The sequence below is a fragment of the Chlamydotis macqueenii genome, chromosome Z, assembly GCF_036417535.1.
Source record: "Chlamydotis macqueenii isolate bChlMac1 chromosome Z, bChlMac1.mat, whole genome shotgun sequence".
In the NCBI taxonomy this organism is placed as follows: domain Eukaryota; kingdom Metazoa; phylum Chordata; class Aves; order Otidiformes; family Otididae; genus Chlamydotis; species Chlamydotis macqueenii.
In genome coordinates, this window is record NC_141593.1 from 63,753,283 (window position 1) to 63,897,461 (window position 144,179).

The 144,179-nt window shown below is 39.5% G+C and overlaps 2 protein-coding genes across 4 annotated transcripts; one reads left to right on the forward strand and one right to left on the reverse strand.

The window, feature by feature from the left end:
• Positions 1 to 12,609: 12,609 nt before the first annotated feature.
• On the forward strand, positions 12,610 to 26,198 carry LOX (lysyl oxidase). The gene is made up of 7 exons (XM_086770890.1): positions 12,610 to 13,658; positions 14,139 to 14,247; positions 15,559 to 15,696; positions 17,969 to 18,125; positions 20,510 to 20,605; positions 20,763 to 20,878; positions 22,395 to 26,198. The coding sequence occupies exons 1-7, from the start codon at positions 12,950 to 12,952 to the stop codon at positions 22,399 to 22,401; spliced, it is 1,332 nt and encodes a 443-aa protein (XP_086627016.1). The 5' UTR covers positions 12,610 to 12,949; the 3' UTR covers positions 22,402 to 26,198.
• A 4,234-nt stretch (positions 26,199 to 30,432) lies between these two features.
• Positions 30,433 to 111,434, reverse strand: SRFBP1 (serum response factor binding protein 1). 3 transcript variants are annotated; one of them, XM_086770864.1, is made up of 8 exons: positions 111,237 to 111,432; positions 87,273 to 87,361; positions 86,226 to 86,298; positions 57,378 to 57,449; positions 34,098 to 34,179; positions 32,388 to 33,132; positions 31,941 to 31,978; positions 30,433 to 31,204 (listed from the first exon to the last, which is right to left on the reverse strand). In XM_086770864.1, the coding sequence occupies exons 1-8, from the start codon at positions 111,345 to 111,347 to the stop codon at positions 31,017 to 31,019; spliced, it is 1,398 nt and encodes a 465-aa protein (XP_086626990.1). In that variant the 5' UTR covers positions 111,348 to 111,432; the 3' UTR covers positions 30,433 to 31,016. The 3 variants fall into 3 exon arrangements, with proteins under 3 accessions (XP_086626990.1, XP_086626992.1, XP_086626991.1); XM_086770866.1 differs by lacking the exon at positions 111,237 to 111,432 and adding an exon at positions 80,753 to 85,383 and having other exon boundaries at positions 87,273 to 87,330; XM_086770865.1 differs by lacking the exons at positions 86,226 to 86,298; positions 87,273 to 87,361 and having other exon boundaries at positions 111,237 to 111,434.
• Positions 111,435 to 144,179: the final 32,745 nt, after the last annotated feature.

Below are 144,179 nucleotides of genomic sequence, written 5' to 3' on the forward strand. Positions count from 1 at the left end.
GTAGGACTGAGTATGTAGAGCTTTCAGGGCCCCCAGTACCGGGCTTTTTTTTGAGCAGTCTGTCCATCCAGTATGCTTTTTCACTAGAATGTGGATCTTAAGTGTAGTTTGATAAACTACAACTATGATTGAGTGCTCTGAATATAAATTTTTAGTGGTGAAGGAAATTTAATTTCTTCAAGCAATGCAGTATTAATTCCAATCCCAGCGTTTAGAAAGCAAAAGCCATGTAACAAAAGAGAAGACTTAGCAATTTCTCTTTATGTGTTTGATGACTCCTTGAGAAAAAAGCATCAGACTGTTCAGGTACTTGGGTATCAAAACTTCCCAAAATGCTCCTGGAGGGTGACTGGGTCTCTTCCCCTCAGCTGACACTCACTGGTGGTTTTCTCAGTTCAGTAGCACTCCGTCATTTGGCATGAAGAATGTAAAGTTAGATAAGTACATTTTCAGCACATCCAAACTGCTCATTTACAGCACCATGTTCCTTTCTTATAGGTAGAAAACAGTGGAGGACAGTCACTCCAAATGGCAGGGTTGATTTCAAAAGGTGCTTCAAAGCTGCTGCAGCTCTTCACCGCAACCCTGGCCCTCCCTCGTGAAGCAAGCAACCAGAAGGTAAAAGTGAGGGACCTTACAAAGGTGAGTAAACAAGACCAGTGAACAAAGCTTTGCTTTATTTTTCTTACTTCTCCAGTCACTGCTTTTCATGCTTAAAACATGCTCATGCTTGTGTTAGCACATGCTTTTTTACTGAAGGTGCTGTCCTGTAGTAAGCTGTCCATGACAGCTTCTGTGGAGGTGTTCAATTCAAATAATAAATAAGGCATTGTTTTGTTTTGGTTTGGTTTGGTTTGGTTTTTTTTGCTTTGTTTTGTTTTGTTTTGAAGTGAAGTGAAGGGAAAGAACTATTGCATCAGCTGACTTTGGGATGTGGTGTGCTCTCTATCATTTGACCTCTTTGATCCAGGACTGTCTTTCTAAAAAAAGATATCTCAGCTCAACGACTAATTATGACCTTTATGTGGAAATTACTGGGTGAAATTCCCTTGCCTGTGTTATGCAGAAGATCAGACTTTATAGCTTGTTCTTGGCTTTAAAATTTTGTAAATCCAAATTCCAATCTAAATTCTAACACATGTAATCTTACTTACAGATTTCCCCAGAGGTTTCTATAAAAGAATATTTCATTTTCTTCCTGTCCAACACTGCATTAACACTACTTTAACAAAGTGCTCTTCCTCAGTGGTGTGCAAAGAATAGTGATATAAAAGATTTCTAGAATGTACTTTTGAATTTTCCATGATGTAATACAAACTAAAATTACTTCTTGTTATTGTTTGGTCTTTGGCAAATACTAACCTGTAGGGACACTACAGAAATGACAGAAAGGAAAATGCTAGTGTGAGAATGACAGTATCTTGCCCTTCTTACTTAACTCAGGCATTTTAAATTGTACTCTGCTCCTACTTCAAATCTAAACTTTAATTAACCAAAGTTTTATAACAGGGGAGTTGTACTGGAAACCATTCTAATTTTAATGCAAAAGGAAATGCAAAGACAGAGCTACAATAAAAAAATACAGTATCTGGAGGAATTTTCATTCATTAAAAATACATCACAGGACATGTGCAAACATGTTAAATGCTCTACTCCTAGCTGTAAAGTCCACCCTGGTGTACTCAGCTGATTTCCATGGGAATCATTCACCAGAATTGAGTATTGTCCACAAAATATTAAGGGGGAATCCAGACACACTGTATTCCCCGTGTGTCTGTGGAGGAAACACTTCTGGAACCAGACATTCTGTAAGCTACATCCTCCACAAGCAGCATCTTTGCTTCTTAAACTTGCCAATGCTTATTCAGGTTCTCTCTTCCTGCAGAGTCTCTGCTGCTGATACGATTCCTAGAGAAGCCCTATAGGAGTTCCTATAGGCTCTGCTCTTTGTTCCTCAAGAGGTCCCTGACAGTGAGTAAAACAAAGCCGCTAAGTCAAGGCTTTCTTATTCCTTATTGAGTTCTTCTGGCTCTTTGGAGAAACTCTTTCTGGTTTCCTTTACAAAGCTTGGCTTCAGTGGAGCAGTCACAGTAAACTTCCACTAGGAAAAGCAGAAAACATAGGAGCAGGCACATCTCTCTGAAGTCCTTTCAGATCATTGTGCTAGAAGGTGTAATCTGTCATACTATAACTGCTGAGACACCCCATTCTGCAGAACAGCTATCCCATATTGACTTTCCCATAATAAAGCATGGACAATGACCAGAAATATAAAATCTCCTAAAGTTTAGGACAGGATGTATTTGTTTGTGATGGTCTGTGTATTTATATAGATCCAAGAGTTTGATTTCGTTCAAGCTATGCAGGGAAATGATACCTGTATCTAGATATAATATTATATAGATAGATAGATACAGAAAATTTTGATAAACAAGAACAAGTACAAAAAGAAATCAAAATGGTAAAACCAGACTAAAAGAAAAACTACTGTGGGTTTAGCTGTAGATTTACTAGGGAAGATAAGTAAAGTGTTTAATTGTTCCTGGTTTTCCCCATCTCACCTCCTCACATCCTGCTCCCTTACCACCACACAGATAACTCATACAAATCCAGCCACTGTGGATGTGTGAAACCATGGCTTTTCCCTGGCTTTTTCCAAAGCTACAGAGAAGTCAGTGTTGCATCAGACTCAAGACTGTTTGTCACGTGTTCTCTTGCTCATCCCATTGTCTGTCCTCTTGTAGACCCTATTGGCAGTATCACCTCATTGCCTGACCTGATGCAGTCACACAGCACAGACATATATCACAGGGGACAATACAAGTCAGCTGGAAGGATGGGGTAGGGATTCCACTTTCTCTGATAAAGGCAGCAGCCACCACTGTCACTACAATATTCAACTGAAATTAGCACAACTGAGTATGTACATTTCTCAATAATATATCTATTTTCATGGAAGTTTCTGTTTGGCTACATGACACCAAATGTTGACATAATTTTGAATGCTTTGAGATGAGATGCATGCAGTGCAGTTTAAACCAATTACTGTTAGGCTTCAACTCAGGTAGAATAAACCAAATGAGTTCAATCTGGCATACCATGACAGTTTCTGAGCCTATCCTCAGAGACTGGTCTTCAATTAGTAGCTGTTTGAGTCTGTTCACTGTGAGGAGAAAATAGTATTTACCATCAACATCTATTTCAGCTTATTAAAGCTAAACAAGCACTTTCTAAGTATGTCTCTTTTTGTACTCTTAGTTGGTAAGGTAAATATTACAGTCATAGCCCTAATGTACCTTCAACATCTTTTTATAAACATTCCTTTCAATCTAACTGCATGACTTAATGTTTTACTTCAAAAAATTTCCCCAGTCATCTGAGTAATGAGAAGACCTAAAGTGAAATCTGATAATTACCCATGGATGAAAATAGGAATTAGATTAGGAATGCATTTTAAAAAGTATCTACCGTAGAGCAGAATAGTAAAAGAGTTCATAATTTTGGTATGTAAGACAAAATATTATGATGAAATTTAGACCAAAAGGAAAACCACCACGGGTGTTTTATTTGAGTCAGAACTATCGAGTGTCAGCTTTGTTGAATAATACACACAGCTGCATGAGGGCTTTCACGGGTTCTAAATGTCGCATCTGTTCAATACAGCATTCTGTATTCAGTGCGGCTCTTCATATTGCAGCGGTGGCCAAAAGTAATAGTCAGACTCAGTGCCCTGCTGTGAGCATCACTGAGCTTATACATAGGGAGCCATGGTCCCTGTCCTGGAGAGCTTGCAGTCTGGCTTGAGAAAGGACAATTGGGAAAAAACAAGAGAACAGTAAGGAGGAAGGATAACAGAACCAACACTACATACTTGAATAGGATGAGAGCATGAACAACAAACAGTTTATCAATGTTTAGTGTTCTCTTCATCTTATAAAGAAGGTAAATAAATAAAGTTGGTTCTTCCCTAGAGTCATTCTATTAGACACTACTTTTTTCAGTCTTCCTAGAATAGTTATACTTAGTTATGCCTAGAGAAAGAAATGTGGAACAGCCAAGAAATGCTCACCTCTCCAGACCATCAATTTAGGCAAACTGGCCTATCTCCACTGTTGTGTGTAAGCTGATTTGTTTCAGGGCAGAAAATATACCTATTTTCATAGAATCATAGAATGATTTGTGTTGGAAGGGACCTTCAAAGCTCATCTAGTTCTAGCCCTCCCTGACATGGACAAAGATACCCTCCACTAGGTCAGGTTGCTTAAAGCCCTATCCAACCTGGCCTTGAACACTTCCAGGGAGCGGGAATCCACAGCTTTTCTGGGCAATCTGCTCCAGAGTCTCACCACCCTCATAATAAAAAAAGTTTTCCTTATGTCTAATCTAAATCTACCCTGTTTCAGTTTAAAACCGTTGCCCCTTGTCCTGTCTCTACAGGTCCTGGTAAACAGTCTCCATCTTTCTTACATGCCCACTTTATATAGTGAAAGGCTGCTATAAGATCTCCCTGGAGCCTCCTCTTCTCCAGGCTGAACAACTGCAACTCTCTCAGCCTGTCCCAATAGGAAAGGTGCTCCAGCCCTCTGATAATTTTTGTGGCCCACTCCAACAGCTCCATGTCTTTCTTCTACTGAGGACTCCAGAGCTGGTTGCAGTACTCCAGGTGAGGTCTCATGAGAGTCGCGGGGGAGAATCACCTCCCTCAATCTGCTGGCCACCTTTCGTTTTGGGCAGTCTAGGATACGGTTGGCTTTCTGGCCTGCAAGCACATGTTGCCAGCTCATGTCCAATTTTTCATCTACCTCTATCCCCAAGTCCCTCTCTACAGGGCTGCTCTAAATCAATTCACATCTCAGTCTGTATTGATACTGGACTGCCCCGACCCTTGCACTTGGCCTTACTGAACTTCATGAGGTTTATGTAGGCCTATTCCTCAAGCCTGCTAAGGTCCCTCTGGATGGCATCCCTTCCCTCAAGCAAATCAACTACACCACTCAGCTTGGTGTCATCTGCAAACTTTCTGAGGCTGTGTTCAATCCACTGTCTGTGTCATTAATAAAGATGTTGAGCAGTACTGGTCCCTATCCGGACCCATGAGGTCCAGATCTCTTGTTACTGATCTCCATTTGGATATTGAGCTGTTGCCTGCAACACTTTGGATTTTGTCCTTGGTGAAGCCATGTTGGCTGTCTCTAATTACCTCTCTGTCATCCATATGCCTTGACGTAGCTTCCAGGAGGATGTACCACATGTCTTTACATAATCCACACAGAAAATCTGTTCTGGGGTTTACAGATAAAACTTTCTATGCATAACTGTCTCATAAGCAAAATAGAGGCCACATATTTTAATAATATCAAACATTTGCTTGCCAATACCAAGGTAAGAACCAAGACTGAGTTGCAAATGTGAGGGTATTTATTCTAGAACCACCCTGCCCCCTGATCAGACGTTTACATTTTGACAGCTTCAGATACATCACTGCTGGAGACATCTAGGAGGGATTAAGGGTGGATAGATGCCTAAATTATACACTTTTTCTATGGGAATTTGGCTAATCCAAGGTACCTTGTAACTCTGAACCTGCATCTCTATCAGAAGACCTTTTGTCAAGTAGGCTTCTGTGTCCTGCTGGAAGTGTTCTTACTGTGCAGATGTTGGCCCATCCATCTGTTTCTATTCTTCGCTCATTTCTTTTTTTAATACAAACTGCAAACTGTATTTCTTGATACCTCTAAAAATTCTCTCTAGTCCAAAGACTTGTGGTTTTTTATTTGCTGTTTGCTGTGTATATACTCTTCAGTGAAAACAAAGTAGCAGACAATTAAAATCCTACTCATAGGGATAGAGGAGTTCCTTGGCCAGTTCTTCATTACCTTCATTATTGTCCCACCATTTATACACTCACATTTGCACTAGGGACAGCATTATTGATTGCTATTTTAATTGAGCCTTTGTATGCATCTTATCAGTATAACACAGAATTATTTTCCAAAGTCAATGTTGAAAATTCACGTCAGGATTTGAAAGTGGACTCTCCTCTAGTATTTTTCCATCAATGTTGAAGTTCCACAAAAGAAACTTACCTGTCTCTTGACAGCCATGCAAATTCAGGGGTGGTTATAAAGACGAAGACTCTGTACACTAGATGGAAAAGAATGATCAGATCCAGGTATACAGGACAGTTAGGAGTTACATCTACTTGTAAACTGAGCAACCAAGATATGATGAATAAGAGAGACACAATGAATCTGGAACTCCTTTATGTTATTTGTACAAAGTGAGCTTTGTTTTAAAGATATCACTGCTGCACTGTCTAACTATCTTTGATGAGATGCATAGCAAAATCATGTTCCAAAATTTCTGCCAACGTGTTCTGCTCTTACATTATGTTGGACGGTGTTCCTCTTTGTGAAAGATTTACACGGACTTCTCCCCTGCTGAAGAGGAAAGGAAAATGATGGATTTGAAATGTTATCCATTCCATTCCCTTTATACATAATGTTCTTAATCTCAGAACAGTCTGGTGAATGCGTCAATTCAAAACTAATTGTTTTCTCAAGTCTTCCTCAGCTTGGACTTCTAGCTGTTTTGTTTTTTTTTTTTTTTTTGCTATTGTGCAAATTATGCAGAAGGGAAGACTCATTTTGGAGCCCTGCCACAACAAAGATATGCCTGTGTATAGAACTGTTCAGCCAAACATTTGCTTTTTCTGAATTTACTTAGGTTTTTCCAGTTTATCATAGTAACTTCTTCTCAGTATTCACAAACTTTTTATAAAATTGGGTAGTTGTGTCTAAGATGGCAGGCAGTTCTTGAGCACATGTTCTGCCTATGAAGATAATTCAGAACTGAACTCCCTAAGCAAAAAAAAAGTACTGTTTACACATGCACTGTGCAAGTGTAATTTTATCAGCCTTGCTAAATAAAACTAACTGGTACCTATCACAGGCATTAATGCACATATAGTGGGCTCTTTACTTCGAGTGTCTAGGATTTCTATTCCTTTGTATATGCCATCAGACAACTTACTGAAATAAAACCAAACATACCTGGTTATATTACTGATGGTAAGTTTTCCATACAATCGTAATGACTATTTTGAAGACAATAGTTAGGAAAGCTTTCATTACAGACGCTGAAGTATAAGAAAATAAATAACTTTGGTGGATTTTTCAAATCTGTGATTGAATTTACAGTATCTGCCTATTTATCTATATATCTCACTTTTTTAGAGATCTTGCTTGTTATAGAAACCTTTGTGAGACCAACAGAAAGCAAATAGAAAAGTTAGAAAAAAATATTCAGAGATGAAGCACACTATAAATTCAAGGAGGGAGAGGTTTTTTGTTTAATTTTCACTATGCTCTTTTAAAGTGTAGGATCAAGTAAGAAACCATGTAACTGCATGCTGCGAAACCATTCATATTCTGCTTTAAAACACGTTAACACTAAACTTTAAAAAATACTGCTATTAAAACCTCATTGCAAACCCTTGATTTGACAAAAAATCAACTGACTTCAGGTAGGCTTTTGTCTTCAGGTCTCACGCAAGAAAAGAACAACAGCTATCTCAGGTCCTGTGGCTGCTTTTCTTGACAATACTGTCAGATCCTGTAGAGATAGATAAGTGTACTTAGTTTCCTTCACTGTGCAATTCAGTAGCTCTACGCTCAATGTGTAAAATGAAGTAACTACTAATTAGTTTTGTTACACAGATAGATAAACCCAAAATATTAGGTAGGGACCAGGTGGCATTTTGGCTGATAAGTTTGAATTGAGGAGATTACCTACTAATAAAATTCTAACCATTTTCTTTCTCCAACAAATTGAGAAGTTCGTTGAAGCAATAAAAATCTATGTGTTCCTTTATGAATTCAGAGCAGACAAAACTCTGAAAGTTTACTTTTGCACTTTACTTATGGTCATAGAAAGCTGCCTGATTAGAGACTTCAGAATCAGACCTACAAATGGTAGCTAAATTTAACTAGAAGATTAACTTATGTGTAAATAAATTCTTACAGTCTTCTCCAAAGACTACCGATGTCAGAAAAAGTCTGTAACCCTGGTCTCTAATTAAGTTGGTTTGTTAAAAAAAAAAATCTCATTACAGACCTGAATCTGAAAATACTCAGTGTTCTTAGTTTCTAGTGAAGTTCACATACTGTAAAGAATATCTTCACATCTTAATTCCAGCTATTAAGGGGAATTCATTGTAATTAGGAACCTTTTAATCCAATGCGCTGACAAGTGAGTTTCTAAATAAAGATACCTGGACCTGCTGTAAAATTGCTTCAGAAAAATCCAGTGTTCTAGTGTGCAACAAAATTACCTCATTTTGAATATTTGAATTAAAAAAAAAGACTATTTATAAAATATATTATAAGTAAGATCTACAAAATAAGATAAATTTGAATAACTTAGTTGCAACTCAGTGTTTAGGTGAACAGAAAAATTGGAGTAAATTCCAGCTTACACCAATCACATTATTTGTTACTTTTAGTGTTATTTAAAAAAGATTATCAGTTCTGTTGTAATAGGATGGCTAAACATATGATTCTATAATTCTTTGTCTACTCAAGCCTAACTTGGATAAGTAAATTTTTCTCAGCTATAGAAAGCTGAAACCAACCACTACTCTTCAAGCTTTTTCTTATAGCGACTCGTCGTTAACCAGTCCTTCGATCTCAAAAATCAATACCAGCTTCAAAGAAATATACTTACATATATTTCATATACTTATATGTATATTTCATATACAACCTGATCTAGTGGAAGGTGTCCCTGCTCCTTGCAGGGGGGTTGGACTAGATGACCTTTGAAGGTCCCTTCCAACCCTAACCATTCTATGATTCTATGATTAAGTTTGTCAGGCTTCATGTTGGGATTTTATAAAATTATTTCTATTTCCTGCTTTACGTATTTGACTCTAGCTAAGCATCCTGACTTAACACTAAACAAGAACACAAATTAGCCATCCTATAACAACAGAACAGTTTTTTAAAAAAAACTAATACTAAAAGTTACAAATAATATGATTGGAGTTAGCTGGCTGTCATTTAAAATAACTTCCCCTTTTGTACACTATCACACTTTTTACATTCATACAGTAAACAGTAAGCTTAGAGAACCGTAAAATGTCTTTGTTAGAACATATACTAAGACATGCCAAATTCAGATAGCTTTGGTTCTGTTTAGGGTATTTTTGTTGTTGTTTTTTGAAGAACAGGTTAATCTTTTTCCATTTTCGAGGTTCACAACTGCTGTTTAGTAGTGCAGTAGACATAAGGAGGCCTCCAAATGCTACACATGTCATTGAAGACATTTTTCCATTTGTAACCTTTGAATGAGGGCTGCAACAATCTACCAGTTAAATTTAAATATCAAATACCACCATCTCCTGATGTCAGGTTTTGAGAAATTACTGTGATTACTTACAGATATCTGCTTCAATTGGTGTCATATTCTGGTGAGGGAAAATTTAATTTCTCAGTTGATACAGGCTGTATTTATTTCTGTAGGTGGCAGAAATCACAATCTCTGATGCCACAAGTACCCAGGCACACCAGTCATTCCATCCAAAAAAGCAAGAGGTAGGCAAATGCTTAAGTAGCTAAGTTAACTGTGATTCAGTATCAGAACTGGACTTTACAGAGAAGCTGCATTAACCACATGAAAAAGCTTAATAGCAGAGTATGCAGCAGTTTTTAGGGCATTTTTAAAGCAATTTCAGTAACTGGCTTTCTTACAAGGCTTATAAGGTATTTCAGAGATTTTTCACCTCTGTAGCGCTGGTCACAGATACTGGTGGGCTCTTTGATGGTATAGGTAGACCCAGGGTATAAAAGCTGGGTATCATTAGGCGACCTGTGAGGAGAGGACAATAGTTGAGTGACATCGGCACCTAATGATAATCGTAGTATCATAGGATCATAGAATCTTTAAGGTTGGAAGAGACCCCCAAGATCATCAAGTCCAATCATCAACCTACCACCACCATGTCCACTAAACCATGTACTGAAGTGCCATGTCTACACGTTCTTTGAACACCTTGGGGGATGGTGACTCCTTTGGCAGCCTGTTCCAGTGCCTGATTAAGTGAAGGACTTGACTCTCTAGGGGTGCTGATAGTGCTTTTCCTGCTTTATGAAACCTAAATTAATTAACAAATAAAACTTCTGCTATGGAAAAAAATGGCAAACATGAATGGCTGATAAATGGGCAGGACTAGCCTCAACTGTGCTGTCTGCAGTTTCATGAAAAATATTTACTTAATCAGGAAAAAAGAAAAAAATGGCTAGAATCCCACTGTGTGGAAACATTGTCTAATATTGCACATTGGGCAACAACCTGCTGTTTGTAACACTAGAAAGATTTAGAGGAAGATCAGAAAGACAGAAACCTCATTCCTTCGGTGTATTTTCCCTGTCTTCAACCTTTCCATTTTACTCAGCCTCAGTCACTGATTGTTCCAGGCAAACCCTTAAATGGAGAATAATATTTTCAAAGCCACAATGAGAAAGATCAGAGGGGATGAGCCATCTGCAATTGTGATGAATAAGAGAACTCAAACTCAACCACCTCTGCAGCAGGCTGCCCAGACTATTACTAACTGGAGCGTCAGGCACAACCTGCTGGTGGAAAGACCCCAGTTACTGATTCTGGTTGGCGGCTGAGTCCAGCAGATGCTCCCCACCAGCCTGGTGCTGGCTGGCAGGGATAGCAAACACCCACTTTGTGACTGGGGTGTTTATACCCAAGTAAAAAGACTTTGCTCTTGTTGTGGCATACCTGCCCTGTGCTCCTCAGTTTTCTCCAGACTGGGAATTTTTACAGTCAACTGCTGATTTCCCAGTGATTTTAACCCTCTGTGTTGTCTGGGTGGCTGCAGGGAAGTCAACAGTCCTTAAGTGAGTCTGCTAGCCTGCACACTTGCCTGCAGCACCAAGTCTCCCAAGGTCAAGAGCAGAGCAAGCAAGCCTGGCTCGGTGAGCCACAGGTACCAGGTGCTAGTACTGCCTCTGTCCCAGCTGTGCAGTTTGACGACTAGGATGGTACCAATGATTTCAGGGGCTATAAAGAGCTATTTTAAACCTAAGTACAACTACTAATAATTGGTTAGCAGCATAAATTACCATTCACAGTCCATCACAGCTGCAAGAAAGGACTGCGTTTTACAGGATTTCAATAATTAAATGTGAACCATTTGAAGTAATATCCAATTAAAATAAACTATGATACAAAAAAGACAGGAGAACTGTATCAAGAAGGCCAAAATGCAGTAGCAAGTATCTGCCTGGCCAGTAGGGTGTGGATTGTTAACCTGACCTGGGGAAGCCTGTAGTGGAGGGAAGGTGCCTTACATTCACCTCAGCAGGGTGAAAACTTGCAGCCTGGGCTGACTGATCATCTTTGACAGGAATCACTTAAGAAATATCCTCACCACCAAACTTTTGGTTAAGGAGAACTTTTGTGTATTCTCTTCCATTCCTTTGCAAAGATTCATAAGCAAACAGCCCTTGGAAAAATACACCCAAAAGGAGTTTTGGCTGAAATCCACCGACCTGAATTCATTTGCCTTGCTGGGTGATTGGACTTACCAAAACATAGCATTGATGAACCCTTGTAAAAGCAGGAGGGAAGGGAGACACTTTTGGGTCACTCCTTCTCCTCTTCTCCCAGCACGGTTTTGGGGAGACACTGCCCGAGCCAGGTTTATTTGTTCTGGTGACGAGGCTAAGCCTCTCCCATGTGAAATTTCACTTTTCAATGAAAACTTACTCCGGGAGGAGCACCGCCAGCATAGTTCTCGTGTGACTCATCCGCAGAAAACCCAAGAGTCAATAGTCAAGAGTTTATTTGATAGAGGTTTTCTCCTAATTAAGAGGTCATTAAGGGGATCCGACTGTTACTCAGCGCTGAGACGAAGGCCCCCAGCAGCTGCTCCAGCCGGGGCGATGTGCCGGCCAGCACATTTTCCAGAAACATGTTTCCTCTCTCGCTAGCGGCCCCTTTCCCCCCGCCCCGCCACCCCCTTTCTAGTCTCTCCAGCGCTGATGAGCTAATAGCATTTTTCCTTTGCATACTTTGGCTCTGCCCCACGGCATGCTCTGGCAGCCTACGTGTGTCTGAGCGCGCTCGCCCGCCGCAGGCCCGGCTCGGGGTGCGGGGCGAGGCAGGGATGGGAGGGAGGATGGGAGGGATATAGGGATGGAGGGAGGATGGAGGATGGGAGGGATGCAGGGATGGAGGGAGGGAAAGAAGGATGCAGGGAGGGAGGGAGGGAGGGATGGAGGATGGGGAGCCCCCGCCGCCGCCGCCGCCCGCCCTTACCGCCCCGTCCCGTCCCCCGTCCCCCTTCCCCCCCACCCCGAGCGGGGCGGGCGCCGGCGGCGGGCGGGGGGCGGCCGTGGGGGAACTGTCAGGGCCGCACGTTTCCAGCCGCATTACGTGAACAAATGGCGGGGGCGCAGCCAGCCCAGCCAGCGGGGCTTGTGTAACTTTGCGAGCGTGCCAGCAAGTTTAAAGTCCCTGGTCTCTCCTCCTCCTCCTCCTTCCCTCGCTCCAGACACCAGTGCGGGCCGGAGAACGATGAGAGGCTGATTGTTCGCTCCGGCTCCCATTCGCATCCCCCTCGCCTATAAATACCAGGGAGAAGAAAAACCGTTCCCGCCGCTTCCCCCGGGCCGGGTTTCCTTCCCGACGGCCCGACCTGCCCGATGGCACCGCCCGGCTGCCGCCGCGCCTGAGACCCCGCTGCCCGCCGAACCCTTCCAGCAGTGCAGCCCGCGCCCCCCGGCCACTCCACATCCCACCCTCTCCCCGCCCATCCCGGGCAGGAAGGCGCCCCTCGCTCTCCGCTCGCCGGTCCCCCCCCCCCGCCCCCCCCAGCTCTATCCCGTATCTCGCCCGTTTCTCTCCCCCGCCAGCACTCCGAGAAGAGGAGAAGATGCATTTCGCGCCGCCGGGGCTCCTGCTCGCCCAACTCCACGCCTGCATCTACTGGAGCTGCCTCTGGCCCGCCGGCTGCCAGCAGCCCCCGCCGCCGCCGCGCCGCGACCCCCCGCCGCCCCCCGCCGCCTGGAGGCAGCGGATCCAGTGGGAGAACAACGGGCAGGTGTTCAGCCTGCTCAGCCTCGGCTCCCAGTACCAGCCCCCCCGCCGCAGGCAGGCGGCCGAGGCGGCGGGCAGCCCCATTCTGCTGCTGAGGAACAACAGCACGCTGCCGCGGGGAGCCGCCGCCGCCTCCGCCGTCGCGCAGCCCCAGCCCGCCGCCGGCACCCGGGCGGGCTCCGGCGCACGGCACTGGTTCCAGGCCGGCTATCAGGCTCCCTCCGGGGGCCGGGCCGCCGCCGGGCAGCGAAGCCAGGGGTCCGCCAGCGCCGCGGCCACCGGTAGCGCCTCGGCGGGAGGGTCGCGACCCAGCCCCTCCGGCGGCGGCGGCACCGACGGCAACCGGAGCAGCGCCGGGACCGGCGACCCGCCGCCCCTCAGCAACTTCAGGCCCGGGCGGGAAGATGTGATGGTAGGAGATGACCCCTATAACCCCTACAAGTACACGGACGATAACCCCTACTACAACTACTACGACACCTACGAGAGGCCCCGCCAGGGCAGCAGGTACAGACCCGGCTATGGCACCGGCTACTTCCAGTACGGTAAGAGCCCCCTTCCTCGTCCCCTTCCCCGTCCCCGTCCCGCGCCGGCCACGTCCCCGCCGCCCCGCTCGCTCCCGCGCAGGCCGGTGCCAGCGCGGCGCCTCCCGACGGGATGCGGGGCGGGGGTCGGCGGCCCTACTTGCCCCTCTCTCGGGGCAAAACCCGGCCGGGCGGGTGTTTGCGTGGCTCCCGGGCCGCGGGGAGCCCGGTGGGCGGCAATCTCCGCGGCTTGCGGGAGTAGGGGGTGCGGGGGGCCAAGAGGGGAACGGCGGGAAGCCCAGCACGGGGGTTCGCGTGCTGTGCTTGTGCTGCAGACTTTGAGAAAAGCCTGAGAAAAAGCGAGAGCGAGCTTAAACGGGAGGAGGGGTCAGGGGTCCGGAGCAAAACCGAGGGCTCCTAACGACTGGGATGGAAGCCAAGTATTTGCAGACGTGTCCTGGGTTGATCTTGCTGTTATGTGGTTGGTTTGATGAACTGCAGGTCTCCCTGACTTAGTCCCGGATCCCTATTACATCCAGGCGTCCACATACGTCCAGAGGATGTCCATGTATAACTTGAGGTGTGCTGCTGAGGAGAACTGCCTGGCAAGGTAGGCATCGCCCCGGCCTTTGCCTCTTCACTGTGGGTTCTTGTGCTTCTGCACCCATTGCGAGGTACCCAACGACACGGTGAAGGGTGGAGAACCGTGAGGCTGGAGGACCCAAGAAAACATAGCCCGGTTTGTAACCACCTTCTAAGTCTACGACAGATTGTGGGGTGTGCACGTATGAAAACCATACCGCTGTGTTAAAGAGACAAAATACAGATGCTTTGGAGGACCCACATTTTGTGAAATAGTTATAGTGCGCATTTCTGTTGTCATTTCTATGCTCATTTGAACATATCTGAATTTCGCAAAATGGAGGCACCTAAAAAACTCACTTGAGTCTGGTGATTTTCATCTCCCTCCTCTAATCTACCCAGATCATATTCTACTCCATTTAAAAAACAAAACAAAACAAACGATTCTTAAGCAGCACAAATTACTAGTAGAATTATAACACGCTAATTCTTTCTAGGCCTATGCCTTGTAATGTCTCTTAAGACTAAAATCTCCCTGAAAAGTGTTTCAAAGTCTTTTAATGGGTTGAAATAGCAGCTTTGCTATGAAGTTAGGTCCTGTCCAGTTGGCAAAGAGGGATTTTTCCTCTTTTGTTTGGAAAGGAATCAACATGGCTGTTTTTAACCATTTTAACTTGTTTGATACCTTATCATGCAAAACAGATTTATTTATTTACCAGCATCATTAATTGATGTCAGACTCTTTCAAGGGTCATGCTCTTTCTTCGCTTGCTGGAAAAAGAAACCTGGCATAAGAAGTAGTATTTTTTGTGCTAGCTTTACAGTGAAGACTAACTGAAATGCTCTTGCTGGCTCTAATTCGATTTAAATATTCTGGTATTTAAAAGACTCTAGGTAATAGCTATGTGAAATAGGAAAATACAGCCTGAGGAATGTGTTTATTAGGTTTTTTTTTTTACAACAGAAACAAACGTGTTGTGTGATCTCACATACATAATGAGTTATTTTGGTTAACAGCAACTAATGAAATTGTATTTTTGGTACCAGAGTCATTTTACAGCTAAGCTTCAGAGACAGGGGCAGAGAGTCTGTGGTCAAATTCCTGTTTTATTTCATCAGAAGCAGATCTGAACCTTCTTCAGGTCTTGTTCTGACACCAGGCACTTCTGAGCACACCATGTGGAATTCTTGCGCATCTGAACAACACTCAGCTTTAAGGGGGCTGAAAAGATCTGTGCTATCCATTACTTCTGAGTGTTTTTTAAAGTATCCAACACTTCTGAGTGTTTTTTAAAGTATTTCTTGCATGTACTTACGGCTCTTTCTTGCGCTATTACAGTTCAGCTTATCGAGCAGATGTGAGAGACTATGACAATCGGGTGCTTCTGAGGTTCCCCCAAAGAGTGAAAAATCAAGGCACGTCGGATTTTCTGCCCAGCAGACCCCGTTATTCATGGGAGTGGCACAGCTGTCACCAGTGAGTGAAGTGCTCAGTATGGTACCTTCTAATTACCTTTTTCACTAACAAACTCACTTCCAAGGAGACATTTTCTAAAACTTCAGTGAAGAGCGGGGCAGCCATAGGGAAACTTCAGCCTTTTACTGTCTGACTGATTTTACGGTAATGGTAATTGCTCTCTATATAGCCACATGAAACCAAAATGGATATGAACCTTATCTATAAATATAAAACTCTTACAAGTATAAATTTGTTATTTACGAGTCTCAAATCAGTTTTGACAGTGGGCACCTTCTCCCTTTAAGCATATTTTACATCGGTTATAGTCCAGTTACATTTAAGTGGAACCAGTAAATAAAAGACCCGGTCATGTTAAATAACTGTGAAAACCCTAAAATGTACATTTATTGGCATATTCCTTATAATACATCATTGTAAACATTGACCTATACTCTTGACCTGAACTTCATGGGTTAGTTCTTGACAAGGAATGGTCTGGTCAATATAGAAAAAAGAAGATACTGAGTTGACTGGTCCCATTATCAATATCCCCATCCATGTTGTGATACATAGCAGTATTACTCTAGAAATAGCAAAATTCCTGGAAACCTGGCAAGGCAAATGTGGCAGAACCTTTTCAACATTTTGGGAGCAGGTAACACTGCAAACTTGTACCTCTTCAGAAAATCCACATGCAACAGTTTGCAGGTTTGTTCCAATTTTCGCTATTTTTGTAGTAGGACCAAGTGTAATATACTACCAAGCTTACCTGACTTCCACTTTATAAAAAATACCATTCTGCTGTTACAGGTACATAAGTAGTAAATTAATATTATTCTATTAAAAAAATATGTAATATAGGCTTAATCTAAAGCTCCCTGGAGTCAATTTCTTTCTAGCTTCAGAGGCTTTATGGAAAATCAGTATCATTAGAACAAATACTTTAAAAAAAAAGGACTGGTGTTACTAGTTCTTGTAAGGATCAAAAAGCTAAAACTAAATCAAACAAAACCAAAAAAGCTTCCATAAATCCCCCATCCCTGAGAAAAAACCACCACCAACAATAAAAAGCCCGGTCCTGGTATTTACAAAGTTGATAAATGGACGAAACAGAGAGCGACCAATTGAAATCTTCCATTTGTAGAAAAGCAGTTTCTTCCTCTGCCACAAGAGCCCAGCTACTGCTATCCAGATGCAAAATCTCTCTGATATTGATTCACTTCTTGGACAGAAAATACATTGCCTGCAAAAAAAAAATGCGTTTCTTATGATCATTTCCGTAACAGTGAAACAAGCTTATTTGGAAATGAACTATAACTGCCAATTAGTTTGGCTAGCCATCAGACTTCAGTGTTAGTCATCATCATCTGTGGACCAGTTTTAGTGTTGCTGACCCGCATGCTTGTGAGACTTGTGTGCTTCTCTTAGTTTTAACAATACATTTGAATTCTGTTTAATTTATATCTTTTTCATATACCTCTTGAGCTGAAACCACTCACTTACAAGTAACAGCAGACAAATGCTTCACAAAGTGCAGGTAGATAGTACAAGTTTATTTTTCCATGTGTTTGGAAAAAATGAATTACAAGAATAATAGGTGTTCAAGCTCAAAGTAAGAGCTAGAACTCAGTTTGTGTGAGAGGAAGAAAAATGCATCGCTGTGCCCAGATGAAAAGTATACACAGTTTTGAAATAGAGAGTACATCAAGTATAGACTACAAAAATTGTAGACGTTGGACGAGATCTGCATTGCCAGTACACAGAAGCTGATTTTTTAATGCAGATTTTGTTTTCGCTGATCTTATGAAGGTGTTACACTGATTGGGGGCCATGGCAATGTGAAAGTAAATTGTTGGGGTTTTGCTAGCAAGTAGCAAACTTGCCTGGAATTTATAGTATGTAAGGTAAGCATTCCTAGCGAGACTCTGGCTGAAGGCGGTTATAAGATGTACGATTCAAATATCAACTACTTAATACTTTCTATTGTTATTGGAGAAGAGCTGAAACAGGAAATTTTGGAAAAACAGTGCTGCTGTGGAGTCTTTCCCTTAACAAATTAAAATCTATTATTTATTTATAGAAGATGGCATTTTTACAGTAATTGAAAATTAGAATAATGGAAATAAAACTTAATTGAATGGCCAGTAATAGGAAAGTGTCCTAACACACAGGTTCTGTGTAATAAATAAAATTTGGCCAGATCTAACAGAGGTAGATCAAACAGGAATATGTTAAAATGTTATTGATAAGATCTGATCCATCTTTAATAACGTTATCTATGGTTTAACAGACATTATCACAGCATGGATGAATTCAGCCACTATGACTTGTTGGATGCAAGCTCACACAGGAAAGTTGCTGAAGGACACAAAGCAAGTTTCTGCCTTGAAGATACCTCCTGTGATTATGGATATTATAGACGGTACGCGTGTACAGCGCATACACAGGTAAGAGTTGGTTCAGAGACAACCGAGTTTCTTTTCCCCATCTAATTTATCTTTGGATTTTTTTTCTACCAATCATCTGGTGTCCTAGATTATCTGATGCCCTAACTAGCTCTGAAATTCTCCATTGTAGAGGCCAGAGTGGCAACCTGGAGACTTGTAACTTACCCAGGTGCTGCTAAATGTGGGTGTTTCATTAAAATGCAGGGACACTCATTAACCTAGCATCACTGGTGACTAAACTATATTAAAACACACCTCAAGTTCTTGTGGTTATAGAACTGGTCAGGCAAGCTAAAGGTAACTCAGGACCGAGTCAGTAAAGAGATTGTTTCCAGTGTTGACCCCCCACAAAGAGCTGGGTGATGTCCTTGGCTGGTCCCAGAGTTCAAGCTGGTGTTTCCTCCCTTGCAGAGCATGAGGCTGCAAGGTGCTGAATTCCCTTCATACCTATAGTGACTGCCTGGCAGTCCAACACAGAAAACTTACAGCATAATTTTATGTGTGCATAGAAGGCTGTTAAAGAGAATGGCAGCCATGTGAATATTATGATGGGTGTTTGGGCTTATTAAGGGAACAGATAAAAAATGGAATGTACTATTACAATATTATACAAATCCGTGGTAGACTCCTACCTTGAATGGGTTCTGGTCACCTCTTAAAATTTAAAAACCCACATCAACCAGCCCCAGGAGAACAAGGATGATCAGCATGTAGTATGGCTACAACACTAAGAGTTTTTATAGACTATTCCATTTGGAAAATAACAAATTCTTAGAATTCTATGATTCTAAATAATACCAAATCTTGAGTGGCCCTGGATGGAAAAAGGAAATTGTTGATATTCACTGTTCTCACAGTACAAAAATTGTAAGGATATCTAGAAGAACTGTCAGTCAAGAGCTTTGAAACGAAGAGGAGTACTCTTTTGACATGATTAAATATTAAATTCCTTACCATAGGAATGGCAAGAGACTGAAAATATCTACATGGGTTTGAAAAAATTTAGACAAAGTAATGGAAGCTATTAAACACAAAAATGTGATTGTACCCCACGTCTTAAATACAGTTAAATGCCTGGTGGATGGTATTTGCCTGGGTAAAGGACATTACACATCCCATTTCTTATGTTCTTATGTCCTCAGCATTTGCTGCTGACCACGGTCAGAGACGTGACACTGAGTTTGATGGATCTGTGGTTTAACTCAGTGTGGCCATACTTATACATAAACTTCTATCCCTTATTCTGCAGTTTTTAATCTAGGAGGTGGTTATTTTATCACAGAGAAATGACAGCTGTGCTTCACTGGCTGACGTGTCCACATTTGAATTTTAAGTATAATGAATGATCTGCAATACATAAAGGCTTTGAAGAGGTTTTATAAATATCTTTTCTCCTTCTGGAGACTATGACATCTAGCTAAGCAACATACATATTTTATAGCTGGAGTATTTGTGTTGCTAGAATCATGGCTGTGTCAGCGTTTCCACTGGAAGCCCATATTTCAGGGGTTTGTAATTGGACTGTAAAACTTTCCTCCAGCCTCAGACTTGGCACATATATGTGAGAGTCTGAGCTGATCACTAGCTGGGTCAAGAGGGAATTCCTACAGGACTTGGGTTTTGTGCACTCAATGAGCTGCCAGAACAGATCAGCTTTGCCCAGAGCAATCCGTATTGGCCGTGGTTAAAGACACCAGATTTGAACCACTGATACATTCATATATGGAGATTCTTACTAATGTTCCTAACAGCAAAGAAGTTTTCAGAAAAGATTAGTCTGGAAGAAAGGCTACATTTCAGTGCTTTCAGGTTCTCGTGTCACTATTTGCCTTGAGAGACGCCATTTCTGCGCAAAACTCAATGTGAAAATGGCTCTATACTCTACTACTAAAAGACGGCACTTTGGCAGAGCACATCTATAGCAAAAAGTTGCATCATTCCTTTGTATTCAAGGACCTCAGAAGCTATTTACTTGAGATGTAGTGATATTTAGGTCTAGTCTTTGGTCAGTTTTGATTTTATTCTCATATTTTGTAGAGAACAGTAAGTAGTAGCATCAACAATATTTACATGAAAGGAGTACTGTAACAAGAGATAATAAAATACAGATGAAATACAGATGTCTCACAGATGAACAATTATCAATAGTATAGGTGTTTCTTATACAATAGTAATACTGTGCTATTTATAAAACTGATGTCAGACTTACATGTTGTAGTTTAGGTATTAAAATAAAATGCCAAGAAAAAATAAGCCTCATATCCTTTGGTAATCTTCTTAGTGAAATGTGATGATTAAGTGAACTTCAGTCTGAGTGTCCCTAGTGTCTAGAATGTTACTATTCCTAATGATTTTCTAACATCCATCTTAACTTCATTTTTAAGGGACTGAGCCCTGGCTGCTATGACACTTACAATGCTGATATAGATTGCCAGTGGATTGATATTACAGATGTAAAACCTGGAAATTACATTCTGAAGGTAAGGGTGTTGGGAGTGTGGAGGTTTGGGTTTTTTTTTATGTTTGGTTTTTTTTGTTTTTTTTTTTTAAAGAAGCAATCATATGCATATATCCTTTTGTATGTAAGTTATCAACTCATACCTGGAAGTAGACAACACTGTGCTTTCTCTCCTTAAGGTGAGCGTAAACCCCAGCTATTTGGTGCCTGAATCCGATTACTCCAACAATATAGTACGCTGTGATATACGCTATACAGGCCACCACGCATATGCCTCTGGCTGTACAATTTCACCGTAAGTACATTCCTTTGTCTTTGCAACTGTTTTATATTCATAGTCCTAAAGTTGACAAACAGATTTCTAAAGCTTAGAGATTTCCTTTATATTGAACAAATAATCCCACCCTTAATTCTAGCAATACCAATTTCTTCAGTATGTTGTTTTCTTGGCTTTCAGTGTGTTAATTCAAAATTCAGATGGTACTCTTCAAAAGCCTTTTTTGGCAGGAATGATGGGAACAGTTGCTTCACTGTTGATACTGTATAGCTTTCAAATCCTGACCTCCAGTAATTAAACTATTTTCTGATTTTTAAAAATTAATCAGGCTTGAAAAACAATCACAAGTGAGAATTTTGCTCCTGCAATCATGCCATCAGGAGACATAGCACTTTCAAAATTGCTGCTACTGTCTGGGCTGCTAGATAACTACCTCTGGCTCATGCCTTCTTTGTATTTGCACTAAAACCTTTCTGTGCTCATTTAATAACCATTTATAGCACCCACACAGAACTGTTGAGCACTTACAGAGCTCTTAAAACATTCTGCAAAATCCCACACATGTATGTTACTTTGCTGCTGCTGACACAGTTCTGAAAAGTTCTTCCAGACACATTCCATTTACAGTTTAGTTCTTTAAAAGTTTAAACAATGCCACAATTATGACTTCCCCCCCATAAGGCAAGTTTATTTAATTAATATTGTCACAGTAGATCTACTGTAGCTTAGTATCTGTGAAATACGCACACACAGAACAATCTGTTTATTGTAACACAGAGAAGCAGTTCTCAGGATAATATATTGCTCATACACAGTATTTATCAAGTGGTTTCATTTGGATTGCGTAAGAAGTGAGTATTAACATTGTTCATATGAGATAAATTCCAGAGCAGTAAATGAAAAGTAAAATAAATGACCAGTATAGTCTGGTACAACAGCATCAGTGAAACAAACATACTGAATTAATGTGATTATTTCTTAATTACCCTTTAAAATATTAATTCCTTACTTTGTATTAGGAAACTAGTAGTTAAATGAGGCTAAAATGAGAAACATTTTTTTCATGCCAGTTTGGAGATTGTATTTATAATCACACTTGGGTCATAAATGCGACAAGTTAAATGGCTTCAGTAAAATCCTGTATTTGTTCTCGCCGTGTGGTGGTCAGACCTGCAAGAAACAGGAAAAAGAACAACAGACGTCCTGCAGGTTATGAGTGATTATTTTTGGCGGCTCTGTGACAGGAGCTTCTAAAGCATTTCTCTGTAACTGGACTAATTGGTACTTCCAGGAACATCGTTTCTGCTCACATTCATGTGGAAAGGAAATTTATGCTTCATGCTTTTAAGTTTTAGTCTCCCCATCTTACCTCTGTAAATGTTATCAAATAAATACATCCATGCAGGGTGAGGAAACAAAATTTCTGTAATTGTTTGTTGACCTGTGCCTTAAAGCTGACAAAAGGATATTTAGCAGATACTCTTTTTGTATCTGCTTGGCCAACTGCATAACATTGTTTATTTTCTTTCAACAGATACTGAGAAAGATGCAAGAAAATGGATGAGACGGTGCCAAATGTTTTGAACTGAAGCATCATTATATAAACTTCAATAGGATGTAAACACTATAGAAACAAAACTACAGAACATACACACATACACCCACACACCTTATGTGATTTTGAGGCACTTCAGCTGCTTCTCAACCAAATATGTAACTGGATTTTACACATTTAAATTGGCATTACTTTTATTACTATTGAAATGTGTGGAACTGGTGATTCATGCACAGATACTTTAAATTTTGAAAATCTAACTCATTCATAAAAACCTAAGCATTTCTTAACTTCTGAAAATGTGGAGTTTAGGTGATAATAGACTTCAGTGGGAATATTACTGGTGAATGAATTGAACATATTTTAAAAGGTAGCAAAAATCTATGTAAAAATGAATTAAATAAAATGCAATAGGAAGTACTAATGCCAGCTATCTCAGAAAATACCGGAATGAAAAACAGCTTAAGAGTAATGCTACAGTACCATTAAAATAAAATTTGTTAGGACACGTTGATATGAATGAGAAAAGTACATTCAGTTTTCAACATATAGCAGAGAAATACCCATATATATATATATATATATATATCAGTTATACCCCTGCAGGAAAAGTTATGTTTACATTTTTAATACATTAGAAGTTTTTCCATTTTCTTAAGTAAAAAACAGATGGGGTTTTGAAAAAACCTTTCATCTTTGGAAATTAATTAAAAAGAACTTATCCACCTTTCTATGTTCAAGGGATTTTTCAAGGTGGGGCTTTTAAAAGACTCTGCAAACTTAATGTGGATAAATACCTGCCAAGAAAAGGGCTCTTGGAGATGATGAAGAGTCCCTTATGTAGTCATCTGTGGAAAACAACCAACTTGAACAGGTTAACCATCAAAATAATACAGGCAGTTAACTCAGGTGGTACCACAAACAGAAGTAGGTCAGAATCTCAAACAAAGTATTTTTGTCACGGAAAAGCCTACTACCTGCTTCCCCCTTAAGTACTGTATTTGACTTTTAAAATGTGTATCTCAGTATTCAAACAATGAAGTTGAAAATATACTATATATAGAGGGAGAACAAATGTCAATGTATTTAACATCCTACTTTAGGCTGTTCAGGAACCAAATACAACATTGTTAAGGGGAAAAACTTCCAGCCCAAATTAAAGTTTTTGCTGAACTGCTTAACTGGTGCTGGGTACACCACTCCTCCTCCCATCCCCAAATTATTTGCTTTTGCAGTGCACCCTGCTGTAAGCTACAGTAGCTGTGATTTTGTTTTTAAACTGTGAAATAACATATCACAAGGGGATCTGGCGGTTTTTTTTCAGAAGATTTCTGATCATGTAAAATGAAGGATCTACTTTTGAAACAAATAGAAATATTGATTACTATTGGTTAAGTTTAATCAGCAGTTCAAAACATCTAATGAAACAGGGAAAGCTCAGTATCTTTTAAAAAAAAAAAGAAAAATACATGTGCTATTCAGTATAAAAATCTGAGAGGTATGGAGAGGTTTTATTATAATTCTTGAGAATACTTCAGACAGTACTTGGAAGTATTTTACACAATAGAGCCCTATGGATTTAATTTGGATGTTTTATGAATTATTGTAATATCCTTTAAGTATCAACTTGTTCTTTACTACATATATTTAAACTTATTTCATGACTGTAAAGTATTTCCACCTTAATCATAACTTGGTTATAAGTTTGCACAACTAGTCTGTATACTTAAAAAGAATCTTAAGAACCAGCAGCCCAGTGATTACTGCCCAATATCGGGAGAGGGTGCAGAATGAATACCATTTATAACGCAGGTCCCTTCTTGTTTGCTGAGGGATCCATTTTAGCAATCACTCACCAGTATGGGCGACAGACAAAAGCAAAATTTGGAAACTGGGTTTATTAGAAAGCCATTTATTAAGAAATGTCTGCAAAAATGAGGGTCTGTTTAAAGTCTAGGCTTCTGAAATTTCAGCTCAAAGTTTTTAAGATTAAAAGGTGTTAAGGGATGCAAGTGCATTCACCTTTCTATAGGTTTTGGTCAAAATGGGGTGAAAGTCCTGATAGCAGCTTGGGCAGTGGACACAAGCTACTGTAATGGAAGCTAGGCATGGGCTGCTTCCTGCTAAGAGGTTGTGTGCTCGTACCTCATTGTGCCTGACGCTGCATGTGGGATGAGAGAGCACTAACTGGATACGGAGCAGCCACAGAAATTGAGTTTATCCCTCGGCTTATGAGGCAGTAAACTGCTCACACGTCTATACCCAAACTACTTGCAGAACTCCACTGAAGTCAGCAAGGAGCCAAAGGACCTAGAGCATCCGTGTAGGTGGAGCAAGTTTTAAAACTGGACTTAGTCCTTTCAGTGGGAATGTCCTGGTTCAGAAAGGTGTTGAACACCATAACTTTGAATATTGGGGATATTGTAGCTACAAAAATGTAGCTTTTTTTTTTTCCGTAGCAAAATATTGTATTTGTTTTGAAATGTGTGTAAAGGAACATGAGAGTGATGTACAATAGCACAAAAATTGCCTAAGATAACATGAACAGTCTATTTAGAAAAAAAAAGGGATTTTAGGATTAAAAAAAATGAAGGAATGTGACTTTCACTTCCCCTGTTTAACTATAGTAAATCACAATGCAGTAGAAGAGTTTATTATATAGCATGTGTAGAAGTAGTTCTAAATAGGGCAGTGCCAACCAGTATTTTCAGTATCTTGGCTCTGCAGTTTTGACCCAGACACCTTGACTCACTTTTTTTCATACTGGAATACATTTATGGGATTACGTGCATTTTTGTTGAAAAACATTTATAAAAACTGTTTTGATAAAAGCTTATTTTATATAGCAAATTATATTTTGGAATCCTTTTTACCAGACACTGGGCTTATTCCCATCATCTTTGAAAGGCATCTGGCCATTGCTCTCAGTGGGAGCAAAATCAGATTTAAATTTTGTGAGAATTCTAGTACGAATTTGCTGTCTTGCAGTCTCAAATGTCCTTTAAAAAGCCAAATCATAAAAATGTGTGTGAAGCAATTACCTGCCACATTTCAGGTCTTTAGATAAAAATTGCACATAAGGAACATATTGTATGTCAGGCTCATTACAGGAGGAATTTATGTATTTTTTTTAATCCTGAAATAGATTTGGTATTTGCGTATTTCTAGATGAAAGTGTAACAAAAACGACAGTTTGGTCACCAAGGGAACCAACATATTGTGTAGATGATGTTTTTGTGTTAGTAAAAGTCTACTTGTTTTTTCTCTGCTCCAAAGTTTACTATGCAGTGTCGAATGAGTGCAAACACCAAGTGTACCTTCCTATAGTCATTCATGCATTGTTTGCAGTATACTCATTCAAAACCAGCAGGGTGAATTTCACAAATGAGACATCGAAAGGTGGTTTATCCTGTGTCTCACATTTATGCCGATAAGGCATTTTCATTCTCTCCAAATCCTAAAAGGTGCTGAAAGATTTTAACTTGAATTAAAACCAAAGAGTATGTTATTGGGAGGTTTTTATTATGCAACTCAATGCTACAGATACAGTGAAATGCCACTTGTTTTTGCAACTTTTTTTTAAGGTTTTTCATTATTTTCTTCACTTTTCTTCCAAGAGTCTTAATTTCCATAACTTTGCATCTTTATCTGAAGAGCTCTAATTTATAATATTCAGGCACTAGCTTTGTATTTTTCATTGCACTTTCATATTCTTGTGTTACATGCCCGTATTATGGTTGCAAGTTTATGTGAAAATGACTTGAATAAAATGTTTCAAGCGTTCTACTTGTTGAAGTATTATACTTAAAACACAGGTCAGATACCTCTCTCAATGAGAAAGCATCAATTGAAGTTATCTGTATGAAAATGAAGAAAGCTCTGTCATACTGACATGGTCTCAGAAAAAAATGTCACAAGTTAGAAACGAGAAAGAAAAAGCTGGAAGGCGTGATAAACTACCTCTCACACTACACAAAGGCTTAACACGTGAAGCTGTAACAGGCTGAGGTATGGTTCAGCTGGATACAAGATTTCCTTACCATATCATCTGTATCTGTAGGAACAGGAACTTAGAAAACACTTTCAGAATTTCTGCTCCAAAGACTTTCCTGTCTTGGAAAGATCAGTTGAGCAGTACATGGTAGAAAGTCTACATTAGACTCCTCTACTCTAGAAAACTGACTAACATTTAACCCTCAGTTACTCCAAAAACATTTTATCCTTTGTTATTTACGTTCTCTGAGTACAAACCAACATCCTCCTGCCTCTTCAATCTGTACGCTAAACTGATTAAGCAGGCTGAATTGAGCAGCATCTCTTGTCCCTTCACTGAGGGATTAATACAGAAGAGCATCGTTGAAAACTCTAGAATGTTCAGTTTATGAGTTTGTCAAACACTTAAATATCAACTAATGGCACACTTGGCTTTGAGTAAATGGAGACAAAAATGACGCAATACCTTTTAAAATTCATAACGTAAATGTGGAATTATTTCAGATATAAACAGATATAAACAATGTTGATGATATTTCTATAATTTATTTAACAAAATTATTCCTATACCAGTATGGAGTCCATGTCAGAGCTAAGAGCTTTAAGCTGAGAATTCCTGCAAGTGCTATCCCTAGAGTGCATAATACAGTGTGGAAGAGAATCCATGCAAACACCAAAATGCAGTCAAAATGCATACAGTTATTGCAGGAAGTATATTCAAATTTATTGAAAATAAAGCATCTCCTAGTATCCAAGTATCTTCTGCCTGCTATTCTACTAACTCATTTTCACACTAGATCACCTGCCTAGTATTGCAAAGTGATCTATCACCAGTCTACAATTAGAAAGCAGCCCAACACTTTCATTTAAGAAAGTATTGCTGTAACTGAGTTTTAATTCAAACCCTATTTCTCCTGATCTAATCAGTTCAGAAAAAACAATTATAGAAATATTTATGCGTGTTTGGAAGACTCCAACTGGTGCTACCCATAGTACACCTATCTTTCTTATTTAAAAAATATCATACTTAAACTAATATTGACTCTTTTAGAAGACACTAAAAAATCTGAGATTGTTTTGTCAGTAAATCCGATGTGAAAAAGTTGTGCAGCTGAAGCAGTTTAGTAGTAGCTGACAGTATGTGGCCCTGAGAAAACTTCTTCTGTGAACTGAGAAGCATGGTTCTCAAGGTTTTTAAAATGTAATCACCACAGAATGAAATAACTTTCCATATTACTATAAAAGTAAATTGGTAGTACTTTGTGAGAGGTCTCTGACTAAACAGTATTACAGATACAAGTTACGTTACAATTATGAATATACTGAAAATGTTGTGTTGTTATAATGAGGAGAAAATGTTCTGAACTTTATCAACAACCTCCAGGCAAGTTCACAAGTTTATCAGTTCACAAAAAAATTGCCCTTAAAAAATATTATCAAGTCTCAAACACCACTACTATTGTGCACAGTGCACTGAGCCTGCGATCCAGGTGAGTCATTAAGCTCCAGCTAAGAGCTGTAGTAACCCATTAAAATATGAAGTAACGCCAGTAACCTAATCTCTCTTCTCCCATTCATGTTCAGTGTATGTTATCTTTTTTTTTCTTCTTTAAAGTAAGAGCCCAGAAGTGTTTTTGAAGAAGAAAAAAAAAGATGTTTTGATAAGTCAGGTTTCCTGCAGGAAGAATTCTACGGCCACAAATTACAGCTGTAAGAATGAAGTAAGAAACATGCTCAAACGCCAAGACAAACCAACACTCAGAGGTCTTTGAGCACATGCAAAAAAGCACTTTAGAACATAAGCTCCTTAAAGAGTCTTTTCCCCCCAAACTACTTGCAATCTTTAACTTTTTGGCTTTTGATGTGAATCAACTCTTAAAACACGATGCTCATCTGCTAGAAGAAAGATAAGCTGACAATGAAAAATGGTATTATAGCTGATGACATCTACCAAAAGAAATTCTTCTTGCTTTTTATTGGAACCAGAGAAGTCACATACCAACCATTTGTTTGGCATAGCATTTGGCTAGGACTTATTTACTTAAAGCATTGAGGATTAGAATTTGCATCTGGAAAACTCAGGAGTTTGTATATAGCAGGCAAATCCATGGCTTTTTCTACAAAATATGATAATTCCCTATGAAATCACAGTAAACATATTTCCATGTTTTATTTTGATGCTTTTGGCCTTAGATGGTGTTCTATATGATACAGTAAAAATAACAACAGAAACCACTGGGAAATGGAAGATTATTTGAATTCTCATTCCTCTGAGTGCCTATGCCATTCACGAAGATAACACCACATACTGACATTTGTTTATGATGCAGAAAAAAAAGTCTAACCAAGTGGGGCAAACACATGCATAGATAATAATACAAAATGGACTAAAGGGAACATTCAGCCTTCAAGAACTTAACACAGGATGGGAGAATGGGCAGAAATTGCTGGGCTACAAATATTAAGATACAAAGACTGTGGAGGAGAGAGAGAGGTGGCCATATCAGCAACACTACATTAAGAAACCTAAACTTGTTTCTGGCATTTGTCTCTAATTTCATCCCAAGCGGAATACAATGAGGTATTACAAAGTGACTACATGTTTTGGACACATCCAATAACTCTCCTGTGGAGCTGCTGATGAGTCATTGCTTGACTCAGTCCTACGTATATAAATCACAAGGAGTAGATGAGGTGGGAAGACACCTCTGGATATCAATAGTTCAAACCCACTGTCCAAGCAGGGTCACCTCGAGATGGTTACCCAGGACTGTGTCCAGTCAGGTTCAGAGTATCTCCAAGGACGGAGACTCCACATGTTTTCTGGGCACCTGTGCCAGTGTTCCATGACTCTCACAGTGCAAAAGGTTTTTCTTGTTTAAGTAGAATTTATTGTATTTCAGTTTGTGCCCATTGCCTCTCGTCTTGTCGCTTGATAGCACTGAGAAGAATCTGTCTTGATCTCCTTTACACTTCCCCTCGGCCCCCCATCTTTACACACATTGACAAGATTCCCCTGAGCCTTCTCTTCTGAACAGTCCCAGCTCTCTCAGTCTCTACTCATATGTCAAATACTTCAAGCCCTTACTCATCTTGGTCAGCCTTTGCTAGACTCTCTCCAGTCTGCCCACATTCCTCGTGTACTGGGGAGCCCAGAACTCGACCAGCACTTCAGATGTGGTCTTACCAATGCATCACAGGGCATGGATCACCTCCCTTGTCCTGCTGGCAACACTCCTTCTAAGGCCGCCCAGGAGATTGCTGGCCTGCTTAGCCGAAACATAGAAAAAGATTGTTTTCTGTAAGAGTGTAATACATAGGAAGGAGTTCTACAACTTAAAGGATTACAGATTCCACAAGTTTACACAGATTTAAGACCAGGCAAATCTGCAGAAAAGAAATCCATTGAGGATTATTAAACACAACAAACTACAAGATGTCCCTGAGCTATAAAACTGGAAGCTCGATGAGTTGGAGATTGGATGATGTACCACTGCGTGCTTCCTCTATCCCTGTGCTTAAAGCATGCCTTTTTGACTACTGTTGAAGGTATCAGGATAGATGGACCTTTGATCTGATGCAGGGCTATTCTTAGGCTTTACAAAATGCTACATGAGTTGTACAGTGCATTATCTTAAATCCACTGCAGTGATTTACCAAGTTTCTAAATTAACCAGATTATGAAGGACACAAGATTATGAAAAATAACTTATTTAAATAAACAACAGTGTTAAAGATTAATTACAAGTTCAGAATTTGTTTCAATTAAGCAGTAGGAAAAGCACCTGAAGAAAAGTGCAATGAAGATTTCACCTCATATCCCAAATAAAGGAACTCCCAAACTCAGAATGGCACTGAAAAGTCGTTTCTTTGTGTACAAAGCCCTTTCAGTTTTCCAGCATTCTTTCAGAAAGTGCAAGACAGCCACGTTGGAGCACCCAGATATATCCATCAGGACAACAGTATTAAAGACAGTCTTTCAGTTCTTCAAATAGGCAGCATAATCAAAAGACAGAGATCACAATTTAGCAGGCCAGTATTTTATTCTCTCCTGAAATTTTCATATCATGGATACATGGGCTTTTCCAGCTACCTGATACATTCATGAATTTGAGAAGTCTCTTCAAGTTTAAGAATCTACTACTTTTTCTCAGTTGAGACGTATTTAATAATATAGTCCTAATATTATTACCTCAGTATTTTGTATTGTCACCTGTCTCTTGACATCCAAGTCCTCATACAGTTTAAAGTACACTTTTTACACAAAAAAGCTCCAAAGAATCTGTACCATACATACATGGCACAAATGAAGTTCCTAAAAACCATTCATTCACATTAGAGTGTATTTCATAAATTGGGGCACTATGTAATGGGACTTAAGAACCAACACTGTGTGACCATACATTAATAAACAGGCAGCACATCAAATAAATGAAGCAATCTTCATTATTAACAGAGGGTAAGTTCTAGCAGTTGCTATTTTATAGGTTCCAAAAGATAAGGACAGTATAACACAAATGCTCAAACAGCAGTTGTTGCTTTGTAAGAAAATACCATGGGACGCAAATCTGCAAGAATCTTCTAAAAAAATCTCGATTTACATAGAGTCTAGTCATCAAATTTAATCTTTTTCCCTTGGAATGCTGTAATTTGAGACATTTGTTCCCGGCGTCTCCTGCTTGCTTCCCATGAAGGATGAAGAGGCTGCTCCAAACGTGCTTTCTTATTGTCAAACTTAATACCTGCAGCTTTTGCAGATGGTTGCTTCTTGAGCTGTGGTTCCTTTTTAAGAAGAGCTGTGCAAGAAGCACAAAATAAAACATTAACTATATCATGAACCTTCATAAAAATATGCTAAAACAACCTTAGAATTGCAGTTATTTTCAAGAATTTCTTAACAAGCCATGGGGAACACATTAATCTGAATGTTCACAGCAAGATTTCCTCATCTTGCAGCCCAGTAAATTGTTACTTGGTAGACTGCAGATAGTTAAGATTTATTATTACTGACCACATTCAAAATCTGCGTAGACAAATATTCATCACAATCTCAACTTTTTCTTGACAGTAAACCAATGAGATATTACACAATGTAACTCAAGATGATTGAAACGATAACCTTGATCCAATGAATTCCAAAATGGAATCATATACTGTAAATGGAATAAAATACTGAAGGAGCTACTGAAGGAATTACTCACGAGATAAACTACTTTTTCAATACCATAATCTGACATCTCTACCTGTGCACAGGTTACACTAACTGCCTAATATTGAAGACAGACAGAAAAGTTCTTTCCTGTGTAAACGCTACTTTAAGTATTTCTAATATTCAAAAATAGGAAATAGCAAACAATATCCACAGATGAAAATGAAAGCTCAACAATTTAACCATTTTAAGAACAAATGTTAAAATATGTGGCACAAAATGGAAATGAAACAAAAACCAGCTGATCATGATTAGACTGCAGAGGCAAAAAAACCTCAAGATGTTTTTACTCTTACAACTTTACCAGGTTAAGTTATACATACCTGTTCTTCCATTTTTGAGAGGCTGGTCTTTAGTAGTTCTAAAAATAAAAAGAGAATTTGAGATTTTTCAAGAAACTTGTAAGATGACAAATGCCTTTGAATAAAGAATTGCCATCACCAAAACACATGTGCAACGACTTTTCAAGCATAACATGCAAAACCCTTACATATTGTTTCCTATTTGTCAATAAAGAAGTAGAAATAGAAGTATTCAGTAGTGATTTAATTTGGATGCAGGTCTAGTTAGGAATACTATGTATATGTCAGTGCTATTGTGAATATGAAAAATACCTTAAGTGTCAAGAAAGCACAAGAAGACTGCAGAGTAGTTTAAGTGAAAATGTTCTAACCTGTAACTGTCTGAAATTCTCCTTGTTTGGTAAGGGCTACTAAAAAATCACAACAATTTCCATTATTGGGAGAATACAACAAGGGGAAAAGGTTTACCTTCTTCTGTTTTGAGATTTCTGATTAGAGGTAGACAAAGAACTGCAAAATATTGATTCTAGCTTGCTTGCTTTTGCACGTGGCTTGCTTTCTTCCATGATCAAACCTTGCGCTGTCCCAAGTGTGTTGTTCTTTTCTTTCTTCATTATGCTTTTCTGAAGTCTATCCTTTTCTTTTGCTGAAGAAAGATCAGTAAGTGCTGCTGTCTTCTTCTTTCTTTTTACTTTGCCAATGAAGAAATCATCATTGCTGTCACTGTCAGAATCTGATGACTGGTTATAAAACCTTTCTTCAGTGCTATCATCATAGTACTCCTCTTCAACAGGTTGTTTCTGGTCACTATCATCATTAATTATTTCTTTTGTTGCATTTAATTTGTTCGTGTTCATATTTTCTTTCCTTTTTTGACAGCCAAATTTCTTTCCTGTTTTACTCTGAGCGACTGCTTGCACTTCTACTGTGTGAAATGAAGATTCTTCTGGAGCACATGCTCTCTCAATTTCCACAGTCTTCTGCTCAGATTCACTCTCACAAAGTTCTTCAGCCACCCTGTCAGCTTCTCTTTTCATACTCATTTTTGTTTTGTCTTCACATCTTTGCTGTTTTTGAGCTATTTTAAGAGCTTGGTCATCCAAGTTGCTATTGTAATCTTGCGCTGATTTAGGCTGTTCTTCTGACTTGGCCTTTTTTGAAGAAGTGGCTTTGTCTGTGTTCTTTCTTGCATCCTTAAAAGCTTTTACAGCAGCTATACAAGGGGCAGAAGAAAAATATTTTGTTGCGGCTACACGTGGGTTTACATAAGTTATTTTAATATAATAAAACATTTTTGCAAGTAATATGATGTATTGAGTAAGTGCATTTTGAATGTCCTTATCAATCATTTACTGAACACATGGGGCAAGAAATAGCTTAGAGTACAGCACCAACAAAAGTGAGAAAAAGAACTTGAAATTATCACCAAATGAATATACTGTTAAACTTGGGTTTAACTGTGAACTTCTCTTTCAGCAAATAATCATGTTAATTTAGGGCATTACTTTGTGTGTAAAAACTGCAAACAATTTTTAAAATTGCTCAGATATAATTAAATAGGTATTTGACATGCTCTGTTATTAACACAGTAACTTTGTGACATTGTTATTAGGTCTTAGCCCTTTTAAACATTGATTTTAGTTGGAAAATTAATGTTTATAGAGAACAGGAGATAACCTAAACAACCAGGAAAGATTCCCTAAAGATTCTGGTGACGGTTTCCAGGGAAGGTTAAGAGAGTCATTTGCTAAACCTTCTGCCTGCCTTTGGAAACCCAGTTGCAATGCTCTTTTACCTTTGCATCTGTGCGTTATTGTGCTCATTGCCAGTTCAGTCCTTTTTAATTTAGAGATACTCCATTATATCTATTTGATTTTTAGAGTTCCCATTATAAGCCCTGTCTGTCCTATGCTCTGTATCTTAAATGTCATATAGCATACTCTCACGTATAAGCCCTTTTCAACCAACAAAAATGACTACAAGCTTGTGACACTTGGTTCACTGCAGCTAGTTCAGGTAATTACAGAAACTTTTTGTGTTGTTTTTTTTTTTTGTTTTATTTTTGTTTTTACTTTTTTTTCTTTTTATACTGGTTGTTTGTATCAGAAATAAACAGGAACAAGGTAACACACCAATAAGTTACTTAAGTCATAAACAAGTTAATATAAGATTTCATACCTTTAAGTTCAACAAATCTGGGTTTCAAGGTGGGGTGTGTTGCAAGTCTTGCAATAGCTCGCTCAGTCGCGGTGCAATTTGGCTATATAAGATAAATGTAAAGGCATATAGTCAACAGAACGGTGAATACTTATACATGTCGGTATCAGTTATTCTACAATGCATATTAATGTGATTCTGGATTATTAACTAAACAAGAAGAAAAGCTTATGACACTGTAATACTTGAATATTTATTATTTTTCCTTTATTACTGTCATTTTAAATGAGGAAAAATCTAACTACCCAAACACTGACAGAAACATAACAGATATACAAATCTGTTGAGAATAATACTGAATAATACGATAATATGATTTTATTTGAAAAGCATACCAGACACATCTTTCAGAGCTAACATGCTTATTTTACATTCACTATTTCTTAAACGTGCAAAGCAAATTCATGAAGCTCGTGAACAAGGAACACTGTATTGGTAGAAGGCATTCTGCACAAAGGAATACAGCACTTTGCAAGAAGTGCAGTATGGATGCCATAAGACTAGTCAAAATGAAGGAATGTACATTAAGTGTGATTGAGAGGCAAGGTCTAACCTGATCTTAAAGACAAACAACTTTGAATTTAATGTGGTAGAATACTGGAACTCTGTAGGCTGATTCAAAGAACAAATATGATCTTCATGCTTTAATTTGAAGAAAAAGGAGAAAAGTAGGAATTGCTTCCATTTCTGACTTCCTCTTTTATTCATTAGAAGTCACAAGGTACACAACACACTGCAAAAGCAATCTCATTTTTTGGGTTCTTGTCACCACTCTGCTTGAAGAACAAAATGAGAGTGAGAGGTATCTAAGATTTTTCCAAAGAGAGCTTTGTCTTCTTTTTTTTTTTTTTTTTTGAAGGGAGGGAAAGTGGGGCATCACAGGCTTGTAAAACTTGAAATAAACAGAAAGATTTCTTAAAGCCTGCAGTGTAATACTTTGGGAGAAAGGAGAAAAGACACACCTTCTTCCCCTCTTCCTAGTGGTACTATAATTGATGTCTTGTTTAAATTGTTGCTACCTGTGATTTGAGCTACATGCTACAGGAAGTACTGTAGCAGAAGCCACCTAAACCAACAGATTCAGGACATGGTTTAGCTGACATGGTGGTGTTGACGGTTGGATTTGATGATCTTGGAGGTCTTTTCCAACCTTAAAGATTCTATGATTCTAAGCTTCATAAAGAACTGGGCAAGTGCCTCGTTATCCAACCTGAGCTAGTTTTGGTGCCCAGCCACTCAGCACAATACGTTGCCTCTCCTGTCCTGAGTGACCACTGCAACAGATGGAGCCCAAGTCACAGGTATGTAAATGGTAGGGAATAAGGGGTGCAGATTGTCCCGGCTCTGCCCTGGGATGGAGTTAACTTTCTCCATAGCATAAAACATTTTAAGAGCTGGTAGCACATCAATGTTTTTAGTTATTGCTAAGCAGTTCTTGCACAGCATCAAGGTCTTCTCTGTTTCTTTCTCTGCCCTCCCAACAAGCAGGCAGGGAGTAGGGAAGAGGCTGGGAAGGAAACACACTGGGGACAGCTGATCCAAATTGACCAAAAGGATATTCCATTCCATATCAAGTTGTGCTCAGCAATAAAAGCTCAAGGAAAGGAAAAGGAAGGGGAGATATTTGTGGTTATGGCATTTGTCTTCCCAAGTAACCGCTATGTGAAATGAAGCTCTGCTTTCCGGGATGTGGCCTGCTGATGAGAAGTACTGAATAAATTCCTTATTCTCCTTTGCTTGCACACATAGCTCGCTTCACTTATTGAACTGTCTTTATCTCACGCCATGAGTTTTTCCTCACTTTTGCTCTTCTGATGCTATCCACATCCTGCAGGGGTGGGGTGAGTAAGCAGCTGCTGGGTGCTTAGTTGGTGGCTGGGGTCAAACCATGGCACAAACACTACCTAATACATCAGCAATGCGTGTTTAAAGTATCTGATTTGCTTGACATAAGACTGCTGAGTGGGGAATCTTACTTGTTTGTATGTACATTGTCTTCCAGCAGAACTACGCCAGTTACTATAAACAGTTATGTATTCATTGCATAAAGGCAGATGGACACTTCAGGTCAACTACTAGTGCACGAGAGTCACTTTCAGGGCTTTGGTGTGAAGAAAACAGAGCAGAAGACACTACATCTACAGCTAAGCCAGTACTTCTAAATGCAGAAAGATTTAATTGGCTTGCAAAATGTAAATCTTGTTCCTCAACCCACACAAAGCAAATCTCATTCGTATTTCTTTTGCCACAGTTCTAGACCTTACAAAATACACTCTTTCTATGTCTGCTCATATTTCGTGTTTGAAGTGCAGAGCTTTGGGAATTCTAGCTCTTTCCTTTCTCCTCAAGTCTCTGCTATTACAACGTTATTTCTTCAGGTCAAGAAAAACTGGAAAAATGTTTTCTCTGTAGACTGTCTACAGAACTATGAACACTGGCCAGAGGAGACAAGTCAAAAGATGGGTCCATTTCCAAGGGCCACAAACTGGCTTATTTTCAGGCTAGCCTAGCTCTGAGGACTTAAAATCTGAATTTTGATCCCCATGTGACAGTGCTGCACGCTGCTACCAGATTCCTGGGACAGCAAGCTCACATTTCTGAAGATCAAACGCTATTTTCTTTGGAGATTTTTCTATAGCTGGAAAATCTATTTCTGAACCTAATTAATACACTTTTCCTCTCAGCTACTTCCTGTGGGTTTTGAAAGAATATACCATGAAATTCAGAAAGCAGCAGCAGCTTCTGTGCAACATCTGGTGTCCTTTAATTCAAGTATTTATAGAAAGAGTTTAAGCATATACATGCCAATACATATGGAATAACCAAATTTTTTCCTTATAGCAAAATACTTCACAAACACTACTCACACTGCAAGATAGTAGCCAACAAACATAGAATACGACATTCAAATTCTTTAAAATTTCCCATTTTCTGGGGTTTTTTTTGGCACATCCCATGCTCAATTTATTTTTTCTCAAGTATTTTCTAGTATATAAAACTTTGGCAGAAAACAAAACTTAACAGAAAAACGTCAACTGTATTTCCAGCAAGAACACACTTTCCCTCTCCTCCTGCCCCTAGTATGTTTAAATATGTGGATACTGGAATTGTACACATTCATTTTCACATGTTCCTGTTACTTTTTGTATTATTTTGCACCATTCAATGTCCTAGTACTTTCCATAGAACACTCTCCTTCATTCAGTGTGTGACTGAGGTGCTGTAAAATGAACAATGTAACTGAGTGATGTATAGTCACACTTTTCAGTGAGAAGTTCTAAGCTTCATACAGAACCACTTGAAAGCCAGTTTCCTCAAACTTTTTATGTCGGTAAGTGATGCATTATTTCTGTATATAGTATTAAAGACATCTCTCTATCATCACTGCCATGTTTCATTAAACTCCATGTGAACATTTAACTGAATTAACTGCCCTGATCTCTGTATTTTCAAGTATCTTAAAATGAAAAGAAACCCAAGCTGCATAACCAAGTATGATTCATCCTGAATGGCAGATGTGCACACAAATGCAAACCTCAAAACATAACTTGTCTGTTATAGCATAATAAAGCCGCAGTTGTCTAACTTACACATGTGCAAACATATGCATGCCCCACATAAGGGAGCTAAACTTTGAACAATGTTGCAATAATTGTGAAAATGGACATTACAAGCTTAGTAAGATAAAAACAGATTCACAATGCCAGTTTTGAGATGTGCCGGAACAGGGGTCAGAAGTATGGAGTGGTTCTGAGAGCTGGCAGCACTGGGTAAAAAAAAAAAGCAGCATGATGGAAATGTCAGGCAGAAGTTGTGTGGGTAGTACCTGCTTCATATGATGCAGGTGATAAAGTGAGAATAAGAAACTGAGTATCTCAGGGCCTTGGGCAGATGGGATTGCAGGAGTTGAAAGGCATACCTTGTCAGCATGCTTAAGACAGCAGAGCTTCTGGAAAAGTCAAAGTGTAGAAAGCTGGTATTAACTTGGGAATACAAAATGGAGACTTCTAACCATCACTTCATTTCGATTACCCTTCCTGTTCAAGTTCAATTTTTTCATACCCTCTCTGCTATAATTATAATCAATAATAGGAAAAAAAGAGATCATACTTCTATTCTTCAACTGACTTTTGTACAAAAGGGGGTTGCCTTGTTACAGATGTTACCAGAAACAAGACTGCTACTAGAAGAGTATACTACTACAAAGACTACTACAGAATTTCAGCTGGATCAAAGGACAATGCTACTGAACTGGTAATGCTTGGTAGACCTCCATCTGCCACTTTAGATCATCTCTCAGTTACCTGACATTCAAATGGAGACAGTCAGAAACCCCACTGACAAGTATGCAGTACAATAGCAAAAGCCATGACGCAAAACGTAACCTTGAAGCATGCCAAGTTTCTACGCTAACTCTAAGTACAGTTGAATGTAGAGTGTGTAACAGCCGCCTGACTTCAAGCAAAGAAATGGCAGACATAATCGTAAAAAAAAATATTTCCCCAATTCTAAGCCAAAACAAGATGTCATTGCAATACCCTTTGTAGGAGCTTAGGAGAAGAGCTCTCTCTACTAAAAAAAAAAACCCAGAAAACCTGTTAATACACACGTTCTTCCCAGAGCTCTAACTACTTACAGCTGTCCTTCATAATAGCAGATGTGGTTAATGTGGAGTCACAGGGTGGCTGAAGGTGCCAGATCATGGCTGCTACCCAAATCCGTCCCATGACCTCATACTGCTCTGGAATAAGACCCCTCAGAAAAATTACTTTCTGACTGTGAAATGCTGCTTGTTCTTCCTCTGCCTTTACGTCTGTAAGACATACAGTATGTGATTTGTGGCCAACAGGCACTGTGAAGATTGTAGTAGGAAAGACGATTGCTTAATGGTATCACCCGTGGCACCATTGTTGTCTCTCAGTTCCTGACAGCAAGAGACTGATTGTTGGCTGTCTCTCACCTTGATAATAGGAGGATGGATCAAGTAGGAGATGCAGTAAACAGGTCTCTGTTAGATGTGGCAAGACTTTAAAAGAGAGTGGTTCTCCCAAATACAGAAGTAACAGAGAACAATCCCATAGTAGTCACAGGAGAGAAACATCAGCACTACATGCTTCAGACTTCGAACTGGAAATGGATAGCCAAAATCCGACAGACTTATAATCAACTTTTACTTAGTTTTTATGCAAGCTTTCCTGATTCTCCAGGTAACATTAAAGTGACAGTACAGGTGTTATGAAGAAGTAGCTATACAAGCTTAATAGCAAGACAAGTGAGAAGTTCTTATGGCAATTAATTCTGCATGGAACTGAGGAAATCATGCAAGTTTCAACAGATTTCTTTCTATTGGACTATATACAACTTTAAAAATAGACTGATGAAAAAATTCCAATTGAAGTTAAAACATATGTCCTATTAGATCTAAAGCCTTTGCAAAACAACTCAGCAGCGTATCTTGTAATAGAACAAGAGAAGAAAAACTGAACAACTTCTTACAAAACACCAAGATACAGAAGTAAACCTGAAGTCCCCTTTGGCTTCTTGTTTATTATTCTTTTCAACGCTTGCCACAGTTTATATTCATTTACATCCTTTTCTGCTATTGTGGTAATTCAACCATGAAAATATTTGGATATTTACTTTATTTTTCTTGCAAGCTGTGCTGAGTTGACCCTGGCTGGATGCTAGGTGCCCACCAAAGCTGCTCTATCACTCCCCTCCTCAGCTGGACAAGGGAGAGAAAATACAACGAAAGGCTCGTGGGTACAGATAAGGACAGGGAGAGATCACTCACCAGTTACCATCATGGGTAAAAAAAAGCCTTGATCTGGGAAAAAAACCAATTTAATTTATTACCAAACAAATTAAGAGTAGGAAAATGAGAAATAAAAACTAAATCTTAAAACACTTTTCCCCCACCTGTTCTTTCTTCCTGGGCTCAATTTCACTCCTGATTTTCTCTACCTCCTCCCCCTGAGTGGTGCAGGGCAACAAGGAACAGCGGTTGCCATTGGTTCATCACACGTTGTCTCTGCTTCTCCTTTTGCCTCACACTCTTCCCCTGCTCCAGTGTGGAGTGCCTTCCACGGGAGACAGTCCTCCACAAACTATTCTAATATGAGTCCTTTCCATGGGCTGCAGTTCTTCACAAACTGTGGGTCCCCCATGGGATGCAGTCCCTCAGAAACAGACTGCTCCAGCATGGGTCCCCCATGGGGCCACAGGTCCTGCCAGGAGCCTGACCCACTGCAGGTTCTCCATGGAGCCACAGCCTCCTTTGGGGGCATCCACCTGCTCCTCTGTGGGCCTCCATGGGCTGCAGGGGCACAGCCGGCCTCACTGTGGACTGCACCACGGGCTGCAGGGGAATCCGGTGCCTGGAGCAACTCCTCCCCTCCTTCCTCACTGACCTTGATGTCTGCAGAGTTGTTCCTCTCACATATTCTTACCCTCTCTTCAGCTGCAGTTGCACAGCATTTTCTTCCCCTTCTTAACTATGTTACCCCAGAGGTGTCACCACAGATGGGCTTGGACTTGGCCAGCAGCAGGTGTGGCTTGGAGCTGGCTGGCGTTGGCTCCATCAGACGTGTAGGAACCTTCTGGCATCTTCTCACAGAAGCCACCCCCATAGCCCCCATGCTACCAAAACCTTGCCACACAAACCCAATACAGAAGCATTATGGAAGCTGAAGACCCATGGCAACATGGGGTACTTTGAACAATGTTTTTGCTCATCTGCAGAGCTGCACACAACAGAAGGCAGATGTCTTGAGAACCTAGCTGACCTTGCATTCATGGCAGTAGCAATGACTGTCAACTCATCTGTGACTTTCACAGACTCCTGAATGCAGCATTAGGAAGAAGCATGAGATTCTTCTAAATAGTATCAAGGCACTTACACTGCCCTAACTTTAATTTGTATGTTTGGACCAAAGCTATTATTTTTCCCTGTAATTTGTTCACTTAAATTTACCTTCACTCCTGCATCCATTTTGGCCTGTCTTTTATCAAAAAGCAGTAAGAAGTATAAACTTGTTTCTGTCATTGTCTCCTCTTCTTTTAAAGTAAGAATTTCAAAATAGGCCATAAATTCAAACAAAAACAGATTTCTGGCTGTTCTTTGCTGCATGTATGACAAAAATAACTATCCAAGAATTTGAAAAAGTTTAAAGGCCCTAGGCACTTTACATGTGTTAGAAGATCATATTTAATTGGAGTATAAAAGAGTCAATGGAGTTTCTCTGGATTAACTTGACACAACTAATTTAGTCAACCATACAAGTGTGAGGTAAATGCTTATTTTTCCAATTGGGAAATGGTCAAAGAGAAATAGTGTGTTTCATCCCAAATTACCACAGTGATCTACAGCAGAGCTTGGCATAAACCCCAGACCTGCCCAAGTACAAATTATGTACTTAATCTTCTACTAATTATTTCCGTCTTACTTTATGCATAAAATAATTCCTATGATTGTTTCAACAAAGAAAAGTCAGAACAAAAGTATCCAGAATGAAGCAGGCATGGACTCTTAATTATCTCCTCATGGAGAACAGGGTCAACTCTAAGTGCAAGCTGAAATAGCAAGATACCGGGAAAACTCAAATGCTGGTAAGTCTTCTTCACCTCTTCCAGGGCTACTAAGAATATGGTTTATAATCCTCTCGGTTTGGCATCCCACACAAACAATGTATACATTTTAAAATTAAAACAAGTTAACTTCTTAAGGTTCTGAGGACATAAAGCAAGCACCATGCCAACTCCCCCACACGGTTGTGGTAATCTAACTCACTGTGACTACTGACACTGAAAGCTCTGCTGGCCTTTGAGGAAACCTAGAAGCATGCTGAACATTACTTCATGCTACGGACAAATATGTCTATGATGTGGAGAAATTCCCAGTGGAAAGCAGCTGTGAAAAAAGTACTCCCCATTTTACTTTCTAAAAATATTATTAAGAAATATCTATAATGTAAAAATACTACATCATTTCAATTGTACATCCAGTGTAATTAACCAGTAAAATATATGGACAATTCTGACTTATAGCATTATGAAATTAAATACATAAAATATAACAGTATAAAGGCTACATGTTTTTTATTTTTTGTATATAGCTTTGTATAAAATATATGCACTTCATACATTTTGACATACGAACAGTTGAGGCACTACATCACTGTAAGATATATGCGTCTTGCCAAACTGAATAAAAAAAATTGGCAGACAGCACAGCAAAACAGATGCCACTAAAAAACACACCAAAACCTCAAAAAATCCAAGCAAATACCCCCTCCCCACCAACCCAAATCACGCAAAAGACAATCATACTGAGAAAGTAAACTGGAAAGCAAAATATGATGAAATAGAAACCCTGAAGCAAAAAACGTACTTCAGAGGGAACAGAAACAAAATGCATCTCGGATAACAGGCAGTAGCTGTGAACGATACAAAGAGAAAGGTCTTTTCCACAAAATTCACATAGACTTCTTCAGAGAACATAATGAAATTTGGAGGAAAGGTCATATATAAACTAGTTTGACAACCACTATGTATCAGATCTGAAACCACAACTGACTTTTGCAGAAAAGTGAAGTTGATAGATTGTTTGCTTCTAACTGGCCATCTAGAATGAGTGTCTGGAGACTCAAAATAGGCAGTTGTTTATTAAGTCCGAACAGGGAGTTAAGCTGGTCAATCACAGAATGAAATCTGAAACAATCAGTACTTGTGAAAACAAAATTTTAAAAAATTTATTACTTATATTTATTTGTTACAGAAAAGACAGCAGAAACATAAAGTAGACCAACAACACTCAGGCAGTGCTGCAAGTCAAACAGGAAACAGAATTCTCCAAGTTCACTACCACCTGAATGCATCTGAGCTCCCAAGATCCACCTGTGCATCACGGGGATGTCCAAAAACTGAATGGAAGCAAATGGTAGCAAATAAATCGGCAACATATAGGAATGAGCTCCGTATTATTAAAACTATTGAATGGGCCAAGAAGTTCACAGTATTCTGCCTTGGACAAACCTTAGAATCACAGAGAATCATAGAATCACAGAATAATTTGGGTCAGAAGGAACCTTTAAAGGCCATCTAGTCCAACCCCTCCATGCAAGGAGCAGGGACCTCTTGAACTGGATCAGGTTGCTCAGAGCCCCATCCAACCTAGCCTTGAATGTTTCCAGGGATAGGGCATCAACCACCTCTCTGGGCAACCTGTTCCAGTGTTCCACCACTCACATTGTAAAAAATGTTTTCCTTATCTCCAGTCTGAATCTACCTCCCTCTGTTTCAAAACCATTACACCCCTTGACCTATCACAACACACCCTGCTAAAGAATTTCTCCCCATGCTTCTTACAAGCACCCTTTAGGTACCGGATGGCCACTATAAGGTCTCCCCAGAGACTTCTCTTCTCCAGGCTGAACAGCCCCAACTCTCTCAGCCTGTCCTCATAGAAGAGGTGCTCCAGCCCTCTGACCATCTTCGTGGCCCTCCTCTGGAATCTCTACAACTGGTCCATGTCCTTCCTATGTTGGAGGCTCCAAAGCTGGACGCAGTACAGCTTGTGGGGCCTCACAAGAGCAGAGTAAAGGGGCAGAATCCCCTCCTTTGACCTGCTGGGCACACTTCTTTGGATGCAGCCCAGGATGTGGTTGGCTTTCTGGGCTGCAAGCACACATTGCCAGCTCATGTTGAGCTTCTCGTCCACTAGCACATCCAAGTCCTTCTCCTCAGGGCTGCTCTCAATCCATTCTCCACCCAGCCTGTATTTGTGCTTGGGATTGTCCCAACCCCTGTGTAGGACCTTTCACTTATCTTGTTGAACTTCATGAGGTTCTCCCAGGTCCACCTCTCCAGCCTGTCAAGGTCCCTCTGGATGGCATCCCTTCCCTCCAGCATGTTGACTGCACCACACAGCTTGGTGTTGTCAGCAAACTTGCTGAGGGTGCACTCTATCCCACTGTCCATGTCGCCGACAAAGATGTTAAACAGGGCCAGTCCGATTACTGACCCCTGAGGGACACCACTCATCACCAGTTTCCACTTGGACATCGACACTCAAAGACCACAACTCTCTGAGTGCAGCCATCCAGTCAATTCCTTATCCACCGAGTGGTCCAACAATCAAGTCCATCTCTTTCCAGTTTAGACACAAGGATGTTGTGCAGGACAGTGTCAAATGCTTTGCACTAGCTCAGGTAGATGACGTCAGTTGGTCGTCCCTTGTCCGCTAATGCTGTAACCCCGTCACAGAACACCACCAAATTGGTCAGGCATGATTTACCCTTAGTGAAGCCATGTTGGTTGTCACCAGTCATCTCCTTATTTTACATGGGCCTTAGCATGGCTTCCAGGAGAATCTGCTCCATGACCTTGCCAGGCACAGAGGTGAGACTGACTGGCCTGTAGTTCATCAGGTCTTCCTTGTTTTTCTTTTTAAAAATGGGAGTTATTTTTCCCCTTTTCCAGTCAGCAGGAATCTCACCAGATTACCATGACTTCTCAACTATGATGGACAGTGGCTTGGCAAATTCATGTGCCAGTTCCCTTGGGACCTGTCGATGCATCTCATCAGGTCCCAACGACTTGTGCACCTTCAGGTTCCTTAGAAGGAAACTTTAGAAGTTTCAGAATTGAGATATCCATCAGTCTCCTTATGAAGTAAATTCGGTGAAAAAATGCTGTACTGAACTTTCAGGGACGTAATCTTGAGGCATTCTTACAATATTTAACTGTAAAACAGATGCTCAGACCTCAAATTATCACTTGTCAGATGCAGCTCAATACAGTGCCATACGTATAAACACACATGAAAGACAGTTTATAACAGAAAAAGCATATAGTTCAGATCTTCAAATTTAAAACAGATGCAAAGCTTCAAAACTACCTTTGAAACATTTGAAAAACAAGCTCCAATTTAATCAGGCATATTTCAGATAATTTATAATGTAAAAGTAAAAGATTAATCCCTGCCAAACAATGCTGTCTTGCTCAAAATTTACATTTACGAGCATTACGCTAGGGAACACACCTATATATATAACTCAAGTATTGTCAGGTCAGTATCTTCAGATCAATCTCTTGGGAGAGACGTATTTATGCTCAGAGCCTCGCTGAAGGAACTAAATATGAGAGCCAAGGATCTGCAGGCACAGATGACTTAAAGACTTCACGAACACTGCACACACTAACCAGGGGTAGGCCATGTTATAATATGCTATTCAAAACAAAACAGAATTTCTTGGCATACCACATTGCAATTTTTGTGCGCAATTGAAAACAGATTCTTTTAATCTATATGTTTTTCAGCCACTTTCTGAAAAAGGACAATGGAAATACAAATTCAATTCACTGAAAAACTATTAAAACATCTGAGATAAACATACCAGTTCTTTGGCAACAAAGTGTAGATTTTCCATCATTAAGTCTATTGAGGGAGTATATTCATTCAAAACTTACTCTAATGATAAACACATGTAAGATATATATGGCAGCTCTGATATTACTTGAGCATATCAGCAGATGATAGATGTAAAATACATGGAAATCCTGGATGTTCACATTTTATAGGAGGTATTTCACCATATGGCACACAGAACAGTCACCTTTATGCTCACGGGCTCTTGGGCATCTTCTAGGCCATTACATTACTATTACTTAACTCTAGCACGCAGAATTTTCCTAATGTGTAATTACTCAACCATTTCAAGTGTCAGGCAGCTATTTGTATTCCAAACCCAAGAAAAATTAGACCACCACTCTTTAAATCTATACTTGTTATATTCTCACTAAGTGACTTACCTCGCATTTCCAATATTTTCTCTTACCTAGCAATCTTGCCATAGAGGGGCAATCTGCTGTAACCTTAGGCTCTCATTTTACCAAGCTGTAACTCTTTAACACAGCCAGTCTTAGCAGCTACAGTCATTCACATCCCAATAGATGAGATTTTTCTTTAAACAGAATTCCAATAATTCAAGAACATCTAATTTTTCTCCTTCTACAGTTACATTTTAAAAAGTTCAAGCAATAGTGCCTCCAGCACTTTTCATCTAATTTTCCAGTGTTAAGAGACTGATGGGCTTCATACTGGGCTGAAAGAGCCCTCCCAATTCCATAACTTTTTTTTTCAGTTTTTATTTTTATAAATCTCAGTTTCTTAATTCTGAGTTGCAGCACTTTAAAAACTGATCTGGATAGAAAAGGGGGGGAATAAATCTGAATGGTTTTGTACTTTACTTTTATATGATATATAATGTAAAACTGATAATAGTTTAATTTATGCAAATAAAAAGTAAAAGAGAGCAGCAGCTGTTTTTCATTTTTAGAAATATCAGGAACGTCTTTTTTTTTTTCTTCTGATTTTGTGATGCAATTCTGAGTCACACTACAAAGCATATATCCAGAAAGAGCTTCTTCAGTTAGTAACATGCAAGTAGCTGACAGTTTTAAACACAGAATCACAGGATGGTTTGGGTTGGAAGGCACCTTAAAGATCATCTACTTCCAACCTCCTTGCCCTGGGCAGGGACACCTTCCATTAAACCAGGTTGTTCAAAGCCCCGTCCAACCTGGCCTCGGAACACTTCCAGGGACAGGGCATCCACAACTTCCTGGGAAACTTCTTCCAGTGCCTCACCACCCTCACAGTAAAGAATTTCTTCCTTATATCTAATGTAAATCTACCCTCTTCCAGTTTAAAGCCATTACCCCTTGCATATCGCTACATGCCCTTATCAGAAGTCCCTCTCCAGCTTTCTTGTAGGCCCCTTCTGCGTACTGGATTGTTTATATAACATTAACACTTCAAGGTCTCGAAGGAATCAAAATAATGAAAGATTCCAACTCACGTAACCTCTACCTGACATTCTCTCTCATTACGCTTATCTCCTGTGCCAACGCTATGGTGCTTCTCAAAACAAGGTCAAGAGGTAATGAACCATGGACACTTTTCCCTCCGTGGTACACTGATCTTGGTTTTTTACACACAAAAAAAATCCTGTTGGAAGTTAACGCTTTTTAAACCACTTCCAGTAACCTTAGTTGAAATTGCTCAATGAGTAGCAGTACTTAAAGAATTAGCACATAGACAGATGGCAAGACATAGAAAATATTTTGCTTTCTCGGCTGGTGGAGCATACTCTTTTCTTGCCTCTTCATGTGGATCAACTTTATAAACTGATTACTTTCCCTATGGATATATAAAAGATGCAATTCAAAGATTCTGTCTTTAGTATACAAATGAATTGAAGATAACTGAAAACTCTCTTAATATCTGTGCTAAATTTCTAGCTTCTCTAATCTCATTTAACATTTTCTGTTCACCATCATCATTCTGACTGGGGGCTGTAGAACATCACTGGTACCAAACTTTCATGACAGTCTGAACTTCCATTCAGAATATTTCTTAGTGCTTCTCTTTTCTTGTAATACATTTGTGCTGTTAAACTTGAAACACAGTGCTTCACAACACAGCACCAATCTCAGGCACATACATCCTATGCCATTATCCCTTTAAAGACAGTACCTTTCATTAATTATCCTGAAGACCTTGTGGAAGGAGAATAACCATTGTATCTGTGATGACATCATATGTCAGATATTCTAGTTTACCCCTATTATTTTTTTTCAGTTCAGGGACTGGTATAGAAGTATTCATAATTTACACCCTTTCTCTGTAGCTTAGTATTGGAGATGCCAATCAACTGGCACTGCAGGTAACCTGTCTTATCTTTGCTGTTTACTGGATCAAGCTGTTCCCTCCTTGGCCTTTAGGAGACATCTTGAAAAGTACCCACATGCCTCCTGCTGGTCATGTCATTGTGAATCAGATGTTCCTCCACGCATGTCCTCCTTCCCTGGGCTTTTAGTTTAAGTATTCCTTTATGTCCTTTAAAATTTTCAGTGCCAGCAGCCTGGCACAACTTTGATCATGATGCAGCTCATCCTTCCTGTCCGGCTTCCTCTTGCCCCAAAGGTTCCCCAGACACCTAAATCTCTTCTTTCCATACCATACTCTCGTCCATGCAATGAGATTCTGGGCCTCTGCCTGCTTTACATGCGAGATATGCAAGTTTGAACAATATTTTGGAGAAGGATATCAAGGAGATTCTGGACATTAGTAACTTAGCTTTCCTTTACTTAAACAACAACCAAAAAAGCACCAAACCAACCACAATACCTCGAGAACCTCCTGTTACACTACATTTTTTCATGCATTTTCTTCAAGAAAAGCATAAAAACAAGACTACTTCTAACATTTTCCTCTATTGTTCCCACAACAACTCATATCTAGTAAGATATTTATACACACCACTTAAATACTAATATAAAATAAGAATGAAAGTTGAGAGTTGCCTGTCTTTCATGAGTGCTGTGATATAATTCTTCCCGGGACTGAAAAAATACAGCCATGTGCAAATGAAGCACCACGCATCACAACATCACCAGGCATATCTGAGCGGCCTGCTCTTCCTCACCCACTCTTTTTTCCACTTATGCTCCTGTAACTGTGTTTATCGTGTCTGAATGACCTAGACGATCCAAGCTAAGTATTGCTTACAAAAATCTGAATTGACTCCCATTGGCTTTACTGACAACAATATGTCTGTCCACATTCTGGTCTGACAAACCAAGTGAAATGAGCATATTCAAATCAAAAGCAATCACACCACTTTTGAGATTGAACCTTGCCTAAATACTTCAATAATCTTGGGCAATCAGTTCAGCCAGGCAACAAAATTAAGTCATACAGTCTCACAGGAACGCAAATGAGGGGTAGAAAGATCCCTGGACTAGTAACGTAAAATTTGACAGGAGACAGCCTTTTTGTGTCAAAGATAAACATGGCATCTTTGTGAAAAACTGCCAAAGTTACTAGCAGTTTATTTCAATACTGAACTTTAAAAGATTATTTCTAGAATGGACAAAATCCAAGCCGTAATTACACTGAGATCACTGCAATTACTACTCCGCTGTTGAAGATGATGTTAACTTTGGTCTAGTCTATCTTCTTGCTCTCACATGGTGACCCCGCTGAGGCATATATGTGGCAGCCTAGTTTGAATGCAAAGGGGCTAATGGATCTACAAACTGGCCCAGAAAATGTAAGGGAAAGTGTGGTAGGTGTAGGAAGGAATAGCCAACTGAAGATGGAAGGGCAATGGACAGAACACAGCACAAACAGATGCCTGAACTCTCCCACTGAAAGTCTGGGAAGGGCCTGCTGACACTGGCTGGGCTAGCAGACAGATGGACAATTGGGTGGAGAAGTAGGTGGGAGAAGAGTGGAGGAAGATTTGTGAAAAATTGACAGATGGTTTTAAACTGACATAAACATTCAGTTGCAGCCACAGCAATGGATTCCAGGCTCTAAAATACGGAGGAGTAGATACAAAAGACATGCTAAACAGCTCACAGTTCAAATAATCAAATTTGGAAGATGAGGAACCTTGAGGAAAGAGAACACAAACCAGTCATACAGAGGAAGTATTTACGCCAGAATGTGATATTCATCACTGAATGTAAAATTCTTCACTTCATTAGTAGTCTTAGGAAGACCACAGACACTCCTGTTTAATGCTAACATCTGGTGTTTGACATGGAAAATTCTCAGGAAACAGTGGCTTCATACATTCAGTGTAACTTCAATTCAAACAGAGTCAAAATACTCAGGACAAAAAGAATCCAACTCTGTAACACTGATTCCCAGTGTCAAGTCAACTATTTTAGCCTCTGTTACAGGAAATCGTGCTATTAAATCAATGCAACACATTTCCAAAAACATAACATGTTGACAGATGCAACTATTACATAGAGAAAAGCGTATCTGCTATCTGATAGGTAAATGAATACCCTTACTTCGATACCAAAATAAGAAAGGAACATAACATAACATTTTAATATGTAGGAAAACAAATGGAGTATTATTATTTTACAATTCTCAGCATAAACACATTTTTGGAGAGTGGAAACATCTTTGTACATACAAGGCAATACATTCCTTCTGAAGCAAAAGTAAAGTTGATAACAATGTTTCCAATAATTGATGCTTAGAAAAAAGGGTAGGGGGGAAATGAGGCGGAGATTGTTTTGAGTCCAGGTAGGTGATAATTAAGCCATTAAAATACAACATATTCATCTTGTAATTATGCCCTAATTATCTATACACCATTTCCAATTTAAGAAGAGTCTAACAACCAGTATTTAGATTAAAAAAAGAGAATGAAGTATTTCATGGGTCCCTCAAAAACACCAGCCATTCGCCCCCATGCCAAAATCAAACCACAGAACAGTGAAGTGCAAAGAATTAATGATAAGCATATTATAGAAAGCTGATGGACTATCACATCAGTAATACACAAAAGACTGACTCATACAGTAGTCCTCTCCCTATGGTTTATGGATTGCAAAAAAAAAAAAAATTTTCATAAGCAAAGAATGTTAAAAATCCACATAAGTAATTATCTAGTTATGCTGCTACTAAAGACACTAACAACAGGAACATAAGTTTTATATCAATAATAACCTCTATCCTCATCAGAATGTTTTTGTAGTGAGCAGAATTCTTCAGAGGGGCTTTGGGAAAGGTGGGGGGAGAAGGGAGGAGGTTGTGGAAAAAATCCCCCAAAGCCCAAACGAAAGACAAGCAACTATTTTGTACTTGATCCAAAGCCTCTGAAGTTAACGGAAAGTCTTCAATTAAATTGCAAGAGATTTAGCATCAGGCCTCTTTTATGATTTAGTGCATTTCCTCACATGAAATACACAGAGAACACAGAGGTCTTGTATTTATATATTTTCCACTATGAAGTACATTTTAAAAATAAATGAAGGCAATGACTACAAGTGTACATTCAGGACTGTCAGCTAAAATAGAAACTTTTGTATTTTTCAGAGTGAAAATACAGATATGACTGTTCCTCCTCAGTTCAGACATGTTAAATCAAAAGTTCTACTTGATGCAGAAAGTACATCTTCCTTTCTTTCCCTGCCACACAGCTAAAGGTACCAGTAGTATCACGTTTAAAATTTCCTTAATAGATAAGTGTATTCGTTAGAATAAATGTTATGCATTTATTGGTTGTGTAACCATATCTTGTATGTGTTAGTGTCTTGTAATCAAAGATTACAATCTAGTGATATACTGTGGGGAACCTGATGCTCCAAATAATTACTTACTGACTGTTAATTAATGCCTCAGAGTTAGCAGCCTTTCATAAATAGCCTTTCACAGATTGCTAGTGTGAAACACATTTCAGTGCAAATTGACAAAGAAAAATGTAAAATAACACAAGCACTGTGACTGCCCTATCCTTGCTCTTTTTTTGGTTACTGGCGAGAGGCTGTGGACTGATAAACAGGGCATCACCTGCAGATTTTAAAGAGAAGGTGATATGAATCTAAGAAAAACTATTTTGATATTGTGATTTAAACACTCTTTTGAGAGAAATAAAGGTAATACATAATCAGTTCTGTAACTTCATGCTTTTTGTTCCTATCTGCCCTGGGCAGAAATATCTTTCTGCCTCTTTCTCTTGTCCTTCTTGCCCAAGGACTTCCTTAGTTCTGCACCAGAGATCCAGTGGATTCATGGAGGTGTCTGGGATGTGAAACAGGATCTTCTCACATGTGAAGCGGTAGAACTCTCACTTGATAAATCACAAAAAATCTGTTCTTATTACTGTTAGTATTTTAGCTGGTTCCCCAATCCCAAATTCATTTGAGTCACAGAGGTAAAGAGCCATATATTAAATTCATTCTCACCTGAAATAACTCCCAGAACTTTAACTGCAGCAGAATAGCCTTTGGGCATCCATAAAAAAATATCTGGACCTGAAGCTAGGCAGCACTAATGTCATCTCCCCAAAATCATGTTAAGTACAGCTGTTTTCATCAGTCAGCTGAGACTTTTAATGATCAAAATCATACTGTGCACCAGGCTGCGCAGTCAAATCCTGGCACGTCTCTCCACAGTCGTGCATGAGCTGCCTGAGATCCCATTCCTAAACCTTTGAATTCCTTTTAAATTCCAAACACGACAAAGTTGGTTCATGAACATGAAGCAATCCAAAATAAGCTCATCAGGCCTTACATTAGCAAAAAAACACTTCTAAGAGCTAGTAATGGCTTACATTTCTGGTTTAGAGAAATTTCTCAACACACTTGGAAATTGTGGCAAGCTTTTCAGTAATCCTGAGACTCAGAGGGATGTGGCATGGCCCCAAGAAACTTTGTAGATGACAATATACTCAAAATCTGCTGTGCAGAATCCTCTTTGCAGACAAGCATCTGCATGATACAAACACAATAGGATTGGAGTAATACATGAACATACAGGACTTAATAGGAAAAGGTGATGCTCTTCTCAAGGACCACAGATTGAACTCAGTGAAAAAAAAAAGGAAAACTACACTAATAAGGTTATGTGAAGATTGCACCTGGAAGCAAAAAATAGAGGATGTATTAATCACCTGTAAGTATTAGTTGGTTTTTCTGCAAGTCAGAGGCATCTCCTCAGTTCATGCTCTGACAATAATGTATACTGGCACTCTGTTCTTCACTCAAAGAAAAATACAATAGCTCTTTACAATTTCACTGAATTTTGAAGCACAGAGATTTTCTTGTTTAGAAAAGAAAAAAAAGTATTTTGACTTAAGGCAAGATAGTACTCCAAATCCTTGCTTGTAGTAGAGAGTTCCATTATGCTGGAGCAGAATTCTGTCATTCTCAGTGTTTAAAACACAGGGTATTTTTTTTTTCTTTCACGTCTTGTAATACCTAAGACTTACTGGAAGAAAAACTAAATGAGATGCTACAATAAGTTAGTCAGTATCTGTTAGCACTAATGCAAAGGTAGCAAAATCAACTGTAGTTATAACGAAGGTGTTCACAGCTGGACCAATGTCCCTTTTTCTGGAGAAACAGCACAGATGACACATATAATTTCTCTAATACTGGAAAAATATTCATACATATTAACCCATCTAAGTTACCTTAAAGCTATGCTATCAATAAGTTGAAGATAACAGTTAAGACCTTCATCAGTTCCCAAGTCAGTTTCCTGCTTATAAGGAATAACATTTTTAGGATTAACTTCCGATTTGTTAACTTTGGTGTGCTGGAGAACAACACCAATGAACCAAGCCTCCCGTAGCAGTTCAGGTACATTTACTGTAAGGAATACTTCAAAATGCAATGACAGCTGGAAATATCAGTTAAAAAAAAATAGACAACAGATTTGCCACATGTCTTTTAATTTTATCAATGGCTGGCAAATATATGTGTTGCAGACAATACACAACTGTGTACAGAAAGTGCACAAAGACTTAGTCAAAACCTAGAAAATGCAGGTTCCATTTTTCAACAGCTGTAAATAAGCACCAACAACATAAAGCCTAGTTAAAGTTGCATGACAACGTTTATTACAATTTTTACAACAGAATTTATCACCTGTTGATAGAAACAGTGCCAGCTGTAGCAGTATTAAAAAGGATTAAAAATATGTCAGCAGAGGTGCACAAAGAACTGTTCACCTACTGCTTCTTGTCTTACAGTAACACAGTAAGCCCTACAACATTTTTATAAATTAGAAAAGGAAGAAGTCTTGTGTCATGTGACTGGTGACTCCTGTCAACTTGCTCTGCAACTATCATAAATTTGCTTATTAGCACCATCAGTATAGCAATAGTGAGAGCTAAATCAAAGGAACTCAAGTTAGAGTGCCACTTGATAAACATTTAGCACAATTTTATTGTACTTGACTGAAACCTATGCAAACTCTTTTTAAATAGAAAAGTATGCTTACCTTATTCTGAAAAATATATGGGAAAACATAGTAATGGAACATAAAATCTCAGTGGGCAGAAGGAATTAAACAAATATCTTGACTACATGTCCACTATGCAAAACTAATATTCAGCATTCCACAGTGAATTAAAAGCAGATTGTCTTTTATCAATGAAAACAAACCTATTCTGAAAATGAAAACAGCCACAGGATGTTTTCTTTCAAATATTTCAAAACTTGAATTAATGAAAAGGTAAACACTGTGGTCTGCATATCATGTTCATATTTCATACTGCTAGGCATAGAAAAAATTTTTTTTTTTTAAATTTCTATGTTTAATAACTAACTGTGGAAAAGAAGAAATAACATATTGGAAAATTAACTTTTGTTAAAACACAGAAGGGATGCCTTCTTCAGCTGGGGATATGCTATGGCCAACCAATAGCAATCAAAGCTTTTGACACTGTCCTGCATGACATCCTTCTCTCTAAACTAGAGAGACATGGGTTTGATGGACGGACCACTCGGTGGATAAGGAGTTGGCTGGATGGCCGCACTCAGAGAGTGGTGGTCAACGGCTCAATGTCCATGTGGAGACCAGTCACAAGTGGTGTGCCTCAGGGGTCCATGTCGGGCCCGGCCCTGTTCAACACCTTTGTCGGCGACACGGACAGTGGGACAGAGTGCACCCTCAGCAAGTTCTCCAACGACACCAAGCTGTGTGGTGCCATTGACACGCTGGAAGGGAGGGATGCCATCCAGAGGGACCTTGACAGGCTGGAGAGGTGGGCCCGTGCCAACCTCATGAAGTTCAACCAGGCCAAGTGCAAGGTCCTGCACCTGGGTCATGGCAATCCCAGGCACAAATACAGGCTGGGCGGGGAATGGATTGAGAGCAGCCCTGAGGAGAAGGACTTGGGAGTGCTGGTGGACGGGAAGCTCAACATGAGCCAGCAATGTGCCCTTGTGGCCCAGAAGGCCAACCACATCCTGGGCTGCATCAAGAGGAGCACGGCCAGCAGGTCGAGGGAGGTGATTCTCCCCCTCTACTCTGCCCTGGTGAGACCCCACCTGGAGTACTGTGTCCAGTTCTGGAGCCCCCAACATAAGAAGGACATGGACCAGCTGGAGAGGGTCCAGAGGAGGGCCACGAAGACAATAAGAGGACTGGAGCACCTTTCCTATGAGGACAGGCTGAGAGAGTTGGGGCTGTTCAGCCTGGAGAAGAGGAGGCTCCAGGGAGACCTTATAGCGGTCTTCCAGTACCTCAAGGGGGCCTACAAGAAAGACGGGAAGAGGCTGTTCATTAGGGCCTGTTGTGATAGGACGAGGGGTAATGGTTTTAAAATAGAGGGGGGTAGATTTAGATTGGATATTAGGAAAAAATTTTTTACAATGCGAGTTGTAGAACACTGGAACAGGTTGCCCAGAGAGGTGGTTGATGCCCCGTCCCTGGAAACGTTCAAGGCCAGGCTGGATGAGGCTCTGAGCAACCTGATCTAGTCGGGGATGTTCCTGCTCCTTGCAGGGGGGTTGGACTAGATGACCTTTGAAGGTCTCTTCCAACTCTAACCATTCTATGATTTTACGATTATATGATTGAAGTTATGAAGCAATAGCCACAACTTGGCAATAGTACTGTAATAATTAATTGTACATGTTCTCCTACCGCAGTGAGGTTAAAATTCCTCTATGGGTTTAAAAAAGCATCAGCACCCATCCATAAACTTGATTTAAAACATGAGACCCATTCACTACGAGGTGTGACATTAACAGGCTTTCATATACCTGAAAAAGAGAACTAGCGGCAGAAAGTGACAGTTCTGAAACCCCAAAGAATTTCATGAAAATACTTTTATTATCTGTTTTCAAGGATTACAGCTAAATGAAAGATTATTTTAAGTAAATATGGAAAGCATAGAGTCAGCCATGACTATGAATACATCAATAAAAAGCGACAAAAACCAGTAAGATAAATAATATTCCTTCTGTATTCCTGGCATTAAAATTGTCCTCTTAGAAAATAAAATTCCAATTGTAAACTCCTTCAAAACAATAGCATCAATTATTTAGTTTTGGTGTCCTATACTTCATGCAACCAGCATAAGCCTGATGCATTTGAATTCTCTGCATAAGAATCTCCTACAGAAAGTGACAAAATGTCTTACTGTTTTAATTTAATATTCTTCTTCAAGAATAAAATACCTTTCCACGTGTCCTCACACATCCAGAAACTTCACTTCTGTACCATTTCTAACATGACAGTAACCAGTTTCTGACTAGTTTACCTTCAGACTGGAAAAACTTGGTCAAATATATTCAAAAGAAGAATGCTGTTTTTTAACTCCATGCTAGTGTATCTGTGACTTTTTTCTTGCTCTCTTCTAACATTAAGAGAGGGAAAAGCAGTAAGACACTTCTGTCCAGACACTGCTTCAGAAATACCAAATTCCTATGATATTTTCCTACTAACTTGATTTTGTTCACACGAAGCATGGAAACTCTGCTGCACACTATGCTAATAGCTGAGCTACATCACACATGACTGTGCTTTGCAACAGCATAGTTATATCAGAAACTAACGATGCCATTATAGGAGAAAATGATCCAATTCTACATTAAAACTTAGCCTATGGACTATAAACATTTCAGTTTTCAGTCCTGCTCAGTGGACCACCCACAGGACTTTAGGATAATGTGGAGGAAAGTATACAATTTCATATATTGGTATTTTTGATTCAGAATTGCTTTCTGACATGACTTCTGCCACACATCCCTTAAAATGGTACTTATTTCTGCTCTTCTTCATTCTTCTTTTAGAATTTCACATCTGCTCTTAACAACTGCTTATTTCAACAAGCATCTTCCCACTCATATGTCTTGATTTCATATCTCGCAGATACCACTAGTTAGACAGTTTAATCTACCATCAGTGGCTTCAGGAGAAACACTGCATTTAAATTAATGAGCCAGAGGGGTCTCAAAATCCCGCTTTTATTTCAGGATAATGCTCATCACATTTTGTTGATATATGGAAACTTCTCTCTGCCTCTAAAAGTATTTAGAGCCTTTTTCCAACTGTTGTTGAAAGCTTAGATTATTTACAGTAACTGAACCGTGTATATGTACTATATAAACAAAACAAATCTATTTAGAAAGACTCAAAAAACACCACTATGCTTCCTGGCATTCTATTCCAGTTACTAGGAATTAGCCCACCAACCTAGATGACAAGCCACTTATACTGAACAGCTATACAACTTTCTGTAGATACGTCCCAGTGTATAAATTTCCTTAGAAAAGGAAGTAAGGTCTACAACGAAGACACAATATAACATACAGAACCCACTGTACAAATGCATGTACTCCCACCCACATATGCACCTTTTCCTAAGGAGCACTCACAGAAGCAGGGCAAAGAAAACAAAAACCAATAAGCCTTACCTTTCTGCAGACACTTTCAAAATTAACTTCTGTCCTCAGAGCAAGTCTGGTAACTTCATCTGGCTTTATTTCCTGTGGATGAAAGATATATTTACTCTTCTTATGATCAGACTTTACGAAATCTTTCTAAGGTTCACCTTCCTCATAAACCTTCTAACTTCATGGCATCTCCCCCTGATGTCTTAAAGGAAGAAAATCAGTTTGTTACATAGTGATTTTTTTTTGTGTGTGTTTATGAATATATTACATTTACTCATTTCCAAACACTACTTACACTAATCTGACTGTATCTACTATTACTGAGGGCAAAAGAGATTTTCAAGAGCAAAGGGTGATTTTATTTACAGAAATGTTTAAATTGCTTGTCTTGTTGTGCTACAAATAAACTTCAGAAGGTTTGAAATGCCCCAGTTACCTTAGACTCTGAAGTTACATCAGAACTTACTAATATATATGAACATACAAGTTTAAGACAATGAAAATGAAATTGAGAAGAAAAAAAATTCTCTTTTCTGAAGAGACTGACTACACATGCAGTTTTCATTCCTGGACTTCAGCATTTCCACTGGCAGCTGAAATAGAGGAATGAAAATCCTGGACAAGTAGATTAAAAGTTGATTAAAAGTTGAATATTTTATGAAACAGGCCTCCGTGACAGATTTATCTTTACTTTAAAATACATACTTTATATATATTTTACTACAAAACGTCCTATTAACCTTATCAATTGAATGCACTGAATATTGGCTTTTTCCTCCTAAAGCACTGCATCAAAGAAATCATGTTACATACCAGTTGTTTGCCAGACAGCCATTTTAAAAGTAGTTTAACTACTGTTATGCAAAACTCAAATAATTCCACACATTCATAGTTCTAAAAAATGAAAGTTTTGTACAGACAAACCTAGTTATTCAGATCGCTTTCATCTAGATCTAGTCTGTATCACAATGCTAGTGGCTTCAACACTTGAAGAAAATTGTTTGCTAAATTTTTAAAACTCCAGGAAAGTAGGTAAATATAAAATACAGTAATTCTGCAACACTTGAGGTCAATAAAGAAGAAGAGAACCTAAACTGGAAGTGCCGATGCAAAGTATTACAGTTTGAGAAAATTAGACATGTTCAGGTGCTTGGGCTGTGCCTGCAGTTAATATTGTGCTCAGGTGTGGACAAGAAATTGAAAACTCTTAAAAGTAACCCGTGTAACTATTGGCTCAGAATAATTAACATATTACCAAAAGATTCAAATGTAAATCAAATTATGAGACACACGATAATTCACAAGTGTCTAGAAAAAAGACATACTATATAATAGGGAAAGAGACTTTCAGGTTCAAACAACTAAATTATACTTGTTCCTTTGTCTCTTTTTCACTTAATCATCCTTGATAAGCATTCCAACACTGTCATTTAACATCCTGCTCCACTGTTAAGTTTTTATATTCTATCCTGCTTCTGTCCTCAATTTGGAGGAGTCTGTGCACTTACTTAGATGTAATTTCAGGAAGAACCAAGTAGCTTACTTTCTTACAGAGGGTCATACCTTGCATTTCAAAATCTTATGTCATACTTCCTTCTGTATATTAGATACCTTATGGAGAGTTTGCATCCTACCTAGATCTTTAAGGTGTTGTGTAAATTGCATATGTCTTAAAACTATAAGCAAGCACAAAATAATGTCAATAAAGTAACAGACTGAAATTAAAATAGCAACAAAAAAAAAATCGTTGTGTGAATGTCAAAAGAGCTTCCTCACAATTAGATCTAGAAGTCTGCAAAATCATCTCCCAAAGGTACCAGTGGAAGCCCCATCACTTGAAGGACAGAATCCAGACTGGAAAAACACTGGTGGATGTAGGAAATAATCTTCTACTGGCAGATGGACAACTGGATGACCTAATAAAATCTAGAGATGGAAAAGATCTATGATTCAGTTTTCCATAAGTTTCCAAAGCATTTCACAGATGGTGAAAGTAGGACACGGTGGTTAAGTGACACGCTTACTGTCACATAGTTGGTTGGAGGCTGTAAGTGAAGCTCTGGAACCCAATACTATTAATTAAATCAATTTGTTGCTTTATTTAAAAAAAAAAAAAAAAGATAAATTTGTATGATCTCCATCCCAAATAAAACTGCCTATTTCCTGTCTCTTTAGGATTTAAACACAGCAACATTGTTTAGAGGAGAGGTATATAAACTTCAGCAAACCCTACACTAGAATGTCAAAGGTTTAATTTTTATATGACAATATTGCAGAATTCCCTTAACAATGTAGAATCAGGCATAATAAAGGAGAAAGAATTACAGTCTGGAATGTGAAGTCATGAATGGAGCTTCACTGGAATGCTTAGTATACAAAGTGAGGCAAAGAACCTCCTGTTAAGTCTTAAAACCCCAAATTTATAAAGCATCTCCTTCACTTCTCTTATATTTAAGGCAAAACAAGCATTTTTGACTTAAAGAGTCTTCAGCAGCACCTTGGTTTTGTGAAAGCAGCCACGTAAGTCAAGTTATTGGAACAAATAGGCCTTTCTTCTGTGTCTATTAATAGTCAGCAGTAGACAGGAAAATAGAAAAAGGATAGAGTGATATTTTTTGCAGCACAGCTTTTTCAACTTTGAGATGCACGTAGCTCAAGAACTCCTGACTCACAAAGAGAACCGTTGTATTGAACATCTATTATGAAGTCTTCTTTCACCAATTATGTTAAGGGATGTTATAAATCACTGCCGCCTCCAGCATCTCTGGGACCAGCCCAGGGATTCCTCCTGCTCTGCTGCTGGAGCGCATCCTGGTGCATCCAGAGATCTGGAGGTGTCCACTCCAGGTCCATAGATGTGGCAGTTGCTTTCTCATTGGCAAGTTCAACCAGCTAGCTGCCACAGACAAAGCACTGCCTTTGGCAGCACCCACATGTAACACTCCCAGGACTCACAAACTTAGGTACAGACAGGCAAGACTTCTTCCTCCTTTTCATCTGGTCAGGACTGAAGCTCACTACTGAGAGTATACCCTCTTCTACCCCCTCTACATTCATGAGCACATGCAGATTTGTGGATCCCTGAAACATGAGAACAGCATATCCCTCTGTCCACCTAATACCCCTCTACCTGGGTTCAGAGCCCTTTTATCCATCTCACAGCGCTCCTAGTTGCGGGCTGGCAGTAAGTTACTAGCAGGCAGATGCATGCACTCACAGTCTTGTCTGACAGGTACCCCTGTCTTATAGGTACCCCAGGCTCACAGGTCCCTCCAGAGCATCAGCACAGGCCCTCTAACCACCTAATATTGCTGCCCAGATGCAGTGCCTCCCAGTCACTGCTAGTCCAACTTGAAGTTTGCCAGTGAATTACACACGCCAAAGAGACATACACATGGTGTCACACCACCAGGTATTGTGAAAATACAGACACTTTACTCACCCCCGTCAGCAGCAGGCACCAGGCACACAGGCTGCGACCTGTGGTCCCAGTCCAAATGCTGTGCTGAGAGCCTCACTTGCTTCACTCACCTGTCTCACCTGTAGCTGCACCCAGGACACATGCTGTTCTTGTCCGCCCAGTTGGGACATGTGCTGCTCCTGTCCCTGCAGCTGGAGCTTAGACCATCATGTGCCCCTGCTGCTGACACAACACAGGCTGAGGGCACCTACACCCTTGGTCTGACTCCAGTTGCTGCCCCATATCCACTCATGTCTGTTCTTCCAGCAGCTGGCATCTCCTTTACATGGAGAGTTAAGAAAAGATTTATAAAAGGATGACAGACTGTGGTGATCAGACACAGGGCTTGACCAGGTATGTGTACTGACTGGCACTGGTTGGGACTGGCCTCTCCAATACCACCTCCCACCTAAGCCCCTTAAACATTTTTTAGTAAGTTTCACATAGTCCACAGGTTCCCCCATATCCCCAAATTCTCATGTTTTTCTTTTCTGCTCTTCTATCAGTTACAAAGTCCAGGCTGGCCTTCCCCAAAGCAGTACCAGTAGTTTCTCAATGGCCTGTTACTTAGCGATTGGAGACATTTTGTCTTGGTCACTGTCTCTGTTATCTCTGCCCACCAGCTCTCTTCCTCTCTGGTTTTGTTCACTCCTTCCCCCTTCACTTATTATCCCCTTAGTACTGAAAAGGCCCACAACTGGAGGCTCATAATGAAGAATGCTCTTCACCACCTTCCATATGCCCTCTCAGATTACAGCTGCTTTCTGAAAACATAATAATACTTGGTATCATAACATAAGTTTCCAAGACTAATGAGGTGTTATATTCCAAGTGAAGATGGAACACAAAAGTTAGGAGGGAACCAGTTAAGTATGCTACTTTATGAAGTATCTGGTCTACAACAATCCCAGACTACATAAATACAGACAAAGCCCCCTTACCAACCAACACACACACTCCCCTTCCCTCCTTGAAAATTATTTCTAACATTGTAAACAACCTCCAACTACCTACAAAAAAAAAACCTTAAAAATAAGGTGTTGAAATACTGACTGCCTCTTGAGGGATGATGAAAAACAACTGCTAGGAACAACAGACCCTTCTTCCCTGCATGCTGACCACATTTTCTCTTCTGGGAAAGAGACTACAACTACAACAAGAGCTACTAACCTTCATATATGCTGCCAGCACTGATGGCATCCATGCCCTAGCTGGCAAATGCTGGCACACTGATGTATAATGGGTAGTAAGCAACAAGGGGAACACATAGGTTTTTTTTTAATTACAGACTGCAACCCTATCTCAACTCCTTTCATGAAACCCTTCAAGAGACAGGGACTTGAGCAAGGAAGACTCTCTGCAGGCTGATGTACATGACACAAAGCACTACGGTGAAGCTCTCTTTGTCCCGCTGCCTGAGCTAAGCCAACAACTGCCACAGGAGCAACCAAGATGAGACTGGAAGGACAAGACGAAGGTGACAGAGTGGCAGCAGCAGGATCATCCTTACTCTCAGAGCTGAGATTTGCACAATTTTCCAACAATTTTCACAGTGTGGGGATTGAAGTTCCTTCAGGCGTTCGCTGCTCAAGCAGCTGCTCTGCGCTGTGGCGGGGGGACGTCAGGCAAACCGACCTGTCAGCCAGTTGGACCTTGTCATGGCTACAGGCAGATGAACAGGCCCTGGCCTGAGATTACGCTGAATAAACAGGATGTGAAAAACTACTGGACATGACATAAGAAAACTGCTGGATGTGACAGATAATGCGAGAAGCTGACAGAGTGGCTGGATTTTACAGATCATTAAGGGAGAGTTAAGTGAAAAACAGACAAGCTCCATGGAAAGGTGAAGAGGAGTACAGGGCAGCTTTGGGGGTGGGGGGGGGACGTTGCAAGGCTGATGGTACTGACTGTATGGTAATAGCACAAAGCCAAGACTGCCTACAAAGTGGCATTGAAATACCGAATTTGGGGAAAAAGTAACTATGGGTGGGCAAAGACCGGCCTTGGCTAGGAAAAGGGAGTGCTGGGGCGCAGGAAGGGATACGGCAGTGTGCAGCGGCGGTAGCTGCTGTGCAGCCACGCAGCTCTGCTGAAGCGAGTCCCGGTACCAGAGGCAGAGAGCCCACTCCACTACTTAAAAAAATTTCAAACAGCAAAGTTTCATTTCTCTGTTTTTTAAATTATGAACTTACTTAAATAAACCATAACTGTCTCACACAGAAAGGTAAGGCTATATTAAACAGAAGTATGTCAAGCATAAATGGCATCTGAAAATGAGATTTCACGCCAGCCTTGATTGTGGTTGCTCAGACAACACTTCATCCAAACAATACCGAGGAAAATACAGTTTCTAACTTAACAGGCACGGAAATACAATTTATTGAATAGTCTTTGGAAGATAGGAAAGACACAAAAAAAACCCTGTCAGATGAGGCTTCAACACATCTCAGAAACGCATGATTATTCACATAAAATGTATTCCCTGCTACGCTGTCTAAGGCAGTTTTAGATGACTCAGGAAAAAAAAAGTTTGCCAGCAGTAGCCTGTGGAAGCAATTCAGGAGTCCTCACACTTAAAAACTACCCTATTTCAATTTTGTTTTGACTAGTATTTTCCTTTTATCTTTGCCAGACAATTAATTCATTTTCCTCATTATTTTTTCATATTTTCTTAGCTGTAAAAGTGTTAAACCTTTTCTTATCTCCATATATACACCATCTTCTTAAGATGATTTTTGTCTTAAAATGGAGGAATTTCTATGAAAAATAAGTAACAGAATCAGGGTATATACAAATAGATAATAGAACACCCATACCAAAATTCAAATATTTCTGGTGAAATCTCAGCTATAGTTTGTTACCTATTACTGCACTTGCATCTTTTAAAACATTATCATAATTTTTACCCTTGAACAGTGTTTGAGTCTACTTCCTCACAAAGTTCCTTATATTTTTCCACAGCATTAGGTCTCATTTTGCTGTTTCCTGTAATTTTTCTAGGCTCCTTAGTGAGGAAAAAGGGACAGGAAAAAACCCCAAGCCTCATTTCAGAACAGATATTCAGCTTTTTATTCCCTATAATTTAATAACTGCATGGCTTCCTGTGATAACCAATTTGTTCCCCGAAACCTGCAGAAGTTCAGTATTTTAGTCATTCAGAGTGGAAGTAGTCTAATTAGTTAGTCTACTTTTAAGTAGCTGGCTGCCTTCCTGCCAGTATTTACCAAGTCACCTTTCAAGCCCCCTTTTGAGTAATTAAATGTCCTGAACTTATCTACCACAGAAGAAAATCTGTTCATACATAACCTCTGTAAGTCTTTTCTGCATTTGCTCTCATTTTTTAACTACAATTTCTAAAACAGGAATAAAATGGGATGTAGTATCTGTCTTGGTAATACCGTACAGAAGAGAACTTTCATTCTAGACAAAGAGCCTGTAGCCTTCCTTACTCCTGGAAATTTAATCTTCCACTTGGCTTTACTTTTTTCCTCTATGGAATCCAGGCAATCCAGGTCACTCTTGTCTTTATCCGTCACCTTTAAATTAAACAAAAACCTTCCAAAGAGGTCTACTGATTTGTCTCAAATTTCCCTAACTGTAATGTGGTGCTAGGTGGACACACAACATTCTATATGCTAGTCGTTTGTGACTGCACCTTCTGCAGTAAAGCTTTTGACACCTAAAGACTCAGACTTTTATTTTAATAATTTCCTGATTTGTTGACTATGATAAGTAATCCTGAAAACCCATTTATCTCCTCTGACTGAACGACAACATGAGAATGTCCAAATGATGCAATCGTACCGTGTACTCTTCTTGGTGCTAAGAAATAGGTTGGATAATCACCAAAATGTGTATTTCAATTTAAAAAGACCTTCCATTGCCTCCTGTTGCAGCTTACCACAAACAGACACTTTACATAATGCTTCACATCCATGGATGTGAAAGTACTATGGCACAGTTACCAAGAGTTTCAAATTACTGCTGAGGAGGACTGAGTTTTTCAACACACAGGTGAGAATCCAGTGAGAGCTGATAACAGTCTGATTAGAGGTAGATTGATTCACAAAGAGTTTAGGATGCTGCTGTTAGGGCCATCTCTGTCACAGGTGTAAATTTGATTGATACCCAGAAAATTAAGAAGGTATACAACTTCTCAAATCATGAGACAAGTAAGTACCAGCTATCGCTATGCTAAGAGCTTTCCTGACTTTTTTTTTTTTTTTTCCAACAGTCATTTGGAAAAAACCTGCAGCCACCAATCCCAGAAGTGTCAGCTCACCCGCTGGCCCATGCAGCTGAAATGAAGATTCTTTCTTGGGGTTCTTGGGTGATTCATGCTTGTGGTTCAGGGCAGAGGATGTGCTGGGATGCTTCAGCACTTCAGCTCCCCCAGTTTACAGAATCCCCAGGCTGACCTGTCGTTCTTCCTGGCAAGGTGACACTCGGGATCTTCAACGTTTGTGTATATCTATGCCACAGCCTGCACCCTTCAGACAGACAAAGTGAGGAAGTCTATTTAGGAGCTATTGTCTTGGTTTCTTTCATGACTCACTGGCATAAATCCTCACTTTTTAAATTACAGATGGACACAAAGTGTAAGTGGTGCAAACATGCAAAGCTTATAAAAATACACAGTGCTCTACTGCGTGCTAACAAAGACCATAAGAGACAAAAAATTACCACTGTGGTGTGAATATCTTCAGGAAGATTGATCCCCAGTCTTTTCATCCAGTACAATGTAAATACACTGACAAAGTAAATACTGTGTGTTGAGGCATAACTGCATTTAAAATTAATATAAACAAATCTGCATATTACTAATGAAAATGACATGTCACATTAAAATGAGGGTAGGGGTGTCTTTCCAGTTAGCAATGTTCTCCATGTTGAGGGAACTTCTCACTATTAAACTGTTTTCATACTAATAGTCTTAGAAATACTTACTAATATTGTTTGAATAAATATTATTTGAGAAGTTTGAATATTTTCAGGAATGACACCTTCTTCGAATAAAGTTTTGCTAGCTTATAGTCAATGTAGTAAGTCTGATAGAAGTTCAAAGTACGTAGGTGTACAGATTTAGCTTTCCATAGAAGTCAAGTTTTACTGTAAATATCTGTGTCATAAAGAACAGACAACTACAGGAAAGCAAAACCACAACAAAAAAAGATTCCATAGATCTTTTTTTGTTCCACCAGTCTGGCCAACAAAGCTTTTCCCGGCAACCTGACTGGATGACTTGATTCTATATCATCACATACTGAAACTAGAGGTTTTATCCAGTAGAAATGAATATATTTTCTCTCTAATTGCAGACAAATTAAGTGAATTATAATTCAAATACTTTCTCCTGTGTCATTAGGGTTTAAGATTATTATTATATCCCATAGTAATTATAGTATTTTTCACTTATCAAATATCTAGATTCTGTATTACAAAGAGGAAGGAAAGCATAAAAAGAAAGGGTTCTACAATTGCTGATTTTCCTAAGCTATACACTAAAGAAAATCTCATGTATCTTTTAATGACTCTGCATGTTTCATTGATTACTTTACATTTTCAAAAGCTTTATAGAATGTTGGCTTAACTTGCATTTTATTTTAATATATGAGTTCTCAAAATAAAAAAAATCCACATTAATTTTTAGCCTTATTGGAATAACAACAACTTAGGCAAGGATACTACACAACAGATTAAGAAAAAATAGTAAAACTTAATTCTCCTTTTAAAATAACAAACCCAAAGAACTCACTAGAGGAAATTATCAGAACAGAACTTCCCAAAAAATCAAAAGCTGTACCACCATCTCACTTGAGATGAATATGTGGCATTTGATTTTTATGGGAATTAACTATTACCAACCTGTTAAAAGAAAAAAAAAAAGGCACTCCAAAATTACAGTTAATAATTGGGAATGCAAGAATATATTTCAAGTGGAACTTGTCTAGCAATTGTTCTTTTTGTAAACTATGCTGGTGTCAGGTTTTTGCTGGCACCAATCTTAAACATTACTAAATGTCTACAGTATTGCTGTCTCAGTTTAGATCCAAGTGAAATTCAATGTCAACCTGTGACTTTTAATCTACTAAGTTTCACACTACAAAATTTTACAGTTTTCTGGTTTTGATTGTTCTCTGAAAAACTAAAGTTACAAAAATACTTATCAAACAAAACTACACAATATTCCTATAAACATAGTTTTGTCCAAATAGTTACCCTTCCTAGCTAAATATCCTTATTCTGCTATGCTGTAAAAGCTCTCTTAAAAGCAGAGCATGCAGCTGAGGCAAAGACTACTTATTCATGCAGTTTAATAACAAAATTAAATGAAAAAACAACTCCCTAAAACAAGAATTAACATGGCTAGTTTGTTTAAGCTGTTGTAAAGTACCCAAACTTTATTTGGCAACTATAGGCTGCTCTTTTCTGCCACGTTTATAAACTAATTCAATATTTCAAGAGGTATGCAAGTCAAATGCCAGCAATTACATCAGTCTACCGAGATGAACACTGTGAACTTGGCGTTTTACTTAGTCAATTAGATCAAATGAATTGTTTAATTTTGGAGGTTCCCATCTGATTCAGTAGCCACATTCAGGGAGCAACAATCACTGTTTTTTACCACAGGATACCAAAAAAAGCTAGCAAGTCTATAATCTTGTGACAATTTCAGAAGTGGAAGGTACTCTGAAAGTAAACTACAATTACCAGCATTCAAAAGAAAAGTTACTAAAAAGAAAAAAACAAGCTAACTGGATTATTCACTATAGTAAGCATGATGATGCCAAAATTATGATTATTTGAGTATTCTTTTTTTTTCTTCAAACGTCTTTTAGTTCTAAAAGTCAGTTCTCACTCGGACTGGTACAATCTGCAATTTCACTCTATACTGGCAATTTGTTCCACACTGGTATTCTAATATTAAAATAATAATCTCATGCAATTTCAGGGTTAACAAATTTCCAAGCAGTCCTGTGTTGGCTGGAACTATCTTCGGTTTTGAATTACTATCCCTGGTATTCACAACCGTTGCCAGTATCGCTGGTTGCCAGATGAACTTTTTTTTGGTAAAAATTAAAGAAAAACAGCATTACCTGCCAGAAGGGGACGCTATGCACAACTAGCAGAAAGCTGTCTCTTTTCTTCGTTTAGCTTCTTTTCTCCCAGCAGGAGCTTGAGCCAGCAAGACTGCCACCAAAGCAGCCAGGAATAGGAATTGCTATATTCTCACAACGTTCCCAATGAAGACAGTGACAGACAAATGCTGGCAATCCACCTAATAATCCTCACTCGCTAGATTCTGGTTTGAAATAGATACGGAAACACAAATGAATAAAGAAGACAGAAGAACCTAGAGAGATGCAGAAAGAGTTAGAAGACTGAATATGCAGAGGCATACACATACTGTCAATTTGTTGCTTGCAGGGCACGAAAGAGTTCAAAGACTAGACACAATGGAGAAAGCAACAGTTTCTTTTTTCCATTCTCTTTCCCAGTACGCACTTTCTCCAGGAAAAGCACTCCTCTTCCAGTCTTTCCTGAAGGTGCCATAGGAAAGAAAATAAATTATTTTTTGTTCTTTCCTAGAGATCTTGAAACTTACGCAAGACAAACCTATCTCATTTGCCCAAGGTGAGGGGTACAGGTGGAAAGAAGAGATCTGGCAACAAAATATGAAATACACAATTTTTTTTTTAAGTACCTACAGGTTTCCAAATCAGTTGCTAAAAGCTCCTGAACAAAATATCGGTATACAAAGTGCAAAAGAACTATCCAGGACAAATATGTGAATTGTGTAAACCTCCAACATCAGTAGTTCACCTTATATCCTGGGAAATTCTATCCCAGTTCTGTTACGACTTCTGTGGATGTCATGCCATATCTCTAAGCATCCTGGCATGTTTCATTACACTTTCACTAGTTTTAGTTTTGTTTTTTTTTTTTTTCCCTTAAGTACACTAAGAAGACTTATGCAGAATATGGTAAAACAATCAATATAAATAGGAACAGACTGTCTTCTATCTGAAGACTCCAAATAGCAGTATAGCATCTTCACACAGATATCTGTGGTAACTCCAATATCCAACTTCTCACTGGTAATGGACAATTTCGATAAAGTGAAAATGAACCACTGGAAGTGTAACTCTCACCACCACCACATGCATATACTTTGCATTTATCACTATTGAACTTCTTTAGTTATTTTATTGCCTAGTTAGTCAGTTTGTAACATTACTCTGCATATCTTAGTGTTAGTGTCTTCACAATCCTGAAATTTTGGATTACCAAGCTCCGTCATTCATTCTCTTTTTCTGAATCATTTCCAGCACTGATCCCCACAGAACTCCACAGTTAGCTTTCCAACACTACGAAAGCTAACCATCTATTCCTCTCTTCTACTTACTATCTTTAACTCTGCAATTAAAAGAAGAAAATTCCTATCCCTGAACAGCTATTTTTTTTTTTGTTAAGAAAAACCTACTAGAGGCTTTGATGAAAGCTGGACCATGGCTTTTTGGAAATTTAAAACAATACACAGTCAGCAACATCCACTGTATGTATTTATTCCTTCAAAGAACTCCTGCCGATTTGCAAGGCATGACTTTCTTCTCCTAAAGGTACAATTACTCTGCCTCATCCTATTCATCCATATGTTCATTAAATCCATTCTTTAATAAAAGGGCCAATAAGTCTGTCCAGCACTGAAGTCATATTTACATTAGTATTACATTTCCAGAACAGGCTTATTTTTTTTTTGTAACCAGGTGGCAACCATGGGGGAAATAAGATTTTACACACAAAAGCATCAACTGGAATAAGGAGCCACAGCAGCTGCAGTTACCACTCTGAATTAATTAGTTTCCAGGTGACTGTAAAGACATTTACAGGACGCCTCCAATCTCTTTTTTTTTTCTGCCCGCTTCAACTCCTCCAATTAGAAGGAATAAAACCTTTACTACCTTATTCAAGAATAATTTCTTTTATAGCTGTGAAGAATAGAAGATCCAATTTCTGTTGGGACACTTATTCAGAAGAAAGAATTCCCAAAAGAACAGCTGATTAAGGATATTGAGACAGTTTAATATTGATCCACTGTACTAAACAGACTCACTATTTACTGGAGATGCTCTTCTTTGCTTCTCCAGAATAAATTAAGTACAAAGAACAGCTAGTATACAGTAAGAAATTAACTAGAACTGTCACAGAGATCTCACGAGGCCCATCTTATTTGGCAACTATTAGTACACCTCAGCAATGGATGACGAAAATGTCAAGAAAAGGTATGCAGCGCTTACAGAAATATTCTGTCTCAGGTTCAGATGAATTATGGAGAAGGTTAACAAAGAGGCCCCATGTTGGTGAACTAAAGTGAAATAATACATGCTGGGATGATGAAAGAAATCAACAACACCACCACCAAAAAATCTGTTTGGAATATACATAAATATTTTCAAAATGAGCACAGAAACATGCTGACACTTCTGTCATTATTTTGAATAATAATAACAATAAGTGTTTTGGTTTGCTGTCATTGCTCAATTTTCAAATAAATTAAGGCATATGGATTGTATTAATTTGTTTTTCGTACTACTGCAAAGGTTGCCTCTTTATTAAAATAAACAATAAAAATGCTTATGCAGAATTCAGAAAGGAGATGAAGTCTCATCTGCAAGCCATATTTTTTAAAAAGTGAAAATAGCTTATTGTACATCCTTACAAAAAAAAAAAAAGATAGTAAAATTCTTATGCAAGACTCAAGGAAAAAGCTTCATCTGCAAGCCATATTTTCAAGATAGTTGACAACCTTTACTTAGGACCTGCTTTAATATTTTCCTGAAGTTGTCTCAAATCCAAAAAAAAAGCTGCCTTTGTGATCTGTTTTTACTTTGTAACTAAGAATCTAATATATAAGAAAAAAAAGCACATCATAACTGCTTCTATTTAAGTATCTCGTCAATAAAGTTTTGAAAATGAAGCTGGTGACATGTTTACTGACTTATATTCAGGAAATGCAGCCCATCTTTTTTTATGCAATTCAAAGCAGTATTTGGTGTAAAAAAAAAAATAAATCATTATTTCTGTTCTAATAATGAAATAGAACAGTAGGAATGGCTGTCAGTTGTCTTCTCACTCCAGATTAAAATTGTAAAGTACAAGATTTGCCTCCCATTTTTTTCCTCAGTTTTCCTGACAATTCTAAGTACTCTTCTATGTCTGGTATCTAGAAAAAAAAAGTATCACAATCTACAGTTTTCTTATGCTGAGATTATTAAGCTTGCCCAGTGAAGATATTTTGACTACATGAGACTCTGTAATCTCCTGACAAGACGTTCCTCCCTTATTCTTATTAATTAAGACCATCAAGAGCCAAGCCTCAGATCTTATAAACATGGAGAAAGGCATCCCAACAGACGTTCACTCAGCTTATCACTTCTCCTGTATACTCTTACTTCAGCTATGAAGACCGAAACATTGGTGTTTTGATAAAAAAAGTTGTCATCATTAGCTTTTAAGAATAAGCGCATGTACGTATTGGTAAGACAGGTGTAAGTGAAATTTCTGTGAAGTAAAGTCCATTCGGAGGCAACATTCTTACTGTTTCGACTGGAAAGCAATCACAAACACCAGTATTTGCTCCAGGAACAATTTATGTTTGTTGAGACCCACTTACTTCTCTCTGGAAATGTAACATTGTCTTTGCTGATTATTTCAAAAACAGTGTACAGTCTTTAATTTTGGAAACAGAAGAAAATAATTTTTTTCAAGTAAGAATTTGTTCAGCAATAAAAAAGCATAATACTTCTGAACCAAAATGCTCATGTATTACTAAGGAATTATCTCCTACAAGGATATCACAGAAGAGGAATTCTGTGGGACTTCATGATTAGAAAAAAGTAAAAGGCACCAGTGAACACATCCAGCTGCCTGTCATGACAGTCTGATAGACCAGCTGGAGAGAGACAGCATAGTGTGAAAGTGAAAGATACAAACCCTGACCTTGAAGTTACAGCAAAGCCTTTTGACCTCTCTAATCCAATGCCCAAGAGGTTTTAATATTCAGATGGAAAGGATCATAAAACATTATGCTGCAGCCAATTAAATACAGAAATACATTATGTTTTCTTCCCCACCTCCAGTCATGAGACATTGATTATCACACAAATATCTTCGCCATTTTTTCTTGAAAATGTACTAAGTGCCACTTATTTACATTTTCTCTGAAACAGGTCTATTTACTAGTAGTACCAGTCAATGATACAAACTAGCACACAATAGAATATTCATAAATCTATCAATTAAAGCAGTACTAAATTCCACTGTCCAGACAAGCAGAGGTACAGTACTACTCCGCACAGGATATTCTCAAGCACTCGATCTAGCAGCCTATATTCAATACTGCTTGTGATGCTCTTCCACACACTCTTTGGAAGGTAAATCTCCAGTATAGCACAGTTACTTAGCTATATCAAAACCCAGGCATGCAATGCTATTAACTTATACCCGAAGCTACTTCTTAAAGAGGAAAAATAACAACTGACTAAATGACATAGGTTTCACTCTTAACTAAAACTAAAATATTTTACTGTACATCTACAGTTTTACTGTTCCTAACTTTAAAATCTCTCCTCCTTATGACTGTGTAAACACAGACTGTATGTTATGTAGGCTGGAAGAGACCTCTAGATCTAGTGTAACCTCCTGCGCAAAGCAGCTCGAGACAGAGAAGGCTGTTCAGGGCCCTTGAGTTTTGAACATCTGTCTCCGAGGACTGAGATCCCACACCCTCTCTTTGCTCCCTGTTTCAGCATTTTATCACCTCAATGGTTAATTCCAGGATGCAACATATTCCTATTGGTCACCATCCTCCCACTGGACACCTCTGAAGAAAAAATGGCTCCACCTTCCTAGGCCATGCTGGGCAGCTACAGACAGTAACAAGGTTTGACCTTAGCCTTTTTTCATTAAGGGTGAACACAGTTCTCTTACCTTGTACATCATATGCTCCAGCCCCTAACCAGCTTGGTAGCCCTCTGCTGGAGTTGCTCTGGTGTGTCCATGTCTCTCCTGTACTGGAAAGCCCAGAACTGGACACAGCACTCTAGCTGCAGTACTCCCACAACCAAAAGGAGGGGAAGGACCACAGTCCTGGACCTGCCAGCTACACTAATGTAGCCTACAATGCAGTTGGTGTTCCTTTCCACAGCGGCACTTTTTTGTCTGACGTTCAACTTCTCGTCCACCAGGACAATCAGGCCCTCTTCCACAATGCTGCTTTCTGGTCAAATGGTCCCCAGCTAGGACTGTTGCAAGGAGCTATTCCATCCCAGATACAAGACTATGTGTTTGCTTTTCTTGAACTACATGTAGTTCCCCTCAGATAATTTTTCTACCCTGTACAAATCCTTCTGAACAGGAGTCCAGCCCTCAGGCATACTATCCACATCCCCCCATTTGGTATTATCCATAAACCTGAAGAGAAGGTACCTTGTATCCTCATTTATGGCACTACTGACACACTAAACAGTACTGCTACTAACTAGTACTGACCCCTAAGTGACACTACTTGTAACCAGCAACCAGTTGGATGCTCTACCACTGACTATAACCCTTTGAATCTGACAGATCTGACAGCTTTTAACTCACTGTTATTGCCCAGCTGTTCACTTTGTCTCTCTCTACAGAACCACTGAATTGTAGAGCTTAGAAAAGAACTTCTGGAGTACCACTCTAGCTAGAGTTTGGATCTCCAGTCCAAGCCCCCTGCTCAAGAAAGTCAATGAGAAAACATTCCTCAGAGCAATGTCCAGAAAGTTTTTCAGTATTTACAAGGATGTAGACTTTATAAACTCTGTGGGCAACCTGTTCTAGTGACTAATCACTCCTACAGTGATAATGTTAAACACAGTTTGTTCTATTTATTTGAACCCATTGCCTCTTGTCCTATCAGTGGGCACCACTACTTCCATCAGGTATTTATATGCATTGATAAGAGTCCCCTGAGCCTTCTCAAGGCTGAACAGTCCCAGCTCTCTCACCTGCTCCTTCATGCTCTACCCCCACAGTCATCCTCATGACCTTTCCCTTACTTGATTCAGGATGTCCACATCTTTCTTGCACTAGGGAGCCTAGAACTGCACTGAGCATTTCAGATGTTTCTCACCAGGTCTGAGTAGAGGGGAAGGATCATCACCCTCAACCTACTGGCAACACCTTTCCTGATGTAACAGGAGACTGCTGGCCACCTTTGCCACGAGAGCACATTGCTTGCTTGGTTGGGGTCAGCTAGTGTCCACCAGGACACCAAGGGCCTCTCGTGCAAAGTTGCTTTCCAGCCTGTCAGCCACCAGCACAGATCAGTGCAAGGGCTAACTGCTACCCAGGGGCAGGACTTGACATTTTGCTTTGCTAAACTTCATGAGCTTTCCCCTCTGTCCATTTCTGCAGCCTCTCCACATCCCTCAGAGTGGCAGTATAACCATTAATGTACTCCTCCCAATTTTTCACCTACGCTCTGTCTATCCTTACTGAAGACATTAAATACTACTCACCTCAGTATTGAACTCTGCAATGTACCACCAGTTACTGGCCTCCACTTAGGTGGTCTTCCTGCTGCTATCAAAACCCTTTTTGCTCAGCAGTTCAGCCAGTTGTTGACCCACTTCACTGATCCCTTAACCTAGACCCTACTACTTCAGTTTGTCTGTGAGGATGTTACGGGATATGGCATTGAAAGCCGAAAGCTTTACTGAAGTAGAGACAAACAGCCACTGTTGAGCTCACTCACCACCCTAGTCACCTCACCACAGCAGGCTATGAGGTTACTCAAACATGATTTCCCCATTGTAAATCTATGCTGACTACGCTCAACCAGCTGTTTGTTCTTTCTATTTTTCTAAATGGTTTTCAGTATTACTTGCTCCATTCATCACCTCAGCAAATGAGGAGAGGCTACTTGGCCTTTAGTACCCCTGCTTTTCCATCTTGCCTTTCACGAAGATGGGAGTGACATTTGCTTCTTCCCAGCTGTCAGGAACCTTCCCTCGCCCCTCTCCAAGTTGGTCTTTCCAGGACTTTTGAAAAATGACTGAGACTGGTGATAATAGACAGCTTCCTCATCAACTACAGGTGCATTCCAACAGGTCCCATTGACTTGTGTACGTCCACCTTGTTTAAATGTTCCTTAACCTGATCTTCCTCCACCAAGGGTAAGGCTTCCTTGGTCTGGACTTTCCCACTGCTCGCAGGGCCCTACGACTCCTGAAGGCTGCTCTCCCCAGTAAAGACTGCAATGAAGAATGACTGTTTACCTTGGCCTTTTTCATGCCCTTTAGCAGAAACCTCCTGTCCACTCATCAGCAGGCTCACATTTTCCCTACTCTTCCTTTGGCTGCTGATATTCCTGCAGAAGCCTTCCCTGTTGCCTTTCACGTCCTGTGCCACATCCAACTACAGGTGCATACTTGCACAGTGTCTCTGTATTCCTCTCTGGCCACTTCCCTTTGTTTCCACCTCATATGCTTCCCTTTTACATGTCAGTTGGTGACAACCTCTTTGTTCACCCTGCAGGCTTCCTGCTGCCTTTGCTTGACTTTTTTTTGTGTTGGAATAATTCATTCTTGTGGTTGGAGGTGGTGACACCTGAAAAATCAACTCTAGTCCCATGGGATTCTTCCAAGCAGCTGCCGCAGAAGGCCAAATTCTGTTCCCTTCAAGCCCATGGCTGTGATCCTGCTTTTTTTTTTTGTTGTTGCCTTTTCTCAGGGTCCTGAATTTCACCACCTTGAGGTCACTGCCCGAAACACTACCCCTGACCTTCATATTGCCACTGAGCAGGTCTTCCCTGTTTGTATATATCAGGTCCAGCAGAGCATCTTCCATCACTGTGTCCTCAGTCACCTCTGTTAGAGAGTTCTCCTCAGTGCCCTCCAAAAATCTCATGGATGGCTTGACTATAGCAATATAGCTGTGATCTATATTGCTACAGCAGACAGCGAGGCGACTTTACTCTGCAAGAGGCTGTGGACATGAGGCTTCCCTGACTTGTCTGAAGAAGGCCTCCCCTAGGGCCCAGGGAGGGCGTGTGAGGCCATGGGGGAAAGCTGGTGGAGGGGAAAGCGGGGTCAGGGCGGGCTGGGGGTGCTCAGGTCAGCATTGGCACCAGTGCTGGCAGGGGACAGTGTGTGCAGCCAAACTACCCTTAACGTACCCAGTACTTCCACTCTCAGGAACTAAGCAGGGGCAGGTACAGCATGGGGGCGACTGGCCACTAACCAAGGCTGGGCCTTACTGGTACACAGCACCCTGAGAGGGCAGGCTGCTACAGTGCTTTGGTCTGCAGAGTGGGGCACGCACACACCACTGTGGGCAGCCTTTGTGTGGCGAGAGCTGTGTCACATGGGGAAGCTGTGCTTTGCAGAGGGGATAGGGTGCGTGAAGTCATCCAGAAGGAGGCCTTCACCTGCCCTTAAAGACTGTTGTGACAGATGGAGTCCAAAGTCATGGACTAAATGAACTCAACAGACTTTGGAGGGATAGCTCACAGATTGAATGAATGATATCTGTGCGTATATCTGTAAGTGTGACGTAAATGGTATGGAATAAGGTGTGGATACTGTCTCTCAGTAGCCAGTGTGTTTTGGATTTCGAATGTGAAGAATGTTGATAAAAATACTCTGATGATACAAGTTGTTGTTAATGAGATCAAGGTCACTGTCTGGCTTTTCAAGTCTCATTAAAGTCTCATTAAAGTGCAGATGCAGGAAGCTGGAAGAAAGACAGGCAGAATAATTGACCCAAACTGGCCAATTCCACAAACATCATTCTCAGTATATAAAGGGTGGTTACTCATGGGAGGGGGCATCCTTGGTATGCATTCTTGGCATCCATCTTTCCCTCTACCTTGCTACCTTGCTTTCGCTGCTTTGCTTGCTGCTTGGTTTCGTCTCTATGATCACTGCTCAGGTCAGGCTGTATTGGTCATTTGGACATCGGGTGGTGAAAAATCGTACATTGTTCATTTTGGATATATTCATATCCTCATATTTTGTTATTATTGTTGTTTTCCTTTGCTATTTTAGTAAACTGTCTTTATCTCAACCCACGAGTCTTCCTTTCTTCCCCACTTCTCTCCCCCATACCACTGGGTAGGGGAAGGGAGAGTGAGAAACTGTGCGGCAACCGGGCTAAACCATCACAGCATCAGAAATAGCGTGGCCAGCAGGACTAGGGCAGTAATCGTCCCTTTGTACTCAGCACTGGTGAGGCTGCACCTCACATACTATGTTTGAGCTGCTCACTATAAAAAAGATGCTGGAGTATCTCCAAATAAGAGCAACGAAGCTGATGAAGGGTCTGGAGAACAAATCCAACTGAAAGTAAAGAAGGAAGCCTACAGAGGGTGGAAGCGGAGACAGGTAGCCTGGGAGGACTACAGAGAGGCTGTGAGAATGGCCAGGGATCAGGTGAGGCAGGCTAAAGCCCTGATGGAATTGAATCTGGCCAGGGATGTCAAAAACAATAAGAAAGGCTTCTATAGGTATGCTGGGGACAAAAGAAAATCCAAGGAGAATGTAGGCCCCTTCCGGAAGGAAACAGGTGACCTGGTTACCCAGAACACGGAGAAGGTTGAGGTGTTCAGTGACTTTTTTTCCTCAGTCTTCACCAAAAAAGGCTCCTGTCACGTCACCCAAGCTGCGGAGGGCACAAGTGGGGACTGCGAGGATGAAGAACCGCCCACTGTACTGGAAGAGCAGGTTTGGGATCATCTGAGGAACCTGAAGGGGCACAAGTCCATGGGACCTGATGAGATCCATCCACGGGTCCTGAGGGAACTGGCGCATGAAGTTGCCAAGCTACTGGCCATCGTATTTGAGAAGTCGTGGTGGTCTGGTGAGGTCCCCGAGGACTGGAAGTTAGGGAACATACCGCATCCTGGGCTGCATCAAGAGGAGCGTGGCCAGCAGGTCAAGGGAGGTGATTCTGCCCCTCTACTCCGCCCTGGTGAGATCCCACCCAGCGTACTGCATCCAATTCTCGAGCCCCCAATACAAGAAGGACATGGACCAGTTGGACAAGGTCCAGAGGAAGGCCACGAAGATGATCAGAGGGCTGGAGCACCTTTCCTATAAGGACAGGCTGAGAGAGTTGGGGCTGTTCAGCCTGGAGAGGAGGAGGCTCCAGGGAGACCTCATAGCGGTCTTCCAGTACCCAAAGAGGGCCTACAGGGAAGATGGGGAGAGACTTCAGTAGAGCTTGTTGTGACAGGACTAGGGGTAACAGTTTTAAAATAGAGGGAGGTAGATTTAGATTAGATATTAGGAAAAAATTTTTTACACTGAGGGTGGTAGAACACTGGAACAGGTTGCCCAGAGAGGTGGTGGATGCCCCATCCCTGGAAACATTCAAGGCCAGGTTGGATGCGGCTCTGAGCAACCTGATCTAGTCGAAGATGTCCCTACTCCTTGCAGGGGGATTGGACTGGATGACCTTTGATGGTCCCTTCCAACTCTAACCATTCTATGATTTTGTGATTCTAATCCTATGAGAAGTGGCTGAGGGAATTGGAGTTGTTTAGTCTGGAGAGAAGGAGGCTGAGGCGAGACCTTATCGCCCTCTACAGCTACCTGAAAGGAGGTTATAGAAGGTGGGTGTTGGTCTCTTCTCCCAAGTAGCAAGTGACAGAGCAAGAAGAAAGGGCTTCTAGTTGTGCCAGGAGAGGTTTAAATTGAGTATTAGGAAAAATTTCTTCACCAAAAAGGTTCTCAAGCACCAGTAGAGGCCACCCAGGGAGGTGACTGAGTCACCCTTCCTGCAGGTATTTGAAAGATGTGGTGTTTAGGGACATGGTTTCGTGGTGGGACTTCACAGTGTTAGGTTTATGATTGAACTAGACCTTAAGGGTCTTTTCCAACCTAAATGTTTCTATGAATCTATTATCTGTTTTTGCTCAGGCAGTGTGTAGCAGATACTCACAATAATATCACCCATGTTGCTCTGTCTGGTAATCCTGACCCTTATGCTCTTAACTGGCTCACAACCCACCCCAAGGTAAAGTTTCACAAATTCCTGCTGGTCTCTCACATAAAGCGCGATTCTCCCTTCCTTATCTTTTATCCTCTAGTTTGGCTATAAGGAGATCACAGGGGACTGTAGTCACAGGCTTTGCTAAAGTCAAGGTATATAGTATCTGCTGCTTCCTTCTTCTCCATACAGACAGTCATCTCATCACACAATGTTATCAGATTAGTCTGGCACAAGTCACCTTTGGTAAACCCATTCTAGGTATTCCCAGTCATCTTCCTGTTCTTTTGATTCCCAGTATTAGCTTCCAGAAAGACCTGCTCCAGAACCTTCCCAGAGACCAAGTTGAGACTGACCAGTCTGTATTTGCTCAGATGCTCCTTCTTGAAGTTTAGCACAATGGTTGCCACTTTCCAAACATCAGTAACCTTTTTGAATTATTGTGTAGTTCAGCCCTGATCGGGACCAGACTAAGCAGTCTCTCTCTCGCTCCCCCCCACCCTCCGAGAGAATAGAGGGAGATGATAGAAGGAAAAACGGCTCGAGGTTTGAGATAAGGACAGGGAAGAATCCTTAAAGTTACCATCACGGGCAAAACAAACTCGACTTGGGGATAACTATTCATCTATTTCTAAAACTAGCAGGAGAATGAGACAGGGAACAAGATAACCTCCCCCCACCCATCCCTCTTCCCAGGCTTAACATTATCTCTACTATCTTCCCCTCCCGAGCGGCACAGGGGGGAAGAGGGAATGGGGGTCGTGGTCAGTTCATTATGCGCTGTTTTACATTGCTACTTCATCATCGGGTCCTCGCATTCCACCCTTGCTCCAGCCTGGGGTCCCTCCCACGGGCCACAGTCCTTCGTGAAACTGCTCCAGCGTGGGTCATTCTCTTCCATGGAGTGCAGACCCTCTAGAACAGCTGCCCCAGCGGGCCCTCCACGGGCCACAGCCTCCTTCAGGCCTCCACTTGCTCCAGTGTGGGGTCCTCCACGGGCTGCAGGGGAATCTCTGCTCCTCTGTGGACCTCCGTGGGCTGCGGGGGGACAACCTGCTCCACCATGGTCATCACCACAGGCTGCAGGGGAATCTTGGCCAGGAGCCGCATTACTCCTCCCCCTCCTTCTGAACTGACCTTGGCGTCTGCAGCCGTTCCTCACAACAGGCTGGCAGACGCCTCTCAGGATCCTTTTTACATCTTATTCACTTCTCATCTCCTCGCCACTTCTTGCAGCCGGGCCGGGCCGAGTCAGGCCCAGTCGGCTGCCCGGCGGGAGGCCAGAGGGTGAGGCCTGCAAGGCCCACAAGGCTCATGCATCCCCCTCTCTGCCCCTGCTCAGCTGCTTCACATCTTCTCTTCTTCTTTTTTTTTTTTTTTTTTTTTTTTTTTTTCTTCCCCTGTTTTCCCCTTCTTAAATACATTATCGCAGAGGCGTTATCACGGAACATTCTGCTACCAATTGGCTTGGCCTTGGCCAGCAGCAAGTCTGCCCTAGGCCCAGCCGAGTTCACTGAACAAAGGGGAGCGACTTCTAGCAGTTTCCTACAGAAGCTACCACCTTAGGCCCCCCTCACTAAACAAAACCAGAACACCTTTCAAAACTGATGAAAACAGCCTCATTATGATATCAGTCAACTCCTTCTGCACCCCATGTACAAAGTACCTGGTCCCTATGTGTAACCGACTTATGCATTCCTTAAGGGTATTACTTTCTGCTGTGAGCAGCACTTCACTCCCCGAGACTCAGCTTGTAGGCTCTGGAAACTGAGAAGGCAAAGGGTGGAACTTACCAATAAAAACCAAGAGGAAAATAAAGCTCTGAACAACCCACTCTTTTCCATATCCTCTCACTAAGCTGTGGACCCTTATTTTCCTTTAGCTTTACTTTGGTTCTCAGAGTACTTACAGAAGTCATTCTTGCGTTGAAGATCCATGTGAGTTCTGTATTTTCTAACATTGTGTGCATTCAGGCAGTGTTTCTACGTTCCTCTCAGGTAGTCTGTTCTTGCCTTCACCTTTGATGGACTTCCTTTTTGTGTCTGTGCTCCAGACCACACTGTTTATCCACGCCGTCTTCTTCTGTGTTATGTTAGGTGTTCTTTACATTGTGTTTCCTATTTGGAAATGCTTTCTACTTGAGCTCTGACAGAATCTGAGAGATCCATTAAATGTCTATTCAAAGTTTGCATAACAAAAATAATCTGCCTTACTAGTGCATACATCACCTAGAAGAGCCACGTAATGCCATTGACAAAGCAGAATGTGCTGTTGAGAACACAAGCGGTAAGATTCAGTGTTTCCTAAAACACTGCATGCTTAAGTAATGCACACGTGGATCTATCCACCATGTATCTTTCCAAGCCATGTAACAATGGTTGTAACCAACTGTTGCTCATCTCCAATAACTGGAAGACATTTTCCCTTCAAGCACTGCAAACAGTCTTTCTTCCACATCTCATTAATGGGAATTCTCCAAACATGATATTGGTAAAGCAACACCTGTCCCAACACCAAGGTTTTCACTGTAAGTGTTCTGGTTTTGGCAGGCATGGAGTTAATTTTCCTCTCAGTAGCCAATGTGTTTTGGATTTTGGATGTGAAGAAAGTTGATAAACACACTGACAACATGAGTTGTTACTAGCAAGACCAAGGACACTGTCTGACTTTCCAGGTCTTGCTGATGTGCACATGCAGGAAGCTGGGAGAAAGACAGACAGAACAGTTGACCTAAGCTGGCCAAAGAGAGTATTCCATGTCATAAACGTCATGCTCAGTATATAAGTGGGATTGACAGAGAAAGGCATGACTCCCTGTCGCTCCTCTGCCTGCCGCTTGGTTTCATTTCCGTGATCACTGCTTGGGATAGCTTGTATCAATCACTGGGACACTGGGTGGTAAGAAATTCTGCGTTGTTCATTTTGTATATTCTAGTATCTTTATATTTTGTTATTACTGTCATTTTCCTTTGCTATTCTAGTAAACTGTCTTCACCTCAACCCACGAGTTTTCCTTTCTTCCCAATTCTCTCCCCCATCCCACTGGGGAGGGTGAGTGAGAAACTGTGTGGTGACATGGGCTAAACCACAACAGTAAGATAAGGGCAAAAACTACTCGTAAATACACGGTAAAGCAATTACATGAAGCTGTATTAAGACTTAATTTCAGCCAAGAAATTTAAACAATTCAAGATAAGCTACATGTTGCTAAGAAATCACTATACATTAAGTTATTTTTTGTGTAAAGAAAAGCCTTGAAAGAAAGTTATTTTTTTGTGTAAAGCTGTGATATCTTAAAAATACTTCCTAAACAGGGTAAGTAGTACTCTACAATGGATGACTAATTCACTTTGACAGTATCATCAAGCCTGACAACCCAGTAAAAAAACCCCCATGTAAGTTTGTATTTTAAGAAAGCAATATCATAGCAGAAGGACTAGAAAAGATCACACTGTTCTTTTTTCCCCCCCATCTTTCATGAATTGTTAAATAAATATTTTACACAGTTTTGGCAAAATAAAATCTGAAGAACTCAAAAAACAGTGTACTATTCCAATAGCTTTGAGAACTTCTGCAAACAATTAACCCAGTTCCTGCATCCACGTAGCTGGAATTTTTAACTGCTCTCATTTCCCGCAATGTTTACTTATGATTGTTGTGTGTGAGACCGTCATTAAATGTATTTGCCATTAAGTTATATATAATAAAAAATTAAACGTAATTCCAACAGCAAGACAACAATATATGCTATTTGCAAATTTAAATAACAAAAAACTTAATACAGTCCAGCACCAACACTTCTTAGGTTTTCAATATATGCAGAACTGTGCATGTGTGAGCATGTATAGGATATAAAAAAGAGTAGACACAGACACAGTATTTAACCTGAAAAGTGAGCATCTAATTATGTCCTACTCCTAGGAAGCAGTATATTTACAGTGAAACTATGTCAGCAGTATCTGTTTAGAGTCTACCTGAAGACAGGAAAAAAAGCATCCTCAAGAGTCATGTGAGAAGTTACCAAACAATAGTAAACATTTTCTCCTTCCTACAATATCAGATTGTAATTAGTAAAGATCCACACTAGAAAGACAAGTTAAGATCTTGTAACTCAAAGTTCACATTTTCCTCATTCAGAAGGACAAGTCTTTCAAGTCCTGCTGAGCTACAAGCAGCCAGCCTTTAACAACAAATGTACCATCAGGCAACTGACTTTTTTTTTTTTTTGTTACAGTCTGGATGACACACAACAGTTGTTCCATGAAGTGGCAGCAGCCATATTGAAACACTGTGCCGACCAAGAAACAGATTACCCAAGTAAATGAACTAGTACAAAAGCTTTGTGGGTTTATAGGCAGCTGAATGCAGAAATGTAATCCTTAAGAAGGCAAGGAATTCTCCCTTAGTGAGGTTTCAACCCTACAGATTTTAATTTTGTGCAAGAGAAACTTAAGGCATTGCATTAGAAACTTCAGTAAGACAGACAACTGTGTCAAGGTCCCAGAATTTCAGTCTCTCTTGCTTCATCTTGAAACAAATTCCCTGTGAAATGGAATCTTCCTCTCATGCCTTCCAAGGTCATCAGAACACATCAAGTTCCCCACAAAAGACCCTCTTCACGCTGGCAGTTCTCAAATTTTCTTTTTTTTTTTTTTTTCCTGGATATGTAGCTGGGGAAAGGTGGTCTCGGTCTGCTCTTGAACGATGGAAGAAAAATGCCTATTTAGAAATAGGTGTGCTGTCTTTGGCAACTGGGAAAAACTCAGAAAAAACCTACTATTTTCCTGTTCTTTCAAAGATGTATTCTCTTCAACCTACAGCAATCCTTCATGTCTTTGACTAATCAACAAAGAAGTTCTAGAAGTTATAAGCAGCCATCTCAAGAAATCTTTTAATCTGAAAATACACATGCTGTCAGACTCTGGTGCAACATCCACTTTCTGGCTCCAAACCACTTTGGCTAGCGTAGTTATTTTTGTTTTTTATCTTTTCAACTGAACTTCCATTGCAGCTTGCTATGCTCCTCAGCCTAAACATTCAGTAAGAAAGAAGGTAGCCATTTTTTCTTACGGAAAACATGCAAGTAGATATTTATGGACTACATCTGCATGTTACATGGAAAACGACTAATTCCTATATTCTGCACACTGACAGTTAATCAGTTTTGAAAGGATGAGCATCTCCTCTGACAAGTGTTTGGGATTTACACACTGAAACTGACAGAATGGCCTGGATAATACAAGCCTGCTCTAAGTTGCAACTTCATAGACAGTTTACCAATCTACCTTACTAATAATTTCTATTTTGTCCATTGTTTCCTAAAAATTCTTAAATATCCATTCAGGTTATTCAAGAAGTTCTTTATGAAACCCTATGATCAATAACTTAAGACAAAAGGTTGCTGGGAGTGATGTTTTACCAATATAAAATCTCCTACTATCACGAATAATTTCAAATGACTTCTGTGAAAGCAGTTTTGTTACTCTTCCACACTGCACGAGGAATATTTCTATGCCAAGTCTAAAAAGCTATCTTAGTCTAGAAATCAACAGTGGTGAAAAAATGTGTAAACAATGAGTGCCTTTTAGGCTGTAATTCATTAGAAACAGGAATTTTTCTTTCATCTAAGAAACAAATACACTGTAAAGCTGGTGTCTATTTCTTCATTTCTAAGACTAAAAAATCCAAGAAAACCAACCTTTTTGCTATAAATATTATTAATACAAGGGTGCATTTTTTTAACAATAAAGACCACTTACAGCACAATTTCAGATAACCAAGTGCATTTACTAGCTATCTGCCTGAGAAGCGGGAGAGCTTTTTCCTTTCTCAGCTGCTCACTTTGAAGACTTCTCCCTTTCTATAAACTATTTCAAAGCAAAATTTGTTTGCCTTCAGCTCTTCAGATCACAAATCTATCCTATCCTCCCTTCACAATCACTCTTAAAGTTAACACTTACAAGTCCTGCACTCATTAACGCCAACTGACGAAACAGCTTCAATGTGCTTGGCCAATACAGACCTGAATGGAGGCAGCCTTTAAGATGTCTGCATGAACCAATCCTGGAAGCAAAAGCACAATGTGGACAACGCAAACACTTCTGCAAGACGTGGGCTGAACAGATCATGCAATGAAACAGAAGCAATGTAAAACATGGGTTTGAGAGCTCAGTGCTACACCACATCCGATAACTTAAAAATTGAGAGGTTTCCAGAATCCTCATCACACACCAATAGACACATAAATGTGTCACCCAAAAAAACCACAAAAACAATCACAAGACCAAATTTAAGACTGATAGCAAGACAGAAAAGCAATACCTCAATAGGACTGTCATGTTGCTTTACCAGCGCTTTACCCTTTCATACAGTACTGTCCGTTCTCTTTTCCCCTTCACTGATTTGTGAGGATTCCTGTTTTGTAAATACTGTGCTAAAACACTCTATCATCATATGATTCCACCTGATGTATCTGGCACAAAGCATGTCTAAATGGGTCAATAAAGCCTCCCCAGTTACCAGCTTTTTTGAAGACTAAGGTCTGTGCAAAGATCAGGAAAGAAGAGGGGAAGAAAAGAAAAAAAAAAAAAAGACCAAAAAAAAAAAAAGACAGAGAAAGGATTAAAAAAAGGGGTAAGGATCACTTAATCACTACAGTCATCAAGAACAAACAAAAGAACAATTTTCCATGAAAACAGTTTTCTTGGCCTATACAGGACTCCTGTGCTCAAGTCTTATGACTGGAATTTGTACCTCATTTCAAAATGAAGAATTTTAAGCAGTAATGGTTAAAATTTATATATGATTAGTAGAAAATATTACAAAGTTATAAAATTTCTGAGGCATTAGCTGATATGTGATAATGTGTAAGATACAAAAACTGTATCAGCTGACAGAAAGTCTGAAGATAGAAGACTCAAGCATTACCAGTCCCTTGCAGCTAAAATTATAAGCTACTGCAGAACTTTGAAGTCGGAAGTAAAACACAAGTAGGGTCACACTTAAAGGTAAAAGAACTCACAATGAGGATACTGTACTGTCAGGCACACAAAATGCCTTCCATACTCCTGAGTGGTATGAAAACTTTAATTTCTGTGCTTTAATAATTACGGTAAAAACTTTAAGCACCACACATTTCTAAACAAATTCATGTTGAGTCTGGCAAGCTTAAGACTCAAACTGTCTAACACCTTGACAGATGCAGCAAACAAACATGGAAATATGCAAATATTCATAACTTTCCAGCTGTGTTATAGTAACAACCAAGCTGACTCTTGAAATATTCCAGTTAAGTTTCAGTAATGCAGTCCCAGAGAACATACAAAGCTTTCTGTTAGTAAAATTAATTGCCTCTGATATTTAAATATCTAAATATGGTATTACCTTCATGGCATGGATTTCTTCTATTAATCTCTCAACTCGTTTTTGGTTCTTTAATTTCAAGTCTTCTGAACCCCTGCAAATGAAGTTTATATTTACTAAAAAAATCCCCTGATTTTTGTTCACTTTATTTCACAGTGTGCTAATAGTAAATTAGCAAAATACAAATATTACAAGAGTGACTATAGACGCAGTCTCTTGTTGCTAAATGAATATTCTAGCAGAGAGCTGAACATAAGATCATGCTTCAGCTTTTTTGAACAGAGGAAAAAATCCTGAGGATTTATCAGAACAATAAGACAGACAAATGTCACTTTACTAAAAAAATCGCAACTACAATTCCTATTAAATACACAGGAGACATTGATATCTTAAATATAATTTAAATATTACAGATCTTAAAATTTAAAGATCATTGGACTTGCTTCTTATTTTGCACATTCTGCTAAAACTGTGGGAGAAGAGTACGCTCAATTTACACATTGAACACAGTGACAGATGTATCTTATACAGTCTCCAGTAAGTCACAACATAAGCTACTTTCGGCTAGTTATCTTTAAAAATACAGTCTACAAAATGTTGTTTTAATACTAATTAGTATTTAAGTAAATAGTTAATTATTAAAAATCAAGTATCATCTGTATATCTGTGCAAACAGAACAGTATGTTTTGCTATGGAACCTTGCAGACAACCGCAGTGAGAAAACGTTGCACAACTTACACTCAATGGCAGAATAATCTAAAAGATGAAGCCTGACATCTTTAAAAGTGCTGTAAAAGGTTCTGTAAGTGATTTGGATTTGCCTCCAACACACTAAATTCCCGTAAAAAAAGGTTATCCCAATTCTGCTTTAGGAAACGGCTTTTTAGTTAGTATTTTTAGTCTATGTAAAGAGATGTAAAAATAAGACAAATAGAATTTATGCATCATAGTGCCTTAAGTTTTAAATGTAACACATGTTTCTCCCACTTCTCTGTTCTTTGGAAAACCATTAAGATCCTGTCTCATTTATAAACACACAAACAAGAACACTGATATTCAAAACTGACTTTTTCAACTTTAATTTCCCGATGTGTCTGGTCAGTCTGCGAATAGTCAGGACTCTAGCCTTCTTCACATCTTTTCTCATCTTCACAACCTGTCAGAAAGATGTAAGACATGAAAAAGTTTGTTTTCCTTGATTAGTTTCCACATACAATATATTCATCACATTGACTTAAATTTTGGAAATTAGTTCAACAAAAAGAACCATTTTTGAAAACCAAGTGCATTCCCCTGCTAACCAAATCCCAGTTCAAATGAATTCAAATTTCATTTAAAATCACACTGCTTCCATAAACATCAGAAGAACAACCAACAGTCTAAAAATGCGTCTGAGGTCTAAACAGAAGACAAGACATTCCTAACTAGCCATACTTCTAATATTATTCTTAGAGCTAGACTGAGCTAGAGATCTGAAAAGATTCACCTTTTGCCTTCACTTTGTTTATTTTTGTCCCAGTGAAATAGCACCAGTACTTTCCACTAGTATGTAATATGTAAAAGCATTTTCATTGTGAAACATTTTGAAAGACTCCCACATGAAACATTATTTATTACATAACAGAATGTGACACATGAAAATATTTTTCTGTATTTGAATTGGTTTTTGTTGAAAATAAAATCAAAGTGATTTCCAACTCACTACAGTCTCTTTCAGCTTCCTATCCTACCCACTACCCTGTCCCTGAAACGTATTTCAAAGTAGATAGTACTAAAGAAAACTTGACAATGATGGTTTAGTCTTATTTCTCTTCCCAAAATAAAAGAAACAGAATTCTAACTATTAGACAGCTGGTACAAAAAGACAAATCTTTGAATCTTTTGCTGTAAAATTCCATCACTGGAAGCCTTAGGCTTAGATGTTGTCTTGTCAATGATGCACATTTTTGAGACACAGGGAGTCAACAGTGACTTAAAACTTTGCTTTTTTACTATTCAAATAAACCCTCTATTTATTCTGGTATATCTTATTATCACTATTAAGAGTTTGGCACTTCAGATGCAAACTGGGTATGATTTCTTAGAAAGTTTCGGGATGGAGGGTTGTTTGGTTTGGTTTTGTTTGACTTTTTAAAAAATAACCCCTAAAACACCCACAAGCTACGAACACATTTGAATTTACATAACTCATAATTTACATATTAGTTACTCTGTATCCAAACATGAAGTATATTTAACTTTCTCTCATAACATATTTTGTAATGTATTTTTAATAGAAATATTAATGCAGACACAGCATGTTTCCAGGGCCTACGAGAGCCAAAACCCAGCCTCCGCCGCTGCCAGCCAATGAAGGCTATGTAGACATATGACAGCAGGAATGAGGAAAGGTATTCGCTCTTTGGCAGACAAGGAATATAAATTTATGTAATCCACAGTCACTTCTTTCACACGGGACAGTATGCATCAACTGTGTTCTTGGAAGTACTCATGAAGTTCTCAAGAAAGCAGTTAGCTCTTTGGGACTGAAATAAAAAAGGTTTTGCTACAGCCTCACAGTGTGCCTGAAATAATGGGGCTCAGACCACCAGGGTGGCTCCTAGGACTCACTGAACTATCCGCCTCACCTATTACAAAGTGAGATAGGCAACTTCCTCTTGAGAAGAAAAAAAAACAAAAAAAAAAACCCAAAAAACCCAAGAAAAACCACATCCAACAACGAAAAAAAAACACCACCAAAACCATTAGTACATTTTACAAAACAGTAACAAATGTTTACTCATAATACGTAACACAGTATTTTTTATAAATAGGTTCAGACAAGACAAGAAGAAAAGGAGAAGTCTTTGCACTAAAATTTATAAAGGCTGCAGTATAAGTCAGGGTCAGACTTACCAAATGCTCTAAGACTGGGCAATAAGAATTTTTAATTTACTTAGAGGTGGCAGTAAACACAAAAGAATAGTTATAACCACAGGTAAATTTCAAAGTAAACAATTTCTTCTATCAATAAGAACACATTCTAGGATTCCTGGAAATTCAGGAACTCTGCAATTGTAAGTGGAAACAACCACTTCAAGGACTCTTTGCAACAAACTACAGGAGATGCTTTCCTTTGTTGAAGACATTTATTTATTCTGTAGGAAGACATGATCTATGAGGCAATTAAGTGATTGCTGTCTATTAAGTCTAACAAATGTCTGTGTTTAGTAATGATTAATACATATGTATTACTTAAAATTCCTAAATAGCAAGTAAGAATAGAAAATACCTAAGTAAGAAGAGATAATATAAAAGAATAGATATAGATAATATATAAATTATTAAACCTAGAAGAAGTCATAGGGGAAACGAACCCACTTTTGAAAACAAGCCTAGGTAGTAACACATGCTAGCCTGAAAGCACATGAGCATGTTTCAAAAGCTATGGTTAGGAATAAAAATTACATCCATTCTGCACTGTGCCTTCCACAGTGTACTGTAGGTATTTATATTATTACAGACCCTAAACAAAGACGAAATGCAAAAAAAATTCCACTGCTGCAGGTATTCCACAAAGAGAGGGTTCCATCACCCCAACAATTTGCAGCCTACAGTAACACATGACATGTACCAGCCGACTGCACACAAGCCATTTCAAGCCATAGGCAGACAGTGGCTGCTGCTCTTTCAAGAGAAAAAGGGCAAACAAAGAGCACAGCATGGGATCAGCAGATGACTAACCAGAAAAGAACTAGAAACCGTCTCCTGAAATTTACCTTTGCCCAAGGAGTGCACATTACTGAAAGCGATTATAACAGGAATTGCTGACTTCAGCACAACCTACACTAAAGTGATACTTAGCACACAGCTCCCGGTACTCAGCGGCAGCATCTGGCAATGAAAGGAGCCCCAATTTGGATGGATGGGCACACTTGGCATTGTACAAAGGAACAAGAGACTGTACGTCAAACCAAGAGGGTGATTTCCAGCAAATAATGCATCTACCAAGTGTGTGTTTAAAGGCATCACAAGAGCTATATTTAACCCAGAATTTACAACTGAAGAAGGGAGAAACCAACAGCTTCAGCCACTTCACCTTCTGATTCCAGGTTGCTCCTGACTCGAAAGGGTAAATAAACATTCCCAGAGATTTGTTCTCTTGTGTGGTAGTTCAGTCAATCCTTTCCCAGTCCTCAGCATGTCCAAGCCCTTCTCATGCCCAAGCAGGGGGAAGAGAGGTACAGAAACTGATACAGGATTGTTTAATCATACTTTTGATCTCTAAGTTTGTGTCATAGTTCAGCCCCAATCGGGACCAGGGGCTTCTAGGTTTTTTTTCAGGAAAAGAGTTTCATATGATATTTCAGTCATAGTTATAAATGACTTAATTTCAACCAATAAAAATCTTGAAGAGGCTGAATCAGAGCCTGAATCAGTGTCGGACTTACTGGAAAGGGCTTCTGATCACATTATCCCTTTTAAATTAATGGAACACAGTTGTTGTATATAAGATAAAACATGCATGTAATAATAGAACAGAGAGTCATTTTAAGAGCCTCCCACACAATTAAGCTGTTACAAAAAAAAAAAAAAACCCTTTAATGCAAACTTGCAAGTTTCTTGAAGAGAAACCTATGGTATTTTTAGATGAAAGAACAAAGAGAAAGCTGGTTTAGGTTCCAAAAACCTAAATCACTATGGAACTACCTTATATTGGTGATGGCAACAAAAACACATCAACCATGTCCACACATGTGGACAAAACAACAGTACAGGCACAATGGTATATTCAAATTCACATGACTACTCAAAGGTATTTGCCTTCACATTTTTAAGACAACAGCAGCAAAGTTCTCAAAGGAACACTACATTAGAATAAAATGTTATACTTGGCCAGTTCTGAAACTTGTTTTGAGGTCTCTACAGGCAACATGCCTCCAAACTAACCTAGTGTTCAGCCAATTAGAAAAAAATAAAGGCAAATGTAACTGAAGATTTGTAGATGTATCAAGAAAGGTACGTGTCTACTCTGAATTATAATATCAACTATACTTGACCAAAAAAAAAAAAAAAACAAAACCAAAACACCACAACAAAAAAACAAACCAAGCCATTCTTCAAAAAGTATTAATCCAATGCATTAAGAGAAAAATTAAGCAATAACATGTTTCTGCCCATGACTTGTTTAATATATTCTATTCAAAACCACTGAAACATCAGAACTGTGTAAGTTTAGAATATGAAAAGTGGTTTTTTATGTCATCATGTGCAAAAGCTAGTACTGTACATGAAAATACATGAAAGACCCAGAATGTCTTAAATTAGTTTTACTTCAAAGTTAATAAAAATTTACTTATGCAGTAAGCCCCAACTATCCAAAATGCCTGAAAGCCAATAAACTGATGGCCGTGCCTTCTTCCTCTGAGCAGCCTGAAGCATATACAACTGTTCTCCTTGGGCTTCAGCCCATGAGGTGCTGCACATTCTGGTCCTGATCCAATATTGCACTTAAATTATTAAATCCTTAATCAACCATCACTTGACAGACTGGAGTTCCTTCATCCACTTCTGCTTTGTACCAGCACACAGTTTAGTCCTAGCTCTTGTACAGGTAACCAAAAAAGACAAATCATTCTGTTCTTGTTAAGGAAGGATACTGCACCTAACCTCATCCAGTGAAAAAAAAAAACATATTGAAAGAGTTTATAGTGTTCTGAAATAACCATAATGTTACACAAACACACATCCATTTAAACAGAGGCCTCCCTCCTCTCCAACATGATGAAGTCTCTCCTACAAGATTATCTTCAAAATCCAGACACAACTGCAAAAAAATTTCATTTATAGTTTGATGCCATCATTCCTAAGCAATGTTCTGTAATTTTACATTGACATGTCCAAATCTACTTTGCAATATAATGTCTCTTCTGTCTTTTTGACCATTTCATGTGCAGGGAGAAAAAAGAAAAAAAAAAAAAAAAAGGATAGTTCTGAGTTTGCTTTCTGCTTCAGTTTCTTCTTGTGCTCTCGAGACTGACAGGCCTTATCTGAAATGATGGTCACACCTGACAGTGGGATGACAATGAGAAAACATCAAGAATCTACCTTGTAAATTCTGAAGAAGGAAAGAATCGGTTTTAAATATACCTGATTATATTGCTATTAACAAATTACCAATATCTGCACAAACTGGATCTAGTGAATAAATGATAGTGATAAATTAAATTGTAGGTATAAGCTATACATCAGTATAGCCCTTTCATGCCAAAAGAACCCTAGCAGGTTGAAATGAGAGTCTAATCCATTAACACTAAAATGGCTCAAAGCAAAAGGAAAAACTATTTACATGTGCTCAAAGTTATACTTCTTGATTTTACTGCATTAAGAAATTTGCTTCTGAACTCCCTTAAGTTTAAGCAGCATTGCTAAAGCAGAAAGGGAAAAAGTCATTAAAAAGACACCAAAACCAGTTGTGTATATTGCTTAAATTATGCATCAATAAATGTCAAAGGAAGAAATTCAGCTTAAAAAAAAAAAAAGTGAAATGTCTTTGAGTATTCAAGGTCTCTCCAATACCTACAAGAAAAACATGGAACTAAGTAATGTTTCAGTTCTCAGTGAGATCAGTGATCTCTCCTTTCCTCATTTTAGGGCACACCAAAAGCATTGGTTTCATTTTATAGTTACTTGGCACTCCCCTAACCAAGAAATTACCATGGCAACAGAGTATTCTAAATGTTAATTTTTGGTGCTATTTGGCAAGAGAGAGTTTTAAAATTCAAAACACCTGCAGCTGGGTCACATGTTAGCCAGAACTAACAATAGTACATAATCTTTTGAGTGAATAATCTAAGTGAAAAAATGTTTCTGGAACTTCATTACAAATATTTCTCTCTATTATCTGGAATGTCAGCTTAAAAGATCTAATGACTTTTAGATTCTTAGGAAAAGTTAGGAATGGCCAAGTTTACCTTTTTTTTTTTTCTTTTTTAGAAAAAGAATCACTGTATTACAGTACGTATTTTAAACATGTCAAAACATCTGGAAATAGCCAGCCTTAGACTTATTATAGTTTCATATATTTGCATTATAAAACCATACATAAGTAAGGAGGTAAAGGCAGCAAGAACAATGTAAATACATATATGTGGTAAATACATACACGTGGTGTATCAGGGTTTAGTTGTTCAGTTCCAGGACAGTTTTAGAAAAATACTTATCCATAAAAAAGAAAAACTCCACACATCTTAACCTTACAAAAAAAAAAAAAAAAAAGTTCAGTTTTCAGATCAATTTCCTGAGCTGTTTCTCCTCATGGTCACATGAATGCTAACTAGCTCCAGGATAAAAGAGCAAAGTGAGAATGTACAGGAGGAGACAGAGAGATGGGCTACAACAAAGCAGACTACAATCAATGAGCCTTCCCCCTTATTTAATGTAAGGATCAATCCAAGCACAGAATGTACTAAGTAACGCAGAGTTCAGCTACCGTCTGTGCCACGGCATTGTAGCATTAATCTTGCCTTTGCCATCTTCAGCTACACACAGCGAGGTTTGAACCAAGTGGATTCATCTAGGAAAATGTAGACAAGTTCACGAAACCTGAGGTGACTTTTTCTGGATTAAAATATAGCACCTTGCTGCCCAAAGCAGGCAGAACCACCATCACTAGCTGGAGGCACCCACAAAGCAAAACCCTCATGGCCTCTGAGGCCTCTTGGGCACTCACTCAGGTTCCCAAGGTGGGTTACTGAAGAGGAATGGGAAAGAGCACACTGCTCACTTGGACATGTTTCCACCTTCCTCACAGGAAAAGTAACACACAGTCCTTGTGAGTTATGGTCAAACTCTTCCCCCACGGTCTGTCCATGCTGCTTTCTTTGTACTTTCTCAACCGAAGCACTGCAATATGAATTTCTTTTTTTTCAATACAGCATTGTATTTTCTCCTGTATGGAGAACGGTTGACAATTCTACCATAACTTTTCCAAGTGGAAACCACAATGAGTACTCAGGCTGCTAGCAAAGATCATTTTCATCTAAAGGTTTTGAAAAGCAATTTCAAATATCTCAGATAGTTGGGAGGGAGTAAAGCTAGTCTAGAATTACATGCTCACTGCCAAAGACCGAAATTGAATGGATTTACTGCTTCAAAGTCAGTGTCTCACTGTATGGAGTCAGGCTCTATGTGGCACTTCAGAAAGCACTTGAGCTCTCAAGTCCAAACCAGGATCATGAGCTGGCTAGACACATTTCTAAACCCTAAATAAACACCAGTAGTTGTAAACGTCCAGTTAACTGTAATAAACTAGCCCAAAGATGCTATATTATATAAATCAGCACATAGGTCACTACACAGAAATAAAAATTACACGAGTCCTCAAAAGAGAGGGCTACCTGAAGGCGATTTTGGAACCTGCATTTAAGTGATCAGACGGACATGAGTTTGAAAACCCCCAGCTAGCACTCTGCTAAAAATATTTCCATGGAATGTTGCAGGCAGATGTGCACAGCCAAACTCAAATCAATGGATTTCTATGTCTAGGATTTCTTAGTTAGATGAGAGCTCTAGCTAGAAGCCACATGTGAATTTCACACCCTGTTATGCTTTGATTTCACAGGAAGACAGTAATAGTAGAAGCTACAAAAGTGACACAAAAATTATCAGGATGAACACAGGTGAATAAATAATACGAGTAGTAAGGGTTTTTTTCCCTTATCTTCAAAACAGCATATGAAAAAGAGAGTGCTGCTCCCATGTCAACACTACAAATCTGTTACTTGCATAATCTGAAGCCTAACACCATACCTCGACTATAGCGACTCACAAACAGCCTGTGCAATTTTTTGCATTTATTATACAAATCACAAATATTATTCAAACCTGTAGAGTTGAACTGCTATCATGAAAAGAAAATTGTGACAAAACAGGGTATCACACCTTTCATATAACAAAGTTAGAAATGCAACAACAGTGTTTGCAGTATTAATCTGGGAGGTGGTGTGAGTGCTTTGGCTTGAGTTTGTCATGCTTTTTTTTTTTTTTTTCCTTTAAGGATGCACTGTAATGTTGCTACTCACTCTTCTTCCACTTCAAGTAAGGCAGGCACCTTTCTGCAGAAACTGCACAGTTGTTTAAAAAAAGACACAGTCAAAAGATGTTTACAAACTTACACCCTTGTAGTATTTTAAAAACATGACTCAGGTTAACGTAATTTTTAAATATTAACCTCCTTTTATCTAAAAATGAGTTTAAGTAACACTGTTGAGCACTTGCCACCCTTCCACTTACCACAATTCACCAACCACAGTACTAGCCTAACCACCAGCAAGGAGCTAGAACTCTCTCTTCCAACTTCCAACCAGATCAGCAAGTGCTTTAAATGAAAGTTAAATTAATTCTATCTGTCAAAGGCCCAAAACATCAAGGGATGGGCTTGTCTGACAGAACTGAGATGCAAGACTCCTTGCTACATAAGCCAGCAAGAGGTCTATTAAGTACCAACCCCTTTGAAACAGAATGTAAAACTAAAGCATTTGAATAGATATCACTCCATCTTGCAAGAAAAGCAGCAGCAGAACAAGCTGCTGGTAGCTTAGCTGAAATGACAAACCAGTGTATCAGATCATTTCCCTTATTCTACCTCAGTTTGATTGCCTCAGTCTTGGGGTCATCAGTCACTCAAAAGAGTGCACTGTAAAAATGTTTACAAGAGGGGAATGGTAAGACAGTGAATAAACTTTGGTAAACTGTAAATGTAGCACTGTTTCCCTTATATTCTTTTTTATCTTCCCTCATTTACATGTCACTTTACTTCCACATAGCACTTGACATTTGGAATATTCATAGAATCTGAGGGCTCCAGAGCTGGATACAGTACTCCAGGTGAGGTCTCACCAGAGCAGAGTAGAGGGGCAGAATCACCTCCCTCGACCTGCTGGCCACGCTCCTTTTGGTGCAGCCCAAAATGCAGTTGGCTTCTGGGCTGCAAGTGCACATTGCCACCTCATGTCCAGCTTTTCGTCCACCAGTACCCTCAAGCCCTTCTCAGCATGGCTGCTCTCAATTCCTTCATCCCCAACTCTGCACTGATACTAGGGGTTGCTCCGACCGAGGTGCAGGACCTTGCACTTGGCCTTGTGGAATCTCCTGAGATTCAAAGTAACAGACCAGTAAATTGCACTTCAAGAATCCTCATACCATTCTTCTTGCCAACCAGCTGTTCTTTGCATGCTACAGTCCACTGTCAAGGAAATACATCACTTTGGCATTTGTGGATCATTGATCCCTCATCAGCAGGCCTCCACATCCTACGGCCGAACAGTCAGCAGGTCAACTGTCATACTGTCTCACTCAGATTACCGTGCAAGTGTCCTTTGTCATTAAGTAAAATATCAAGATTCATTTTCAAATCACAAAGCTGCTTAGCTCCAGCCATAAGATCAGCGCTAGGGTACTAACTGGGGTGCGATCGGAATGTGGAAATAGGAATAGAGGCAGTCATATGCCGGTTAGCCCTACAAGAATGCACGCTGCTCCTTCTTTTTGTACTGGTAGAAGTCATGTCATATTATTCATGCATCGATTTGTTTTGGAAGTGCTTTGACCAACATCCACTGAAAGCAATTCTTTGCATCCAGAAAGGTGGCACAGCTTATGATAAGCTTTAAAACAAGCAGAGAATCAGCACCTGAGCTGACTCAAAGCTTAAGACGGAAATTCTGAAGACTGCCAGCCAAGCTGATTCTTCTATGCATAATTTAGCTTTTAAATATTTTATTTAGACTTGAAGTTCTTTAAACATTACATCGATTTGTATAACTACTTTTATGCAACACTGATGTTATGATAAATTACTTTATTTACATGCTCAAAAAAATGAAGGAAAACATATCCTATCCCACATTTAAAATATATTGTGTCCATGTCATCTTAAAAGTCCCACTTCCTCAACTTTGTTTCAAAATTTAGATTTTCAGAATTATGCTGCTCAGTGTTTCCAACTGAGTTTAATTAATGATCATATTTTGCCTCCTAAGTCACCAGAGAAAAATCTCAGAGTCCTGAGAGCCAATACATTACAACTTTTCTCAGCTATCCTGAGAGAGTAAACTTTGTATATTCTGGAATTGAATTTGTTAATCTGGTTTCTGAGGAAATCAAGTTTGTCATCACATTGGTTGCCTGTCAGTATCCCTCTGCAGTAACTTTCGGGCTTACTAAACAGAAACCAAGTTTGACAAATCAGCACAGGCCAGAGCTCTTACATATTTTGTGAAAACTGGTAGCCAAGCAGGAGATAAGGACTAAAATTAGCATGCCTAACATGGACAAAACATATAAGCAGAACTGAAATATTTTGCATTTTGGCTGCCAGTTAGTACATGCATTCTCACTCGCCAGCACGTCTGGCTCTGAACCATGCACAGAACACGAGTCACATCTCCTGATCAGCCAAACAGGTGGGAAACACAGGCCATAACTACACTTACTGATCAGCACCCTAAGAAAGCAATGCCAAGGACAATACAGTAAGAAGCTGTAGAGAATGAGGAGTAACTGGGGACACTGGTATGAAGTTTCAAGGAATACTGGACCCAAAACTGCATGATGCCAGGCTTCACTGGAACACACAATACGTTATTCTTAGCACACTCATTGGACTGGTGTTTTTGATCTGGCAACTGAAGCTTAAACAGAAATTAGAACAATGATAGCTTGCTGAACTGGGTAGAAGAAGGAGAGGTGGTTCTGTGCAAAATACTTAATGTAAAGAGACATTTTTATAGTCATTTCAATTACCTTCAGCTTACACTAATCTCACATGCTAAGAAGCCAGAGTAAGAATGGAAAGCCTGTGTAACATTATAGCAACACAACATTTGCCAAACATTCATTTTAGTCTTACCAGAAAATGCACTAATTATTTTTGTGTATCTGTCATTCGACACAACCACTCATTTTGTACTAAGACTCATCCACTTCAAAATTTGTATTTCAGTGTCACCAGATAGTTTTTATTATGCACGCATAAAGGGATCATAAAGGAAAAATGGTTTCAAGTTCATTAAAGAAGTAAAACAAAAGTCATCTATGAACTGTATGAAAATTAAAAATAAAAGTGACCTTATTATGACAAGAAAAAGAAACTTTTTGTTTTAAAATTTAAACTACTTTTCTTCAAACTCCTCCTCAGTGAAGATTGTTCCAGTCCATACATGTAAGAAGAGGAATAAATACCAGAAAGCCAACAGGGAGAAAGGTTCTTTAGGTATATGAAAACTCCTGTCAAAAAAGGAAAGGTCTCCACTATGAACTCCTGCTGCTAAAGTGAAACTCAATATTTTGTTTAATTAACTTTTGGATAGAAGCAAGCCACACCTGAAGTTATACCATGCAACAGTTAAATCTAATTTTCATCATATTAGTAAATATGACCAGTACTGATGCATTTTGGAGGCATAAGCGTCTCTTCCTGTGCTACAGTTCTCACAAGCTGAAGGAATTTCCGTCCTGCAAGTATACTTCAAACTAACAATAAAATTTTCTCCTGTTTCTAATCTGTAACTCCCAATCATGTCTACTTTCTTGTTTGATGCTCAAATACTTCTGAAGCTTAGACAGAAAAATAAATCTGTATAACTAGCATCATAGTATCATAAGAAAAAACCATGACACAGGAAACAAGCAGAGCGCTACATCACAGAATGAAGGAGTATAAGGAAAGTAAGTAACAATGTCTAGTCCAACAAAATGATCAAATAAAAGCTAAATTGAGTGACATTTGGGGGGGGGGAAATAAATCATAAAATTTTTTTTCTATTTCTAGGAAAAAAAGCTGTGGTGATAAACATGTAACAAAAGATTTAACATTCATGTTTTCAAAGGAAGAAAACCTCTGTTAAACAAAGAAAAGAGAGAACAAGAAAACAGAGAAAGAACAGAAAAGGTGTACGTAGTTTTACACTTTCAAAATATTTGGTACCTTTGCATGCCTTCTTGCAAAAACTGTCTCTTCCTTATTTAAAAAATGCTAACAAAAGCAGATTTCAGATTACTTTTACCAATGGACTAAAAAAATCTAGCAGAAGGCTTTTCATGTACCTTATGCAATCCCTAGCACAAGACCACATAGCACCCATATAAAATACACGTATCACAACACATCTAATGAGTACTCCAGCAACTGACAAAAGGCATGGCCTCAGGGACCACACTCTGATAACTATTAATACAAGGGAAATCCAAATTTCCATCACAGATTTTTCTGACTCACACAGGGTGAATATTCAGCCTATGTCAAAGACTACTAAAATCAACAGAATGTAAGGTGAGCTTCTGTTGGCTTCAAACATGCTTCAGTATTATTGGCCAGCCAGACTCTGAAATGGTACACTACTACCCATAAAAAACCTGCTCCACCATTGAGGCCATTTCTGCAATCATGTCTCTGACTTACCTTCTTTATGGGAACTCTTTTCCTCACACAGCAGTTACAGATTAGGCAAAAAAAAAAAAAAAAAGTATCTTAAAAAGTTAGGTATTTCAACAGCCCTATCATATTACTTACTTTTTACTCTTTTTGGAAGGATGGGAAGAATTCTTCCTAGTTGTTTTGGTTTTGTTTAGTGACGGGGGCTTAAGGTGGTAGCTTCTGTAGGAAACTGCTAGAAGTCGCTCCCCTTTGTTTAGTGGACTCGGCCGGGCCTAGGGCGGACCCGCTGCTGGCCAAGGCCGAGCCGATTGGTAGCAGAATGTTCTGTGATAACGCCTCTGTGACAACGTATTTAAGAAGGGGAAAACAGAAAAAAAAAAAAAAAAAAAAAAAAAAAAAAAGATGTGAAGAAGCTGAGCAGTGGCATAGAGGGGGAGGCGCGAGCCTTGTGGGCCTTGCAGGCCTCACCCTCTGGCCTCCTACCGGGCAGCCGACTGGGCCCAACTCGGCCCGGCCTGGCTGCAAGAAGTGGAGAGGAGATGAGAAGTGAATAAGATGTAAAAAGGATCCTGAGAGGCGTCTGCCAGCCTGTTGTGAAGAATTTTTCTTCTGAGAGGAATGGCTGCAGACGCCAAGATCAGTGAAGAAGGAGGGGGACGAGTAATGTGGCTCCTGGCCAAGATTCCCCTGCAGCCCGTGGTGATGACCATGGTGGAGCAGGTTGTCCCCCTGCAGCCCATGGAGGCTCACAGAGGAGCAGAGATCCACCTGCAGCTCGTGGAAGACCCCATGTCGGGGCAGGCAGATGCCTGAAGGAGGCTGTGGCCCATGGAGGGCCCATGCTGGGGCAGCTGTTCCTGAGGGACTGCACCCCATGGAAGAGATGACCCACGCCAGAGCAGTTTCACGCAGGACCGTGGCCTGTGGGAGGGACCCCAGGCTGGAGCAAGGGAGGAATGTGAGGAGTTCTTCCCCTGACAATGAACTGACAATGGGACTGTAAGCCCCATTCCCTCTTCCCCCCTGTGCCACTTGGGGAGGGGGAAGGCAGTAGAGATAATATTAAGCCTGGGAAGAGGGATGGGTGGGGGGAGGTTATCTTGTTCTCTATCTCACTGTCCTGCTGTTTTTAGTAATAAATAAATAGTTTTCTCCAAGTTGAGTCTGTTTTGCCCATAACAGTAACTTTAAGGATTTTCTCCCTGTCGTTATCTCAAACCTCGAGCCTTTTTTTTATATTATCTCTCCTTGTTCTCTTAGAGGGTGGGAGGAGTAAGAGAGAGACTGCGTAGTCTGGCTGCGACTGAGGCTGAACTAAACTCTAGTGGGAATGGAGAATTACCTTGCTACACCAGTTAGTGTTCTTTATTCCCTGAGAACAGCTTTTTTTTTTTTAAATATCTATTTCATGATGAGATTTTTTCATGAACACCAATGCATGGGAAAGTCAGTGTTCAAGGGAAAAAAAAAATTCTAATCATCCACGTTCTTCCTGGAAGTTTCTTCACGACATAAAACAGAAACTGAGGAAAAGGACAAGTATGAAAAGCAGAAGGAATAAAAAGCTTGAAATATCCCTGCCAGATGTCTGACACACACCATTATTTTGTTTAGAAACTATACTTTCAAGCAATTAGTTCTCCATCAAGCAGTCGCCAAGACATCAGATCTAAACAAGGTTGTGTAACTACCCCACTATTAGTTACTAACAACTTAGCGCAGTGCTCCAGGTTCCTGCAAAATCTTCACTGTAACAAAGCAAGCACTCTCATATTGCTCATCTATTTTAGGTACGGTACGTTTATTGTCCAGCCATTTAGAACTTCTCTGCTACAACATGTGCTGGTTCTATTAGCGGATTCCCTTCTTCTGAAGCTTGCTACTTTGTTCAAGTATCCAGCTTTTCTATACCAACCACACATTTCCTCATCTTACGAGCTGTTTGCATTCCTCATACTATTTCCTCTTGTCCAACACGCATCATTTCCCACCTATCATTTTTGACCACTGCAATATTTAAAGAACTATCAGCTACCTCTGTCTTTCTTTCCTTTGACCATTCTTGTTATTTCTGAACTGTTTCACAAGCAAGCAATCACCTTAACTGCCCTTTTACTTTTTATCGTCTGGAATTACTATTTTATTATGCAACTAAGTGTAAGTTATGTTCTCCTGCTCCTATGCCGCTCACTTTCTTTGCACCAGTCCCCCAGCAATTTTTGCCTCTGAATGAAATCCTTTAGTCATTCCTTTGAACCAGTTGCTATTCAAAACAATTCTTAACAGCCTCTCATGCAACCAGTCTCCAGTCACTCATCACTTCCTGTATTAGCATATCTGTACATGACCTCAGACTTCTAACATGCGTTCATAAAACAGCAAATAGGAATCATAGAATCATTTAGGTTGGAAAAGACCTTTAAGATCATCAGGTCCAACTCTAAATCTAACACTACCAAGTCCATCACTAAACCATGTCCCTAACTGCCATGTCTTAAATAATTTCAGGGACAGTGACTCTATCACTTCCCTGGGCAGCCTGTTCCAGTGCTTGAGAACCCTTTAGGTGAAGAAAATTTTCCTAATACGCAATCTAAACCTCCCCTGGTGCACGTAGAAGCCATTTCCTCTTACTCCATCACTTACTACTTTGGAGAAGAGACTGATGGCCACCTCACTGCAATCTCCTTTCATGTAGTTGTAGAGGGTGGTAAGGTCTTCTTTGGATGCATTCAATAGCACTTCTATGTCTTTCTAGTACTGAGGGGCCCAAACCTGCACACAGTATTCGAGGTGTGGCCTCACCAGTGCTGAGTACAGGGGCACAACCACTTCCGTATTCCTGCTGGTCACACTGTTCCTGATATAAGCCAGGATGCTGCTGGTCTTCTTGACCACCCGGGCACACTGCTGGCTCATATTCAACTGGCTGTCGACCAGCACCCCCAGGTCCTTTTCCGCCAGGCAGCTTTCCAGCCACTCTTCCCCAAGCCTGTAGCATTCCATGGGGTTGTTGTGACCAAAGTGCAGGACCTGGCACGTGGCCTTGTTGAACCTCATATAGTTCAGCCCAGCCCATCAACCCAGCCTGTCCAGATCCCTCTGCAGAGCCTTCCTACCCTCAAGCAGATCAGCACTCCCACTCAACTTGTGGGATGTTGCAGATGTTGTCTGCAAACTTACTGAGGGTGCCCTCGATCCCCTCGTCTAGATCACTGATAAAGACATTAAAACAGAACTGGCCCCCATACTGAACCGCGGAGAACGCCGCTTGTGTTCAGCCACCAACTGGAGTTAACTCCATTCACCACAACTCTTTGAGCCCCACCATCCAGCCAGTTTTTTACCCCTCAAAGACTATGCCCATCCAAGCCATGAGCTGCTGTTTCTCCAGCAGAATGTTGTGGGAGACCGTGTCAAAGGCTTTCCTAAAGTCTAGGTAGACAACATCCACAGCCTTTCCCTCATTCACTGAGCAGGTCACCTTGTCACAGAAGCAGATGAGGCCAATCAAGCAGGACTCTTATAAGCTCATGTTGACTTGGCCTGATCACCAGTTGCCCTGTATCCTGTATGTGCCGCATGATAACACTCAAGATGTCCTGCTCCATAGCCTTCCCTGGCACGAAGGTCAGGCTGACAGGCCTGTAGTTCTCCAGATCTTTCTGACCCTTCTTGTAGATGGATGTCACATTTGCTAACCTCCAGTCAACTGAGATGTCCTCGGTTAGCCAGGACTGCTGATAAATTATTGAAGTTCATTTGGTGAGCACTTCCACCAGCTCCCTCCATACTTTTAGGTGGATCCCAAGAGTATAGCTGAAAATAATGAAGACAGCATCTCAAAATTTTTACTGTGATAACAGGCTATTTACCTGATACATCATAATCGCTACAAATGTCATGGAAAATGTTTCCCTAACCACTTAAGAGATTCAGATATCCACACTCAGCATTATGCCAATGATATACCGCATATATTGCTCATATAAAGATCCCATTTCTGTTTGCCCCACTCCACCATTAACTTTCCATAACTTTTTTTTTTTAAAGAAGTAGGCTTTCTTGTGAACACTGTCAAGACAAAATAAATATCATGTTAATATTTTTAGTTTAAAAAGCACTAAGAATTATACCTTGAGGAATAAGTTTTGTTTTTCACTGGTCAATTTTATCTTGCTGGCTAGTTTTCATTCTCTGTTGAAGTTATCAAGGTCAGAATCTAGGGAAATGAGCTAAGAACTCCTGAATTGCTGAAGGAAAAAAAAAAAAAAAAAAAAAAAAGACCAGAAATGACAAAGGGATAAACACAATTTTATAGCCATTTTAAAGCACGTTTGGAGATTTTAATTTGAAACGAGCTTATTCTCATTATTATAGTTATTTGGAAGCTGAATAAGCCAAATCATAAGATGGTACTCTTTTTCTAAAATAGCTTCCAAACAAAGAGCTATTCCAAATCCACTGCTTACATTTGCACATTACCTTAACACACAGTATCTTTTAGGAGAAAGATAAGCACTAATTCCAACATTTGACTCATTAAAAAAAAAAAAAAAAAAAAAGGGAAACAAAAGTCTCTCACATTTTACTCCTTATTCTGAGCTCACGCTCCAACCGAATGAAGTATCACTCATTTCTGCTCCTAGTCAGGGTAATAAGGTTTTGAGATTGAACTCTTTCACATTGTATCTATTTTAAAGACCTTGCAATGTAACTTTTCAGCTTGTATGCTAAGCTGCTATACAGCTGCTATATCTTAAATTGAGAGTTGTCCAATTCAACTGCTGAGTGCCGCTTTATATCCAATGTTTGCTTGACCATAGATAAAAATAATTTAAACAAGTCTACAAACACAGAATAAAATAGCTTCCAGCATAACCGGATGAATCCAAGCAGATCTTTAGATAGTACACTCAGATTTCTGAATTAGAGTCCCTAGCTTTTTTTTTGGTGTCATGGAGATCTTAGTATAAGTCAACCGATTATTTAAATTGAAGTTCTCTAAGAGTCAACACATAAATACGCTGTTGAACCAAATTTTGACCCATTTACTCAACACAAAAATTAGAGAATAGAAAAGCATGACTAAGTCAAGTGCCTACAGAACAGAAAATACACCAGAATAAAAACGAACAGAATATTTGCGTTCTAAAAATATGATAACTGATTTTCATTCTAAGTAGCTAGTTTTGAATATATATATATGCACACACACACTTAATTTGGTATTAAATGCCATATGGATAAATATGTATAATTGTGACCTATTTTTGTAAAGGAAATAATGTAATGGCATTTTTCTCATATAAAATCAGCTCAAGGATTTAAAAACATTTTACCTTATATGATTTAAAGAACCATAAAAAAAAAAAAAGACACTGAATTTAGCACCTGGGCACTTCTGTGCTCAAAACTCTAACTAAAAAAACTTTTCCCTTAATGGCTCTTCACTACTGACCTCCATAGCATAAGACAAACTGAAATGAATTTTATCATAGCCATAGCAACTGGCAATGTGCGATGAATTCACAATTATTTACTACTCTCCTTTTAGGAACTCTCCCTTCCCCAAGCCCCCAAACTCCATCGTGAAAAAATCCAACATTGCCCCTTCCCTTCTACACCCGTTTCAGCCTTGCTTCCTTCTTCATTTGGCAGCAAGCTTTGGCCCCTGCAATGCAAAGGTTGCAGAAAGATGTCTGCAATGACAGCAGTAAGCAGTTCAGCACATTTACTGTAACAGAACCATTTTTAAAAATCGTATTTTATGCATGCATCTATACTCATACATTACATCTGATAAAAGACTATACTGTGCACAGCAAGTACCTCTCAGTTCCTTTAAAATAAAAGTTAAAGTTTCCCATGACTGTGTTTGCATGTTTTTTTCATTACTGTACACTACCACACCAAGGAACCACAGATGTTTTGTTTTATGAGAGCATCTTACTAGCCTACGTGGCCTACCACACACACTTTATATAAACCACTTGAGCTAAGGAAAAGTTTTCATTTCTGTCCTGAAGTACAGTAGTTTGATAACAGCTGTACACAATATCACCAGAAGCAAAAAACTGCATAGTTTGCCACGTTTAATTGCTTCAGTAATCTGCCGCAACAAAATCTGTGTGAATAGCAGATCAGAATTTGCTGGTAATATTAGTATAACTGATGATGTGGCAACTCTAGAAACAGCTGCTGGAACAGTTCCTAGGGAAAAAAAAAAAAAAAAAAAACATAATTCCTCAGAATTCTATCTCACAGAGTATAAGTTTGGAAATTTCATAAGCTTTCAAAAGACCTTTTCCTTAGGACATTTACATGGTCTGTAAAAGAATGTCAGTAATTTAACACTTCAACTGTTCTAAGCAGAATTCAAGTCCAATCTAGCACAATTTTCTTCTCCTTCAAGGAACTGTTGTGCTTACAATTATTAGTAACATAAGTAATGCAAGAATTTTTACATGCATTTCTATAGAGCTAAAATGACTGCTGCCAAGTATTTCAGAGTGCTGCCAAGTATTTCAGAGTTTAAATAAAAAGTCCTGTTTGCTTTCTAAGTTTGCACTGACTTGTAATTTACAGCAAAAAGTAGTGATTTGCCAGTATACCGAGAAATAAACTCATGGAACAGATTAGCTATTTGGTTTTGAATTGTGCAGAAATGTATTTCTTTCTCAGTTCTCTTAATTTGTTTCTACATCTTTCCAAGACTTCAGACCAATTTCAGTGACATATAAGAGACTGTATGACCAGCATCAAGGAAGTATTTAAGACCACATGCAAGCCAGGGATACGCAGATCTTGGCAGTGACAGAATTCATCCACAGCTTCAATTTTGACCATAAAGCATCCTAGGCACTTGTACTTTTTCAAAACTATTTAAGTGCTAACCACTTTACCTCAAAAATAATTTTGAAGTGGTCACAGATGAACCTAAACCTGACTTAAGTTGCCCAAGAGACAGAGTCTCTCTGATACAGCTTAACCATACCGGCAGGTAGCTCAGAACAGTACCAGAACTAGTGTCCGCCACCTGAGGAACTGTCTAGATGTTGGGGCACTTAGCAGATCCGAAAAACCTAAAATTACAGACCTTCTTCAATGTGAGCGAGTCTAGGGCAAATGCTTCTACTTCAAGAGACTGGCTTGGCCAGCATGCTGGATAGGTGCTGGAACAAACAATGCTTATAAGCAAGAGACAAAACAGCAAAACTGAACTCATCTGCAGACCAGCAAGAATAATTTCCTCAGGGGTAGAGAGTTCTAAGTTCCAGTATTTCCTTTAAGGGAACTCATGTATTTTATGTTAATTGTTGGATAAGCAGCCTTTTGGAGCACTGCCAAGGACTTTTCCTACGGAAATACTCTCACTGCTGAAATACATGACCAGGCTGCCCTCCCTCCATAAAGTCTACCTTCTTTAGTGGACAGTAGCCCCGCATTCGTATTTTTTAGTATTTGTGATTAGTGCACTCTGCTGGTCATTGAGATCACAGGATTCAACTCATCTCAGACTGACAGAACTTATACACCAGCCTTCTCAACTACTGGAAAATTTTCCAACAACTAAGTCATTACACAAAAAAACCACAGCATTTTCCCCATCAGAGAGAGGCATTTTGAATTATGAGCAATAAGACATCTCACAGCTCAGTCCAATACTGGATCACTGGTCAGATACCTCACCTCATGTCTCACCTCCCCTTTGGGCAGCTATGAAGTCAGCTCAGAACAATATTAAATTGCCCAAAAGGAACTCCCAGATTCCCACATAGCCGAGGGGATAGCACATGAAACAGATCTTTGAGGGTAGCTACTCTATTTCAAAGCAAAGTCTAGATCACTGCACCTGGCTGGCTGCCCAGTATTTCTGACTGCTTTAAAGACTGTAATGCCTACAGTACTCAGCCACTGTCATTTTGAAAGTTTCCATCTAGGATTCTTTTTTTATCACTGGTAAAGAAGCTCCAGGAACGCAATTAAAAATAAGAAAACATCTCTTAGGTAACACTAGCCATTTGGATACAATACACTAAAAAACTGAATGCTCACATCAGCTTGCTCATGATAGTGAAAAGTAATTTTAAGGAAAAACCAAGAAAGAATGCGAGAGTGCTCATTTCTGTGATTACTGTGTGAAATACAACTCCTGCAAATTACATTTTGCTGTACTTATTACTGGACTGCAACTTGTTTTAAGAGTTCTTCTGCACCAGGTAAGAGACCAGTTGTTCCCCCCCCACCTTGATATAGCCCTGGTCACATTTTCCAAAAATAAATACAAACTTACTTAGGTATAACAGTGAAACTACAAGATTCTTCTTTCAAGCCAGTTTGTAATTACTCAAAAATTAACTCATTATGTAACATTATCAAGATCAGACAAATGTAAGGGCTCCTTTGGCTTCCTCTTTGAATCCTCTAGGTTTCCTTCCCTTATAGCCTTGACCACGCATTAATTTCTGTAACATGAACACCTGCCAGAGAACATAACCGCACATCATATAATCATTCTGACTACTTTAGGTTTTGCTGGTTGAACACTCTCCCCAAATCTTACACTAACTTCACAGATATGCCGCTGCTTAAAGAGAAACACTTAATTGGGATTAAGAACAGCACAGATATACCATCCCACCAAGCCAGATGAATAGCTTGCTGTGGCGGAAGGGGGACAGTCTGTTTCCACCCCTCCTCCACTCCCCTCCCATTCATCCCTGGTCTCATGTTGCCACTGCTCTCACTTCCTGTAAGACCCTGCTACCTTAAATCAGTAGCAGAAAACTACCCTAGCAAAAAATTCATTCTGCTCACAGAAAAGAGAGGCAGTACCGTGTAGCTTGAATGTGTGAGGAGCAAGGAGAGTGGGAAGCCCCAGCTTCAGAAGCAGTGAGTCCAGCTGCCTGAAAACCACAGTCAGAGAATCACACTCCCTTTGGAGGGCGCATCACACGTCTGAGACACCACACACTGAACAGCAAAGCAACTCTTAACAAAAAGCCTTATATGAAAGGCATTTCAAAGTTAAAAAACTGTCCCAAGTTTCCGTAGTCTAAAATGTGGGGAAAACGTGTCATTAATAAAGTCTTGAATTGTATGTCTAAATTGTCATCTTAAGTCAATGAAAACATAGACATGCATATTACATTTGAGTGACGTGGCAGTCACAATGCGAAAGAAGGCTGAAAATAAAGATCTTAGGTAACTGCAAATAAATACCATGGAGAAGTCTTAAAACTCTCTTTGTACAGAATGTTTATCTGAAAACCTGTGATAATTCAATGATAAAAAAACCAAAAACCATGATGCAGTTCCTGGCTATACAAAGTCAATTCAGCTTCAAGAGGAATGCATAACCCTCTCAAATTCCTGACTCCCCATACTTCAGTAATTCCACCTGATATCCCAGTTAGATCATGGTTTTTTCACTGTTATACAGAAACTTTGGCCAGCACAAGAGATTTATTTGCCAGCTACCTGGCCTTTCAGCAATTTGTGAGTGAAGGTATGTGTAAATGCAATTTCAGTAAATGACTTTCTATTTATGTTTGTTATCATAGCTATGTCTGACCCCATCACAACAAACACAACACTTAACCGTGCTACAGCAGGCCAACCCAGCCTTCACATAAGCATCTCCAAATATACATTTACTTCTATTCACACTGTGATAAAAGACGTGAGTTTCTCAAAATCTAGAAAAAGAGCCTGAGTATTGTCACACTGAGTATCACAACACAAAGAGTTGGGACCCAAAACACTATTGAAAGGAATCTACCACCTTGAGCTCCATTACTAAGCTCCCTACATAAATTTTTTAAAATCCACACTTTGTTTAGCAGACTGAAATACGTGTGCGCACATATATCACTCTGATAATACACTTTTGTCTTGACTCTACCTTTTAGGAAAAAAAAAAGAACATTTCAATCGTGGATGACAAGCATTATGTAGACTTCAGCTTTTATTATCTAAAAACCACAGCTTTGCAAATAAAACTCAACCTTTCCTAATTCAGTAAGTGGTCTGTAACATTTTTATAGAGAGAAATTATTTTGGATGCATGCAATCAATTACTAAATTTAAAAAAAAAAATACACCTGATACTGAAGTTTCCATACTTAAACAAGTTTGGCAAATTCAATTCATATGTCCCATGGACAGAAACAGCTCTTAAGTCTGAGAAGATCTAATTTTGCTTTACATTCTGTCTTTTTCTGAAGAACTGTTTGCTCATTCCTCAATCAAATAACGTTCCTTTTTTCATACATTGTTACAGGAGTAACTCTTTGGTGAAAGACTATGAATCACTGCCTGAACTTGATCAACCAAAAAAATCCCTACTTCAACAATGAATGAAATACTCTCTTCTTTTTTTGGTGATTCACTGTCATATTTCAATGTGAAATCACTCACATTTGACCTTACATTTGTTAACAGCAAGGACTAAAAGCTTGTAATGAACTACTAAGTCAATATTTATATTTTATGTAATATCAAACTACATTTTTTTTCTGACAACCAGGCCACCTCTCACTAAATTCTTGATGTGCAATCAACCTCTCTCAGAGTTACTATATGCCTAGAACATAAAACTTCCTTTAAATAGAAATGTAATGTAAGAATGCTTGTATAATCAGTCATTTTGGTTCTGCTGATGACAAATAGTAACTTTAACCATACTGTGAGTTATCCATGAATTCCGGACACGCAAATTCCATCTGCAGGAGCTGATACAATACATGCTTCGCAGAATTTTCAGCTGTTCTTTAGGTGCTGTAGCAACAGTTTAAAGAGGTTGGTTTAGCTGTGTCAGACTTATTATACACAATGACTCACAAATCTGTGCTCAAAACCTGTCACATGTGAAACACACTTAACTTATTTAATCCATGCTATAGAGCAGGAAAAAAAAATCTGAAAGAATATGAAAGAATAGACTTCTTACAGAACAGGAAAAAGTCAGCTCTAATCCATTCATTTCTCATTCTCAGTCCCTCCACCTCCAAGAAACCAGGGCAACATCATATCTTTACTATCCAGGAGACAGGCAGCTGAGACTTTGGTTTGGTAGGCTTTTTGGACCTGCGAAACTTCAGTGTGAACACAAACACTTTAAGATATGACACGATACGACGATGATACGACACTCTGCGACAGGATGCTGAACCAAGGCACACATGTCGACAACCAGCGCACCCCAAGAGATGGTTTATCTTCACACGACAGATCTTCATTTTCAACACAGACCCCTTTCGCTCAGAGACAGCACGGTGCGCAGCGTTTCTCAGGGGGACGGCCGCAGCCGCCTCCCGCCACATGGCGACAGCCGCGGCCGAAGCGCCCCGCGGCCTCTCCCACCGCCCCAGGCTGCCACGCCGGCCCCAAGAAGGGCAGGGTCCGGCTTGGCCCGGCCCGCTCGCAGGGTGACACTCCGCCGCCCCACTCTGCCACTTCCCTCCTCTCCCGGTGCCCCGTCCCCGTCCAAGGGCCGCTGCCCCCACCCGCCCCGCCGGGCCCTTCGCGTACCCGGCCTCCCCAGCCGGAGTAGGCCGCCGCCGGCCTTCTCCGACCGGCGCCCCAGAGGATGCGGGTGCCGGTGGCTCACCTCGTTGTTGAGGTTCAGGACGGGGGCCATGGCGCCGGTCCTCACCACCACCTCCTCGCCGAGCTCTCCCCACGCCGTCGCACCGGCAGCACGAAGCGAAACCCCGCGCATGCCCTAAGCCTGCCGCGGCAGGACCCCGCTCCAGGCGGAAACTCGATGGTTACGGCCTCTCTAGGCCAGCTCTCCAAGGCCTCGGTCCTCCGACTCCGCCCCAGCCGGCCGGCTTCCGGCTGTCGGGGGAGCGCATGTTGCTCCGCTGCGGTCCCGCCCGGGATCACGGCCTTAGGCGGGCGGCGGGGCCTGGGGGTCGCGCACGCCCCAGCCGCACCAGCCCGGAGTCCCGTTTCCGTTAGAAATGAGAGTGACGAGGGTTTTCGCGGGTGACGGGGGACGTGGGCAGGAGGAGGATGCGAGCGGCCTGACCGGCCTGCGGCGCCCCGGGGGCGGAAAGGCGCGCCCCTCGCCCGAGGCTGGGCGTGAAGTTCCCCGTTGCTGGGCCGCGTTTTGTGCTGGTGCATTGCATCGGCAGCTGGCTGAATCGAAGACTTGAGAAGGTGTACGCCTCTGAATCCTTACGCTAGAGAGGCTGCTGCACGTCCGGATCGTTTATAATCTTAGAAATAACCTGAGTTTCTTGGTGTTTCCATCTTGTTGCTGCCGTTATCGCTGTAGCCCGAAAAAAAAGTTACATGAGTAAATGGTGAGCAGTGCCGTATGTCAAGACTTTGCTTTATCCCCCCACTCCCAGCCCCTTTTCTCTTTGACACAGAAACATTTTAAGCCACTTTAAAACTGTCAGATTGATTTTTTACACATCTGCAGAAGGCAGAGTATGGACTATGCAGAAACCAAGTTGTTTGAAGCTTTAGCTCTGTAAAATTTTATGTACACAATTAATTTTAAGTAGCTGAAGTGAAGTGGAGCCGAGCATGCCTTTTGAACTTCACAAGATCTCAGTTTGAAAAGTTTGGCAAAGTTTCATCAGAACTTTTCCCCATTATTTCCAGTTTATTGTTCCAGAAAGAATTGTTAATTTAAATTGTTACATATATTTTTCTAGTTTACTGAAATGGGACTTCTGCAATACTTAAGCCTAAATGTAAGCAAGTCTTAGCATGTCTAGAGAATGAATCAGTTATTGTTTCACATTATTGTTTGTCTGTTGCAGTACTCAAAAGAACTGAGATCATATTTGAAAAAATGCTTTAAATATAAATCCTTTTTGTTTATACAAATAAAACCAGTTTCAGGAAATTCTTTGGACGTTCACCAGCAATTAGCTGGCCCCTGGATGGCACTGTTGTGCCTGGAATTCTTCTGCTTTGAAGTCTAAACATTTAAATAAAAGCAACTGTTGTCAGCTGTGTCTGTAATGCATTTTGTCTGCAGGATCTAGCATTTAGATTTTGTTGTATTTTAATATTTCATTTCTAACTGGTGGTCAACCATCTCCTGTAAGTGAAGTGCAGCTAAATTGAGAGAAGGAGTTAAAGAAATTTTAGTACATATGGCATTGATTAATTATGGCATTGATTAATTATTGCTGTGCATACTAAGGAATCAAGTTGATAAATAGTGCTTAATGTTTTGCTAACTACTTGCTTAACAATTTGCTAACCATTGTGCAAACTATCTGAAGCAGAAAGTCTTGCAATTCTTCAGGAAAGACAGTTCCTGGTAAGGACTAGGGGGTCGCTTCAAGAACCAGCTAAAACCGATCCTGCAGCTCGAATGAAAGCCAAGGGATAACTGAGTTTGCGCAAGAACAAAAGGTTACTAGCGGTGACGAAGAGGAGTCACCTGCCTTCATCTCCACGACCCCGAGGACCACCACCAGGAGGCACTGCGCAAGCGCAGACAGGAGGAGTTTATGAAAATGACCCCTCGGGACTAATTTTAATATGAAGCGGGGATAGGTCATGCATATGTATAGGCGTAATGCGAAACTTTATGTATATGTAACACTTGGTTATATAAATTTGAAGTGAGTTGCTGCATCAGGTGCGCACTGTTTTGGTGGGACTACCCCCCGCCCCGTGCTGCCCGGCGCTGAATAAACATCCCTACTTTACAATCTTATAGATTGTGGAGTCCGTTTTCCGCACGTCAAAATCACCTTTGGCTGTAATTTTTATAAAGTCTTACATGCAACTGGGATGGCTAATCTTTCGAAGTAAGACTTTCAAGTTCCATTTAGGATGTTTCAGAAAGTGGTACTGGTTGTTCTATAGCAGATTAAAATTCATTTGAGCCAACTGAAACTACTTTGAACCCATCCCTTCATAATGTAGTAAGGGAATTTTATTCCAACATGAGCTGAATTTCAGATTAAACATGTAGTTGCTGGGAAGGCTTGGCTCTAACTGCAGGTGAGGGATGTTTACCACAGCTGCTGTTTTGGAAAAATTCTGACTTGGGCAGTTATATCCAGCCTACCATCATACAGTATTATTTGCTTTTTTGTATGACTGATGGCAAGCAGCTATAGGGTTGTACATGAGAAATAGCTGCATTTGATTATGTCTGCATATAAAGCAGTCTTGGATGTGATGCACTCAATACCATCAGTATATTTTTAAAAATTAAAGAATATGATCTCATATCTAGATTGGATTTGTACACAGTGTAAAATTGGATTCAGAAACTCAATAAGGAAGGATTTTCCAGGGAAAATAAAGAGGTGCTTCCCTTTGTCTTGATCTTTCATGCAAAACTAATTCCTAGATATGCCAGTCTTAAATTTCATTGTGCACCTTAGCAAACAGAAAAACAAAAGTGGGACCAGGGAGCCAGCCAGCCTGGCCTCACATCAATTAGAGTTGTTCTCTGTCTCTGTAGCCTACCGGGTCATAACTTCAATTTTCCTTTCCATTTCCTCTGAACACTGAAATAACTTGCTTTGGAAGTTTCTCGTAGACCCTGATGACATACTTCTGGCCCTTCTTCATACAATAATTTTGTTTTCTTTTTACTCATTCAGTCACTGATGAAAATACTTGTTTTTGTTGCTTTCATCTCTTTAAACCTCAGTAGCCTCCAGAGTTTAGAATTGCTGTGTCTCACAGCTGGTTCATTGGCTCTTTGTCATACTGGTTTTTGACTTAAATTCATTCTAAGTCAAGATTTTCTTGTCAGCTTGTCACAGTCACGATGCTTTGAGGCATTGCCCCATATAACACTTCAATATTTTGATGCTTTGTTCTGACCTTTCTTCCTTTCATGTCAGTATTTCACTCAGATATTTTGGCATGCTTTCTCAGTGTTTGAACACATTTTTCTGGACCATCTTCTCTACTTCGAGAACAGCTGGCTGTGTGTGCACGTGGCAGGGCAGCATGTATATGTTGCAGAACAATACAGGGGAGTAAGAGTGGTAAGCTGTTTAAGGAAAAAGGAGGTTATGACTGGATCCCCTTTGTCTCGGCATTCTCCAGCTTTATGTGATGTGGTAGCAGCTGTGCAGACCATCTTGCAGCTACATCTGACCTTGATCCTAGAGGCCATGCATATGTCATATTTTTAAAGAAGTTTCACAGAATAAAAGCAGCAATTAATGTTCACTAGATGTTGAGGACCACAGAACCAGAACATGTTCTGCCCCTTGTAGCTTCCTGTGTAGCAGCTTGTGCTCTGACTTTTCCCAGAGGAGTTTCTTTTTATTGATACCGAGGCACCTGTTCTGAGCTTGCTCCCTTTTTTTCTATTGGAAATTATATTGTTTTTTTTTTTTTTTCTTGAAATTGTAGTAGAACATAAAGGATCTGACATTAGGATCTCTCTTTTTTTTTTGCTTAGCTCTTTACATATGGGTAGTAAGAGAAAATTTCAGCACCACATTACAAACCACTGAAATAGCCAGGTGAACTACTGAAACTACTTCTTGTAAAAGGAAAATGTAGGATGTAGGCATTATGATGGCGATTTATGATGGGTTGCAGAAGGAAACAATCTGCATTATACATTTAAACTTAATGTCCCAGTTGGTTGGATTTCACCACATCATCTTTCCAAGTTCTGTTTTACATATACATTAAGAATTCAGAAATTTTTTTGAAATACAAGTGCTCACAGTGTGGCTGAGTGCTGAGTGGACTTTAAGTAGGATGCAATCTCAAAGTTCATTTTGCTTCTTTATTAAAGGAGGGATGTGATCACTTAGCATAGGAATACATTGATTTTCACTGAAGAGCATGTTTTAGTGTGTACATAACAAAGTAAGCATGTACGAAGACAAAAACTTTGAGAAGTGAAGAAAGCAGTAAGGAAAATAAGTCTGCAATTTTTCTATTCTGTCCTAAAAGTCAAAATAACTGATTTCAATACATGTTTGTAGACTACTAAGGAATTTTTTAATATATATTTTTCAGTCTTCGTCTTAGGTGAATAAGAATTCACATTTCAATACAATAAATTATTTACCAGATTTGTTACCGAAATCCGGAATAAAACTCCTTAACAGCAATGAGAAGTTAAGAAGCAGGCACTTCTGTATTGCAGCGCTGGGCGCACGGGGGATCGCTCCACCTAGCGTGCGCACCCATTTGATCAACAGCACGGGTTAAATACACATTAATTATACATATTCATTAAATTCCAAGAAATAATATGCATAAACATAAATTTTCTGAGAAACCATTACATCATTTCCCTACCCACTCGCGCATGCCCAGTCTTTTGAGTCGAGGGTCTTTTGGTGGTCTTGGTGGTCGTCAAAACGCCCCCTCCTTGAATTCGCTGGTCAAACTCCTCCTTGAAATCTCCATATATGGTCTTGAGAACAGGTCGCGATGCTCCTTGGTTTTCCTGGCTCCAAAGTGATGGCTCAGGGCCTATTTCTGCAGGTGGTGTTTGGGGGTGTTTGGGACTTACCATTGTATTAAAGATATGCTAGGCTAGCTTCTAACAAATGCGTATTATAATATCTCTAGGGTCCCACTCCCTCTAAGGACAAATAGATTTCGTATAAAACTTAACCTATGTGACTACAGTTCTACAGTTAGCAAGAATCACCTCATACTGATATTTAATTTTCAACATTTATGTCATGTAACAGATTCACTGTGTATTCATATATGGCTTGTCTGTGTGTCAAAAACAAGGTCAATTGCATTTTCATAGAATCATAGAATGGTTTGGGTTGGAAGGGGCCTTTAAAGGTCATCTAGTCCAGCCCCCCTGCAAGGAGCAGGGACATCTCCAACCAGATCAGGTTGCTCAGAGCCCTGTCCAGTCTGGCCTTGAATGTTTCCAGGCGTAGGGCATCCACTGCCTCTCTGGGCAACCTGTTCCAGTGTTCCACCACCCTTATTGTAAAAAAAAAAAATCCTTATATCTAGTTTGACTGATAAAGAGCATATTCACTGGATTTTTTTTTTATTAATATCATTAAATTAGTCATGTTATAGTAACTGCACAGCATTCACAAAACACACTCTTACAGAAATAATGACACTAGCATTTTGCAGCATGTTGGCTTGACTGGAATAAGATCTAGCTATAACTGGGCTCATACATACACATATGGCATAGTAGATTCTGTGTGTTTATAATATGAGAAGCTTAATGAAAGCATCTCACATGTTAAGCATAATCTTTTTTTTTTTTTAATTTGATGGACTAAGACTTGGTAAAAAATTAGAATGTTATATATGAGAGAGTCTAGAAACATTCCACCGGAGAAGCAACATTGTCTGGTATAGCAGTTTTTGCAGCTGCTTTGCCAGCAGTGGATTTCGTCAATATATCCAACTGAAATTGCTATTCAAAGGTATTGCAGAACAGTGGCAGTAATCACAAAAGCATAGAGCAAAACTTCTTGAGAGAAAGGTGCCAGCATTTTAATAATGTTTCTAAGACAGTAAAAATCCTATTTCAAAATATATTAGATATGCTTTTTCAAATAATACTAAGAAATCAAGATACTTTAAAGTATAAAAGTAGTTTGACATTGTAAAAGACTGTGTCAAAAATTTGTCTCAACATTGTTGAAACAGTGGGCCACCACCTGAGCAATGGCCTCCTGTTATCTTGCAAGGCAACTCCTGTGGTCTTGCAAACCTGAATACAGAGCTGGTTCCGAGAAATCTAGCCCTACCCCCCGGCATGCGCCCAGAGATACATATCACCTGGTAATGGATCACCCGGTAACGGGCATGCATATCACCACCAGGTGAGGGGTGCGGCTAGGAAAACCAGCTCTCAAAATACAATGAAAACAACCAACATAAAAAGGGAAACATTTTTTTTTCAACGGAACACATCTAGACTTAGACTTAGACACTTCTTCTACAGTTCGAGACTTCAACACTTCTACACTACTCTTCACTTCATTCATTCAACGGAATACACATTTGCTGGAATACACATCCACTGAACCGACATCTAGACGACCAACACCGGACGGATTGTCCCTGCATCGAGCGAACTGAACTGTCGGGACGCCGCAGATCCATGGTGGTAGCTATTACAACCGAAACTCTTTTCCCTCTTTCCTTTCTCTCCTTTCTCTTCCATTTACAAACTTCTTGTCGGGTTAATAAAGTTACCTTGCACTTGACTCCATTTTGAGTCTTAATTCTGTTCCCGAGAATACAAACAAAACCACGCTTCGGTGTGTGAGAGGTTGGTCCAGCCGCCCCTAGCCTCCCAGACTCATCTGAGGTCGGCTAGAACGCAAGGGGGCCTTCCTCTCATCCGAAATCGGAACGTGACAGACGTATGACAGAGAAGAAAGAGCACATAATAGTTGGTTTTCTGCCAAGGATTGTTGCCATCTTGCATTTGCCTGTTTAATGCCTTTTTAATGTATCTGTATTCGCCTTTTCATACTACCTTGTCAATACATAATACATTGTGATCAAACATGGAAGTGCTTGTTTTGCTCTGAGTTGCTCTGAGCCGTGTGAGTGGGACCTTTACTCGCTTGCGCTAGTGAGCAGCACTGAGAGGCAGACCTCAGGTTTGACACCACTTGCTCCCTCACCTCTCCATCATAATTGTCTACACACAGTTTTCTGTTGACTCCAGTAGTGTCTGGGAAAGAATATTAAGATCTTGAAAGTGAAGATTAGAAGCTTGTATTTAATGCATAAAGAAGGTTGCAAAGAGAAAGGTGGCAAGGTGAAAATTACTTTCTAGGAAGACGATCTGTGCATACAGTGCAAAGGCCCAGAACTGTGTTGGTCAAGGCCACAGACTACTATGTGGCAATAGCTGTAGTTCAAAAGTAGTAACAGAAACCTGGATGAGAGTATCGGCTCCATGAGCAGATAGGAAGGACTGTATGTTGGAGGCAAAATCATTATCCCTTAGATAATGATGTTCTCTGAATATTCAAGGCCCAGTATATGGGCTCTGATGCCCAGTGCATGTCTATTGAAAGCACGCACTGCTGTTGTTGTTGATTCAGAAGGGATGTGGGAGAAAGGGCTGGAGGGTGCAGTTAGGGTAGTAGCCTATTTAATGATTAGATCTGACAAGATAGCAGGAAGCCGGGCTGAAACATGAATTTGACTGAGGCACAAGTTTGGACTAGAAAGCTGCATCTGTGTGTTTCAGTCCAGAGATGTCTGCTGAATTTGCGATAGCAGAAAAGATTGCTCAAAGGAAAGATTCAGGGGGAGAAAAGGACAAAAGATGAAACTCTCTCCAATCCCTTGCAGAAGGATCACTTGAAAATTAAACTGCAGAAGCACTCTAAAGAGATCCCATGAGTAGAAGCTGCATGAGCATACAGTGTCAAGACTAAGAGTGCATCTTTGTTGCAGTGTACACACAACTGACATGCGGGGAAAGATGAGAGTGGAGAAGCAGGTCTGACTGTTGCTTGGAGAGAGGTTGTTGGAATTCATAGTAAAATATGCACTGCAAGTGTATATGGTACCTTGGGTGAAAGCTATAGAGGATGAGCCCCAATAGTGAGTCCCTGGAAGGGAATTCAGAAGTAGGCGATGGAGCTTGGAGGTGGACAGGGAAAGAGTCTATGGGATAGTAGCTGAAGTGACTGATGGGATTAGTGGGGCTGTGTGCTGACTATTGTAAAGAACAAGCTGCAGAGAATGCATGGGCAAGGAAAGGATAAATTATAGTATGAAATTGTAAGTAAGTGGGATCAGGAATAGCATAGTGTCATTAGTGCAAATGTAGAGGTGACAATAGGCAAGTGGGTGAGAAACAACTTGGCTAAAGTGGAAGAGAGTTTAGCATCCATAGAGATACTGTTTACTTATGTGACAATACAAAGCAAAGCATCATAGTTTAATTGTACTGTGACAATTCAGAAATTATTTTATTCTATAATTTAAATTTTGTGAGCATAAGTTTTCTGTAGAGAAAAGTCTGAAGGCCACAGTTAATCACACTCAATATTAGGCTTTTAAACAGGATGCTTAATCAGGAGTCAAATCAGCATTAATTGTCCCTTCCATTCCCTTCAGAGGGAGACAGAGGGATACTTCCGGAGAGCACTTATCTAAGATCTTGCTGCTGAGGATAACAGAAGTCTAGGATGACTAGGTTCTTCACTTAAATGACTCAATTAATGATTAGTTAGGTAGAATGAGTCTTGGCATGGGTATCATTGTAGTTGTGAATAAAAGCTAAAAATGTGAAGAGTGTAGTTGATATTTACTATCTACCCAAGTATGAAATCATAAACAGATGTGATTTACTTCAGATATCACAATTGTTTAAGTTTCTTGTGTACTCCCAGTGGTAATTAAAAATCAGTGTTTGAGTCAGTGTCATCTTTCATCAAAAGTATTTGGGGGTTTGGAGTCTTATAGTGTATTCCAAGGGGCATCTGGCTAATGAAGCTCGCTCTCTTTTCCCCTTTAAACCTGATCCAGGAGTTAAGTCTGTAGAGCTGAGCAGAATTCAGCCAGGATTCCTCCCTCAAAAGAGTCAAATCAAAGGAACTCATCAAACTCCATAGACCAGAGGGTGATTTAGAGCTGTCTGGTGGAGCCTGCTCGCCTTTTAAGTGAAGCCCTAGTTTGTTAACTCAGATGATCAGAGCTTTTCATAATCAGAGCTGGAAAGACTGCTGGTTTGGAATTGCATATGTTCACAATATTGTTAGGTGGTGATTAATAGGAATCCTGTTTCAGCATTGATACTGATGAGAGTTTTCATATATCAAGAAAGATAACAGACATACAAGAACAAATTTGTAACAATTTAAGTTTTATTAATTTCTTTCAGTATACTAATTAACAGTTGTTTTTACCAGAATGTGCAAAGGATTGCTGCATTTTAAGCTCCTTAAAGGGATTGTTTCCTCATATACTGTTCTCAAAGTAAAGTACATTCTTACTAGAAAAAGCTTTTGGATTTTTTTTCCGAAGAAAATTAGCAAAATGTAAACAAAAGTCTAGAAAGCACTATAAATCTTCTTAAAGTAATTAGTTATTCACAGGGGAATGATCACATTTTCTATCACTAGTCTTCTGACTTTAAAGAAACAGCTGCTGGCACTTACAAGCATCATCACAGAACTAAAGGAGGTTCTAAAAAGTTTGGGTGCTGAGAACATGAGTAAAAGTGGCAGTATTAGCTACATACTGTAATTTATGTTCTCATACATATTTCATACACTGCCTTTATATGTCTTCACCTGGCCATCTGGTACAACTCTGAATAGGAAAGTACATTACTGGTCACTTTAAAGAGATGTGTAACAGATGGATTGCAGCAAGTTCAGAGCAGTAAGTTCTACTTGTAAGCATGTGAGTCCAATTGATGGATACTCTTTTGTAGTAAGAAGTTTTCAAAGATGAATGCATCATTTATTTCATTAAAATGAGCAAAATATTAAAACTAAATTTTGAGTAATCTGTCTTCAAAATGTGTTTTATTAAACAGGCTGCTTTTTGCTTTATATAACTTATAGGAATAAAAAAACTAAGAGGCTTTATGCTTTAATTTTTTTTTTTATGTGGTCCTGGCTTAGAAATATTTACAATTAGTTTTAGAAAACAATCTGAAGCTAACATTAGTACTTAAGCACATTTTTATAATTTAGCTTTGAGAGTAAGTCTGTAGTGGAAATTCTGATTGATGAATCTGTAAATGTAGCAGCGTTAGCAGAATTGTGTTTTGAGGTTTATATTAATGGCGTTGAAAAATACAGATGAAAAATTAATAAATCTTCTTAATTTACAAGGTTGTTGAACCAGCAAAAAGGGTTTCATTTAAAAGCACTCTATATCATTGCAAAAGAATACATTATGTAATATACCCAGAGTTTATGTAATGTGATCCTTTGGCAAAGATTAAACTTTCAAGCCACAAAATGATGAAAAAAATCTACTATCTTTCCAATGTCAAAGCAATTGTTGAATGTTTGCTATGAAACCAGTAAAAACTTGATATAATTTCCTGAATTAATATATATTATTTTAACTTTAAAATGAGTGTGATGATAAGGGAATTATTACTGCTGTAATATTCCTTATTTTTTAGCTTCCAGGAAATTTATGATGTTGACCTCATGTTTCAGTTGTGTTGTGCTCTCGCTGAAAAAAAAAATTGTGGGAATTTATATACAATATTTGTAGCAATAAACAACTTGTGCTTTTTAATTTGTTCCACTGATTACCTCTAATTTGTGAGATAATGAAATCTTTTGGTGATACTTTTCTTTGAGATTTATCTGGTTTTGATAACAAACAAACTCACTGAACTTTTAACTCACTTTCAGTATTACCAGCAGAATCCAAAAACTACAGAGTTGTTTTAAAAAGAATCTTTCAGAAAATTCCAATTAGGGAAAAAAAAAACCCTTTATTTTTAATGTCACAAAGAGAGAATTTTTCTAGGATTCATGGACATTGGTCTGTGGATTCTGAATATATCCAAGTGACCCCTGAGGTAGGCAGTGTTGTTTTTTATGTTTTTGGCTTTGTTCTCTAGGTAATTAGTAGAATCATAGAATCATTTAGGTTGGAAAAGACTTGTCAGGTCATTGAGTCCAATCATAAATCTAATACTGCCAAATGAAACCATGTCCATAAGCACCACATCTTTTAAATACCTGCAGGAATGGTGACTCAACCATTTCCCTGGGCAGCCTGTTCCAGTGCTTGAGAACCCTTTAGGTGAAGATTTTTTCCTAATACTCAATTTAAACCTCTCCTGGCACAACTAGAAGCCATTTCCTCTTGCTCCATCACTTGCTACTTGAGAGAAGAGACAGATACCTGCCTCCCTACAATCTCCTTTCAGGTAGTTGTAGAGGGCGATATGGTCTCGCCTCAACCTCCCCTTCTCCAGATTAAACAATTCCAGTTCCCTCAGTCACTTCTCATAGGACTTGTGCTCGAGACTCTTCACCAGCTTCGTTGCTGTTCTTTGGAGATGCTCCAGCACCTCAATATCTTTCTTGTACACAGAGGCCCCAAACTGAACACAATATTAGAGATGTGGCTTCACCAGTGCCGAATACAAAGGGACAATCACTGCCTTAGTCCTGCTGGCCACGCTATTTCTGATGCAACGGTGAAGACCTCCTTCCAGATGACTTCAGTCATCCTATCCCCTCCACAAAACACAACTTCCCCATGTGACACAGGTCTCGCCACGCAAAGGCTGCCCACGGCGGTTTGTGCATGTCCTGCCCTGCAGACCAAAGCGCCATAGCAGCCTGCCCTCTCAGGGTGCTGTGTACTAGCAAGGCCCAGCCTTTGTTAGTGTCCAGTTTCCCCCGTGCTCCCCACCAGCACCCACAGCGCTGGCGCTTTGCCATCGGTGCCCTGCCTGCCTCCTCCTGCCCTTGCCTCCCACCACCTCCCAGGACACCACACACTCCATCTGGCCCAGGTCTGGGGACTTGCCCTAGCCCCTCAGAGGGGAAAAAGGAAGCCCTTGCACCACCTTGACTGACAGAATGACCTTGTCACATCTCCACCTACCTCACCCCAAGGAGGTGGAAGATACGTCTCCCAGATGACCCTATGCCCATTAGCACCCACCCGGTGAACTTCCACATCATGTGCAAGGAGGCTTTATTTCCCATCCCATTAACTGGGCCTGCCCCTGCTTAGTTCCTGAGAGTGGAAGTACTGGGTACGTTAAGGGTAGTTTGGCTGCACACACTGTCCCCTGCCAACACTGGTGCCAATGCTGACCTGAGCACCCCCAGCCTGCCCTGACCCCGCTTTCCCCACCACCAGCTTTCCCCCATGGCCTCACACGCCCTCCCTGGGCCCTAGGGGAGGCCTTCTTCAGACAAGTCAGGGAAGCCTCATGTCCACAGCCTCTTGCAGAGTAAAGTCACCTCACTGTCTGCTGTAGCAATATAGATCACAGCTATATTGCTATAGTCAAGCCATCCATGAGATTTTTGGAGGGCACTGAGGAGAACTCTCTAACAGAGGTGACTGAGGACACAGTGATGGAAGATGCTCTGCTGGACCTGATATATACAGAGTCCATGGGACCTGTTGGAATGCACTTGTAGTTGATGAGGAAGCTGTCTGTTATCACTAGTCTCAGTCATTTTTCAAAAGTCCTGGAAAGACCAACTTGGAGAGGGGCGAGGGAAGGTTCCTGACAGCTGGGAAGAAGCAAATGTCACTCCTGTCTTCGTGAAAGGCAAGATGGGTAGGGATGGGGTACTGAAGGCCAGGTAGCCTCTCCTCAGAAAGGACAAGCAGCTGATTGGACGTAGTCAGCATAGATTTACAATGGGGAAATCATGTTTGAGTAACCTCATAGCCTGCTGTGGTGAGGTGACTGGCATGGTGAGTGAGCTCAACAGTGGCTGTTTGTCTCTACTTCAGTTAAACTTTTGACACCATATCCCATAACATCCTCACAGACAAACTGAAGTAGTAAGATATCATACATTAATGTTTCTTTTTGTCACTGTTTGACCTCTGTGTGTGTGTGCACGTGTGCCATGGACCTGTGACTTTGTTTCGATACTACATGAGAGAATAAATAGAAGAGTCTTGTCCTACTGAGAAGAAATTACAGAAATTCATTGACAAGGTCTTCATAAGGCTGGTGCAGCAGCATGTGCACAGCTGAGTTAGTGCAGACGCAGCTTTGCTCAGATTTTCTGTCTTTTGGAGAAAATAGAATAGGAGAGTAGCTAAGTGAATTGCTTGGCCTTTCTGTTGCTTCTGTTGCAATAGGAAACTCCCCAAAGCCTTGACAAGAGTGGCAGGCAATTTTTCAGTCACAATATTTTGTGACTGGTTTTAGGCTTTGGTTTTTATTAGTTTTGGAAAGCAATGACCTACTTACGTATATAGTAAGTAAATACACATGTGAGTTCTCCTGAAAATGGTCACCATAAGTGAATATCCATAAGTGAATGGCAATTATAGTGATACAGGTGTCTGAATGAATAGCAGTTATTTTATGAAAAAAAATCATGCCTATAGTGATCTTGTCTTGTTCTCTGCCAATGAATGTTCAAAATCTCTACAGCCTGTAATAGTATCTTGATTAATATCTGATTCTAATTCTTCCATTCATGGAAGTCATGCCTGGAAAATGAACAAGTATATTCAGTTTGTTCCAGTCGGAAAAAAAAGCATATTTCAAGAGCAATTTTCAAATGAATATATGAATAAGAAATCCGGGGAAATGATTTCACATCCTCTGATTTCTTGCTGTCCAGTGATGCATACTCACCTCTGGGATAATTTTAGAGAGAACGACAGCCATAACAGACATGTTCAGGCTGCTCAGGATTTAAGAATTTAATTTGTTAAGTTCTAAGTGGCTTACTCAAAATTCTTGCTCTTTTTTTTTTTTTTTTTTTGATCAAGCCAAGGAAATAAGTTTAGTTTCTGTATTTCAGCTTCATGGCCTATCTACTTCATTAACAACATCTTAACCTCTGGTTTCCAAACGAAGATTATGTCAGTCCTGTTTCTGGTTCCTCATTCTTTTATTTATAGGTGAAAGGCCTGACTCTGTATGACTGTTGTGCAATGCAATAGTTTTGGAAAGTAGATAGAAAGTTGATAGCTCAGCCTCTCTATGGCTTCTCTGCATAACTTCTAGGAGGGTAAAGAATGCTAATGGATTCTGATCATACTCCTCACCCTGCATAAAAGCTCCTGGGGAAAGGAAGCAAGGTCAGGGTAGTCGTTAGCCACTAAATTGTTCTCTGCAGTAACTGGCATCAGGCTATCAGGATGTTTTAATTTATGTGAGGGTCAAGTAAGCCAATTGCAGGGCTTCTGGAAGTTCAGAACTGGCAAAATCTCATTGCTGAGCATAGCTCAACAGGGAACCAGAAAATCTAGGCTGAAATCAATGTATCTGAAATCTGAGCACATAAGCACCCGTGTGCATAGGCTTCACACATAAAGAGCTTGGCTTCAGCTCACGTAAGTAATTCATCCACATAGCTAGACCTTTTTTATAAAAATTAATTTCAAGTCTCTAGTTGAAGCTCACTAATTAAGACTACTCTAGAGTAGAGTGGTTTGAGAGGGGCAGAAGGTTAGTCTCATTATAATGATCTGACTGATGGGGATTTTTCTGTCATCTCTAGGAGGTATGTCTTTTAGAGATGATGAGTTTGTTTATGGTACCATTAAAATGAAAAATCGCTGAAAAAGACCAGAAGCCAATTTTCACACTGTTTTTTGAATTATTATACTGTCATTAAAGTAATATGTGAGTTTCTATGGACTATGCAAGTACAGCAAAAGGAATGAGGAGATTCACCTCACATACATAGCCTGAAAAACGCTGTGTGAATAATTTATTTTTGTGGCCTGGTGTCAAACCTAGAAACTTGAAGGAAAAAAGTTAAAAAATACCTGATTATAAATTTAAAATAGTGGTCACTTACACTAATTTTTCTCTTCCCATTTAAACCACATCTTTCCTATTGCCTAGAATAGCATTTGGAAGAAATTTGTATTATTGTCTGCTGGACTGTTGAAAGGTTATCAATAAGTTACCACCACTTTACTCAAGGGAGTTGCTGTACAGTCTTTGTTTTGCCATATTGTTTTTGTAATGAATGCCTGAACTGGTAAAAATCTCCTCTTGCGGCCATGTATGATGCTTTGGATGATTCTGTTTTTGACTCATAAAATGCCCGCTACACCTGAGGTGCTTCATTTAGATTGTCTGTGGTAGATTACTCTTGTAACATTGTCACTGCTGAGTAATAAATTATTTTCTGATTTTATCACAATTTAGATATTTTCAGCAGGTTTCCCTCTGCATCCTGAACACTAGAGAAAGCATGTTTGTTCTTGATATGCAAGAAGATATCTCCTCACATCCTTTCTTAATAACAATAACATTAATATTCCAGTCATTTGAATATTTCTATCAAATCTGTTATAACAACTTAATTTTGTATTTGACTGTGCAATAGGAATTGCGGTTTCTCTCAGTTTGTCCTCATAGTTCTTGTGTATGAACTTCTAAGCTATTTTACGAATTGATCTCATATCTGCTTTCTGAAGTTACACAAATTTGCTGTTCAGTACAGCAAGGTCTAGAGTTCAGGTTTTAATTTTCTCTGTGTTATATTCCTTAAGGAATGAGTTACAAAGCCTTCCTTACTTTCTTTGTCTCTCTGACCCAATAAAAACATTCATGGAGCAACTTCAAAAAGAAGAAAATCCACCTTGGAATATACCTTAACTTGATGTTTACAATACTGTCATAGGAAATAGTTGTTCTGGTGCCTGTCATGAAGGATAAAGTAGAAATAGACCCAACCACTGGACTTCAAGTCAATGATACAATCTCTTCTCCCTTGCTTTCTGAATTCCTGTTTCTTTTCCTCAACTCTTCTTCTCTGCAATGAGTAAGTTTAACCAATTTTTTTTTTATAGCTCTGAGTTGGCTAAAGCTGGATTTTTCAGCAAATAATTTATTAAAATATGCTCTTCTCTGCAATATATCATTTAGAGCCTCTGAAATGAAACCTCTTTCATTGTTACGTTTGTCCGTTCAATGGCAAGAAGTGTTAAACATATTTTGAACATGTTCAGTAAATTGAGGAATGATTGTACTGGCAGGGGAAGTCAATACTTCCCCTAATGGTTTGAAAGCTGAAAAAATGCACAAGTCTTGCAAAAATTATTTTATATGACTCTCAGAAAGCTGATTTGCAATTAGGATAATGCATCTAAATGAAGAAATCCTACAAGCATTCATTTACATGGATATTCAGATACATTTTATGGCATATTTTTCATGATACATTGATCAAATGGATTTTCAATCTGCTTAAGTCAGCAGAGAGAAAATAGGTTATAATAATTTTAAAGTAATACTGGCCAAATTCTGTCTGTTTTATGAAAACAAATCCATGAAAATGCTTATTAAAGTATAGTGAGCAGGTGTTGCATCACATGCCTGATGTGTGGTAATTCTACATGATAGGAATAGTAGCCTGTGAAAATACGTAGCCACGTGATACGGCCATAGGGCACATCACATGTATTGGAACAATATGTGTTTTCTTTCTCTTACAAGAAAAAGTAAAAATGTAAAGCTGATGTTTGTAACTTTATGTTATGTAACTACTAATTAAGGTGGATATGGAAGGAGAAATTCTCCAGCTTTTAATATCATCGAGCAATGCCTTCAGATGTCACTCAACAGTCAGATCCAATAATGTATTACAGCTACTTTTATAAATTTTACACACTAACAAATAAATAGCCTGTCTTCTACCACCAAAACCTGTTAATACCTTTGGGAAGGAAGTGTTCGCTGATTGACGGAGACATTTAGGTGTTTATAAGCATGTGTGTGCTATATTTTGTTGCATTGATACCGAAATCCTTTTATTTTTATTTGTAAGAGAGAAAATTAAGAACACTGCTGAAGTTATTCAAGGACTCAGAACTGCTAGAAGGGACAGCTTTCTAAAAGTTCACACTATTTTTCTGAAAGTTCACACTGTTTAAGAGGATTATTTATTTTTCAGTCTTCGAGGGAAATCTTGACAGCAAGGGCAAGATGTAAAGATCTTCAGGTCATGAGAGATCCCTTTTTCAAGATAACAAAATTCTTAACATTTATGTCTTGTTAGCTGATTTTACTGCCCTGGAATTTTTTCTCTTAACTGTGTTTAATATTTGAGACCCAGAAAATATCTGAGTGAATTAAAAATCTATGAATCATTTTTTTTTGTTGTATTGAACCACAAGATCCTTGATGTTATTTAAAGTTACAAGAAACTGATCAGAAGTTTTTGCTTTTTTTTTGAAAGTAAATATTCCCCTGTATTACAACTTCAACATCTATTCTTCAAAAATTTAGTCTCTGGTTTATTAATTATGTATGATATTTAGATATAATATACATATATAAGCACATTTGTATAAAATACACACATGCATATAATGTAATACTTTGATATGATCCTGACTTTAAGGATATAATTCATGTTTTCTATGAATAGGAAGTGACTTAGTTGTAAAACTGCTTTCTTTCATGAAGGCTTTGTAGCTTTGTATATTGTTAGAAATAATTTTTGTATATACATCCTTAAATCCTGTACTTTCTTGGGAATATAAAATTTTCTTTAAAAAGTCCACCAAGGTTTGTCTGAAGGTTACTTCAATATTCACTTCCTTACAAGAAAAATAAGTTACAATTAGAACTTTGTAATTTTCTGAAATACACAAAATCAATCCTTCTATCTACAAGCCACTGTTAGTCAAGCTTAGATGTGAACACCAGCTCACATCTGCACTATCTAGTCCTCAACAGAATAAGAAATGTGAGGAACAAAATTGTACTAACAAGGATATTACTGTTGATTCATTCCAAATTGCTTGATACTAGGGTGATTACTGCAGCAGCGTTCTGTAGGAGAGCTGTCATTACAAATGGTTGTTGCCTGGATGGTCTGTGGCAAAGAATATGGTGAACTGAAAGCAAAATTGCATCATCAAATTACAGCAGCTGAAGTTAGAAGGTAGAATTTAAAAATTATTCAAATGTTAGAATTCTTTTAAAAACTCGTCACTAGTGCAGAAAGGATGGCAAAACTTGAGATTCGTAATACATGAAGTAGTGAGATATGTACTCTAATACAGCTCAACCAGTAAAATAAGTATATGAATGTGTATATGAAGTGGTCAGATATATAACCAGATACAACTCAGCCAAGGTAAGAAATTTGTTTCTTCAATTATTCCTTTTGACTATAAGGTATGATAGCAAGCAGCAAAGGGACTGAGGTGACATTCCATTCAGGGAAATATAACTGGACAAAGTGCCCTTGAAAACCTCTTAGAAAGCCTAACTAACCACCTGCAGTCACCTGGATGAAACATAATACGACAGAGATATCTTGCAAGGGAAGAAAACAAAGGAGCAAGTGTTCCATAGGGTATTCTAGCTTCCAAAACTCCTGTATTGTATGAAGCAGGATGTATATGTATAACGATGTGATAGAGAAGCTGTCTTGCTGTACATGCTGTATATGCTGTGAGATCCTCACTTGAGATATCACTGTGTTCATCTAACTAAAAAGGACAGTTAGCTTGCCTGTAGAGATAAAAACAATACATGAATATCCTTAGTTGGATCAGTCTAAATTGTGAATTTAGAAACAAAATAGGACTTCCAGTTCAGAAAAATCTTCATGGTCATTAGTGATTTAATATTATGGCATTTAGTTTGTGCTACAGGTACTAAAACTATGGTAGTAATAACAGCTCCTGCTGGAGCTGCTGGAAAGTTAGTGTTTCATTACTGCCTCTCATTTCAGTTATGTTTTTGCCTATGCATTTAATTTCAGAATAGTCTGCTGTCTAATAACTTACAAAATCATATCACCAAGCTCTGTATTGTTAGGTTAGAATGTAATTATGTAAATAATAAATTAATTAGTTCATAAATAATTATTTAAATATGGAATACTGTTTTCAGTACTTTTTACTTTATAAGATTACTTTTAAAAGCTGGTATGTTATTAATTTCCATTACCATACTGATACATGCTTTGTTATTATATATTTTAATGACATTCTTGGGGTATTCAGGGTGATGAAACAAATAGCTGTTGGGACACTGAGTATTATTTCAGCACTTTTTCCCAACATCTGTTTCTTATTTGAACTTTCTGTACTCCCTTATTTCCCTTCCCTGCCTGGGCCTCACTGTGAAATGGAGCTGCCAAAAGGAAAAAGAAATAAAAAGAAGTTTCTAGTCCCCTGAAGCTGTGGTGAGGCAACAAAGTTCTGCAGTGTTTTATTTTCACACCACCAGACATGTGAATGTCCACTCACCTTTATTCTACATTTTTTTTTCTCTCAGGAAAAAACTCTAGCCAACTTTATGACGGAAGAAAGGCTCAAAACAGGCTGATAGATGATAGGTGATAGGTTCCAAAATATGTTTTAAAGATTGTGGTCTGCAAATAGATCTGCCAGTCTATTGATCTGGACTAAGTAATCCTTCATAGGAAAATCACTTACAGGACTCAGTGGGCAGCAATCTTTCTTTTGAGAGCACTTACCTCAGAAGAGCCAAGATGCTTTGAAGAGTTGTCAGGATGTGGCACTCTGCTAGAGCTGGTCCAGGTTTCACTGACAAGACCTTGCAGTACTACCCATCTCCCACCTCATCAAGTGTCCACTGGAAACATTTTAGGAACATGTTGTTTCTTAAGGAGATTTAGTGAAACTGACAGGTCTCTGGATTTTCTTAAAAAAAAAAAAAAGCAGATGAGTGTTGTCAGAAAATTCTAATGGGTTTTTACATATAAATAAGGTACAAGAATAAAATTGTGTAGAATATTTTTCTAAAGAGCGAAAATTTTTCTTAGAATTCTGTGAAGCTGAAATTTCTCTGGAGCACGTTGCCAGGTTACTCATGGGCTGCCAAGAAGGACTCTGACACTGTGAGTCTGTCATGAACTAGCATGACACTAAGACTGCATTTAAGTGATAGCAAAATTGGTGTACTGGCAGCATGGACCAACACAGAAAGGGAAATCTGTGCTAGGAGTTAAAAGACTGTACAATGCACAAAGTGTGGTAAAGGAAGATTAATGGAGGCTAGCATCTGTTTTGTCCAGACAGAAGTTACATAAACACTGCTTTGAGAGATACCAGTCAGCTCTCAGCTTTTTTTTTTTTTTTTTTCCAAACTAATATATGGTGGCATTTTAGTATTTCTGTAGTTGGCAAGGTTAGAAAAGACTAATTTGAACATGTTATGCAATGGCTTTGCACCCAAGGTTGTTTTTACTTTCCAGTTCCTTCTATGGTGAACTCACATTTTTCTCTCATGTATCGCCAGCCACCTCAAACAGAGAGAAGTTCATATTGCATTCTGTGAAATGTTATTTGGAGAGCCTAGGCCAAAAAGAATGGAAGCCTGGCATATAATTTCCGTAATGCAGTATAGTGCCTGGGAAATCCTATTTAATATTTTGTTACTTCAAAAATAAGAATGTCCTTTTTGATGCAGTATAAAATGTATGAGACAAAGAGACCTACAATAAAATATTTGATTTTGACTTTACATCAGGAAATCAAGTCTTAGGTAAAATCGTTCATGTGGAAAATTCACAATGAGCTTTATTATTAATATTAGTTAAACAACTCTTTACTCACTTAATATGTGGAGCTGTGGTAGCTCTAGCAAATTTTTAATCTGAATCTAACAGCTTTCAGGAGGACTAACAGTTCAGTAGAAGCTGGTGATCTAACACCAGTTGTGTTCTTTTTAATAAAAGTTAATAAGGAACTTATTTCTAAAGACATACAATTTCCCCCGTAGACATGTTTATACTTTGAGCATTGTAAGTACTTAAACTAAATGGAAAAGATAAGAGTTTTGCATGTCAACTGTAAACATGCAAAACCAATGCATCACAGCCTTTCCTTTCCCTCCTCCTCTCAGTCCCTACATACAGAATTAAGTTCTTTTGAATGTTGATCTTGAAGCATTTCTAGGCATAATTTCCTCTACACCTACTTAGTCTCAAAGTGTTTTTACCTAGAAGCTGATGTTTTCAGGCAATAATTCAATTGTGAGCTGCTGCTTCCATAGGTGGTATCTGCCTAGTTTCATGCTCAAATATATATCAATTTATATGCTTTCACACACTGCAACTTTGTTCTCACAATACTGTCTTGCAAGCAAGACAATACTGTCCTGTGTAGAGTATGCGAACAATTGTGTACTAGAAGTCATCTGCACAGTTTGGAAACAATAGCAGATCAGGTTAAATGATTTTACCAGGAGTCAGTAATCCTACATTACTACTATAAAAGAGAGAAAATCCTATGGAGAGCAGGTAGGGCCTTCTCATTTTCTTCTCAGAGAAGCAGAGAACTGAAGTAATACTTCAAAAACTGTTAAAAATAGGAGGGGCCCAGGTGTTAATCTCAAATACTTGTAGACATGAGCCCAGAAGGAAAAGTGGTCATCCTGCCTGTTGTCATGCTTCTTACAGTCCACTGCACATGAAAAAACAGCGTTGTGTACTTCATTGCCTGCTGACAAACACTTCATCGTTCTTAGTAGCAGTGAACAACATAGCCTCATGAGTACATTTTTGAGACTGTTAGACAGTTATTATCATCATTGTTTTCAGGTGTGGAAAACATCCCAAGGTTATTAAGGATCTGAGACAGAGTTAGGGAAAACACTGAGATTTGCTGACTTCCAGTCCTTTGCCTTAACCAGATGACAATCTTTTTGAGACTGTATGTGCTATTTCTGGGTGTTTTCTTAGTACACAGCTGAAGAAAGAAAAAGTTGGTTTGATTCAGTTCATTACTTCAAACTATTTCTGTAAGGTCTGAATCTCCTGAAGGCAATATGTGGACTGAATTGTATATCCTGTGTTACTGGATGGATGTCAGGAAAAAAAAAAACACTGGGAGTATATAGTGAAGGAAGTGTAAAAAGACTTTCAAAGAGAACTTTCTTCAGAAGTTCAAGTCTCGGTAGCTCTTGTGACAATACTACGTGATCGAAGTCTGGGACTTACTACACCACAGATACTTAAACTAGTAGCACATGCAACTGAGGCTACTGTTAGATTTGCAGGAAGTTCATTACTCAGTGCTCTATGTGTGATGTTTTCAGACTTAGCATCTTGAAATTCTGATTTTTTTTTTACTCCCTAGAGCAGACTAGCAGTGTGTTCAGAGACCCCATCAGCAGTTCTGTTCAGGCTGTTGTATGACAGCTTTCCAGATGGTGCCAGTCATGTCACACACGTAAAATTCTCACACAGGATCTGAAACACAAATGGTGACATTTTCTACTTTATTATTTTATATGACGTGGAGAATATGTAATTCTGAAACAAGATCTGTGTTGCAAAGCTGACTTCTGTGAAGCAGAGCTATGGAAAGAGGTTTAGCAGTGATACCTAGAATCTCTACTAGCCTTCCTCATGTTGAAGAGCTGCTTTACTAGTTTTTGAAAGGAACTGATAGCCCTGTCCAGAATCTACACAAAAAGATACTGCTGATGCTAGCCAAATACAGTCTTTGTATTCAGAGGACCTAAGGTTTGTGATTTCTTATTAAAACAAATGAGTGGCAAAAGGAGATTGCCCTCCATTTATATTCCTGTGCGTTTAATGAGCAAAGTACGACTGAAGCAATTATCTTATAATTGGGTTAGACTATTGTATAGACTCAAAAGAAACTCTTAGATGTTACATACTTTAGCTTTGCAGTTATGAATTATAATTTTTTATATCTATCACGATTTTTAAGTGGAAATTTTCATAGAAATCTGTTGAATTCTAAAAGATCTGTCACAGAACAAAGATGTATCCATGCTCCACGGGTTCTAAGTTTTAAGAAGCAGAAGAATTGTTTGTCTTATTAACTTCCTTAAATATTTGATTGCACATTGCCTGTGTGGGAGAGCTTCCAGTTCAGCTTAGGACACTGAACTATTGCTTCAATAACAGTAGCTTATGGGAGAGTTTTAAGACTTTACATTAATAGGAGTTGTGACTACTGTTGAAGGAAAGAGCACTTTTCACTTACCCCTCTGCTAGTGCATAATGATCAAAGCCAGAAAGCCACATTTTTCTTTAGAAACCAGTTAAAAAAAAAAAAAGTGAAATGCAGTATTCTCTTGAAGTTACGCTAAGGCTACCTGCCTGTGCTGTTTTGCATGTCAAAAAATCCTTTAATCTAGGAGGCATTGGTGTGAAGTTTAGGCAGGCATATGTTTTTTTTTTCTGATGATGTATCACTAATAGCTTCAAGCAAGCACAAGTTATAAAGTATTAAGTCAATTTTAACGTGCTCCTGAACTCTTTTGCTAGCTCTCTCAGAGATGCACCAAAAGGCAGTACTAACAAAAGTATAAGATCAAAACTTTGTCATTCCCAAACAAATAATAAATCAAAAGTCCAACACTTAGAATGAGTACTTCCTCTGAAGTATCAAGGTATTTCAAGGTAAACAGGAAATTATGCTGCAAGATTTTTCCACTTTCGGCAGAACTCTCCTATGAAACTCTGCATTGAGGTAAAAGTCATCAAGTCAGTGGTAAAGAGATGTAAATCATGTTTCACAGAGAGACTCCTATAAACACCTTGATGGTATAGAAATACTTATAGTAATACACTAGAAAAGAGGTTACAGTTACAAAACATTACAAGAGAGGAAACTTGAGTACCCTTTTGAGGACATGAGGCTAATTTATTGTAATATGTTGAAGTGCTAAAGTACAGATGTGTTACAAATTCTTCCCTGTCATAATATGTCACAATGAGTACCTTGTCAATTTTAGCTAATTACCGTTGCCAGTAGTCCCAGTAAGACACTACTTTTAAAATAGCTGGTGAACTCATGAGTACTGTAAAATTAAACTCCCCTGCTGCTATATCTATCTATTTTTCCATCTATCTACGTGCAATTTGTAAGAAAAGTTTGAATTTTTTGAACATAATTGCAGTATCTTAGTGATTGCATATTTCACTTCTGGCTGATGAATTTGAATATAAATCCATTCGGTCTTCTATTAGTGGACTCTGAACACGCTACATAGGGAATAAACTCACGTAGCAGAGGAAATATTGCCTTTTGCTTCTTCTTTTGAAATGCTCCATTCTGACTAATCTTGGAGGATTTTTTGGCAGTCTTTGCTGAGAGATTAATTCAGCCTTTGTTTTACTTTTGTTGTCATGTGTAGGATCTAGTGAGTATATCACTCCTTTCAAAGAACACCTTTCTGTACAACGTGAATGCACTACAAGTTGTTCGCTGTATGCTTTCATTCATTTGGATTCTGTTTTTTAACTAAGAAGACTACTGCAAAAAGCAAACATATTAACCAAAACGCATCAAACATTATTTTGCGTTAAAATGGAGCTTTCTCACTCTAATGGGACATAATAAAAGGCAAGACTGTTATGTGGAGAAGACTCTTCAGTAGCTGACAGGAAAGCCGACTTTGGAACATCAGGTCTGTGCTTTTGCATGGAATGTGAGTCAATTGCTGGTTAAACAGAGCTTTGAAAAAATAATGTTAAACAGTTTCAAAATAAAAAAAAAATAAAACAAGTGAAGTAGACTAAAATGAAAGAACAAAGGTGGAAGTCAAGAAATGACATCGTATTGCCAATTAACTTTCTGCCATTATTTAAGTGCAAATGAGTAAAGGGAAAAAGTTATTAACAATTTGAGATGAAATCTGAATTAAATTGAAGGGGATAGTAAAAAATTAAATGGTTACAGTGTTAAATCTAATTTTCCCCAAAGGAAAGACATAACTAAACCATACTGGCTTCATGGGTAATAAAGCATAGATGATAAAAGAGGTACAGTGAAACAGAGTAACATAAATGTCAGTAAATGCATGTAATTTTTTTAATTGGTGGGTTTTTAGAAAAAAATGTGTATATGCCCTTTTGGAATAAAAGATTAATATTTTAGGGTGCTTACTATGATTTAATTTTAGAAGGTAAGAAAGAATGAGTCATGGCAAGAATATCAACTAGGAAACTGTAAGAGAATAACTTTTCCACTTGCTAATGTTCATCCTGAATGAAAGACCATGCAAAACATCTGGGGACAAATTCATGTTTTGTGAAACTGTGCTGATTTATGCAAGGAGTTATTTTTTTTAGCAGTAATGACAGAAGTTGAGATAGAAAAGATAAGTTAGAAAACAGCTTAATCCTTTCATATCTACAGCCAAGTCCAGAACAAAATGCTGATTAAAGCCAGGAGAGTAACTTAGAGTGAGTGTTAAATTTTGCATTACAGCAAATGAAATAAGCTGATCTGACCTAAGACCTGAGTGAATAATCACAATCAGCACATCACAACCAGTGTAGGGCAACTACAAATTATACTTTATCAACATGAATAAAGTGTGTATTTCTTCTTCCAAAGATTTTGCAATTTACACAAGACATAAGAAACAGCTACGTAACTCAGAACAGCTATGAAGAATATGAGGATGTGCAGTGAGTTTCCAAGGTACAGGAGAACAGCCTGACTGTTCTGGGTTTTTGAAGCACAGATTTACTCTCTGGCACATTTCAAATACACAGAATGGTCTTAATGGCCAGCTGTCATGCAGTGTATGAACTACTGCACTTACGTGTCCGAGGTGGCATTTTTCAGTCGATTAGGACTGGTGTTGGAGCCATATGTTGGAAGGCATGAAGGCTTAAGTAGGAAAAGATGTAACACTGAAGAATTGGTACGATAGTGAGGTTACTGGGGAAAAACAAACAAGAAAGGAAATTAAGGAGGATGACACAGCCTTATGAGAAGTCAGAAACTGTAGCACAAGAGATAAGACAACAGACAAAAAGGAAGATGTTCTGTGACTTGTAAGTGTGAAAGATGATTCTGACTGTCTAAACTGAAAAAGAACAAACAAAGGTGATAATAACCTAGACAAGTGGCAATACAATTGCTATAGAAGATGACTAACATCTAGCAGGAGAGTTTTATCATAGAGATTACAAAATATCCTGAATTTTGAGGAAGTTAAAAGCAAACAACAGCAGACTCATTCTGGGAAAGGAGAGAGCAAAGAGGTTGTAGTTAAGGAGGTCTACAGAAGAGCTCTGTTGACTACTGAAGTATGCTAAAGTTTTCTGTTTGAATTAGACATAACACTGCAAACTCTTGCTATATATTGACAACATACTTTAATATATTTGATATTTTGTAGAGGTGGGACCAGGAGAGCTGATTAAGGTAAAAAATTGTATACACAAGAAAGTAATAAGAACATCCAATTATTGTGGAAGTAAATGTTTCCCGGGGTTAGCTGTCAAAATTGATAAAACTGAACAGTCTCTTTACTACTTACATAGCTTATTATAATGCGTTAATAGTTCATGACAGGAGATAAAAATTAACTTATTTTCTAGTCATTCACAAGCATTTTCTGGGGCGACAGCGTAGTGACATTTTTTTTGCTGCAATGGTCAGTTAAATCTTTGTGAAGCTGTGATTGATATCCATCTCATTTGCATTATTTGACCTTTATTATTTTTGTGGAATTCTTTCCTTCAAAGTACTGGATTTGATTTCTTCTTCTTCCCAGATCCTGGACCCTGACCTAGGTGTGACACTATGATTCTGAAAATAGTTACTTACCCACTTCGGGTAGCTGAGACCCACAGGTGAAAATGTGGGTCTGCACTAAATGAGAGTACATAGAGTACATATACTAACTCTGGCTCATTATTATTTGGCAGTTTGGCAAATTTTGAGTTCTACAATAGTCTACATGAATAAAACCATTTAATGAATTAAGGGTATAGTTAAGTTTGACAGTGCCATAGAAAAGGTCCACAGTTTGCTTAAGGAATGACAGGAACAGCCAAGGGACTTGTGACCACCACACCAGCCCCAGCCAAGGGACAGGGCTGAGGCCAAGCCAGCGGGTCGGGATTAGCAAGGCGCAAGGCTGGGAACAAGCAGGCAAAGCATGAGGGCTTGAGCTGAACTGCATCTTCTGAGTGAAGGCAGGGAGGGCCTCAGGGAGGTTCCTCACAGGTTTTGCATCCCCCTCGCAGGTTTTGCTCTTTCCCAGCAGGCTGCTCCAAGGCTGTGGGGCTACACCTTGCCAGGGCCAGCTGTGAGCACGAAGCCCTGGGAGAGGGTAGAGGCTGCTCTGCACCACAGCGCCGGCTCTGACGCTGCGAGCTTAGAAATACAGATATGACTTCAAGTTTTTGTGCACATTATTGATTTGAAGTGTGAATTTAGATGAATATCCCAAGGAGAAGTGTAAAGTACAAGCTGTTTCAACTGAAATACGGACTGATAAGTTTTCATCATTGCTCATTTTGCATAGTGCTTCAATTTTGCTTATGGTTCTTACGTGTTCACAGGTTTCAAGCTCAACCCCAGGTTTTTTATTTCTCCAGCACTCCATTGCAGAGGACCCTCTGCTGAATAAACCTGACTCAAATAAGAGTTTGCAATTGTGTAACTGAATGAAGCTCCACATATGAACAAATCATTAGTAGCTCCATTTTGAGTAGACTTAAGTATACTTCTATTCTAAATTAAGTCTCAGTAAAGCAATGGGTTTTTTATTATCTGTATATGTTCCAAGCTTTGTCTCTTTATTTACAGAAATAAGAGATTTTTTAATACTTGATAAAAATGCGTAGTTAAGACTACAGGAAAGTGGTCTGGCGTGATGTCGATCTGGAAATCAGTTTGTATTTCATCTTAAGTATTGACTGACTTTGATTGCAGAGTGGTAACTTTGCAGCATACAAACCTTGCAGCAAACCTATTTTGTCTTAAAATGCATACCAGATAGGTTGTATTACTGCTGTTGATCAGAAAGAATAAAAAGGTAGTTGGGGAAACATAATAAAACAATATTTAGATATTTTATTTTCAGAACAGAACTGCATTTTAACTTTACCTTTAAAAATAATAACATTAAGTTAGAATAAGAGAACAAAGAAGTAACTGGGACTGAATTTACCTGTTTCTGGTAAGCCGCTGGTGGCACCAGTGCATTCAATTCAAATTTTGTAGAAATCAGTCCAGCTTGTCTCCTCTTATCTTGCAGAAGAGTACATTTTGCACCCAAATTTAATTTACATGTGAAAGTAATGGAGAAGTTTTTAGTCATTGAGATAATGTATACATTTTAGATTGATATGATTATCAGAGTTGTGGACATGTTATTTTATTCAAATAGTTACAACTATAATCCCCAGTATGAATGCAGTGCTTTATCCCCATATGTTCTGAGAATACACATTCCCTCCGAAAACCTTTCATACCGTAGATGCATAGAACTGCATTAATATTTCAGCAGTTTTTCCTTTTCCAGTTATGATGGTACTGCTACATCAGTGTAACTTGGATGTTTTACAAGCGGTGTTTGTCAATTAAAGTCATGGTGACTGCTTTATGCAAACAGTGAAAGTATGGATACTGCATATTAGTGTGTTCGCTGGCAAGTAGTGTGCTGAGTTGGTTATTTTGGATAGACAATATCAGCTCTGAAAGTACAGGTCATTGACATCTTTCTCTTTATGGAGAGTGATGTATTTTCCTGAGTTCATCTGTCAAATGTTTATGGTTACAAATGTTTCAGTTGTACTGGAATCTAATTAAAAGATCTATGTGTGCCAGTCTGGCAAAATCACTAGATCCGCATGGAGACTGTGGCTTCGGGAATAACCAGATGTCTAGAAGGGAGATATTAAGAAACAAATATCTAAGATTGACACATAATTTTTTTTTGCAGCCTGAAGAGAGACACTTTGTTGTATTTCGTTCAAGTATTTTGTTAATCACAAATTGACATATCAAAACCTTTCACAAAACCAGCACATTAAATAATTTGTGTTACATTCTCAATTAATCTTTTACTGAGGGTATAATTGTCCCAGTTGTCTGCTAAAGCTTGTTTATACATTTTCACAATCTCTACTGCTCTTTAATTATGTATTTACACGAACAGTATTATGTCAAGCCACCTTAATCTATTGTTTCTGATAACCATTGAAGAGTGTTAACAGATGATTCTCATGGTAAGTTGCCATGACAAATATTGACTAAGGCATAAATACTGTATACAAATTTGATAAGCTTTTTTTTTCTAAACCAAAGTTTTTACTAGAAAGAGTATATCACCCAGTTTTGTTGTTTTGTTCATTCACACATAGATAAATCTCTCTCGAACTTAGAACAAGGCAAATTCCAATGTAATTTCTTCTTATGTATCAGAAACAAGGAAGCATTAATAACATCTTGCAGAAGAATGCCCTAGGATATGTATTCCTAAATGGGCATCCCATATTTGTGGTAAAATATTGACTATTTTTTTCTGTATGGAACCATAAATTCGACTGTAACCATGATCTGAGCAAAAGAGGCAAATGTTTAACCCTCCATACTTCATAGATACTTCATACTGCTCTCACAACAGCCATGTCAGGTATAATAAAAAACTAGCAAAGTTTTTTTTCCAGGTCTGAGTTGAAAAATATATATGCTTTTTGGATAGCAGGGAAGACAGAAGACCCACAAGTGTAATGCCATGAGACAGATCTAACAATCCAAGATGATGCTGTTTTTGTCTGCATTGTTGTCTTCCTTCTGACACTAGCCATGTCTTCCCATCCCCTCCTTCGCTAAGTAAGCAGTAAAGCAATTTGACTTCATTACTTGCCATGTAGCCAGTTTGCCAGGTAGCCAGCTCAGCTCCAGAGTGGGTGGAAAGAAGATAGTCAGGGACAAGAGGGGAAGGAGATGGGAGAAAGGATGGGCAGAGCACTCCTGGGATCTGGCTGCAAAAGCCGGAGCACGTAGAGGCCTGTGAGAAGCAGGGCCAGTATTGCTTGCACAGTGAGGTGGGCACCAGGCCTCGTGCAGGATGGCAGCCCTTTCTGTGTAGGGGCGGAGTGGCTGCCTGGAAGGCACACTACAGGCATCTCTCCTGAACTGTGAACCCTGCTGGAGCCCACATGCAGCTTTGGCCCTCACTGAAGCCTCAACATGTTGTGAAGGATAGGCAGGTGCCAGGCTGAGAATGGCTGCAGAGAAGGGTCTCTCCTCCAGGATAACTCCCAACCTTTCTGCAATCTGCAGCTCACTAGGTCTTGCTTCATTTAGATTTGGACGACTGCTTTTACTTGCTTCTGTATCTAATAGCTTCTTTTAGGTATTTCCTGATTATCTGGTTCTTGATTAGGTAAAGTCTCCATCTTTAGAGTTTAACGGATGCATGATTTGCATGTATCAGATGACTGGTTGTGTGTGAGCATTTTTATTGTTAACAAGAGTCCAAAAACCAGAAACAGCTAATAGCAACTTCAACAGTGAATGACAGTAGAAAGGGCACTAGAAACTCTACTTTAGACAGCATGAGATTGCTTGACACTGTGCAGTGGTGATGTGCCGTGATGACCCCAGCACTAGCTAGAGAAGCTGTTCTGACATATCAGAGGCATTGACCTAGCTGGAGATCTGGAAGGAGGATGTTGCTGCTGTCCAGGTCTTGGGGTTAAGGAATTGGCTATTGCCTCTCCTCCTCTGGAGGAGATGGTGGTCCTGGTTGAGTTACAGAGGAAGAAGCCATGGAACAGGTGAGCAGACTCTGTAGTGTCAGGGTAGAAAACAAGGAGGCTGATCGAGTCTTTAGTTTCCTTCTCACTAGAATGACCCTGTGATTCTCACAGAGACTCTCAATTTTGTTGTCTCTGGAAAAGCACAGGGGCAAGGGAAGACAAAAACAAAGGTAAGTTCTTAAACTCTTCCATTGGAAATTGCCAGAGCTTATGGGTAAGGAATCTTAGGTAAAAGAAGGAGTGTGGACAGGTTTGACAAAGCTTCTTGTGTTATTTGGAGTCAGCTTACAGAAACCCATTTCCAAGAGGGATGCCTGCACCATCAGATACTCTGCAGCCAGAATTTGGGAGGATAGGTACATAGTGAGATTTCTATGGTGGCATTTCCCCCTCCCCCAACATCTTTTGTTCTTCTAAATGGCAATTAGAAATTTTGACATTTTAGAGTCACAGAAACATAGAATTGTTAGGGTTGGAAGGGACCTTTAAAGGCCATCTAGTCCAACCCCTCTGCAAGGAGCAGGGACCTCTTCAACTGGATCAGGTTGCTCAGAGCCCCATCCAACCTGACCTTGAATGTTTCCAGGGATGGGGCATCTACCATCTCTCTGGGCAATGTGTTTCACTGTTCCACCACCTTCAGTGTAAAATTCTTATATCAAGTTGGAATCGGCCTCCTTGTATTTTAAAACCTTTACTCCTCATCCTATCACAACAGCCTCTGCTGAAGAGTTTCTCCGCATCTTTCCTATAAACCCCCTTTAGGTACTGGAAGGCTGCTATAAAGTCTCCCTGGGCCCTTCTCTTCTCCAGGCTGAACAGCCCCAGCTCTCTCAGCCTGTCCTCACAGGAGAGGTGCTTCAGCCCTCTGATCATCTTTGTGGCTGTCCTCTAGACTCTCTCCAACAGGTCCATGTCCTTCTTATGTTGGGGGCTCCAGAGGTGGACCGAGTGCTTCAGGTGGAGTCTCATGAGAGCGGAGCAGAGGGGCAGAATCACCTCCCTCAACCTGCTGGGCATGCTTCTTTTGATGCAGCCCAGGATGCGGTTGGCTTTCTGGGCTGCCAGCGTGCATTCCTGGCTCATGTTGAGCTTCTCATCCACCAGCACTCCCTATGAGTAAAGAGAGGTTTGTAAGACTGGAAATGTGTTATGCAGTCTTTGCAAATAGATCTTGGGCAGACTGGATCTAATAAATAGAGACTTAAATGAGACTCATGCGTGATAATTATACATTATTCAATTTTCAATCATTCTGGCAGAGTTATGATGCAAATAACGATGTTCATTTGTTATATACCTGACAGTTTACAAAAGTAAAGGCAATTAAGACAAATTGTGTTCAGAGGAAATAGTGCTGTTTTTGAGAATACCTGAGGATGCACGTGTATGCTCTGGGGATTCTGAGAATAGTAACATGTTGGGTAGCTCTGACAAGTAGAATCATAGAATCATAGAATCATAGAATAGTTAGAGTTGGAAGGGACCTTCAACGGTCATCTAGTCCAACCCCCCTGCAAGAAGCAGGGACATCCCTGACTAGATCAGGTTGCTCAGAACCCCATCCAGCCTGGCCTTGAACGATTCCAGGGATGGGGCATCCACCACCTCTCTGGGCAACCTGTTCCAGTGCTCTACAACTCTCATTGTAAAAAATTTTTTTCTAATATCTAATCTAAACCTACCTCCTTCTAATTTAAACCCATTACCCCTTGTTCTATCACAACAGGCCCTACTGAACAGCTTCTCCCCATCTTTCCTGTAGGCCCCCTTGAGGTACTAGAAGACCGCTATCAGGTCTCCCCGGAGCCTCCTCTTCTCCAGGCTGAACAGCCCCAACTCTCTCAGCCTGTCCTCATAGGAGAGGTGCTCCAGCCCTCTGATCATCTTTGTGGCCCTCCTCTGGACCCTTTCCAACTGGTCCATGTCCTTCTTGTGTTGGGGACTCCAGAACTGGACGCAGTACTCCAGGTGGGGTCTCACCAGGGCAGAGTAGAGGGGCAGAATCACCTCCCTCGACCTGCTGGCCACGCTCCTCTTGATGCAGCCCAGGATGCGGTTGGCCTTCTGGGCCGCAAGGGCGCATTGCCCACTCATGTTGAACCTCTCGTCTACCAACACTCCCAGGTCTTTCTCCTCAGGGCTGCAATCAGGAATGCCCTCAGACTATAACCATATTTATGAAATATTATTTAAAATATAAATCATATTAATTGTTACATAAATTGACACAAATTCAAATTAAATTTGGTACTGAAGCTCTGTTACATGTTTCTTGGAATATTCTTGCATCTCAGCAGTGGTGCACTTGTCAATACATGTACATTCAAATGGAAAATATTAAGATATTTACATTCTGTTCCTTAGATTGTCAGTTTAAAAGCCTGCCTGCTATGATACAGTTGGATAGGCTTAGTTGTTAAGGTGTGGAAAGCAAC

Excerpts from the sequence above, each read along its gene's own strand:
- SRFBP1 (XM_086770864.1), bottom strand. The coding sequence starts at position 111,347 with ATGCGCGGGGTTTCGCTTCGTGCTGCCGGTGCGACGGCGTGGGGAGAG. Across the intron at positions 87,362-111,236 it reads TCCTGAACCTCAACAACGAG|GTTGTGAAGATGAGAAAAGA; the intron begins GTGAGCCACCGG and ends TCTTTCTGACAG. Across the intron at positions 33,133-34,097 it reads CAGATTTGTTGAACTTAAAG|CTGCTGTAAAAGCTTTTAAG; the intron begins GTATGAAATCTT and ends CCCCTTGTATAG.
- LOX (XM_086770890.1), top strand. The coding sequence starts at position 12,950 with ATGCATTTCGCGCCGCCGGGGCTCCTGCTCGCCCAACTCCACGCCTGC. Across the intron at positions 13,659-14,138 it reads CACCGGCTACTTCCAGTACG|GTCTCCCTGACTTAGTCCCG; the intron begins GTAAGAGCCCCC and ends GATGAACTGCAG. Across the intron at positions 14,248-15,558 it reads GAGGAGAACTGCCTGGCAAG|TTCAGCTTATCGAGCAGATG; the intron begins GTAGGCATCGCC and ends GCGCTATTACAG.